A 144,179-nucleotide genomic window follows, 5' to 3' on the forward strand; every position below is an offset into this window, starting at 1 on the left:
GCTTCCACTGGTGGTCTTCTTGATGTGTCATTCATGAGCTTCTAACGATTATTTCATGAACTCCATTGGTTGGAGTTAGAGACAATCAGGGGAGGTAGCCATGATAAAGAGTTGAGCTTCCACTGGTGGTCTTCTTGATGTGTCATTCATGAGCTTCTAACGATTATTTCATGAACTCCATTGGTTGGAGTTGGAGACAATCAGGGAAGGTAGCCATGATAAAGAGTTGAGCTTCCACTGGTGGTCTTCTTGATGTGTCATTCATGAGCTTCTAACGATTATTTCATGAACTCCATTGGTTGGAGTTGGAGACAATCAGGGAAGGTAGCCATGATAAAGAGTTGAGCTTCCACTGATGGTCTTCTTGATGTGTCATTCATGAGCTTCTAACGATTATTTCATGAACTCCATTGGTTGACTCCAGATCCAGAAATTCCTTGAAATCTGATAAAATAGGAAATTCTCAGTGTGAATGAGCAGTCAACAACTAGAAATTTTGTGAGGTCATCACATCAGAATTTCTGAAGAGTATTTACTTGGCCTTCATTAGGCTCATAAATCCATTAGTCACCAGATGATTGTCACTGGCGCTGATCAACCCTTCTTATTATTACTTGCATTTTAGAAGAGTTTCTCCCAATGTTTTCAAAGTCCAATTACTGTAAATGATTGTTCTCCCTGGGTTGCTTTCTTCGTGCATTTTAGGAAACATAGTGAAGGGACCATATCCGTTTTGGGATTGTCTGCTATAAGGTCAATTTCTGATATGTCGGGATTTCATATTACCTATGTTCCAAAACCATGTGTGAACCTTCTGATAGAAGCCTTCAAAGGGAATATCTGAAAATGAAAAGTAAGAAAATGAACACCAGGGCATTTATGGCAAAATACAAATTATACAGGGATTGGACAACCATAATAACCATGGTTCATCTTCGTATATCTTTTATGTAGTGTACTGTACATAGTAATGAAGACATAAACTGGGGTTCTCACTACGACCAAGTGGGGTAATTAACTCCGGAGCCTACTGATGTCAAAGATGCCCCAGAAAACGTCATGGCCTCCAAAACAGGTTCAGAGAGATCGTCTAATGTTGTGACTGTAAATTACTTTTCTCCTCCTCCCTCCTATCGGCCTTTGGAGTCATAAAACATATTATCGTGCTATCGTCCATGTTCAATATCCTATAAAGATAAGACGTCAATGTAAATGTGGCCTGTAAACAATGCGAGTATTTACAGCAAATATTACTAAATCACTGTTACAGGATCACTAATACTCAGAAACTATTACTAGATCACTATGACTAGATCATTATTACTCAGTATTAATAGATCATTATGGCTAGATCACCAAAACTCAGTTTCACTAGATCAGTATTGCTAGATCACCTTTACTGAGCAACTATTACTAGATTACAATGGCTAGATCACATTACTGTGACTTTCAATGGATCACTATTAATCAGTAACTAATATTAGATCGCCAATATTTTGTAACTATTGCTAGATCACTATTACTCATTAACATTACTAGATTACTATTACTTCTTCACTATTACTCAGTAACCATTACTAGATTACTATCACTAGATCACCATTACTCAGTAACTTGTGTTATCACGGTGACTATATCACTATTATTTAGTAAATACGCACGTGGTCAAAATTGTTGGTACCCCTCGTGTAATGACAGAAAACCCCACAGTGGTGACAGAAATAACTTGAATCTGACAAAAGTAATAATAAATCAAAAATCTATGACAATGAACAAATGAAACTCAGACATTGCTTTTCAGCCATGCGTCCACAGAATTTAAAAAATAAATCTCATGAAATAGGCCAGGACAGAAATGATGGCAGAAAATAATGTGACAAAAGGGGCATGTTAAATCGGGGTGTGTCCACTAATTAGCATCACAGGTGTCTACAATCTTGGAATCAGTGAGTGGCCTGCATAGAGGCTACAGATACTCACTGTGCTGTGTGGTGACATGGTGTGTATCACACTCAACATGGACCAGAGGAAGCGAAGGAAAGAGTTGTCTCAGGAGATTAGAAAGGAAATTATACACAAACGTGTTAAAGGTAAAAGTTATAAGACCATCTCCAAGCAGCTTGATGTTCCTGTGACTACAGTTGCACATATTATTCAGAAATGTAAGCTCCATGGGACTGTAGCCAACCTCCCTGGATGTGGCAGCAGGAGGAAAATTGATGACAAATCAAAGAGACGAATAATACGAATGGTAACAAAAGAGCCCAGAAAAACTTCTAAAAAGATTAAAGGTGAACTTCAAGCTCAAGGAACATCAGTGTCAGATCGCACTATTTGTTGTTGTATGAGCCAAAGTGGACTTCATGGGAAACGACCAAGGAGGACACCAATTTTGGAAAAAAGAATCATAAAAAAGCCAGACTGGAGTTTGCCAAACTGCATGTTGACAAGTCACAAAGCTTCTGGGAGAATGTGCTATGGACAGATGAGACAAAAATGGAACTTTTTGGCAAGACACATCAGCTCTATGTTCACAGACTGAAAAATGAAGCTTATCAAGAAAGAACACTGTCCCTACTGTTAAACATGGAGGAGGCTCTGTTAAGTTCTGGGGCTGCTTTGCTGCATCTGGCACAGGGTGTCTAGAATCTGTGCAGGGTACAATGAAATCTCAAGACTATCAAGGGATTCTAGAGAGAAATGTGCTGTCCAGTGTCAGAAAGCTTGGTCTCAGTCACAGGTCGTGGGTCTTGCAACAGGTTAATGACCCAAAACACACAGCTAAAAACACCCAAGAATGGCTAAGAGGAAAACACTGGACTATTCTGAAGTGGCCTTCTATGAGCCCTGACTTAAATCCTATTGAGCATCTTTGGAAAGAGCTGAAACATGCCGCCTGGAAAAGGCAACCTTCAGACACGAGACAACTGGAGCAGTTTGCTCTGGAGGAGTGGGCCAAAATACCTGTCGAGAGGTGCAGATGTCTCATTGACAGTTACAGGAATCGTTTGATTGCAGTGATTGTCTGTAAAGTTTGTGCAACAAAATATTAAGTTAATGGTACCATGATTTCTGTCCAGACCTATTTCATGAGTTTATTTTTTTTTAAATTCTGTGGACGCATACCTGAAAAGCAACGTCTGACTTTCATTTGTTCATTTTCATAGACTTTTGATTTATTATTACTTTTGTCAGATTCAAGTTATTTCTGTGACCATTGTGTTTTTTTCTGTCATTAAACGAGGGGCACCAACAATTGTTACCACCTTTGTACTACTTTATTCCTATCAGTAGATCGCTATTACTCAGTAACTGTTACTAAACATTTAGTGGATCCTTATTATTAGATCAACATTACTGAAGCACTGTTAGTGGATCACATTTTCAGGATCACTATTACTGAGTTGGTATAATTTGATCACTATTACTAGATCAGTATGGCTGGATCACTAGTTGCTTTCTTATTACTAATCACTTTTTCAGAAACACTAGTATGGGATTTCTATTTCTAAAGCTACTATTACTGGTTTATTGTTACTGGATCACTGCCACTGGATACTAATTACTAGATTACAAGGGTAATTAATACTTAAAATTGTATCTCAAGGATGAAGAACTTGTGAATTTGTTTGCAACTTTCCACCATGGTATATAGAGGTGAGCTGGTGAATGTTCACTTATTGCTGATGTCACTTCCAGTAGGTGGTAAATAGCTGTGCCCATGCGGTACAGCACTTTGATTGGTCACCAGACAGTGCTCTGCTAGCTACCTACAGTACATTGTTCACAACTTTTCGAATACATGCTTTAAGTGATTGGTGTGGTGCACAGAGCAGCTGCAGTCATCACCTATGGCACAAGTCCGCCTGCTTTCAGTAATGAGGGTAGTGCAAAGAGTGGCTACAGTCACCGTCCACATCACTGGGCCGCCAACTTTCAGTCATGGACGTGGGGCACAAAGCGGCTACAGTCACCGTCCAGAGCACTTGACTGCCAGCTTTTAGTTATGGGGGTGGTGCACAGAGCGACTGCAGTCACCGTCCATAGCACTTGACTGCCAGCTTTCAGTTATGGGGGTGGTGCACAGAGCGGCTACAGTCACCGCCCAGAGCATTTGACTGCCAGCTTTCAGTTATGGGGGTGGTGCACACAGCGACTGCAGTCATCGCCCATGGCACTAAGTCGCCAGTTTTCAGTCAAAAGGTGGTGCACAGAGCCACTGCAGTCATCACCCATGGCACTAAGTCACCAGCTTTCAGTCATGGAGGTGGTGCAGAGCAGCTACATTCACTGCCCTCAGTACTGCTCACTGAATTCTAAGCACGTTCTTCTACTTTGATTGACAGCTCGATCTGCACAGTATAGTGAGTGGTGCTGTGAGTGGTGACTGTAACCAATCTGTACACCCCCATGACTGAAAGCCAGTGGCCCCTGGATAAAATGAGTCCATATTCCACCTGTAACCACACTGACAGTGCGTTGGCCAGGAACCATTATAATGGTAAATTGCATTTTCCAAGATGTCAGGTTCCCTTTAGAACTTTGAAATATGATGGGCAGGGCCCAAAGACTGTGACACGCCATTTATCATACTGGTCTTATGCATCACATGAGATAGAAGAACCTTTTTTGGCTCACCTTCACTTGTGTGACACTACTATCACTGCCATCATCCCTGCTCTCGCTCTTTATCACAATACCTTACCCAAGGCAAAGTGGTTTGCTGGACCCCAATAATATCTAGGTTTTTCTTTCACCCCCCCCCCAAAAAAAAAAAATTGCCATTTGGCACTCCTGATATATCGCTATATGGTAATACCCACTGTTGGGATTTCAACCCAGGACAAGAGAAGGAATCTCACCGTGGATCTTGACCTCAATGTAAACATGAAGGTTGGAAGGAGCAGCAATAAATGGAGACATCTATGGCTCGGCTTTACGCATTTCTTCACTGATAAGAAGCTTAATCATTTCCCCAAAGCTGTTAAGTCGATCAAAAGATCACAACTTCTTACTGGAAGCAGTCACATTCTCTGCGGAACCGTGCTAGGAAGCCACCGAAGACATGAGTCCTACGCTCTCCTCCACCACCATCAGATTCCTGGTCCTACTATTAGGTGAGGGTGATGTATAAAAATGTATACCATCCTATCTGGATCCCAGACTAGCTGCAATGGAAAAAAATGCTCAGCTGTGAGACGTACAAAGGGTATATATATATATACCACGCCTTTACATAAGGCTTGTTAAGATATCAATGACCTTCTTTTTTGCAATCTTTGTTATAGTTACTATACTAGTGTACAAAAAAAAATTACTTTACTTGGAAACTATCATCAAGCTGCTGTTGACAGATCCGTTTTTTTTTATCTGTATTGATATTTTTATTTACTGCTTTCATTGAAAATCAGGGTTTATCTGCATCCTTACCCCGATAACCACTGGCCGACGAATGATTAACACGCTTGCCATGAGCGGAAGGTCATATCGGAATTATGGGGGTTATACAGGAACTGCACATGTTCCTACATGATCAGGAATGAACCGGCAGCTGTCGAAGTCTTGCTCAATTTCTGATCTATTTTCCCCTGCATATTGAATAGAAAAATATTTGCTACATGGAAACTGTCATCGAGCTGCTGTTGACAGATCTGATGACTTATTTTTTGGTTTATTTACTGCTTTAATTGAAAAATTATATTTTATAGGCTTGATTTTGCTCAATTGCTGATTTATTTGTCTCCAGATAGTATCTAAAAAAAATAGCTACATGGAAGCTATCATCAAGCTGCTGTTGACAGATCCGGTTACTTAATTTTTTGTCTATTTATTAACTTCATTGAAAAATTGTAATATATAAGCTCAGTGTGGCTCGATTACTTATGTATTTTACTCTGTATATGTGGCCAAAAAAATAGCCATATAGAACTCATCATCATGCTGCTGTTGACTAATCTGATTACTTACTTTTTAGTTTATATAGTGCTTTCTTTGAAACATTGTAATATAGAGGCTCAAATTTGCTGGATTGATTATCTATTTTACTCTGGATAGTGTCCAAAAATTAGCTATATGGGAAATATCATAAAGCTGCTGTTGACAGATCTAGCTACATATTTTTTGTTTGCCTAGTTCTTTTATTGTCTAATTGCTGAAAAAAACGTGAGGGTTATCAGGAACCTTATTCCATTAATCATTTACTGACTAATGATGTATGCTTGTGTGGTTTTCACAAGCAGAATGTATTATCCGGGTTATGACATATCTTGAGGGTCACTCAGGCCCTAGATATGTGACTGTGTGATCAGGAGTGGAGGCTGTAAATAAAATTCATAGTCTTGCTCAATTTCTGATTTTTTTTAATCTGTGTATTGCTAATAAAAAAAAATTGTTAAATAAAAACTATCAAGCTGCTGTTGACAGATCCTGTTTATTATATGGTTTATTTACTATTATTGTTAAATAACTGTAATATATATATAAGAGCAGTCTTGCTAAATTGTACTCTGTAATTTTACTCTTATTTTACTCTGTATAGTGTTCGAAAAACTTAGTTACATGGAAACTATCATCAAGCTGCTGTTGACAGATCTTGTTATTTATTATATGGTTTATTAACTGCTTTTGTTGAATAACTGAAAAATATAGGTGCAGTCTCACTCAATTTCTGATCTATTTTACTCTGTATAATGTCCCAACAATTTTAAGTTATGTGAAAACTATCATTAATCTGCTGTTGACAGATCTGGTTACTTGTTAATTGTTTATTTAGTGCTTTCATTAAATAATTGCAATACATAAATGCAGTCTTGCTCAATTTCTATAATTTATTCTTTATGCTGTCCTAATCTATATATATAAGAGGCATCGTGATTACTCACTAATCCCGCCTCCTGCACAGTAGCTCCGCCCCCACCACATCACCACACATAATCCTGCCCCCACCCCATTACCACACACAATCCTGCCCTCACCACCACATCACCACACATAATCCCACTCCCACCACATCACCACACATAATCCTGCCCCCCACCACATCACCACACATAATCCCACCCCCCACCACATCAACACACATAGTCGCGCCCCCCACCACATCACCACACATAATCCCAGCCCCCACCACACACAATCCCACCCCCCACCACATCACCACACATAATCCCACCCCCCACCACATCAACACACATAGTCCTGCCCCCACCACATCACCACACACAATCCCGCCCCCACCACATTACCACACACAATCCCACCCCCCACTACATCACCACACATAATTCCGCCCCCCCACCACATCACCACACATAATCCCACCCCCCCACAACATTACCACACATAATCCCGCCCCCCCACCACATCACCACACATAATCCCGCCCCCATCACATCACCACACACAATCCCGCCCCCCACCACATCACCACACATAATCCCGCCCCCCACCACATCACCACACATATTCCCGCCCCCCCACCACATTACCACACATAATCCGCCCCCCACCACATCACCACACATAGTCCCGCCCCCCACCACATTACCACACATAGTCCCACCCCATCACATCACTACACACAATCCGGTCCCCACACCACATCACCACAAATAATCCCGCCCCCACCACATCACCACACAATCGCGCCCCTCCACCACATCACCACACATAATCCCACCCCCTCATCACATTACCACACATAATCCCGCCCCCCACCACATCACCACACATAGTCCCGCCCCCCACCACATTACCACACATAGTCCCACCCCATCACATCACTACACACAATCCGGTCCCCACACCACATCACCACAAATAATCCCGCCCCCCACCACATCACCACACAATCCCGCCCCTCCACCACATCACCACACATAATCCCACCCCCCCACCACATTACCACACATAATCCCGCCCCCCACCACATCACCACACATAGTCCCGCCCCCCACCACATTACCACACATAGTCTCACCCCATCACATCACTACACACAATCCGGTCCCCACACCACATCACCACAAATAATCCCGCCCCCCACCACATCACCACACAATCCCTCCCCTCCACCACATCACCACACATAATCCCACCCCCTCATCACATTACCACACATAATCCCGCCCCAACCACATCACCACACATAATCCCGCCCCCCACCACATCACCACACATAATCCCGCCCCCCACCACATCACCACACATAATGCCGCCCCCCCACCACATCACCACACATAATCCCGCCCCCCACCACATCACCACACATAATCCCGCCCCCCACCACATCACCACACATAATCCCACCCCCCACCACATCACCACACATAATCCCGCCCCCCACCACATCACCACACATAATCCCGCCCCCGCACCACATCACCACACATAATCCCGCCCCCCACCACATCACCACACATAATCCCGCCCCCGCACCACATCACCACACATAATCCCGCCCCCCCACCACATCACCACACATAATCCCGCCCCCCCACCACATCACCACACATAATCCCGTCCCCCACCACATCACCACACATAATCCCGCCCCACCACCACATCACCACACATAATCCCACCCCCACCACATCACCACACATAATCCCGCCCCCCACCACATCACCACATTCTATAAGATTGGCGTTCTCCTACCTGATCCTGTATTCACACATGGTCAATTATACACTGCATTCTCTAGAGTAACAAGTTGTAAAGGTCTTTCAGTTCAAATTGTACCTGGTAGAAGTCAAGGAAATATCTTTGAAAATGATGAAAATGACAATACATTTAATTGTGCTTACAGAGAAATTTTAGCTTAATTTATGTTTCGTTATGAAATTTGTTTAGATGCTGGAATGAATAAAAAACGCACATCTTACGGAATCCAGCTAGTTTTTGCTTTTACACTGTGAATAAAATGTATCATTAGTATTATTCAGATTTTTAATGATTATTATTGTTATTAACTTCATTTTAATTTAATTTACCACCTGCGTAAGCGCTATTGAATGTTGTCATTATTTACTTTAGTTTAATCACCAGCAGCGTTAATTAGATAGCAATGAGCATGCCGAGCGTTAGCTGGCTGGAAACAGCTAGTTTCTTATATAGGCAGACCATTAATGGTCCATTGAAATCCATAACCAGTATTTATGATAATTGATGCATGCCATAATAAAAAAAATGTAAAATAAAATGTTTTCTCCATAGTCGCAATATATGTGTATACACATATATATATATATATATATATATATATATATATATAGTATATATATATCAAAACAATTTAAAAAAAGGGCAGCACTACCAAAATTAAAAAATTGGTGCAAAACCTATTCAGCAGTGTCCAATCAACAGTATTAATAAATTAAGAAAGATAGGCAGCACTCCAAATTAAATGTGTAAAAAGTGGATACTTTACTGATCCTCAGGTAGCGACGTTTCGACGGTGACCCATCTTTATCAAGCTCGGAGTGCTGCCTATTTTTCTTGATATATATATATATTTATTATTATTATTGGAAAATATTCTAATTATAATATATTATAATATATATTTATTTTTTATAATATATACACATATACAATATATTATAATATATACTGTGTTATATATAATAGTAATATTATTAATAATAATTAATAAATAATTAATAACATATGTAAAAAAGGCAGTTCAACCAGTTTTGTAAAACAAAAGCATCAAATAGTTGCATTTAGCAAAAACTAAATAAAAAGTTATATCCTTAGGAATACAAAGTGGAAAAATAAAAAATGTCTTATTTTTATCAAGGGATTCACTCCCTACTGTGCGGCACACTATAGGCTTTCATGCGTTTTTCAAGGGGGGGTGGGGTTGTCCGTTTTAGGCAACCAATGTTCATTTGATTGAAATTTGAGTGTAATTTTACTTATTATTATTTTGCATCTCTTTTATTGTGTCTGTACATTTATAATACAGTTTGAGCGTATTATCAAGTCTTCTCGACTTCTCTCCTCTTTTGTTTTGCAGTGATTAAAGTGACAGAAGTGACGGCTAAAACTAAAACAACGACCCCGTGTAAGTGCACCCCCATTCCTCTAATGTCTATGGCTTTTCTGTCTATTGTGTTAAACTTTAGCAATCTCCGTCCCAGGGTCACGCTGTTATCTACATTACTGTCATAAACATGGACGTCCACAACGTGACCAGGTCCTTGTTTGACGTCAAAGACATTTTTTGACTTTGGAATGTTGGGCAGAGTAAAGATATGAGATGGAGGGATGAGCTGTTTCCACACGCACTGATATTCCATTTGATTCCACTATCTCTTTTGTATATTTAAGACAAGTTTTGTTGTTTTTAGTATTACTTTGTAAGTGGAAGATCTAAAATTAGAGAACTAGATGTAGCAGGGCTGAATTTTACATTTGCCCCATATGGACAACCATGACCAATAACGTCATTGTGACGTCCGTCTGCGAATCTGGGCTGCAGTAGGAACAGCACCCCGAGTAACCCCGAGACCCTTAACCCCTATACAGGGATCTGGAATTGCAGCAGGGCCCAGGGGGTAGCTGTTTAGAGGAGCAGTGGACCAGAGCAGGACGGCCGCCAAGGGGTCAAAACTAAAACCCGTAATCAAAGTCAGGAGGCAGGAGTCGGAGGCCAGAGGGTAGCAGAGGTACGAAATCAGCAGACAGAAGGAGAGTCAAAAGTCCAGGCCAGGGTCAGTAAAACCAGGAGGGGAGCAAGGTACAAAATCAGCAGGAAGAAGGAGAGTCGGAAATCCAAGCAAAGGTCAGCGTCAAAATACCAGAATAGAGGCAGAGGTACAAAAATGGCAGGCAACAGAATGGTCAGAAATCCAGGCTGAGGTCAGAGTTTAACTATAGCAAATTACACAGTAGCACGCAGGGGAACCAAGAATATATCCGGCAGCTTGCAAGACCAGTCCCCAGGTATTTGAGGGATCAGGTCATCCCTCACAGGTTCCTGGACTGATGATATAACCAGGACTGCCCCCAGGACCAGGCCAGACGGACATGCAGTAAGCCCTACATGATTGACAGAGGGGCGGAGCCTGCAGCCACCAGCTGCCTGCGCTGGGGCCTCTTCTCTGTCACCACCCTCACCCTGAGGTGAACCACGGCGCCTCCCAGTGGTCGAGGCAGGAATAGCCGTCCCCGAGTCTGGCGGCAAAGTGTCAGTCCGGCGCCTCCTAGTGGCCAGAGCCAGAACAGCAGGCCCTGAGTCTGACAGCGACGTGACAGTCATACGGGCCTCAAAATTGAACCAAGCAGATAGCAACCATGAAGAAACTTCAACTCCGGTGGACACAATTTTGATTACGAAATATACAGTTTTCCTTTCATTTTATCGGTGCCAATGTAAAAGTAATCAAAGGCAGGTCCATGAATCCTATTATGGGGAGCACAATTTCTAAGTAGTGGTTGTCCAGATGGGATAACCTTTTAAAGAGTATTTTCCATCATGGACATTAGTCTATCTGATGACCTAATTTATTTTTGGGGGTTCAACCTTTCAGAACCTAAATTGATCCCTACAATGAAGATGTCCTCTTTATCAAAGAAACCACACGATGGAACCTAATATTCAATAACCTTGGGTTGCACTTCCAACGAAGAGTAAAAATAGTAGAAACTGCTATGGCACTTTCATTCTTGGTATGGATTCAGGTTCTTGTGGTTGAACTCCTAGGATCAGTGATGTCCTAAAAACATGGGGGGAACTGCGGTCTAGGCTTTGTGGTTTAAGAATCCCAGCTGGACATATATTCAGTCAAGAAACCATGATTGTCCATGATCCGTGTGACCTGAAGTCTAAAATGTGTACACCAGAAGAACATTACTCTAAATGTTAATAAAGTATTGATCATATATTTTATGTAAAAACTTTGCCAACAGTGGGTGGCATATTGGGCGAAAAGAAGTAGGTTTCAAAATGTTCACTTATAGTTTTATGATAGCTATTGGTTAATATGAACAATGCCATGTGAGTTACCAAAATATTCATACAGTAGGTTCCTTGGTCCATCAGAGGGTTGTCTTCTGCTGGACATTTTGGGTCAGTTATTCTTCATGAGCATGGACTTTTCCAGATTATCCCCTGGTGGGCTTGTCTAATTCTCCTTTTCTCAGTGGTCAGTTAAAAATCTTATACAGTATTCACCATGAGACCTTTCCAGGGTGTCCTTATTAGATACCGCTTTTAGAGCAGTCGAACACTGTTAGACAAATCACTTATGTCACCATCTTGCTCCATTTCTGGTTCTATGGGGTTTTTTTTTTCCTCAGGTTCTGTTGTTAAAATGAATCTTGCCTTATTCTGTCTTCCAGTGAAATGTGAGAACGGAGGGATCTCAAATGGGAATAGATGTACTTGTCCTACCTTTACCGAAGGAACTATGTGTCAAAACATTAAAGACAGGATTATAATAGGTAAGCAACTCCGCGCCAACCAATATCAATGACATTAAGTGAAGGAAAAGAAAGCAAAAAAAATGTATCATAATGACAGTAATGGTTGACTGTAAAATCTAATGGGGTAATCCAGTGCCTTCTGCATCAGGAGATTAGCGGCACTACTGCCATGGCTCCCCTCGGTCACCTGCCAGGTCTTGTGTACGGTCAGCAGGTATTATGTTCCTGTTCTACTGACTAGAATAGGAAGCGTGAACACTACCTGTATGGCCAATGGTTCTTCTATCCCAAAGGCTGTGCTAACTGATGTGTAATTCCATGGCAATTATTGTGATTTTCCATGCTAGTGGTTGTCCCATTCCATGCCAATTGTTTCGCCACCTATGTCAATGGTCATGTTAATCCTTGCTAATAACTATATAATTCCATGCTAATAGTCTTATCTTTCTATTGCACTAGTTATGTCATTTGATCCCAGTAGTCGTGCCATTCCATGCCAACGGTTATGTCTCTTGTGCCACACGAACCACTGGTTGTCATTCTATGCCAATAGCTAGGTCATTCCATGCTCAGAATTAGGTTATTTCATGACAATGGTTGTGCCATTCAAGCCCAGTTGTTGCCATATTTTGTACAACTCCATGCCAGTTATTATTTAACAGCCTTCAGCTCAATTTCAAGCCATGGCGAATAGATGGATGAAGGATGAGTGATCTTGTGCAAGCCTAGATAGGTCCAGCAGGGTCTTCTCCGACATTATCTTGATAGTATCAAGCCATAGGGTTGCTGATCTTCCTTTTCACCTTGTTCCTTCTATTTTTCTGACCATGATGTCCTTCTCCATGCCAAAAATTGTGCCAATTGTCCCTTTCCATGGCAGTTCTTGTGTATTTCATCTCATGACAATATGACAATAGGTTGTGTTGTCCCTTGCCAATATTTTTACTGTTCCATGTCAATGATTGCACAACTCCATGCACCAATACGTCTTATAAGCTGACCTGCGATATAAGAGAATACCATCCCCACACAGGTAACAATCCAGCAGCTGTCGGCTGTCCACTATAGCTGACAACTTGCTGCATCAGCCACGATCAGTGTCGGCACCGTCCATATCTGTTTAACCCCTTAGATGCTGCTGTCAAAAGTGATGACATCATATACAGTCATATGTAAAAGTTTGGGCACCCCTATTAATGTTAACCTTTTTTCTTAATAGCAATTTTGGTTTTTGCAACAGGTATTTCAGTTTCATATATCTAATAACTGATGGACTCAGTTATATTTCTGGATTCAAATGAGGTTTATTGTACTAACAGAAAATGTGCAATCTGCATTTAAACAAAATTTGACGGGTGCAAAAGTATGGGCACCCTTATCATTTTCTTGATTTGAACACTCCTAACTACTTTTTACTGACTTCCTGAAGCACTAAATTGGTTTTGTAACCTCATTGAGCTTTGAACTTCATAGCCAGGTGTATCAAATCATGAGAAAAGGTATTTAAGGTGGCCACTTGCAAGTAGTTCTCCTATTTGATTCTCCTATGAAGAGTGGCATCATGGGCTCCTCAAAACAACTCTCAAATGATCTGAAAACAAAGATTATTCAACATAGCTTTTCAGGGGAAGGATACAAAAAGTTGTCTCAGAGATTTAACCTGTCAGTTTCCACTGTGAGGAAGGGGGTTGGACCAGATGGCCCAGGAGGTCCCTTCCAACTCTACGATTCTATGATTCTATGATTCTATGATTCTATGATAGTGAGCAGGGGGTTGGACCAGATGGCCCAGGAGGTCCCTTCCAACTCTACGATTCTATGATTCTATGATTCTATGATAGTAAGGAAATGGAAGAACACAGGTACAGTTCTTGTTAAGCCCAGAAGTGGCAGGCCAAGAAAAATATCAGAAAGGCAGAGAAGAAGAATGGTGAGAACAGTCAAGGACAATCCACAGACCACCTCCAAAGACCTGCAGCATCATCTTGCTGCAGATGGTGTCACTGTGCATCGGTCAACAATTCAGCGCACTTTGCACAAGGAGAAGCTGTATGGGAGAGTGATGCGAAAGAAGCCGTTTCTCCAAGCACGCCACAAACAGAGTCGCCTGAGGTATGCAAAAGCACATTTGGACAAGCCAGTTACATTTTGGAAGAAGGTCCTGTGGACTGATGAAACAAAGATTGAGTTGTTTGGTCATACAAAAAGGCGTTATGCATGCGCTGTATTGTTGACCGATGCACAGTGACACCATCTGCAGCAAGATGATGCTGCAGGTCTTTGGAGGTGGTCTGTGGATTGTCCTTGACTGTTCTCACCATTCTTCTTCTCTGCCTTTCTGATATTTTTCTTGGCCTGCCACTTCTGGGCTTAACAAGAACTGTACCTGTGTTCTTCCATTTCCTTACTATGTTCCTCACAGTGGAAACTGACAGGTTAAATCTCTGAGACAACTTTTTGTATCCTTCCCCTGAAAAGCTATGTTGAATAATCTTTGTTTTCAGATCATTTGAGAGTTGTTTTGAGGAGCCCATGATGCCACTCTTCATAGGAGAATCAAATAGGAGAACTACTTGCAAGTGGCCACTTTAAATACCTTTTCTCATGATTTGATACACCTGGCTATGAAGTTCAAAGCTCAATGAGGTTACAAAACCAATTTAGTGCTTCAGGAAGTCAGTAAAAAGTAGTTAGGAGTGTTCAAATCAAGAAAATGATAAGGGTGCCCATACTTTTACACCGGTCAAATTTTGTTTAAATGCAGATTGCACATTTTCTGTTAGTACAATAAACTTCATTTGAATCCAGAAATATAACTGAGTCCATCAGTTATTAGATATATGAAACTGAAATAGCTGTTGCAAAAACCAAAATTGTTATAAAGAAAAAAGGTTAACATTAATAGGGGTGCCCAAACTTTTACATATGACTGTAAATGGTTAACAGAGAGTGATGGCTTCCTATTTATCCTCATCAGCACCCAGAGATAATGATTGTGTGGTCCAGATGTTTGCCATGGCAGTACATGAAACACAAGAAAACACAAAATGACAAATTTGCAAAAATACTCTGCAGTAAAAAACATGAGAGTAATCAGCAAGTGCTGTATAATGAATACAGGGTATTTAGTAGATACGTTTTTTGCAAAAAATGTATACCAAGCCGCTTCACCACGTCACGGTAACCCTTCACAAAGCAGTCCCTATCTAATGTATTTAAAACCTGAACATGTGAACAGTGTCTAAATGAACAGGATACAGACAGGCGCCTCCTAGTATATGGGCTTGTGGTGTAAGACAGCTCATTTATGTGCATGTCACACAGGAGAGGGGTGGGGTCTCCCAAACCATGCTGAGCAAGGAAAAAACGGATTAAAAACATATGTGACAGGCACCAGTGTGAGCAAGTCGGTCAGACAATGCTCACACCACCCAATAGTTGAAACACAAGAAAACACAAAAGGGTTACCGTGACGTGGTGAAGCGGCTTGGTATACATTTTTTGCAAAAAACATCAACTAAATACCCTGTATTTGTTATCCAACACTTGCTGATTTCTGTCATGTTTTTTACTGCAGAGTATTTTTGCAAATTTGTCATTTTGTGTTTTCTTGTTGTGTTTCAGCCATTGGGTGGTGTGAGCACTGTCTGACCGACTTGTTCACACTTGTGCATGTCACATATGTTTTTAATCCATTTTTCATGGCAGTACATGGCCAAATAGCGGCCTTAAAGTTTCCCGGCTACAGCAGATTGTTCAGAAGTTAGCGACATTTAGGTGGTAAAATACAATTTTTCATTTCTGTCATGCCACTTTACATTAAGGCTGTGTGCACACACAGCATTTTTTTAGCGGATTTGCCAATAAAAACGCTAAAAATAAGCTTCCCATTCATTTCTATGCATTTTGCACTTTTTGTGCATACTGATGCGTTTTTTACCGCGAAAAAATGCTTTGCGGTAAAAAATGCAGCATACTCATTAATTTCGCGGATTTTTCCGCTTTTCTGGCTATTTCTATGCGTCTTGAAAACGCGCGGAAAAAAACGCATAAAAACCGCGCATTTTTGCGCGGAAAATGTGCAGAAAAAACGCGCGGTTTCTGGGAAGGGAATCAGGTTTTTCAGCAGAAATTTTCTGCTACGTGTGCACATAGCCTAAGGCTGTGTGCACACACAGTGTTTTTTTAGCATTTTTTTAAGTGGATTTGCCAATAAATCCGCTATAAAAAAAGCTAAAAATAAGCTTCCCATTCATTTCTAGGCAATTTGCACTTTTTGTGCACATTGATGCGTTTTTTACCACGAAAAAAACGCTTTGTGATAAAAAAATGCAGCATGCTCATTAATTTCGCGGATTTTTCTGCATTTCTGGCCATTTCTATAGGTCTGGAACCGCGCGGAAAAAAACACATAAAAAACGCGCTTTTTTTGCGCAAAACGTGCAGAAAAAAACGCGCGGTTTCTGGGGAAGGGAGTCCGGTTTTTAAGCAGAAATTTTCTGCTATGTGTGCACAAAGCCTAATTCCTGAAAATCACCTGAAGGGTTAACAAACTATCTGACAGCAGTTTTCAATATGTTATGGGGTGTTGTTTTTAAAATGGTATCACTTTTGGGGTTTTTCAAATATATAGGACCCTTAGATCAATTCAAACCTAAATAAGTCCCTAAAAACTAAAGGTTGTACATTTCCTTGAAAAAATGTAAAATTACAGATACATTTTTAAACCTCCTAAAATGCCAATAAAATAAAACAACCTTTTACAAATGGCGTTGATGTAAAGGAGACATGAGGGATATTTATGAGGGTTATTTATTAATGTTTTTCTATGGTACGACTATCTGGATTAAAGGGATAATCATTCAAAGTTTGAAAATTGCTAATTTTTTTTACATTTTTGTCAATTTTTTAATATTTTTTTATAAATAAACACAAAACATATCAACCTAAAGTTACCGTTATCATAAATTATAATGTGCCACGAAAAAACAATTTCAAAATCACTGGGATTTGTTGACGAATTCCAGAGTTATTACCACATATAGTGACACTGGTCAGACTCAGATTTCAAAAATTTGGCACAGTCACTAGGGGGGTAATTCTGTGCCCATGATTGTGTCGATACATGCTATTGGCTGTGACAGCCCTTCAATTTAGGCTCCTTCTCCACCCATGATAACCTCTCTATATTTCCCATTAGGAACGACTTATGAAGCCAAGCTGGGTGCGATATTAACAGTCAATTATACATACTCTGAAAACCTACAAAATGAAACATCTCCAGAATCTCTAGAATTTCAGAAGCTATATAAAAAACTGGTAAGTGGTAAGTCATCCTCTAGATGACTCACATAATGATGAGATTTGGTAAAAATGCACCCACTAAACTCTCCATCTCTTGTTCTACAGATGTGCGATTTACTCGAGGGATATGGCGAAAATTATGAATCTGGTGTACCGTAAGTCTAGAAAAATAATACTTTGTGTATGAACCACTAATGGGGGCTTTACCCACCTATGCTTTCTACCATGCTTTAAGATCTCCCACCGAGTGATAAGCCAACAGATTGGCCAGCTGGCTGATAACTCAAACCAATGGGAAATAACTTTAATGCCAAGATCTCTTATTCATCCAATGCCCAATGACATGTTCAAACCATGGACCAGGAATGATGAGACCTTCCATTCTGTTCGGTTCTGAAGTGCCATTATTCAAAAACACTGAATTCATAACTAAAACCCATAACAAACCAATACCAAGACTTAAGACTTGGTGGTATCCGTCACATCAGCCATGGATCTATTATGTAGAAAATCACAATGGAGCAACCACCAGATCACCGGGCTGAGAAATCCCTAGAATAGGGGTGCGGGGCACGGAGACTTCAGGGTGGTTTCCTGAGTAAATGAACCGTGAAAAAAATGGGAAAATCCAGCAACCACAAAAGTCATAAAACATCACATTTATTAGTAGATTTAAAACATGAAAAGGAAAAATTTTAAAAAAAACTTCTTCTAATCATTCTTCTTATGATGTTTCTTTGTTTTCCAAATATCTAAATGAGAACAACATAGATTTGAAATTCACAGTAAGCTGCCATACCTATAGTACCTTTTTCGGATGTAATTCTGGTAGGTAATGTGTAAACTGGCAGAACTGACACAGAACTTTACAGAAAACGAGTGAGTGGTAACTCCATCCTGCATGCAAGTAGTATCCTCCGCATGTAATAAAAAACCTACCAGTTGGGGAATTTATAAGAGCGCGGTGTGCGTGCTCTGCGGACACTAGTTGTCATCCTCCGCCTGTAAAAAAAGAACTTAGCGGTTTGAGAATTTATAAGAGCGTGGCGTCCTGTTCTTTTCCTCCTTGGCCCATGTAAGACGCTTCTGGCATTTTCTATTGGTCATGAGTGGGTGACACAAGGAATGTGACACTTGTAGCCCTGGAGACGTCTGTGTGTGGCGGCTCCTGAAGCAATGACTCCAGCAGCAGTCCACTCCTTGTGAATCTCCCGCAAATTTTTGAATGGGCTTTTCTTAACAATCCTCTCAAGGCTGCGGTTATCCCAGTTGCTTGTGCACCTTTTTCTACCATACTTTTTCCTTCCACTCCACTTCCCATTAATATTCTTGGATCCAGCACTCTGTGAACAGCCGGCTTCTTTAGCAATGACCTTTTGTGGCTTCCCCTCCTTGTGGAGTGTGTCAGTGACTGCCTTCTAGACATCTGTCAGGTCAGCAGTCTTCCCCATGATTGTGGAGCTACTGACACAGACTAAGGGACCTTTATAAACGCTTAGGAAGACTTTGCAGGTGATTTTTGTTAATTATTCTATTTTCCTGAGATAATGACTTTTGGGTTGTCATTGCCTGTAAGCCACAATCATCAACATTAACAGAAATAAACACGTGAAATAGATCACTCGGTGTGTAATGACTCTATAGAATAGAGGAGAGTCACTTTTTGTATTGAAGAACTGAAATAAATTATTTTTTTGAATATATTCTAATTTTGTGACAAGCACTTGTAGATAGATATATAGAAGATAGATAGATAGATAGATAGATAGATAGATAGATAGGTAAATGCTTGGTGGGTCCCCAGGACTGGAGCTTCCATGTCGACATTCTAAGTTTTACGTGTCAGTAATTACATTATGTCTGTAAGATAATAATCTTTGGCTCCTCCCCCTTGTCTTTTATAAAGGTCCAGTGCCAATGGAGGAGTGAGAGTCAGCAGTACAATAACTGTGGAATTATGGTATAACCAAACAATTGAAGTGAAAGATCAGTATGAAGAAATTTACAGGAACGTGCAGGCCAACATCACAAACAACCAATGTAAAGCCCGTGGTAAGTGTCAGCCAGGACGCGGCCTCGGCTCCGGCCCGCGCTCTCACACAGGCCTCAGGCGGCCGTCTGCGTCATCTCTCCATTGCCTCACAGGGAGCAGTGTTTGTTCCTTCCTACATTCAGACCTTAGCTGTGGTCACTGTGTGATGACATCACAGGTCCTGAGAGGTGCATGCTGGGAGGACATGCTCTGTGTAACCCCAGCCATGCTCTGTGGGCAGATCACTGATAATATTACAGCACCACTGCGGCAATGCTTTTTATTTCCCCATCTGTTAGTTATCACTCCGGCCCTGTCTATCATCTTAGGACTGCAGCTCTTTCTTGCTGGCTCACTCCACCGACCATTTCTATGTCTATGACAGACTCGCTCTGAATCTAATAGATTTACAATAAGAGGCGACTCCGGGGATGCCTGCCAGCTGTGAATGATAAGAGAGATGGACATCTGTGGTGAACACCACGGGAATGTATATTATATGCTCACCCAGCACTTTATAGGCACCCACACAGAATATCCTCCTACAGAGGCCCTCCATTTAGCATAATCCCCCTACACACAGTGTGATGCCTTCTTCCACGCACACTCACAGCTCTGCTACATCAACACACACAGCCCTACTACATCAACACACACAGCCCTGATACATCAACACACAGCCCTACTACATCAACACACACAGCCCTACTACATCAACACACAGCCCTACTACATCAACACACACAGCCCTACTACATCAACACACAGCCCTACTACATCAACACACAGCCCTACTACATCAACACACACAGCCCTGATACATCAACACACACAGCCCTACTACATCAACACACAGCCCTACTACATCAACACACAGCCCTACTACATCAACACACAGCCCTACTACATCAACACACACAGCCCTGATACATCAACACACAGCCCTACTACATCAACACACAGCCCTACTACATCAACACACAGCCCTACTACATCAACACACACAGCCCTACTACATCAACACACACAGCCCTGCTACATCAACACACACAGCCCTACTACATCAACACACACAGCCCTACTACATCAACACACACAGCCCTACTACATCAACACACACAGCCCTGATACATCAACACACAGCCCTACTACATCAACACACAGCCCTACTACATCAACACACAGCCCTACTACATCAACACACAGCCCTACTACATCAACACACAGCCCTACTACATCAACACACAGCCCTACTACATCAACACACACAGCCCTGATACATCAACACACACAGCCCTACTACATCAACACACAGCCCTACTACATCAACACACAGCCCTACTACATCAACACACAGCCCTACTACATCAACACACACAGCCCTGATACATCAACACACAGCCCTACTACATCAACACACAGCCCTACTACATCAACACACAGCCCTACTACATCAACACACACAGCCCTACTACATCAACACACACAGCCCTGCTACATCAACACACACAGCCCTACTACATCAACACACACAGCCCTACTACATCAACACACAGCCCTACTACATCAACACACACAGCCCTACTACATCAACACACACAGCCCTGATACATCAACACACAGCCCTACTACATCAACACACACAGCCCTGCTACATCAACACACACAGCCCTACTACATCAACACACACAGCCCTACTACATCAACACACAGCCCTACTACATCAACACACACAGCCCTACTACATCAACACACACAGCCCTGATACATCAACACACAGCCCTACTACATCAACACACACAGCCCTACTACATCAACACACAGCCCTACTACATCAACACACACAGCCCTACTACATCAACACACACAGCCCTGATACATCAACACACAGCCCTACTACATCAACACACAGCCCTACTACATCAACACACAGCCCTACTACATCAACACACAGCCCTACTACATCAACACACACAGCCCTGATACATCAACACACAGCCCTACTACATCAACACACAGCCCTACTACATCAACACACACAGCCCTGCTACATCAACACACAGCCCTACTACATCAACACACAGCCCTACTACATCAACACACAGCCCTACTACATCAACACACACAGCCCTGATACATCAACACACAGCCCTACTACATCAACACACAGCCCTACTACATCAACACACACAGCCCTGATACATCAACACACAGCCCTACTACATCAACACACAGCCCTACTACATCAACACACACAGCCCTGCTACATCAACACACACAGCCCTACTACATCAACACACACAGCCCTACTACATCAACACACAGCCCTACTACATCAACACACACAGCCCTGCTACATCAACACACAGCCCTACTACATCAACACACACAGCCCTGATACATCAACACACAGCCCTACTACATCAACACACACAGCCCTACTACATCAACACACACAGCCCTACTACATCAACACACACAGCCCTGATACATCAACACACACAGCCCTGCTACATCAACACACAGCCCTACTACATCAACACACACAGCCCTACTACATCAACACACACAGCCCTACCACATCAACACACACAGCTCTGCTACATCAACACACACAGCCCTACTACATCAACACACAGCCCTACTACATCAACACACAGCCCTACTACATCAACACACACAGCCCTACTACATCAACACACACAGCCCTACTACATCAACACACACAGCTCTGCTACATCAACACACACAGCCCTACTACATCAACACACAGCCCTACTACATCAACACACAGCCCTACTACATCAACACACACAGCCCTACTACATCAACACACACAGCCCTACCACATCAACACACACAGCTCTGCTACATCAACACACACAGCCCTACTACATCAACACACAGCCCTACTACATCAACACACAGCCCTACTACATCAACACACACAGCCCTACTACATCAACACACAGCCCTGCTACATCAACACACAAAGCCCTACTACATCAACACACACAGCCCTACTACATCAACACACACAGCCCTACTACATCAACACACAGCCCTACTACATCAACACACAGCCCTACTACATCAACACACACAGCCCTACTACATCAACACACAGCCCTGCTACATCAACACACAAAGCCCTACTACATCAACACACAGCCCTACTACATCAACACACACAGCCCTACTACATCAACACACACAGCCCTGATACATCAACACACACAGCCCTGATACATCAACACACAGCCCTACTACATCAACACACACAGCCCTGATACATCAACACACAGCCCTACTACATCAACACACACAGCCCTGATACATCAACACACACAGCCCTACTACATCAACGCACACAGCCCTACTACATCAACACACACAGCCCTGATACATCAACACACAGCCCTACTACATCAACACACACAGCCCTACTACATCAACACACACAGCCCTACTACATCAACACACACCGCTCTGCTACATCAACACACACAGCCCTGATACATCAACACACAGCCCTACTACATCAACACACACCCCTACTACATCAACACACACAGCCCTGATACATCAACACACAGCCCTACTACATCAACGCACACAGCCCTACTACATCAACACACAGCCCTACTACATCAACACACACAGCCCTGATACATCAACACACAGCCCTACTACATCAACACACACAGCCCTGATACATCAACACACAGCCCTACTACATCAACACACAGCCCTACTACATCAACACACAGCCCTACTACATCAACACACAGCCCTACTACATCAACACACACAGCCCTGATACATCAACACACAGCCCTACTACATCAACACACAGCCCTACTACATCAACACACAGCCCTACTACATCAACACACAGCCCTACTACATCAACACACACAGCCCTGCTACATCAACACACACAGCCCTACTACATCAACACACAGCCCTACTACATCAACACACACAGCCCTGATACATCAACACACAGCCCTACTACATCAACACACAGCCCTACTACATCAACACACAGCCCTACTACATCAACACACAGCCCTACTACATCAACACACAGCCCTACTACATCAACACACACAGCCCTGATACATCAACACACACAGCCCTACTACATCAACACACAGCCCTACTACATCAACACACAGCCCTACTACATCAACACACAGCCCTACTACATCAACACACACAGCCCTACTACATCAACACACAGCCCTACTACATCAACACACAGCCCTACTACATCAACACACAGCCCTACTACATCAACACACACAGCCCTACTACATCAACACACACAGCCCTGCTACATCAACACACAGCCCTACTACATCAACACACACAGCCCTACTACATCAACACACAGCCCTACTACATCAACACACACAGCCCTACTACATCAACACACACAGCCCTGATACATCAACACACAGCCCTACTACATCAACACACAGCCCTACTACATCAACACACAGCCCTACTACATCAACACACAGCCCTACTACATCAACACACAGCCCTACTACATCAACACACAGCCCTACTACATCAACACACACAGCCCTACTACATCAACACACAGCCCTGCTACATCAACACACAGCCCTACTACATCAACACACACAGCCCTACTACATCAACACACAGCCCTACTACATCAACACACACAGCCCTACTACATTAACACACACAGCCCTGCTACATCAACACACACAGCCCTACTACATCAACACACACAGCCCTACTACATCAACACACAGCCCTACTACATCAACACACACAGCCCTACTACATCAACACACACAGCCCTGATACATCAACACACAGCCCTACTACATCAACACACACAGCCCTGCTACATCAACACACACAGCCCTGATACATCAACACACAGCCCTACTACATCAACACACACAGCCCTGATACATCAACACACAGCCCTACTACATCAACACACACAGCTCTACTACATCAACACACACAGCCCTACTACATCAACACACACAGCCCTGATACATCAACACACACAGCCCTGATACATCAACACACAGCCCTACTACATCAACACACAGCCCTACTACATCAACACACAGCCCTACTACATCAACACACACAGCCCTACTACATCAACACACACAGCGCTGCTACATCAACACACACAGCCCTACTACATCAACACACACAGCCCTACTACATCAACACACAGCCCTACTACATCAACACACACAGCCCTACTACATCAACACACACAGCCCTGATACATCAACACACAGCCCTACTACATCAACACACACAGCCCTGCTACATCAACACACACAGCCCTGATACATCAACACACAGCCCTACTACATCAACACACACAGCCCTACTACATCAACACACACAGCCCTACTACATCAACACACACAGCCCTGATACATCAACACACACAGCCCTGCTACATCAACACACAGCCCTACTACATCAACACACACAGCCCTACTACATCAACACACACAGCCCTACTACATCAACACACAGCTCTGCTACATCAACACACACAGCCCTACTACATCAACACACAGCCCTACTACATCAACACACAGCCCTACTACATCAACACACACAGCCCTACTACATCAACACACAGCCCTGCTACATCAACACACAAAGCCCTACTACATCAACACACACAGCCCTACTACATCAACACACACAGCCCTACTACATCAACACACAGCCCTACTACATCAACACACAGCCCTACTACATCAACACACACAGCCCTACTACATCAACACACAGCCCTGCTACATCAACACACAAAGCCCTACTACATCAACACACAGCCCTACTACATCAACACACACAGCCCTACTACATCAACACACAGCCCTACTACATCAACACACACAGCCCTACTACATCAACACACACAGCCCTGATACATCAACACACACAGCCCTGATACATCAACACACAGCCCTACTACATCAACACACACAGCCCTGATACATCAACACACAGCCCTACTACATCAACACACACAGCCCTGATACATCAACACACACAGCCCTACTACATCAACGCACACAGCCCTACTACATCAACACACACAGCCCTGATACATCAACACACAGCCCTACTACATCAACACACACAGCCCTACTACATCAACACACACAGCCCTACTACATCAACACACACAGCTCTGCTACATCAACACACACAGCCCTACTACATCAACACACACAGCCCTGATACATCAACACACAGCCCTACTACATCAACACACACAGCCCTGATACATCAACACACAGCCCTACTACATCAACACACACAGCCCTGATACATCAACACACAGCCCTACTACATCAACACACAGCCCTACTACATCAACACACAGCCCTACTACATCAACACACAGCCCTACTACATCAACACACACAGCCCTGATACATCAACACACAGCCCTACTACATCAACACACAGCCCTACTACATCAACACACAGCCCTACTACATCAACACACACAGCCCTACTACATCAACACACACAGCCCTGCTACATCAACACACACAGCCCTACTACATCAACACACAGCCCTACTACATCAACACACACAGCCCTGATACATCAACACACACAGCCCTACTACATCAACACACACAGCCCTACTACATCAACACACACAGCCCTGATACATCAACACACAGCCCTACTACATCAACACACACAGCCCTGATACATCAACACACAGCCCTACTACATCAACACACAGCCCTACTACATCAACACACAGCCCTACTACATCAACACACAGCCCTACTACATCAACACACAGCCCTACTACATCAACACACAGCCCTACTACATCAACACACACAGCCCTGATACATCAACACACACAGCCCTACTACATCAACACACAGCCCTACTACATCAACACACAGCCCTACTACATCAACCCACAGCCCTACTACATCAACACACACAGCCCTACTACATCAACACACAGCCCTACTACATCAACACACAGCCCTACTACATCAACACACAGCCCTACTACATCAACACACACAGCCCTACTACATCAACACACACAGCCCTGCTACATCAACACACACAGCCCTACTACATCAACACACACAGCCCTACTACATCAACACACAGCCCTACTACATCAACACACACAGCCCTACTACATCAACACACACAGCCCTGATACATCAACACACAGCCCTACTACATCAACACACAGCCCTACTACATCAACACACAGCCCTACTACATCAACACACAGCCCTACTACATCAACACACAGCCCTACTACATCAACACACAGCCCTACTACATCAACACACACAGCCCTACTACATCAACACACAGCCCTGCTACATCAACACACAGCCCTACTACATCAACACACACAGCCCTACTACATCAACACACAGCCCTACTACATCAACACACAGCCCTACTACATCAACACACACAGCCCTACTACATCAACACACAGCCCTACTACATCAACACACACAGCCCTACTACATCAACACACACAGCCCTGATACATCAACACACACAGCCCTACTACATCAACACACACAGCCCTACTACATCAACACACAGCCCTACTACATCAACACACAGCCCTACTACATCAACACACACAGCCCTACTACATCAACACACAGCCCTACTACATCAACACACACAGCCCTACTACATCAACACACACAGCCCTGATACATCAACACACACAGCCCTGATACATCAACACACAGCCCTACTACATCAACACACACAGCCCTGATACATCAACACACAGCCCTACTACATCAACACACACAGCCCTGATACATCAACACACACAGCCCTACTACATCAACGCACACAGCCCTACTACATCAACACACACAGCCCTGATACATCAACACACAGCCCTACTACATCAACACACACAGCACTACTACATCAACACACACAGCCCTACTACATCAACACACACAGCTCTGCTACATCAACACACACAGCCCTACTACATCAACACACACAGCCCTGATACATCAACACACAGCCCTACTACATCAACACACACAGCCCTGATACATCAACACACAGCCCTACTACATCAACACACACAGCCCTGATACATCAACACACAGCCCTACTACATCAACACACAGCCCTACTACATCAACACACAGCCCTACTACATCAACACACAGCCCTACTACATCAACACACACAGCCCTGATACATCAACACACAGCCCTACTACATCAACACACAGCCCTACTACATCAACACACAGCCCTACTACATCAACACACACAGCCCTACTACATCAACACACACAGCCCTGCTACATCAACACACACAGCCCTACTACATCAACACACAGCCCTACTACATCAACACACACAGCCCTGATACATCAACACACAGCCCTACTACATCAACACACAGCCCTACTACATCAACACACAGACCTACTACATCAACACACAGCCCTACTACATCAACACACAGCCCTACTACATCAACACACAGCCCTACTACATCAACACACACAGCCCTGATACATCAACACACACAGCCCTACTACATCAACACACAGCCCTACTACATCAACACACAGCCCTACTACATCAACACACAGCCCTACTACATCAACACACACAGCCCTACTACATCAACACACAGCCCTACTACATCAACAAACAGCCCTACTACATCAACACACAGCCCTACTACATCAACACACACAGCCCTACTACATCAACACACACAGCCCTGCTACATCAACACACACAGCCCTACTACATCAACACACACAGCCCTACTACATCAACACACAGCCCTACTACATCAACACACACAGCCCTACTACATCAACACACACAGCCCTGATACATCAACACACAGCCCTACTACATCAACACACAGCCCTACTACATCAACACACAGCCCTACTACATCAACACACAGCCCTACTACATCAACACACAGCCCTACTACATCAACACACACAGCCCTACTACATCAACACACACAGCCCTACTACATCAACACACAGCCCTACTACATCAACACACAGCCCTACTACATCAACACACACAGCCCTACTACATCAACACACAGCCCTACTACATCAACACACACAGCCCTACTACATCAACACACACAGCCCTGATACATCAACACACACAGCCCTGATACATCAACACACAGCCCTACTACATCAACACACACAGCCCTACTACATCAACACACACAGCCCTGATACATCAACACACAGCCCTACTACATCAACACACACAGCCCTGATACATCAACACACAGCCCTACTACATCAACACACAGCCCTACTACATCAACACACAGCCCTACTACATCAACACACACAGCCCTACTACATCAACACACACAGCCCTGCTACATCAACACACACAGCCCTACTACATCAACACACAGCCCTACTACATCAACACACACAGCCCTGATACATCAACACACACAGCCCTACTACATCAACACACAGCCCTACTACATCAACACACAGCCCTACTACATCAACACACACAGCCCTGATACATCAACACACAGCCCTACTACATCAACACACACAGCCCTGATACATCAACACACAGCCCTACTACATCAACACACACAGCCCTGATACATCAACACACAGCCCTACTACATCAACACACAGCCCTACTACATCAACACACAGCCCTACTACATCAACACACAGCCCTACTACATCAACACACAGCCCTACTACATCAACACACAGCCCTACTACATCAACACACACAGCCCTGATACATCAACACACACAGCCCTACTATATCAACACACAGCCCTACTACATCAACACACAGCCCTACTACATCAACACACAGCCCTACTACATCAACACACACAGCCCTACTACATCAACACACAGCCCTACTACATCAACACACAGCCCTACTACATCAACACACAGCCCTACTACATCAACACACACAGCCCTACTACATCAACACACACAGCCCTGCTACATCAACACACACAGCCCTACTACATCAACACACACAGCCCTACTACATCAACACACAGCCCTACTACATCAACACACACAGCCCTACTACATCAACACACACAGCCCTGATACATCAACACACAGCCCTACTACATCAACACACAGCCCTACTACATCAACACACAGCCCTACTACATCAACACACAGCCCTACTACATCAACACACAGCCCTACTACATCAACACACAGCCCTACTACATCAACACACACAGCCCTACTACATCAACACACAGCCCTGCTACATCAACACACAGCCCTACTACATCAACACACACAGCCCTACTACATCAACACACAGCCCTACTACATCAACACACAGCCCTACTACATCAACACACACAGCCCTACTACATCAACACACACAGCCCTACTACATCAACACACAGCCCTACTACATCAACACACACAGCCCTACTACATCAACACACACAGCCCTGATACATCAACACACACAGCCCTACTACATCAACACACACAGCCCTACTACATCAACACACAGCCCTACTACATCAACACACAGCCCTACTACATCAACACACACAGCCCTACTACATCAACACACAGCCCTACTACATCAACACACACAGCCCTACTACATCAACACACACAGCCCTGATACATCAACACACACAGCCCTGATACATCAACACACAGCCCTACTACATCAACACACACAGCCCTGATACATCAACACACAGCCCTACTACATCAACACACACAGCCCTGATACATCAACACACACAGCCCTACTACATCAACGCACACAGCCCTACTACATCAACACACACAGCCCTGATACATCAACACACAGCCCTACTACATCAACACACACAGCACTACTACATCAACACACACAGCCCTACTACATCAACACACACAGCTCTGCTACATCAACACACACAGCCCTACTACATCAACACACACCCCTACTACATCAACACACACAGCCCTGATACATCAACACACAGCCCTACTACATCAACACACACAGCCCTGATACATCAACACACAGCCCTACTACATCAACACACACAGCCCTGATACATCAACACACAGCCCTACTACATCAACACACAGCCCTACTACATCAACACACAGCCCTACTACATCAACACACAGCCCTACTACATCAACACACACAGCCCTGATACATCAACACACAGCCCTACTACATCAACACACAGCCCTACTACATCAACACACAGCCCTACTACATCAACACACACAGCCCTACTACATCAACACACACAGCCCTGCTACATCAACACACACAGCCCTACTACATCAACACACAGCCCTACTACATCAACACACACAGCCCTGATACATCAACACACAGCCCTACTACATCAACACACAGCCCTACTACATCAACACACAGCCCTACTACATCAACACACAGCCCTACTACATCAACACACAGCCCTACTACATCAACACACACAGCCCTGATACATCAACACACACAGCCCTACTACATCAACACACAGCCCTACTACATCAACACACAGCCCTACTACATCAACACACAGCCCTACTACATCAACACACACAGCCCTACTACATCAACACACAGCCCTACTACATCAACAAACAGCCCTACTACATCAACACACAGCCCTACTACATCAACACACACAGCCCTACTACATCAACACACACAGCCCTGCTACATCAACACACACAGCCCTACTACATCAACACACACAGCCCTACTACATCAACACACAGCCCTACTACATCAACACACACAGCCCTACTACATCAACACACACAGCCCTGATACATCAACACACAGCCCTACTACATCAACACACAGCCCTACTACATCAACACACAGCCCTACTACATCAACACACAGCCCTACTACATCAACACACAGCCCTACTACATCAACACACACAGCCCTACTACATCAACACACACAGCCCTACTACATCAACACACAGCCCTACTACATCAACACACAGCCCTACTACATCAACACACACAGCCCTACTACATCAACACACAGCCCTACTACATCAACACACACAGCCCTACTACATTAACACACACAGCCCTGATACATCAACACACACAGCCCTGATACATCAACACACAGCCCTACTACATCAACACACACAGCCCTACTACATCAACACACACAGCCCTGATACATCAACACACAGCCCTACTACATCAACACACAGCCCTACTACATCAACACACAGCCCTACTACATCAACACACAGCCCTACTACATCAACACACAGCCCTACTACATCAACACACACAGCCCTACTACATCAACACACAGCCCTACTACATCAACACACAGCCCTACTACATCAACACACACAGCCCTACTACATCAACACACAGCCCTACTACATCAACACACACTGCCCTACTACATCAACACACACAGCCCTGATACATCAACACACACAGCCCTGATACATCAACACACAGCCCTACTACATCAACACACACAGCCCTACTACATCAACACACAGCCCTACTACATCAACACACACAGCCCTGATACATCAACACACAGCCCTACTACATCAACACACACAGCCCTGATACATCAACACACACAGCCCTACTACATCAACGCACACAGCCCTACTACATCAACACACACAGCCCTGATACATCAACACACAGCCCTACTACATCAACGCACACAGCCCTACTACATCAACACACACAGCCCTACTACATCAACACACAGCCCTACTACATCAAAACACACAGCCCTACTACATCAACACACACAGCCCTGATACATCAACACACACAGCCCTGATACATCAACACACAGCCCTACTACATCAACACACACAGCCCTGATACATCAACACACAGCCCTACTACATCAACACACACAGCCCTGATACATCAACACACAGCCCTACTACATCAACACACACAGCCCTGATACATCAACACACACAGCCCTACTACATCAACGCACACAGCCCTACTACATCAACACACACAGCCCTGATACATCAACACACAGCCCTACTACATCAACACACACAGCCCTACTACATCAACACACACAGCCCTACTACATCAACACACACAGCCCTGATACATCAACACACAGCCCTACTACATCAACACACACAGCCCTGATACATCAACACACAGCCCTACTACATCAACACACACAGCCCTGATACATCAACACACACAGCCCTACTACATCAACGCACACAGCCCTACTACATCAACACACACAGCCCTGATACATCAACACACAGCCCTACTACATCAACACACACAGCCCTACTACATCAACGCACACAGCCCTACTACATCAACACACACAGCCCTACTACATCAACACACAGCCCTACTACATCAACACACACAGCCCTACTACATCAACACACACAGCCCTGATACATCAACACACACAGCCCTGATACATCAACACACAGCCCTACTACATCAACACACACAGCCCTGATACATCAACACACAGCCCTACTACATCAACACACACAGCCCTGATACATCAACACACAGCCCTACTACATCAACACACACAGCCCTGATACATCAACACACACAGCCCTACTACATCAACGCACACAGCCCTACTACATCAACACACACAGCCCTGATACATCAACACACAGCCCTACTACATCAACACACACAGCCCTACTACATCAACACACAGCCCTACTACATCAACACACACAGCTCTGCTACATCAACACACACAGCCCTACTACATCAACACACACCCCTACTACATCAACACACACAGCCCTGATACATCAACACACAGCCCTACTACATCAACACACACAGCCCTGATACATCAACACACAGCCCTACTACATCAACACACACAGCCCTGATACATCAACACACAGCCCTACTACATCAACACACAGCCCTACTACATCAACACACAGCCCTACTACATCAACACACACAGCCCTGATACATCAACACACAGCCCTACTACATCAACACACAGCCCTACTACATCAACACACAGCCCTACTACATCAACACACACAGCCCTACTACATCAACACACACAGCCCTGCTACATCAACACACACAGCCCTACTACATCAACACACAGCCCTACTACATCAACACACACAGCCCTGATACATCAACACACAGCCCTACTACATCAACACACAGCCCTACTACATCAACACACAGCCCTACTACATCAACACACAGCCCTACTACATCAACACACAGCCCTACTACATCAACACACACAGCCCTGATACATCAACACACACAGCCCTACTACATCAACACACAGCCCTACTACATCAACACACAGCCCTACTACATCAACACACAGCCCTACTACATCAACACACACAGCCCTACTACATCAACACACAGCCCTACTACATCAACACACAGCCCTACTACATCAACACACAGCCCTACTACATCAACACACACAGCCCTACTACATCAACACACACAGCCCTGCTACATCAACACACACAGCCCTACTACATCAACACACACAGCCCTACTACATCAACACACAGCCCTACTACATCAACACACACAGCCCTACTACATCAACACACACAGCCCTGATACATCAACACACAGCCCTACTACATCAACACACAGCCCTACTACATCAACAAACAGCCCTACTACATCAACACACAGCCCTACTACATCAACACACAGCCCTACTACATCAACACACAGCCCTACTACATCAACACACACAGCCCTACTACATCAACACACAGCCCTGCTACATCAACACACAGCCCTACTACATCAACACACATCCCTACTACATCAACACACACAGCCCTACTACATCAACACACACAGCCCTGCTACATCAACACACACAGCCCTACTACATCAACACACACAGCCCTACTACATCAACACACAGCCCTACTACATCAACACACACAGCCCTACTACATCAACACACACAGCCCTGATACATCAACACACAGCCCTACTACATCAACACACACAGCCCTGCTACATCAACACACACAGCCCTGATACATCAACACACAGCCCTACTACATCAACACACACAGCCCTGATACATCAACACACAGCCCTACTACATCAACACACACAGCCCTACTACATCAACACACACAGCCCTACTACATCAACACACACAGCCCTGATACATCAACACACACAGCCCTGCTACATCAACACACAGCCCTACTACATCAACACACACAGCCCTACTACATCAACACACACAGCCCTACTACATCAACACACACAGCTCTGCTACATCAACGCACACAGCCCTACTACATCAACACACACCCCTACTACATCAACACACCGCCCTGCTACATCAACACACACAGCCCTACTACATCAACACACAGCCCTACTACATCAACACACACAGCCCTGATACATCAACACACACAGCCCTGCTACATCAACACACAGCCCTACTACATCAACACACACAGCCCTACTACATCAACACACCGCCCTGCTACATCAACACACACAGCCCTACTACATCAACACACACAGCCCTGATACATCAACACACACCGCCCTGCTACATCATCACACACAGCCCTGCTACATCAACACACACCGCCCTGCTACATCAACACAGAGCCCTACTACATCAACGCACACAGCCCTGATACATCAACACACATCACCCTGCTACATCAACACACACAGCCCTACTACATCAACACACCGCCCTGCTACATCAACACACACCGCCCTGCTACATCAACACACAGCCCTACTACATCAACACACACAGCCCTGATACATCAACACACACCGCCCTGCTACATCAACACACACAGCCCTGCTACATCAACACACAGCCCTACTACATCAACGCACACAGCCCTGATACATCAACACACACCACCCTGCTACATCAACACACACAGCCCTGCTACATCAACACACACAGCACTGCTACATCAACACACACCGCCCTGCTACATCAACACACAGCCCTACTACATCAACACACACAGCCCTGATACATCAACACACACCGCCCTGCTATATCAACACACACTGCCCTGCTACATCAACACACACCGCCCTGCTACATCAACACACAGCCCTACTACATCAACGCACACCGCCCTGCTACATCAACACACACCACCCTGCTACATCAACACACACAGCCCTGCTACATCAACACACACAGCCCTACTACATCAACACACACCGCCCTGCTACATCAACACACAGCCCTACTACGTCAACACACACAGCCCTGATTCATCAACACACACCGCCCTGCTACATCAACACACACAGCCCTGCTACATCAACACACACCGCCCTGCTACATCAACACACAGCCCTACTACATCAACGCACACCGCCCTGCTACATCAACACACACCACCCTGCTACATCAACACACACAGCCCTACTACATCAACACACACAGCCCTGATACATCAACACACACCGCCCTGCTACATCAACACACACCGCCCTGCTACATCAACACACACCGCCCTGCTACATCAACACACATCCCTACTACATCAACGCACACCGCCCTGCTACATCAACACACACAGCCCTACTACATCAACACACACAGCCCTGATACATCAACACACACCGCCCTGCTACATCAACACACAGCCCTACTACATCAACACACACCGCCCTGCTACATCAACACACACCGCCCTGCTACATCAACACACAGCCCTACTACATCAACGCACACCGCCCTGCTACATCAACACACACCACCCTGCTACATCAACACACACAGCCCTACTACATCAACACACACAGCCCTGATACATCAACACACACCACCCTGCTACATCAACACACACAGCCCTGCTACATCAACACACACCGCCCTGCTACATCAACACACACCGCCCTGCTACATCAACACACACAGCCCTGCTACATCAACACACACCGCCCTGCTACATCAACACACACCGCCCTGCTACATCAACACACACCGCCCTGCTACATCAACACACACCGCCCTGCTACATCAACACACACAGCCCTGCTACATCAACACACACTACCCTGCTACATCAACACACACTGCCCTGCTACATCAACACACACTGCCCTGCTACATCAACACACACCGCCCTGCTACATCAACACACACCGCCCTGCTACATCAACACATACCGCCCTGCTACATCAACACACAGCCCTGCTACATCAACACACAAAGCCCTGCTACATCAACACACACTACCCTGCTACATCAACACACACACCGCCCTGCTACATCAACACACACCGCCCTGCTACATCAACACACACCGCCCTGCTACATCAACACACACCACCCTGCTACATCAACACACACCACCCTGCTACATCAACACATAACTTTGCCACATCAACACACAACGCTGCTAATAAACTCACACACCGCCCTGCTACATCAACACACAGCCCTACTACGTCAACACACACAGCCCTGATTCATCAACACACACCGCCCTGCTACATCAACACACACAGCCCTGCTACATCAACACACACCGCCCTGCTACATCAACACACAGCCCTACTACATCAACGCACACCGCCCTGCTACATCAACACACACCGCCCTGCTACATCAACACACAGCCCTACTACATCAACACACAGCCCTACTACATCAACACACACAGCCCTACTACATCAACACACAGCCCTGCTACATCAACACACAAAGCCCTACTACATCAACACACACAGCTCTACTACATCAACACACACAGCCCTACTACATCAACACACAGCCCTACTACATCAACACACAGCCCTACTACATCAACACACACAGCCCTACTACATCAACACACAGCCCTGCTACATCAACACACAAAGCCCTACTACATCAACACACAGCCCTACTACATCAACACACACAGCCCTACTACATCAACACACAGCCCTACTACATCAACACACACAGCCCTACTACATCAACACACACAGCCCTGATACATCAACACACACAGCCCTGATACATCAACACACAGCCCTACTACATCAACACACACAGCCCTGATACATCAACACACAGCCCTACTACATCAACACACACAGCCCTGATACATCAACACACACAGCCCTACTACATCAACGCACACAGCCCTACTACATCAACACACACAGCCCTGATACATCAACACACAGCCCTACTACATCAACACACACAGCCCTACTACATCAACACACACAGCCCTACTACATCAACACACACAGCTCTGCTACATCAACACACACAGCCCTACTACATCAACACACACAGCCCTGATACATCAACACACAGCCCTACTACATCAACACACACAGCCCTGATACATCAACACACAGCCCTACTACATCAACACACACATCCCTGATACATCAACACACAGCCCTACTACATCAACACACAGCCCTACTACATCAACACACAGCCCTACTACATCAACACACAGCCCTACTACATCAACACACACAGCCCTACTACATCAACACACAGCCCTACTACATCAACACACACAGCCCTACTACATCAACACACACAGCCCTGATACATCAACACACAGCCCTACTACATCAACACACAGCCCTACTACATCAACACACAGCCCTACTACATCAACACACACAGCCCTACTACATCAACACACACAGCCCTGCTACATCAACACACACAGCCCTACTACATCAACACACAGCCCTACTACATCAACACACACAGCCCTGATACATCAACACACACCGCCCTGCTACATCAACACACACAGCCCTGCTACATCAACACACAGCCCTACTACATCAACGCACACAGCCCTGATACATCAACACACACCACCCTGCTACATCAACACACACAGCCCTGCTACATCAACACACACAGCACTGCTACATCAACACACACCGCCCTGCTACATCAACACACAGCCCTACTACATCAACACACACAGCCCTGATACATCAACACACACCGCCCTGCTATATCAACACACACTGCCCTGCTACATCAACACACACCGCCCTGCTACATCAACACACAGCCCTACTACATCAACGCACACCGCCCTGCTACATCAACACACACCACCCTGCTACATCAACACACACAGCCCTGCTACATCAACACACACAGCCCTACTACATCAACACACACCGCCCTGCTACATCAACACACAGCCCTACTACGTCAACACACACAGCCCTGATTCATCAACACACACCGCCCTGCTACATCAACACACACAGCCCTGCTACATCAACACACACCGCCCTGCTACATCAACACACAGCCCTACTACATCAACGCACACCGCCCTGCTACATCAACACACACCACCCTGCTACATCAACACACACAGCCCTACTACATCAACACACACAGCCCTGATACATCAACACACACCGCCCTGCTACATCAACACACACCGCCCTGCTACATCAACACACACCGCCCTGCTACATCAACACACATCCCTACTACATCAACGCACACCGCCCTGCTACATCAACACACACAGCCCTACTACATCAACACACACAGCCCTGATACATCAACACACACCGCCCTGCTACATCAACACACAGCCCTACTACATCAACACACACCGCCCTGCTACATCAACACACACCGCCCTGCTACATCAACACACAGCCCTACTACATCAACGCACACCGCCCTGCTACATCAACACACACCACCCTGCTACATCAACACACACAGCCCTACTACATCAACACACACAGCCCTGATACATCAACACACACCACCCTGCTACATCAACACACACAGCCCTGCTACATCAACACACACCGCCCTGCTACATCAACACACACCGCCCTGCTACATCAACACACACAGCCCTGCTACATCAACACACACCGCCCTGCTACATCAACACACACCGCCCTGCTACATCAACACACACCGCCCTGCTACATCAACACACACCGCCCTGCTACATCAACACACACAGCCCTGCTACATCAACACACACTACCCTGCTACATCAACACACACTGCCCTGCTACATCAACACACACTGCCCTGCTACATCAACACACACCGCCCTGCTACATCAACACACACCGCCCTGCTACATCAACACATACCGCCCTGCTACATCAACACACAGCCCTGCTACATCAACACACAAAGCCCTGCTACATCAACACACACTACCCTGCTACATCAACACACACACCGCCCTGCTACATCAACACACACCGCCCTGCTACATCAACACACACCGCCCTGCTACATCAACACACACCACCCTGCTACATCAACACACACCACCCTGCTACATCAACACATAACTTTGCCACATCAACACACAACGCTGCTAATAAACTCACACACCGCCCTGCTACATCAACACACAGCCCTACTACGTCAACACACACAGCCCTGATTCATCAACACACACCGCCCTGCTACATCAACACACACAGCCCTGCTACATCAACACACACCGCCCTGCTACATCAACACACAGCCCTACTACATCAACGCACACCGCCCTGCTACATCAACACACACCGCCCTGCTACATCAACACACAGCCCTACTACATCAACACACAGCCCTACTACATCAACACACACAGCCCTACTACATCAACACACAGCCCTGCTACATCAACACACAAAGCCCTACTACATCAACACACACAGCTCTACTACATCAACACACACAGCCCTACTACATCAACACACAGCCCTACTACATCAACACACAGCCCTACTACATCAACACACACAGCCCTACTACATCAACACACAGCCCTGCTACATCAACACACAAAGCCCTACTACATCAACACACAGCCCTACTACATCAACACACACAGCCCTACTACATCAACACACAGCCCTACTACATCAACACACACAGCCCTACTACATCAACACACACAGCCCTGATACATCAACACACACAGCCCTGATACATCAACACACAGCCCTACTACATCAACACACACAGCCCTGATACATCAACACACAGCCCTACTACATCAACACACACAGCCCTGATACATCAACACACACAGCCCTACTACATCAACGCACACAGCCCTACTACATCAACACACACAGCCCTGATACATCAACACACAGCCCTACTACATCAACACACACAGCCCTACTACATCAACACACACAGCCCTACTACATCAACACACACAGCTCTGCTACATCAACACACACAGCCCTACTACATCAACACACACAGCCCTGATACATCAACACACAGCCCTACTACATCAACACACACAGCCCTGATACATCAACACACAGCCCTACTACATCAACACACACATCCCTGATACATCAACACACAGCCCTACTACATCAACACACAGCCCTACTACATCAACACACAGCCCTACTACATCAACACACAGCCCTACTACATCAACACACACAGCCCTACTACATCAACACACAGCCCTACTACATCAACACACACAGCCCTACTACATCAACACACACAGCCCTGATACATCAACACACAGCCCTACTACATCAACACACAGCCCTACTACATCAACACACAGCCCTACTACATCAACACACACAGCCCTACTACATCAACACACACAGCCCTGCTACATCAACACACACAGCCCTACTACATCAACACACAGCCCTACTACATCAACACACACAGCCCTGATACATCAACACACACAGCCCTACTACATCAACACACACAGCCCTACTACATCAACACACACAGCCCTGATACATCAACACACAGCCCTACTACATCAACACACACAGCCCTGATACATCAACACACAGCCCTACTACATCAACACACAGCCCTACTACATCAACACACAGCCCTACTACATCAACACACAGCCCTACTACATCAACACACAGCCCTACTACATCAACACACACAGCCCTGATACATCAACACACACAGCCCTACTACATCAACACACAGCCCTACTACATCAACCCACAGCCCTACTACATCAACACACACAGCCCTACTACATCAACACACAGCCCTACTACATCAACACACAGCCCTACTACATCAACACACAGCCCTACTACATCAACACACACAGCCCTACTACATCAACACACACAGCCCTGCTACATCAACACACACAGCCCTACTACATCAACACACACAGCCCTACTACATCAACACACAGCCCTACTACATCAACACACACAGCCCTACTACATCAACACACACAGCCCTGATACATCAACACACAGCCCTACTACATCAACACACAGCCCTACTACATCAACACACAGCCCTACTACATCAACACACAGCCCTACTACATCAACACACAGCCCTACTACATCAACACACAGCCCTACTACATCAACACACACAGCCCTACTACATCAACACACAGCCCTGCTACATCAACACACAGCCCTACTACATCAACACACACAGCCCTACTACATCAACACACAGCCCTACTACATCAACACACAGCCCTACTACATCAACACACACAGCCCTACTACATCAACACACAGCCCTACTACATCAACACACACAGCCCTACTACATCAACACACACAGCCCTGATACATCAACACACACAGCCCTACTACATCAACACACACAGCCCTACTACATCAACACACAGCCCTACTACATCAACACACAGCCCTACTACATCAACACACACAGCCCTACTACATCAACACACAGCCCTACTACATCAACACACACAGCCCTACTACATCAACACACACAGCCCTGATACATCAACACACACAGCCCTGATACATCAACACACAGCCCTACTACATCAACACACACAGCCCTGATACATCAACACACAGCCCTACTACATCAACACACACAGCCCTGATACATCAACACACACAGCCCTACTACATCAACGCACACAGCCCTACTACATCAACACACACAGCCCTGATACATCAACACACAGCCCTACTACATCAACACACACAGCACTACTACATCAACACACACAGCCCTACTACATCAACACACACAGCTCTGCTACATCAACACACACAGCCCTACTACATCAACACACACAGCCCTGATACATCAACACACAGCCCTACTACATCAACACACACAGCCCTGATACATCAACACACAGCCCTACTACATCAACACACACAGCCCTGATACATCAACACACAGCCCTACTACATCAACACACAGCCCTACTACATCAACACACAGCCCTACTACATCAACACACAGCCCTACTACATCAACACACACAGCCCTGATACATCAACACACAGCCCTACTACATCAACACACAGCCCTACTACATCAACACACAGCCCTACTACATCAACACACACAGCCCTACTACATCAACACACACAGCCCTGCTACATCAACACACACAGCCCTACTACATCAACACACAGCCCTACTACATCAACACACACAGCCCTGATACATCAACACACAGCCCTACTACATCAACACACAGCCCTACTACATCAACACACAGACCTACTACATCAACACACAGCCCTACTACATCAACACACAGCCCTACTACATCAACACACAGCCCTACTACATCAACACACACAGCCCTGATACATCAACACACACAGCCCTACTACATCAACACACAGCCCTACTACATCAACACACAGCCCTACTACATCAACACACAGCCCTACTACATCAACACACAGCCCTACTACATCAACACACACAGCCCTACTACATCAACACACAGCCCTACTACATCAACAAACAGCCCTACTACATCAACACACAGCCCTACTACATCAACACACACAGCCCTACTACATCAACACACACAGCCCTGCTACATCAACACACACAGCCCTACTACATCAACACACACAGCCCTACTACATCAACACACAGCCCTACTACATCAACACACACAGCCCTACTACATCAACACACACAGCCCTGATACATCAACACACAGCCCTACTACATCAACACACAGCCCTACTACATCAACACACAGCCCTACTACATCAACACACAGCCCTACTACATCAACACACAGCCCTACTACATCAACACACACAGCCCTACTACATCAACACACACAGCCCTACTACATCAACACACAGCCCTACTACATCAACACACAGCCCTACTACATCAACACACACAGCCCTACTACATCAACACACAGCCCTACTACATCAACACACACAGCCCTACTACATCAACACACACAGCCCTGATACATCAACACACACAGCCCTGATACATCAACACACAGCCCTACTACATCAACACACACAGCCCTACTACATCAACACACACAGCCCTGATACATCAACACACAGCCCTACTACATCAACACACACAGCCCTGATACATCAACACACAGCCCTACTACATCAACACACAGCCCTACTACATCAACACACAGCCCTACTACATCAACACACACAGCCCTACTACATCAACACACACAGCCCTGCTACATCAACACACACAGCCCTACTACATCAACACACAGCCCTACTACATCAACACACACAGCCCTGATACATCAACACACACAGCCCTACTACATCAACACACAGCCCTACTACATCAACACACAGCCCTACTACATCAACACACACAGCCCTGATACATCAACACACAGCCCTACTACATCAACACACACAGCCCTGATACATCAACACACAGCCCTACTACATCAACACACACAGCCCTGATACATCAACACACAGCCCTACTACATCAACACAGCCCTACTACATCAACACACAGCCCTACTACATCAACACACAGCCCTACTACATCAACACACAGCCCTACTACATCAACACACAGCCCTACTACATCAACACACACAGCCCTGATACATCAACACACACAGCCCTACTACATCAACACACAGCCCTACTACATCAACACACAGCCCTACTACATCAACACACAGCCCTACTACATCAACACACACAGCCCTACTACATCAACACACAGCCCTACTACATCAACACACAGCCCTACTACATCAACACTCAGCCCTACTACATCAACACACACAGCCCTACTACATCAACACACACAGCCCTGCTACATCAACACACACAGCCCTACTACATCAACACACACAGCCCTACTACATCAACACACAGCCCTACTACATCAACACACACAGCCCTACTACATCAACACACACAGCCCTGATACATCAACACACAGCCCTACTACATCAACACACAGCCCTACTACATCAACACACAGCCCTACTACATCAACACACAGCCCTACTACATCAACACACAGCCCTACTACATCAACACACACAGCCCTACTACATCAACACACAGCCCTGCTACATCAACACACAGCCCTACTACATCAACACACACAGCCCTACTACATCAACACACAGCCCTACTACATCAACACACACAGCCCTACAACATCAACACACACAGCCCTGATACATCAACACACACAGCCCTACTACATCAACACACACAGCCCTACTACATCAACACACAGCCCTACTACATCAACACACAGCCCTACTACATCAACACACACAGCCCTACTACATCAACACACAGCCCTACTACATCAACACACACAGCCCTACTACATCAACACACACAGCCCTGATACATCAACACACACAGCCCTGATACATCAACACACAGCCCTACTACATCAACACACACAGCCCTGATACATCAACACACAGCCCTACTACATCAACACACACAGCCCTGATACATCAACACACACAGCCCTACTACATCAACGCACACAGCCCTACTACATCAACACACACAGCCCTGATACATCAACACACAGCCCTACTACATCAACACACACAGCACTACTACATCAACACACACAGCCCTACTACATCAACACACACAGCTCTGCTACATCAACACACACAGCCCTACTACATCAACACACACCCCTACTACATCAACACACACAGCCCTGATACATCAACACACAGCCCTACTACATCAACACACACAGCCCTGATACATCAACACACAGCCCTACTACATCAACACACACAGCCCTGATACATCAACACACAGCCCTACTACATCAACACACAGCCCTACTACATCAACACACAGCCCTACTACATCAACACACAGCACTACTACATCAACACACACAGCCCTGATACATCAACACACAGCCCTACTACATCAACACACAGCCCTACTACATCAACACACAGCCCTACTACATCAACACACACAGCCCTACTACATCAACACACACAGCCCTGCTACATCAACACACACAGCCCTACTACATCAACACACAGCCCTACTACATCAACACACACAGCCCTGATACATCAACACACAGCCCTACTACATCAACACACAGCCCTACTACATCAACACACAGCCCTACTACATCAACACACAGCCCTACTACATCAACACACAGCCCTACTACATCAACACACAGCCCTACTACATCAACACACACAGCCCTGATACATCAACACACACAGCCCTACTACATCAACACACAGCCCTACTACATCAACACACAGCCCTACTACATCAACACACAGCCCTACTACATCAACACACACAGCCCTACTACATCAACACACAGCCCTACTACATCAACAAACAGCCCTACTACATCAACACACAGCCCTACTACATCAACACACACAGCCCTACTACATCAACACACACAGCCCTGCTACATCAACACACACAGCCCTACTACATCAACACACACAGCCCTACTACATCAACACACAGCCCTACTACATCAACACACACAGCCCTACTACATCAACACACACAGCCCTGATACATCAACACACAGCCCTACTACATCAACACACAGCCCTACTACATCAACACACAGCCCTACTACATCAACACACAGCCCTACTACATCAACACACAGCCCTACTACATCAACACACACAGCCCTACTACATCAACACACACAGCCCTACTACATCAACACACAGCCCTACTACATCAACACACAGCCCTACTACATCAACACACACAGCCCTACTACATCAACACACAGCCCTACTACATCAACACACACAGCCCTACTACATTAACACACACAGCCCTGATACATCAACACACACAGCCCTGATACATCAACACACAGCCCTACTACATCAACACACACAGCCCTACTACATCAACACACACAGCCCTGATACATCAACACACAGCCCTACTACATCAACACACAGCCCTACTACATCAACACACAGCCCTACTACATCAACACACAGCCCTACTACATCAACACACAGCCCTACTACATCAACACACACAGCCCTACTACATCAACACACACAGCCCTACTACATCAACACACAGCCCTACTACATCAACACACAGCCCTACTACATCAACACACACAGCCCTACTACATCAACACACACAGCCCTGATACATCAACACACACAGCCCTGATACATCAACACACAGCCCTACTACATCAACACACACAGCCCTACTACATCAACACACAGCCCTACTACATCAACACACACAGCCCTGATACATCAACACACAGCCCTACTACATCAACACACACAGCCCTGATACATCAACACACACAGCCCTACTACATCAACGCACACAGCCCTACTACATCAACACACACAGCCCTGATACATCAACACACAGTCCTACTACATCAACGCACACAGCCCTACTACATCAACACACACAGCCCTACTACATCAACACACAGCCCTACTACATCAACACACACAGCCCTACTACATCAACGCACACAGCCCTACTACATCAACACACACAGCCCTACTACATCAACACACAGCCCTACTACATCAACACACACAGCCCTACTACATCAACACACACAGCCCTGATACATCAACACACACAGCCCTGATACATCAACACACAGCCCTACTACATCAACACACACAGCCCTGATACATCAACACACAGCCCTACTACATCAACACACAGCCCTACTACATCAACACACACAGCCCTACTACATCAACACACACAGCCCTGATACATCAACACACAGCCCTACTACATCAACACACACAGCCCTGATACATCAACACACAGCCCTACTACATCAACACACACAGCCCTGATACATCAACACACAGCCCTACTACATCAACACACACAGCCCTGATACATCAACACACAGCCCTGATACATCAACACACAGCCCTACTACATCAACACACACAGCCCTGATACATCAACACACAGCCCTACTACATCAACACACACAGCCCTGATACATCAACACACAGCCCTACTACATCAACACACACAGCCCTGATACATCAACACACAGCCCTACTACATCAACACACACAGCCCTGATACATCAACACACACAGCCCTACTACATCAACGCACACAGCCCTACTACATCAACACACACAGCCCTGATACATCAACACACACAGCCCTGCTACATCAACACACAGCCCTACTACATCAACACACACAGCCCTACTACATCAACACACCGCCCTGCTACATCAACACACACAGCCCTACTACATCAACACACACAGCCCTGATACATCAACACACACCGCCCTGCTACATCATCACACACATCCCTGCTACATCAACACACACCGCCCTGCTACATCAACACAGAGCCCTACTACATCAACGCACACAGCCCTGATACATCAACACACATCACCCTGCTACATCAACACACACAGCCCTACTACATCAACACACCGCCCTGCTACATCAACACACACCGCCCTGCTACATCAACACACAGCCCTACTACATCAACACACACTGCCCTGATACATCAACACACACCGCCCTGCTACATCAACACACACAGCCCTGCTACATCAACACACAGCCCTACTACATCAACGCACACAGCCCTGATACATCAACACACACCACCCTGCTACATCAACACACACAGCCCTGCTACATCAACACACACAGCACTGCTACATCAACACACACCGCCCTGCTACATCAACACACAGCCCTACTACATCAACACACACAGCCCTGATACATCAACACACACCGCCCTGCTATATCAACACACACTGCCCTGCTACATCAACACACACCGCCCTGCTACATCAACACACAGCCCTACTACATCAACGCACACCGCCCTGCTACATCAACACACACCACCCTGCTACATCAACACACACAGCCCTGCTACATCAACACACACAGCCCTACTACATCAACACACACCGCCCTGCTACATCAACACACAGCCCTACTACGTCAACACACACAGCCCTGATTCATCAACACACACCGCCCTGCTACATCAACACACACAGCCCTGCTACATCAACACACACCGCCCTGCTACATCAACACACAGCCCTACTACATCAACGCACACCGCCCTGCTACATCAACACACACCACCCTGCTACATCAACACACACAGCCCTACTACATCAACACACACAGCCCTGATACATCAACACACACCGCCCTGCTACATCAACACACACCGCCCTGCTACATCAACACACACCGCCCTGCTACATCAACACACACCGCCCTGCTACATCAACACACAGCCCTACTACATCAACGCACACCGCCCTGCTACATCAACACACACAGCCCTACTACATCAACACACACAGCCCTGATACATCAACACACACCGCCCTGCTACATCAACACACAGCCCTACTACATCAACACACACCGCCCTGCTACATCAACACACACCGCCCTGCTACATCAACACACAGCCCTACTACATCAACGCACACCGCCCTGCTACATCAACACACACCACCCTGCTACATCAACACACACAGCCCTACTACATCAACACACACAGCCCTGATACATCAACACACACCACCCTGCTACATCAACACACACAGCCCTGCTACATCAACACACACCGCCCTGCTACATCAACACACACCGCCCTGCTACATTAACACACACAGCCCTGCTACATCAACACACACCGCCCTGCTACATCAACACACACCGCCCTGCTACATCAACACACACCGCCCTGCTACATCAACACACACCGCCCTGCTACATCAACACACACAGCCCTGCTACATCAACACACACTACCCTGCTACATCAACACACACTGCCCTGCTACATCAACACACACTGCCCTGCTACATCAACACACACCGCCCTGCTACATCAACACACACCGCCCTGCTACATCAACACATACCGCCCTGCTACATCAACACACAGCCCTGCTACATCAACACACAAAGCCCTGCTACATCAACACACACTACCCTGCTACATCAACACACACACCGCCCTGCTACATCAACACACACCGCCCTGCTACATCAACACACACCGCCCTGCTACATCAACACACACCACCCTGCTACATCAACACACACCACCCTGCTACATCAACACATAACTTTGCCACATCAACACACAACGCTGCTAATAAACTCACACACCGCCCTGCTACATCAACACACAGCCCTACTACGTCAACACACACAGCCCTGATTCATCAACACACACCGCCCTGCTACATCAACACACACAGCCCTGCTACATCAACACACACCGCCCTGCTACATCAACACACAGCCCTACTACATCAACGCACACCACCCTGCTACATCAACACACACCACCCTGCTACATCAACACACACAGCCCTACTACATCAACACACACAGCCCTGATACATCAACACACACCGCCCTGCTACATCAACACACACCGCCCTGCTACATCAACACACACCGCCCTGCTACATCAACACACAGCCCTACTACATCAACGCACACCGCCCTGCTACATCAACACACACAGCCCTACTACATCAACACACACAGCCCTGATACATCAACACACACCGCCCTGCTACATCAACACACAGCCCTACTACATCAACACACACCGCCCTGCTACATCAACACACACCGCCCTGCTACATCAACACACAGCCCTACTACATCAACGCACACCGCCCTGCTACATCAACACACACCACCCTGCTACATCAACACACACAGCCCTACTACATCAACACACACAGCCCTGATACAACACACACCACCCTGCTACATCAACACACACAGCCCTGCTACATCAACACACACCGCCCTGCTACATCAACACACACCGCCCTGCTACATCAACACACACAGCCCTGCTACATCAACACACACCGCCCTGCTACATCAACACACACCGCCCTGCTACATCAACACACACCGCCCTGCTACATCAACACACACCGCCCTGCTACATCAACACACACAGCCCTGCTACATCAACACACACTACCCTGCTACATCAACACACACTGCCCTGCTACATCAACACACACTGCCCTGCTACATCAACACACACCGCCCTGCTACATCAACACACACCGCCCTGCTACATCAACACATACCGCCCTGCTACATCAACACACAGCCCTGCTACATCAACACACAAAGCCCTGCTACATCAACACACACTACCCTGCTACATCAACACACACACCGCCCTGCTACATCAACACACACCGCCCTGCTACATCAACACACACCGCCCTGCTACATCAACACACACCACCCTGCTACATCAACACACACCACCCTGCTACATCAACACATAACTTTGCCACATCAACACACAACGCTGCTAATAAACTCACACACAGCTCTGCTACGTCAACACACATGTCCCTACTACACCAACACGCAACTCGGCGAAACATCACATACAAAACTTTGCTACATCACAAATACAAAATTCTGCTATTTCAACACGCAACTCTGTTGCGTCACACAATTATAAAACTGCTACATCAACACATCTTTCTTCTACATCAACACACACAGAACTCTGCTACATCAACACACACAATTCTGCTTCATCAACTTACAAGTTTGCTATATCAAACATACAACTTCAGCTTCATGGCACATTCACAACTCTACATGACCTCAACTATTTTACATCGCACACATAACTGCTACATCAACACACAACTCTGCTAAATCAGATGCAAACAGCTCTGCCACATGAATACTAAGCTCTGTTACATCACTCACAGACAATTCAGCTACCTCGCACATGCACAACTCTGCTGCATCGTACAAACAACTTTGCAACAACATTGCACGCACAGCTCTGCTACAACGCACGCACACACAACTTGCTAATATCTTGCTCCTGGTCACATGACCTAGGAATATCATGTGACCCCTATGTCCAGACTTTCCTTCAGACTTTGCACATACTGATCGGTGGAGGAAGGACCTGTCGGCTCCCTGCTCCACCATTGTATTTGGCTGTATCTGTATCCTAGCATGTAGATGATAGGCTATACCCCGACCTCCCAGGATAGTTCCCCATAGTCATGTGCTTCTGGTCCATACAGTAATCACTGTGGCACCAGGCGAGTCATAGTCACAGTCACACGATGCGGCAGCGGACGGGAGCCACGCTGGAAACGGCAGGAGACGGCGACCGGTAAATATAGTACACAAGCTGCACAGACATGACTAATGGCGATGGAGGGGTGGAATACCTAGCCTTCACTACCTCACCGTGACCTCGTGTCTGCTCACTGAGGATTGCTGGGATTGCACCCATCGTCTTATTCTGGCTTCTTCCAGACACAGAAAAAAAAGAGAAAAAAATAAAAATAAAACATTATTAGCACCAACAGAAGGTGTACTCAGTGACAAATTCTTGTGACTAGGAATCTCTTGTCTGAAAAATGCTTAAAAAAATCTGTCCAGGGGTCCCGAGTGTGACATCTACTGCCCCTCTACGCCCCAGACAGCCCCAAGAATCCGGAATTCACCCCTGAGATCTACAGAGAGTCAGTAGTAGGGTGTCTGCTAGGAATGATCAGCCCTGAAGGCCAGAGACCCCAGAGGAGGGGAGGCTGAGGGTCCGTAATCTTACAGATGTGTGAAGTATGGGTCACTTATAGCAGCTCCTCTGATTGTTGATTCTCTTTCTTTTCAAAGTTCTGTGCATTACCAGCTCCTCCCTAGAAGTTTTCAATACGCCCAGTAAATACGGTAATAAAATTCTATCTATCTATATGTCTGTCTACTTGTAATCCTGCAATCATTATTAACCCTTTAACAAGCCTTGCAATATGAATCAGGATAAAAGCCAGATCAGATTCTCAATTTGCAGACATAGTGTTTCGGGATATTGCACCTCATCAGTGCAAAGTACGAGGTCTGATTTGGCTGGGTGAGAGGCTTAAAACTGGGGTCTAAGGGGAGATTGGCATACCTGGTCTGGCATGCCAGTATGAGGAGACTTAAACACCTTGCATGCTCCTCTGGGAAATTAAATATGCAAATTATCTCTTCAGAGAGAAACTCTAGCGCCACCTATTGGAAATAGCAATCCTAAAGTCATTGTCGACCTTTTAATGAGCCTTGCAATATATCTGTCTGGTGATCACATATCTATCTTTCTACCTTACCCATTTCCCGTGTTTCCTCCTCAGAGAGATGTTCTGAAGAGATCTCCGCAGAATATCTGCAGTTCTATAAGCCGCATGTGACCACGGACGGCCTGGCCTGTGTGACTCGCTGCGCTCCAGGCACGCCTGGTTTTATGGACTGTAATTCTGGTAACTGTCAGGTCAAGGGAGATGAAGGCCCCCAGTGCTTGTGAGTACACCGTGATAATTACATGTCATAGCGCCAACTGTGCCGCACTGCGGTGCACCCCGCCGGTGGTTATTGTCGCCGCCATATAGACATATGGCGCTGTACTGTTCACAAAAAATTGAAATGCGCAGAGGGGCCTTTAAAACCAAAAACATAAACCTAGTTCTTGCTCTTCGCATTACAGCTTCCTTGGCTAAACGTGTGCCTGGCAATGTGTTAACATCTAAGTCAGGCACCCTGGGGGGCACCGGGGACAACACTGTTCGGGTGGCTGAGACAGCAATTCTGGCAGTACACGAGGCTATCACACACTAGTAAAGGATCTTCTGGAGACACTCTAAATGTAATCCAGGACAAGAACTTTTGGAACCACAAAAGACTCGAGGGGGCAACTAAGGAAGTTATTGTGTTGGTCACCTTTGGGGGTGGCTGATGAAGTCATAGTGGTGCAGTTTAAAGGAAAATGTCCTAAGGAATAAGCCAACGAATCTGAGAACACCATGATGTAGATGTAAGCAGGTTGTGGGATGCAGTGACGGGCAGGAGGCAGAGCAAGGGTTAACAATTTTAATTAACAATGGGATACTCCACGCAGGGAGGCAAACAGTTAAATTGAGGAATAAACGGTTAAATTTGCAACGGATATGCAGAGTTCAGGAACAATGAATCAGGTAACGGCAGTGGGTCGCCCTCCCAGGGCTGTGGGGTACTCGGTACCGGGCCGGTCCTTCAGAGGGGAATGTCACAGCAGCGGTGACCCGGTCTGTGGCCCTGGGCGCCCATGTAAAAAGGGGTTGAGTTGGGAATAAAGTTTATAAGTGATTTGTGACGCCACCTGTGGTGTTCGGCAATGAAGGTGTTAAACCGACGCTGCAGACAGATCCTCTGGGACTGATGGTGTAGTGCAGCTATGATGGTGTAGCCCTCCACAGGCAGGGCTGTAGTCCCAGGGCAGTGTAGATAAAGGGTTAGGAAGAAGGTGCAGTGTTTGGCACAGAGATGTAGCAGTGCTGAGGATGTTGCAGGAAGGAGGCAAGGACACAGTAGGGTGCAGTTTCTTTACCTTTACTTGGCAAATGCAGTCCAGGGTCCTGATTACAGATGGCACAGGAGCAGGCTAGCCTGGAAGCAACTCTGGAATCTCTCTATGCAGATAGGTTGTGTAGTCTCCTTCCTAGCGTTTAGTTGAGGTACATGCAGTACTGTGTAACACTGAAGTTCCTCCTTCTTATCTTCTCTTAGAACTACCTCGTATGGCAGACAGCTGTAGCCCTCTATCTCTCTTGGCTCACCGGTCGCTGTTGTGCCTCCGAGTCTTAGGTGGGAATAGAGCATTTACAGCTTCCTATTCCTCTGGTTTCTGTTGCAGGACCTTCAGTATCCATACAACCGTGGAGACCAGGCTCCAGATCATGCGCTCTCACAAGGAGGGAGCTCTCCGTCCTCAGTTCAACCTCCAGCTTCTCACTCCACATCTACACACATTGCCTTCCTCACAATAACTATTTCCCCTCCTGGCCCTCAGAGCGCGCTCCTCCCCCAATCCTGGTTCAAAGCTCCCTCTGCTGGCCTGGAGTGCGAACATGTTGCATGTCATGGTTAACTGTTAGAGAGACCCTTCCTTGCTTCCAAGCATGACATCACCCTCCCAGGAGGAAGGCAATGCCATTGTGGCGACCATACTCCTGGGGGTGCCACATTCCCCCCTAGTGCAAGTCAGCACTCCTGGACTGATGAAAAAGATGATAAACATATAAACAAATAATATGAAAGTTACAAGATTTGAAAAAGGAAAAATTACAAAAACCAAAAGCTCCAAAAATAGTCCTGTGATGACAAGTCCAAGCATCAACGTCCATGGTCCATTCCTGGGCAAATGGTGAACTATTTACAAGGTAGTGTCCACACACAGTCCTGTGGTCAAAATGTCCATGAAACAAATGGGAAAATTCAAAAAGGAAACTCTTACAGATTATCTGTAGGCACAAAACTTGAACAGTTACATATATACAGTTTGACAGTTACATTACTTTAACTTATTATATGCGGAATCTAATGGGTGGTGTTGTGAGTTCATTTTCCCCTTCGTCACTGAGGTCTGGTGAACTCCCTATTCTGGTAAAGGAAGGTAATGAGCCTGATTACCAGGCACCTGAGCCTAATGAGGATGACTGGCTGAGTGGAGTCACGGACTGGATATAAGGCTGCCGACGCCCTTCTGCCCTGCGGGTGATTTCTCTGTGGACTTCTAGGACACCAGTCTGATTCCTGCTCCTCTAAAGCTAAGTTTTCTGCTTTGCCTGTTAGCATTTGTGTTTTGCTTTTGTTTGCCTTGCTTTTCTGGATTCTGCCATTCCCTGCTGGAGTGAGTTGAATCTCCTTTTGCCGGTTGCTCTGTCTTCAGAATATTCCTGAGTACTGACATAGCTTTTTTGAAGCCTAGCGTCTTCAGGGCCTTTTTCACTGTCAGTCTGTTGGCTCTTATTTTCATAGGGTTTTTCACGGATTGCAGACAGCAGCCTTCCTGTCCTTTCCTACCTAGTTAGCTTGGGCCCCATCTTTGCTCAGTCTATCTTTCTGTCTGTGTTAGTGTTTTCATCTTGCTTCACCGTCATTATATGTTGGGGGCTCCCTATTGCTTTGGGGTCTGCTCTGGGGCAGTTTAGATTTCCCCTTTTTTTCTTTAGGCCTATTTAATTCTCCGGCTGTGATCGAGGGGTCTAGGGCATTGTAGGAACCCCCCACGGCTACTGTTAGTTGTTGTGGATAGGATCAGGGGTCTGCAATCCGATAGCTGCCAACCTCTCTGGTTTTCTGGACTTAGCTAGCATTTCTGTTTTTGCCTCCTACGGTACTCAATCATAACAGGGTGGTATACCTTGTGTAGTACGGGTAGACCTGCGTAATACTGGTGTGGTTGTGGAACTCACTGGTTGTCTGGTACTAACCGCTGGTGTTGAACTGACTACAATACTGATGTTTCTACGTAACACAGGGATACTAGATTGTCTGCGAACTCTTAGTCTCACCATGGGTATGACAAGAATCACCACTGGTAGGGCGAGGGTTCTCTGGCTCCACTGCTGGTATGGCATCTGCTACCTGAACTTCCTGATTCTCAGAGTTCTCTTGAGTCACGTCTTCTTGTACTACCAGTTGGGGAAATGTCAACACTGGCACCACTATAGCATCATTTACTTTAGTCCAATTGGCAGGGAATTCTCCAAGTATAGTGCTGACCTTTGCTTCTTCTTCTATGGGTTGAATGTTATTTTCTTCTTCCATTATTTCTTGTAACTGGTCAGGGCACAGTTTCAGATGATCCCTTGATATTGCTGCTGAGGTTTCTCCTCCATCTTTACTAATAAGGCACACCTTGGTATTGTCAAAGTTTGAGGGTAGAATGGTGTAAGGTTCAGCTTCCCATTGGTAATCCAATTTATGCAGTCTTGTTTTCCTCTAGAGAACTTGTTCACCTGGTGACAAGGGAACTGCAGGTGCATGTTGGTTGCAGTGCCTTTCTTGTTTTTGTCTTGCTTATGCTAGACTCTTCTCCACACACTCTTGTACTCAACGGTACTGCTGTTGTCTTTCTGTATCCCAGTCAGCATCTGAGGCTGTCACCTCAGGTGTAAGGACTCCCATGTCCAAATCAATAGGCAGCTTACCAGGCCTCGCTCTCATTAGGTATGCTGGAGTAAAGTTGGTGGAATTCACAGGAATGTGATTGTAAAGGACTACCAGATCTGGCAACTTTTCTGGCCACAGATTCCTCTCCTCCAAAGGCAAGGTCTTCAGTAGGTCAATCACTACCTGGTTCATCTTTTCACTCATGACATTGGTCTGTGGATGGTATGGTGTTGTCCGAATCTTCTTACAACCATACAAGTTACAGAATTCCTGGAACACTTCTGCCTCAAAGGCGGGACCTTGATCTGTAAGCACTCGCGCAGGATACCCATGTGGTCTACAGAAGTGCTGTTGGAATGCTCTGGCTGCTGTCCTGGCTGTTTGATCTTTGACAGGCACAACTACCAGGAATCTTGAGTAGTGGTCCACGATGGTAAGAGCATTGATGTAGCCTGACCGGCTTGGGACCAGCTTCACATGGTCCAGGGCGACCAACTCGAGTGGCTGTTTGGTTACTATTGGCTGCAGAGTAGCTCTCTCGTTGTTTCGATCCTTTCTGCGCAGGTTACATTGTCCACACTCCCGCACCACCTTTCAATGGCTTTCCTCATACCAGCCCAGTAGAACCTCTCCAGGAGCAATGCTTTCAACTTCTTCCATCCGAAGTGTCCAGCTCCATTGTGGTATGCTTCCAAGACCATTGATGCCTCTCTCTTTGGGACTACCACCTGCCAGACCAGCTCATGAGTGCGGGCATTGATACTCCTCCGACACAGCTTTACTTCATAGATGAACAGCCGACCTCTTTCTGTGACGGCTGTCTGCGAATCTGGGCTGCAGTAGGAACAGCACCCCGAGTAACCCCGAGACCCTTAACCCCTATACAGGGATCTGGAATTGTAGCAAGGCCAAGGGGGTAGCTGTCTGGTGGAGCAGTGGACTAGAGCAGGACAGCCACCAGGGGGTTAAAACTAAAACTCGTAATTGTGGTCGGGAGGCAGGAGTCGGAGGCCGGAGGGCAGCAGGGGTGCAAAATCAGCAGGCAGAAGACGAGTCAAAAAGTCCAGGCCAAGGTCAGTAAAACCAGGAGGGCAGCAAGGTACAGAATCATCAGGCAGTAGAAGGGTCAGGAATCCAAGCGAAGGTCAGCGTAAAAAATTCGGAAGAGAGGCAGAGGTACAAAAACGGCAGGCAATAGAATGGTCAGAAATCCAGGCTGAGGTCAGAGTTAACTATAGCAATTCACACAGTAGTATTCAGGGGAACCAAGAATATATCCGGCGGCTTGCAAAACCAGTCCCAAGGTATTTAAGGGATCAGGTCATCCCTCACAGATTCCCGGACTGATGATGTAATTAGGACCACGCCCAGGACCAGGCCAGATGGTGATGCAGTAAGCCCTACATGACTGACAGAGGGGCGGAGCCTGCGCCCACCAGATGCCTGTGCAGGAGCCTCTTCTCTGTTACCACCCTCACCCAGGGGTGAACCACGGCGCCTCTCAGTGACCGAGGCAGGAACAGCCGTCCCCGAGTCCGACGGCGACGCGTCGGTCCGGCACTTCCTAGTGGCCGAGACCGGAACAGCAGGCCCTGAGTCTGGCGGCGACGTGTCAGTCCGGCACCTCCTAGTGGCCAAAGCCGGAACAGCAGGCCCCGAGTCTGGCGGCGATGTGCCAGTCTGGCCCCTCCTAGTGGCCGAAGACGGAACAGCAGGCCCTGAATCTGACAGCGACGTGACACTTTCCTTCCACAACTGCTGGGTTTATTCAGGAGCATCCGACTCTGGGCGTCAGTCAGCTTGTGACAGTAGCTCCTTCACCAGTCGGACTGCGGGGTCACTATCCTGCATTTCTGCCCAGTCATGATGGGGCAATGGATTTAGGGTGACCTCCTTCAAGCCAGACCGTCAGTTTCTCACTCCTTGAGCACGTTGGGCCGCAATTGGCCGGTGGAAGGGAGGTAACTCTATTTCTTCAAGAGCCTCAGGGTCTTCTCCTGCATCTGGCAGATTAGGCATTCTGGACAGCGCATCAGCATTGGCATTCTTGTGCCCTGCTCTTTACTTGATGGTAAATTCATAGTTAGACAGCCGAGCCATCCATTGCTGCTCCAGTGCACCTAGTTTTGCAGTTTCCAAGTGAGTCAACGGATTGTTGTCCGTGAAGATGGTAAACTTGGCTGAAGCTAGGTAATGCTTGAATCTTTCAGTCACAGCCCAGACTATGTCCAGAAACTCCAGCTTGAAGGAACTGTAGTTATCAGAGTTCCTTTCAGTGGGACGAAGCTTCCTGCTGGCGTAGGAGATCACTCTTTCCTTGCCATTCTGTACCTGTGACAGTACTGCTCCAAGTCCCACGTTGCTGGCATCAGTGTACAACACAAATGGTTTGTCATAATCTGGGTAGGCCAGAACTTCATCCCCTGTGAGAGCCATCTTCAGTCGGGTGAAGGACCTTTCCAACTCCTCAGTCCATTCAAATGTGGCACTCTTCTGTTTGGCCTTCTTGAACTGCCCCACCAGAAGATTTTGCATGGGGGTGGCTATTTCCGTGAAGCCTTTGATGAACCTTCGGTAGTAGCCTACCAATCAAAGAAATTGGCGTACTTCATGGAGGTTACTGAGCTTCGGCAAGTCCCGGATGACTGTGACTTTGTCCGGATCTGGTGCCACACCTTCTGCACTCACCACGTGACCGAGGTACTGTACCTTGGGCTTCAGTAGGTGGCATTTGGAAGGCTTCACCTTCGGCCAAAGTTGGACAAGGCTTCAAACACCTCAGCCAGGTGTTTCAGATGGTCTTCATAAGTCTTGGAGAAAACAATGACATCATCAAGGTACAACAGGACTGTCTCAAAGTTCATGTGTCCCAGGCAGCACTCCATCAACCGTTGAAATGTTCATGGGGCGGTGCAGAGCCCGAATGGCATATAGTTGAACTCACAGAGACCCATTGGGGTGGTAAATGCTGTTTTCTCCTTGTCTGCCTCTGCCACGGGAACCTGCCAATACCCACTTGTTATGAATGGGTCACCGAGGAGGAAAAAAACTAAACATGCTAAGCCCAGAAAAACCAGAGAGGTTGGTAACTATGCAGATTGCAGATCTCTGATCCTACCACACAACTAGCAGCAGCCGTGGAGCGTGCCTACAATGAACCTAGACGCCTCGTCACGGCTGGAGGACTAAATAAGCCTAAAGCAAGAAAAGGGAAAACTAACTGCCCCAGAGCAGACCCCCAAAGGAATAGGCAGCCCCCACACATGTATTGATGGTGAAACAAGATGAAAACACAAACACAGGTAGGAAAATAGGCTGAGCAAACGATGGGGCCCAAACTAACTAGAAAGGAGAGGAAAGGACAGACACTGTCTGCAATCTGCCCAAAACCCCACAAAATATTGTCCAACACTTCTGATAACAAAATTAACCCTGAAGTCACTAGACTTCTCCCACTATATCAGCACTCTGAAATATTCTGAGACAGAGCAAAAAGAGGCCAATCTAATAAGGGACAAAAAGCAAATTGGCAAACACAGATAAATAAGAGTTGAAATTCAGCACACCCCAAGCCGCGGCTGGCTGACCACACAAAAAACTGAATAGAACAACAAAATCAAGTGTGAACATTAACAGAGAAACTTAGCTTGAGCTGACTGGAACAGACCTGAGAACCAAGACATGACAAGCAGAAGGAATCACCATCAACTGAATAGGGCGTTGGCTGTCTTAAATCCAATCTGAGACTCCTGAGATCCAATCGTCATCCTCATTCTCAGGTGGCAGATCTCCACCGATCAAATCAGCCTCACTACCTCCCATTACCACCAGAGGGAGTCTGAAAGGAGAACTCACAACTGGTGAACCAGAGAATGAACTCACAACACCCACTAGTGAGATCCAAGGTGGAAAAGTAGTTAGCAGTTTTAAGTGCTGCTAATGATTCCTCAATTCTAGGTAATGGGTAGGCATCTTTATGTGTAATGCTGTTAATTTTCCTGTAATCAACACACATTCTCATGGTACCATCCTGTTTCTTTACAAAAACTATTGGAGCTGCCCAGGGGCTACAACTGTCTCTGATAACCCCTGCTTCCTTCATCTTTCTCAACATACCTTTGGCACATTGGTATTGTGTTGGGGGTATAGGCCGGTACCTTTCTTTTATGGGTGGATGATCTCCAGTGGGGATATGATGTTGAACCCCTTTTGCCTTCCCAAAATCTAGGGGGTGTTTACTGAATACCCGCTCATACTCTTGGGTCACCCTGTAAACCCCATTCTTTTGGTGTGAAGGTGTAGAGTCAGTCCCCACCTGCAGTTGCTGGCACCACTCCTCCAGCTGCTTTACAGAGCCATTGTCCTCCACCTGGTAGGATGAGACCAAGGGCTCTGCTGCCTGCATTGCATTATTACTGACAGTGAGCAGCTTAGCAACTGTGACATACCGAGGTATTGTGGCCTCCTCCTCCCCACAATTCAAAAGGTGTACAGGTACTCTCCCTTTACGTAGATCAACTACCCCTCTGGCTGTCAGGACAGTGGGCCTCCTATCAGAGTATACTGGCTCTACCAATGCCTGGTAATCTTTTCCTCTGAGGCCCATGGCTGCCTGACACCAAATCAACATTTCACATCTGGGGGGTATTGCAATGGGGAAAGCATCACTCACTCTGACGCTGCCAATCTCTCCGCCAGAGAGTTCTACCTGCTGTCTTTGCATCAGGGCCTTGATCTCCTTCTGCAGGACTCGATGTTCACTGGAACCAGCAGTCTCAGCCACCTTTTGCAACAAGACAATAACCTCGGAAAGACAATTTTCAATTACATTGGTACCAAGAGTCATCATGGGATTACATTCTCATCGATCAATATCCACAACTATCAGACCTTGAGATTTTAGCTCTACCCGACCCACTTTAACAGTAATTTCTTTACATCCAATCTGCGGCAAAGACTGACCATTACTGGCAACTACTGTAAGTTCATCAGTTGGGCCACGGGTAAGTTCAGAGTCAGCCCAATACCGCTTGTAAAGGATATACGGCATAGTGGTCACCTGCGAGCCAGTGTCCAGCAAAGCTTTCATGGGAATGCCGTCAATCACCACTGGAAGAACTGGTCTCCCTCCTACATACTTGGCTCGCCAGTTACATGCCTTGTGGTCCTACTCCTGGGGGTTGGCCCTCTGCCCCTGGGGTTACTCGTTTAAAGAACAGAATCTTGCAATATGACCTGCCTTGTGGAAGCGACGACAGATGGGACGTCCGTCTTGGTCATAGCGGTCGCTGTTCCTCCCTCGGAGTGGCGGAGTCCTCCACTTCCGGAGCCACGGGACATCCTCTGGACTGGAAGCAAGCTGGATCTTCTCCTTGGAGGACACCTGCAGGGACTGCACTGTTTTAGTAAGTGCAGCCATACCTCTGGTCAACTCCTGAACCTGAAGAGGTAGGTCTGCAGATGGGTCTTTATCCAGGGTCTGGGCATCAGCCTCCACAGGGACAGAAGGGAAAGATGTTTCTTCCTGGTGGTAGGTGGTCGCTGGGCGCCTAGGGGGCACTAGATGGTTGTCAGTTGGTTTCTGCTGTACCCAAATAGCCCTGTCCTTGAAATCAGCAAAGTCCAGGTCAGGGTTTTGTAGGATTATGATGCGCAGCTGCTTTCTGTGGGTACTGGATAGGAGTCCTTCAATAAACTGCTCCTTTAACAGTTTGTCTTCCTCTTTCACACTGTCAGGATCAACTTGCTTGACGGCTCGCAGCGCCTCCTCCAAGTTAACAGCATAGTCCCTTATACTGTCCTGCGCTTTCTGTTTACATCCAAAGAACCTCATCTTGATTTCAGCTGCAGTGTGAGTATCAAAGGTGCTCTTTAGCTTAGCCAGGATCTTTTTAACAGTCTCTTTATTAGTGTCCTGCCAGGCTTTTACTTCTCTCTGTGCTGCACCTGTTAACTGCCCAATAAGGATGTTCACCTTCTGGCTTTCAGATAGTGGATACACCTCAAACAAACTGCACAGTCTCTCTTTAAATTCACTCAGGGTATGTGACTCACCCGAGTACTGCGGTAGCCAGGCCACTCCCGGTATACAGGGCATGGACAGCGGCATTATGGGGACCGCTGCGGTGGGCGCTACTTCTTGCGGCGCTGAGGGGTTTGCGGGAGCGCCCGCCGCTGCATTGGTGTTGTCCTCAGACATTTTCTCTGCCCACTAGTTAATGTGAGCCAGGCCGCGGGGTTGCGCTGGCTTACCAGAGGCCGCTCCTCGGCTGGATAAAGGGACGCCGGAGCCGCAGGCCTCAGCCTCACACTTCTCGCTCGCTGTCCTCTTCCCGCGCGGTACTTCATTGCTTCACGCTCTGCGGCAGGCTCCTCCCACGAAGGCCTGCCCCCTTTTCTTCCTGCGTGCGCCAATCAGCGGGATAATGGCGGCAATGGCGCCAACAGTCTTTTGCACAAAACAGTCACTGGCACACAGGAACCGGGGATACCGGGCTCCGTAATCCTGTTCGTGACGCCAAAAATGGGTCACCCTCCCAGGGCTATGGGGTACTCGGTACCGGGCCGGTCCTTCAGAGGGGAATGTCACAGCAGTGGTGACCCGGTCCGTGACCCTGGGCGCCCATGTAAAAGGGGTTGAGTTGGGAATAAAGTTTATAAGTGATTCATGACGCCACCTGTGGTGTTCGGCAAGGGAGATGTTAAGCCGACGCTGCATGCAGATCCTCTGGGACTGATGGTGTAGTGCAGCTATGATGGTGTAGCCCTCCACAGTCAGGGCTGTAGTCCCAGGGCAGTGTAGATAAAGGGTTAGGAAGAAGGTGCAGTGTTTGGCACAGAGATGTAGCAGTGCTAACTATTTCCCCTCCTGGCCCTCAGAGCGCGCTCCTCCCCCAATCCTGGTTCAGAGCTCCCTCTGCTGGCCTGGGGTGGGAACCTGTTGCATGGTTAACTGTTAGAGAGACCCTTCCTTGCTTCCAAGCATGACATCACCCTCCCAGGAGGAAGGCAATGCCATTGTGGCGACCATACTCCTGGGGGCGCCACAGCAGTTTTTGTGAATCACTTAACGTGTCAGAAGTTCCTCAGAGTGTGAATTCTGCTGGGAAGTCAATAGCGCCAACAACGGCCGACACGGTGTCTATCCAAGAAGGTCCTGTAGGCAAAGAGGATCAAACTTCTGGCGGCAGCAGTCAGTCTCCGGTACCTTCCGCTGAGCCCCTAGTCCATAAGTTAATACGGCCGAGACAATTAAGGCTGCAGCATTGTCTGGGTCCAACGTAGACCGGCAAGTATCAACTGGCAAATCATCCTGTACCCGGTTTTTCTTATGAGACACGAGTGCTGTACTCACAGATACGGAGTGTACGGCGCCTTGATCTCTGGTAGTCACCGGGCACCCTGCACCTCTCCCTTTCAAGTCCCCGTGGTTGGCGGCGGGGGTTAACGGACGCTGGTCTGCACAATGCCAGTGCTCTCAGGACGGAGCACTCTTCTCTTTGGCTACTGCAGATTGCATGGCAGCTCTCAGCGCAGCGGTCCCTCTGCAGATGGTGGGGCCCAACCAATGCAGCCTGTCGCGGCACCGGTACTTGAGGGGAAGGAGCATTCCACTCACCTGACTGCGCACTGCTGCGGGTTTGCGCCAAACTGCCTGCTGCTGAACGCGTTTTGCTTTTTATGTAACCCTGCCTACCCAGGTTATGAGGTTGGTCCAGCTTCTCATTTCTTCCTCCAGGCAACAGGGGATGCAGCCTTAACAGTCCCCGCAGCCCGGTCATCCCCCTTACATAGAGGCAGAGACCCTGATTCCAGCGATGTCTCACTTACTAGGCTGCTTTTTGTAGTTTTGATAAAATCACAGTTTTACCAGCAGATTTACAGGACTAGTAAACCTACTGCCAGGTAGTCTTCCATATTTATGAGCTCAGTAAAACCTCGCCCCCACCATTCATTGGCCACTTAATGCCTATGCATAATGTATACAGAAAGCAGCCAATCACGGATTGGGGGCGGGGTTATTCAGGGCTCAGCATTTGGAGCTCTGCTAAATCGACAGCAGGGAAAAGTGTGATTTTATTAAAACTGCATCAGGCAGCCCAGTAAGTGACACATTGCTGAAATCAGGGTCTCAGCCCCTACATTATGCTGCTCTCAAATGGGGTAGCACGGGTGACAGATTCCCTTTAAGGACTATTGATGTAAGAATGAGACGCCTAGGGTAGGTGGGTCGCCCTCACACCCAGGGCAGCGGGGTACTCGGTACCAGGCCGGTGTCAGGGGGATGTGTCACAGCAGCGGTGACCCGGTCTGTGGCCCTGGGCACCCAATATCAATGGCGGTGATGTTAATGGTGTTAAGGTTCAATTGAATAGTTTGTGACATCACCCGGGGTATTTGGCAAGTAAGATGTTGAGCCAACGCTGCGTGCAGATCCACTGGGACTGATGGTGTGGTGCAGCAAAGATGGTGTAGCTCCCCACAGGTGGAGCTGTAGTCCCAGGGCAGTGTGGGTGCAATGGATGAGGAGTGGCGCAGAATGGTATAGATGCTGGTACCCAAATGTTGCGGTGCTTAAGGTGTTAGCGACGAATGAATGGAGGACACCAGGGCTTGTAGTTTCAAAGCTTTACTCACAGTTCATGGTACCCACTGGTGCCTGCCTCCGTGCCGTGTCCTCCGAGGTAGAGACTCAATCAACCTCCCGGACAAGACAGGGCTCTCCTCTCCAACACTCCGCCAACATGTGCCTTTCCTGAATGACTCCTCTATTGCGCCTTGTAGTGTGAAGAACTCCAGTACCGTAGTTCTCTGGAATTCCTCCTGTCAGATGTTCCTAGAACCTCACTTGTAAGACAGACAGCTGTAGCCTCTATCGGGGACTCCTCTCAGAGTCCTGGCTCGCAAATTGGTTGCTGTTGTGTCCCAAGTCTTAGATGGGAGTAGTGCATTTACAGCCAACTACTCTGCTGCAGAACCATAAGTGTCCATACAACCTCGGGGACCAGGCCCCGGCCTTGCGCTGAAAACCTATAGGCAGGGTTCCTCTTCCAACCCACAACTCCTCTCTGTTCTCCTACTCCTTCGTTCCGCGCTGTTCCTTCTCTCTCTTATGGAAGCTTAGGTTGCAGGGCTACTTCCTTCTCTTTCTCTTCTCTTTCCCGTGCCAGCTGGCGCAGATCACTGAGGCAGCTGCAGCACTCTTTCTAAACTGAACTCAAACTAACTTCAGAACTGAACTCTCTGGGACTCACCCCAGACTGACCTCCAATTCTCTACTTTCCCCCTCTTTTATACTAACTCCACCCACCTCCCAGCACATCTCGTGTTTCGAAGCAGGGTTCCATGAAGGGTGCTCTGCTACCCCCAGCCAGAGGCTGCTAGGTGGACCTACTGAACTATCCTATGTGCGGGATGCAGGTGTTGGAGTGTGGAAAGGAGTTCCCAACTTACCTAGGCGGTGGGGCACTACACCTTAGGAGAAGGTGCAGTACCTCTGTGGCAACTGAGCCTCAGGGGCGCCACATAGGCACTCCCTGGGGTCTTGTCCCAGTCACAGAAATACTAAGAGGGCAGCCATTTAAATCAGGAATTCAAGGGGGTCACTTCTGAATATGTGCAAGGAGATGAACCAGTAAGCAAACTCCGTTCTCCTCTCAATTTTTTGCCTAGTCAAACCAACCATTTAAAATGTAATTTTTGGACTTTTTGTGTTTTCCTGGCTTTTTTTTAATGGATATTTTCTCATCTTGTCTTGCAGCTGCCCAAGAACAGATCTGTACCTGTACACCTACGCCGGATGTCAAGGAGCCATATCAATAGTCGCAATGTACGGGGGAGTGGGGGCCAGTATCGGTGTGCTGGTGATCGTCGGCGTTATCCTAGGAGCGTTCCTCTACAAGAAGAAATATTATAGCTAACTTGTTATGTTCTCCTCCTTGGATAAGAGCGATCACAAAAATGGTAGAAACCATTTTCCGAGCTTCAGAATCTTACAGAATTGGACCGTGACAATAGAGAAGATAAAAGAGAAAATTAAGAATCTGAAAAAAAAAGTTAATAAAATGGCAAAAACCTGTGAAAAACAGCAAATTAAGGAGTCATGAACATAAACAAGGATGTTTCTGTAATACGGTAATTGGAAATTTCCAAAAATGGAAGATTTTTATGTAAAAGATACTGAACAAGCAGCAAAATTGGAAAAATCTGAGCAGCAGAATTGTGATTTCAGCTCTGAAGTAGAGATTTAAGATCAATATAAAATAAGTAATGTATTTACCAGTGCCCGTCTTTTCTGTGTCTTTCCCTTAAATATTATGTATAGAATAAATTATAGTAAAATTGTAATATATATATAAAATATCACTATGTAAGATATAAAATATACAATATTGCTAAGGCTACTAATAAATAGTATAAAGTAAAGCATCCTAATGGGGAGGCCTCGTAGTAGCCAGGTATTCGGAATTGGAGGATGGCCCATAGATTGCACTGAAATGTTTTTTATTGTATTCTCTCATTATATAAATTATGTATATTTGTAAATATTTTCTTATAAATGTATATTTTACATAAAAGCTGCAACGTCATTTCTAATTTTTTATATTTATGGTCGATGGACAAAGTTCCAAAAATGTTTACATTGAACAGTGATTAAACTTTAAGTTTTTTATTTTTTATCATTTTGTCCAGGATGGAAAGTTATGAAAATTTGAAATCCATTTTATTAGGGAATTTGTCTTCTTTCCTGTAAGAGAAAATTGCATATAAGTGGCTTCTAAACCTTTTCTTTCAACAGTCTATTTGTCTGCCTTCAGCTGTGCTGATATCAGAATGTACTCATTAGGAGTACAGATGATAACAGTGATTGGTCATCACCTGTCTCTATTTCTTTGATTGTGGTTCTTATCAGAAAAATCTCCTGCAAATCTCCTGCAAGAGCCTAGCCCCAGAGTTAGTGAGAAATGTACTAAGGGACAGTGCTATGCATAAGAGAGGACACTGTCAAAAGGGATGACGTTATACATAAAAGAGGACACTATGTAATAAAGGATGGCCCTATATACAAGTGAGGACACTATGTAATAAGAGACAACACTATATACAGTACAAGAGAGGACACTATGTAATAAAGGATGGTGCTATACACAAGTGAGGACACTATGTAATAAGGGTCAACACTATATACAAGAGAGGACACTATGCCATAAAGGAGAGTATTATACACAAATGAGGACACTATGTAATAAGGGACAACACTATACACAAGAGAGGACACTATGTAACAAAGGACAGTGCTATACATGAGGACACTTCGTAATAAAGGACAGTGCTGTAATGGAGAAAGGGCACTGTAATAAGAAGACGCTATACACAAGAGAGTATACTATCTAATAAAGGACGTTGTTCTAAACTTACGGACACTATGTAATAAGGGATGGCACTATACACAACTTCTACCTCTGTTTTCTGCTCGTACTGTTCTGTCCTTCCTCATTCTCTGACCCCTCGGCTTGTCTCTGTTTACTCTTTTGTCTTGCTCCTGGGTACCTCGCTCTCGGCTGGCTTCTGGCCTTCGGCTTGCTACTGACTACGTTATCTTTTTCGCCCAGTACTCTGTGCTCTCGGCCAGTTCCCCATCCTCACGCGCGGTGGCTCCAACCCCATCATCTCTCCTGTGATTATGTGACTTCTTATTCTCAGGTCCTGTGCGCACGGTGTGCCTTAGTCCTTATACTCCCTGCGCGTGGATCTGTGCCCCCTGCTACCGACCCCTAGGCTTTCCTCAGTGAAACTACCCAGTGTCATTACAGGGTCTTTGCATAATCTTTATTAAAGAATGTATGGATCTGGGAAATATTTTTGAGCTGTAACCGGCAGGAAGTGGAAAGGGCATGGATATGTCTTTTGAAGGAGAGATCAGGGTCCAGGGTTACCCCGGGGTAGCGAGCTTGCGGGATGCCCTCATCTGCACCATGTAGATGAGGACCAGAAAGAGCATGTGCTCCAGTGGATAGCAAGCACTGCATCAAGTGGTCTCTCTTCCTCTTCCTCCAACTTAACATCACACACAGTAAAGACTTCAGAGGTGGCACCCCAATTACCCTTTTTCCCCCTGCGTCATAACTTTTCAACCTCCTAACTGACTGTGGAGAACCACAAATGGGTGAATCTGCAGAGTTATTTGCACATTCTATTCTTGGGCATCAGAGGTCTGCTCCACAGATTCACAGAATCTAGAGGAGGAAAGCACCTGCACCGATGCCTCAAATTTTTTTCAGTTGGTTGTGGGGCCAGACGAAGTAGGGTCCTAGCAGGGGGGGTGGAGGTGATCCTGATGAGACTCAGATACCTGAGGCACACACAGACTGTACTGTGCTGTCAGGGCAGGTAAAGGAGAAGGGTGACTCTCAGGGCGAGTAGTGGGAGAACAGATAAAATGAAGATGAGGTTGTAGATGCCACTTGGTGTGAACCCAGAGACACGCAGCTGAGTAGCTCAGCAGAGAAGGTGGAGGAGGAGGAAGACGAGGAGGTTACATTGTGACTTCCCGCACAGACACAGAAACACTGTATCCTCAGCCACAACTCTGGCTGTGGCCATCTGTTATCGCAGATCTTCAGTTCGCATGGTCGGCAAGGGTTGCCTAGCCTGGGACTTTTTGAAACTGAAAAGGATGAGCCAACTCACATTATCTGACAACTTTGTAAAAAAAAGACTCAATAGAGGCAAAAATTACAATAATTTGACTACTACATGCATGAACCGGCACATGTGCTAGCAACATGCATTAGTCTGATGCCTAGCAGGCCTCGCCAACCACTGGCCACCACATCAACCATATCTGCTGCTTCTTCGTCCTCCATCATTGAGGCAAGTGTTCTCACACAGGTCTCCGGCCTCAGAACCTCCACTTGTTTACCCCCTAAACTCGGGGTGAGTGAGAGCTGATCAGCTGTTACAGAAGTGTACATGCCTGCTGTTTTTGACCTATCTCAGATACTGAGCTCATCACAACTTTCTGAATCCACCATATCATGTCCTTCTGCACCTTATTCACAGTCCAACAGTTTGTCATGTTCACCCTACTCCACTCTCAGCACAGCAGCCAGCTCTCAGTCCCACAGTTATGGTCACGTAAAAGATTGTTTCCTCCTACACATGCCAAAGCTAAGACCTTTGAACATCACCATCTCCAATCTGTAGGCCACAGAAATGCTGAATTTCCGTCTGGTGTTTACAGACGCTTTCCGAAAGCTGATGGTGTAGTAGTTCCCCAGTACCAGTTGCCCAGTTGCTATTATTTCTCGATGAAAGATGTGTCTGTGCTACACCAGCATGTCACAGGCAACATTGCCCTTTACTTGAAAAAATCTATATCTGTCAGGGTGCAATTCACTCACCATTGACACCTGGATGAGCAAGCATGGCCATGGGCGTTATATCTTGGTGACTGGGCACTGGGTGACTCTGGTGGCTGTGGGTGCAGGCGAGGAAGGGTCTGCGTCACAAATCTTGGAATCCCCAAGGCTTGCAGGGCACTTGGTGATGGAGAAATAAACTACTAGACTACGAGGGGTTGAAAACTAAACTGCTTAACACCGAGGCCTAGCCTGCTGCAGAAAGTACGGTTGCTGTGTGCTCACTTCCGCCTTTCGCACGCCGCTGGTCAACAACATGTATCACTACAGACGTCTTTCGGGCTACCGGTTAACCTGTTGATAAGCGATGTGGCGACACGGTGGAATTCCACTCTGCATATATTGCAGTGACTGTGTCAGCAGTGATGATGAGCCCTAGTACAGTATGAAATTTTGCATAGCCCAGGCCAACACAGTACACATGTGGTGCAAATCAAGCTTGTGGAGTTGTAGAGGTCGGTGGGCCGAGCTGGAGGGGTGGTCCCTCTTCTTACCGCGCAGAGATGAAAACAGAGACACGATGGAGGCAGATTCTGGGTGCAACAGGTCCAAGTTTATTTGACTTGCCGTCCATCTGACGGCCTCAGAGCACACCGCACTTTCTTTATCTCACGGCCCTCCGTTTTCAGGGCCGCTTCTCAAACACCGTACTCTATGAAGGGGACGTGTATGTGTACGCCGTCCCCTCTTCTTACTGTCGACGCTCCTGACAGGTCCGTCACTGTGGCCGCCTTAGGCCCGTAAACCAACAGCGCTTCCACTGATCAGTCGTCGTGTCCACTACGATGTCTCACACCCAGTGCCTCGTCCCTTCTGTGGTTCTTCCTGTCAGGACCACCCCCCTGACGTTCTCTCTCCTCAGTCCCCCTGGTTTAGATTCTCCTCACAGCGCACAGACTGTCGCAGTCCTCCTGTCACTGGAGCTCCCCCTGGGGACTGGAACCTTCTGGAACCCTTCCTCAGTATTTATAGCTCTCCCGGTTCCTTGAAACTGTCACTGTCACCACGCCCCCCATGACCAACGGTTTCTAAAGCCCTAAGCTGTTGTCAAGTCCTTTGCTCACACTCCTCCCTGCCATCTAATGGTCAACCCAAGGTACTGAACGTCCACTACACTTTCCTAGCTGTTTTCCCACTGTCATAACTGACACCTACCTACACTGTGCAAACCTTTCCTTCTTCACTCTGACTAGTCCGTCCGTCCGTCAGGTCACCTTCCCTACACTCCTCCTTCCTTTATCCATTGTCATCCTCGACAATCGTCATCCCTGCCTTTGTCGTTCTGAAGCTACGCCTACATTCTGTTGTCGGACCAGCTGTTGAGCCAAACCCACTATCTGCGGGGGCCGAACCATACTGGGAGCACTATGCTCTGAGCAGCTTACTGCTACTCACCAGCGCGCACGCCACATGACGTCTTTCAAATTGGGCTAGGTACACCCATATTTTCTCTATGGCGTGTACCTTCCCCTACTCTCCCCTACTGTTACCTTCCACTATTCGGTACGCCATGATCGAGGTCTCTTACCTTCCAGATCATTACCAGCGCCCGCCTTCCTCTTTCAGGGGTGTCCGTGGTGTGGGGGACCTGACCTAGGACGGCTGTCTTCCTCACGTCTTCCAACTCATTTTCCTTTCTTTCAATAACATGTCATGGTCGGCATCCCGGTCTCCCAGACCTCCTCAACTCTTAGACCCGTACCGGATCTCACACTTTCCTTTGGTCCCGCAGACCTTCCCTTATCTGGACCTGTTGCATTTTACTTTGGCATATTATACATTAAACAACTTTATAATAGCACAAGTACCCATTGTTATATATTTTTTTTTCATTTTCTTTTGCTTCTAAAACCAACATATAACAAAAAACATTGCATGTCTTCTTTCTCCCCCCTTCCTTGGACCTGAACACTCCTCCACTTCTCCGTATCCCCGTTCTGTCAAGTTTCAAATCAGCAAATAACATCCTGTAAGAGGAACATACTAAAAACAAACTCAGCACATCAAACATTTTTTTTTTTTTAAACTAGAACTGTTCTCCAGAACCTGCACTACAGTGCACCGAACTCTCGACAGTCTACTTCACTACGCAGTGGCTAGTAGTGAGGGACCCCACAGCCGTGGAGCCCCCGGGATACTGAGGGTGTCCATTCAAGTCCTCTTCTTTTCCATGGCGGCCTCTCCTTGAGTGTTGAGCAGGTTCCACACTTCCTGCTCCCGGGCCTTCTTCTTCCTGATCACCTCCGCTACCCACACGGAGGGAACAGCACGGGCCCTGGAGTCCGGTGGGCGGGACTCCGCTGAAAAAGACCGCAAGACAGAAACTGCCGAAGATTTCTGTGGCCCAGCAGCCGCTGGGGTCAGGTGGCAAATGGGGACAACCGGGTCCTCGGGGGCTGGAATCACAGGGCCCGCCAAGTCGGCCGCAGCCGACTCCAGCACCGGCATAACCGCGGCCTCAGGACAGGCCGCATCCACTACTTCCAACGGAGCCGGAGTAACGGCCGATTTCAACAATGCAGCTGCTATTAGCAGGGGAAGCGCAGCAGCGTCATCTTTGGGTGAGCTCTGCACTGGTGACTCCGGGCGGGGTAGTTCGGGGACATGAGCGGGGGCCTCGCTCAGTTCTGCATACACCACAGGGCCCGATGTAACTAGGCCTTCTGGTGCGCAGGGGGCCGCGTGCTGTATCAGAATGGTGGGGGCCGCTTGCGGAGGCACTGGTGGTGCCGGGGGTACTCTCACCTTAACCCGGCGCTGCGGCCTCCATCACATCAACACGCGGCTTCCCCCGCAGCCTCCGTCCCTCGCTCCACTGTCCTGCGGGCCTTTCCCCCAGACTCGGGGGCTCCGCTGAGAAGTCCTCTGCTGGTATTGGTGGCGGCCGCTCTCGCTGACTCCGCTCAGGCTCCGCTCCCCAGCTCAGCATCTCGCTACCTGCCCGTGGTCCTGAGGGCGACTTCTGGCACAGCTCCATCTCCCGCCGCCATTGCCACTCTAGGCGGCCGATAACCCGACACCCGCAGCGTCTCATACCGTCCGTTGGGCAGCACTCGAATGGCATCAGACAGCCTCAGCCAAGTTTTTCTTATGTGCCACTCCCTCTGTGAGGTGGGGTGTCGGCAGGCCTCTCCACCCACCTGTCAGGGTCCAATATATGGAAGCGTTGATCTCCAAGCACATACTGCTGTCCACGGGGGTACGTTGGAGGGGGTCCCAGTCCATTCTGAACAACTGCAAACACCCGAAACTCTCCTCTGCGCTGAAGCAACACCGCCATACTGCACAGTACCTGGTACCGCCCCGGATCCTCTGATGGCCACACAGATCCGCCACAGCGCTCCCCATTTGTATTTCACAGGTAGGTCATTTGTAATCCACAGGTAATTGTAATCCAAACAGAGTAGTCCAAGTCCTTTTCCATTCTTTGAGGCAGGTCTGCCGCAGAAGATGATGTATTAGCGGCGGTGATCCTGCCGACTACGCCAAATGTAGAGGTCGGTGGGCTGAGCTGGAGGGGTGGTCCCTCTTCTTACCGCGCAGAGACGAAAACAGAGACACGATGGAGGCAGATTCTGGGTGCAACAGGTCCAAGTTTATTTGACTTGCCGTCCATCTGACGGCCTCAGAGCACACCGCAGTTTCTTTATCTCACGGCCCTCCGTTTTCAGGGCCGCTTCTCAAACACCGTACTCTATGCTGGGGATGTGTATGCGTACGCCATCCCCTCTTCTTACTGTCGACGCTCCTGACAGGTCCGTCACTGTGGCCGCCTTAGGCCCGTAAACCAACAGCGCTTCCACTGATCAGTCATCGTGTCCACTACGATGTCTCACACCCAGTGCCTCGTCCCTTCTGCGGTTCTTCCTGTCAGGACCACCCCCCTGACGTTCTCTCTCCTTAGTCCCCCTGGTTTAGATTCTCCTCACAGCGCACAGACTGTCGCAGTCCTCCTGTCACTGGAGCTCCCCCTGGGGACTGGAACCTTCTGGAACCCTCCCTCAGTATTTATAGCTAACCCGGTTCCTTGAAACTGTCACTGTCACCACGCCCCCCATGACCAACGGTTTCTAAAGCCCTAAGCTGTTGTCAAGTCCTTTGCTCACACTCCTCCCTGCCATCTAATGGTCAACCCAAGGTACTGCACGTCCACTACACTTTCCTAGCTGTTTTCCCACTGTCATAACTGACACCTACCTACACTGTGCAAACCTTTCCTTCTTCACTCTGACTAGTCCGTCCGGCCGTCAGGTCACCTTCCCTACAGAGTGGTCACAGATGAAGGACTTCTGCACCCTTCTGCACAGTTTTGAAATGGCTACTAAGATAGTTAGCACTGACGATGCCATCATCAGCATCACTAGTCCAGTCACCTACATGCTGGATCACACTTTGAATAGTCTGCGGGAGGAGGTGGTGGTCTGGTCCCAGAGTGAGAGAAAGAAGCAGAGGAGGATGCGGAAGGGATAACAATATCTCTAACTTCCGGACTGTCATTGCACAGGCGGGTGCCATGGGAGAGTGGATTACAGTGATCAAGAGGTGCTCATGGTTCCAGACAAACTGTTAGTAAAAGTGAAAGAGTCGAGGAACAAATGGAGGAGGACGAGAAGGAAGAGGAGATGGACACACCACTTTCAGGAGCTGAAGAGGACAATGATCCCCTCTCTGTTGTCCGTAGTTGCTTGGAGGGGATGGAGGAAGCAAGCTTGATTGTTTCCCCACCAACAGCACATCATGGACTTGAACCTCAAGTAAGCACCTGACACATGAGCACCCCTTCTTGCTGCACTATCTGCAACGTGATTCCCACATTGTTAGGGTTAGAAATAGTGCTGACTGCTGACTGCTGAGTTTCCATTCTGTTAAATCCACAGTACAAGAGTAAATTTTGCCAGATGCTTCCTCCCCTAGAAAGGGATGCGCTCATGCTGGGGTATCGCTCTGGGTAACACAATGATCACAATGATACCTTGGTTTAAGAAATCCGTCTTTTGGTTGTTGTTTAATCCTTATTTTCTGTTTTTAATTAATGATATGCTCGTGCCCTTGGGCGGGCCTGGAGGGGGGTCCTTTATGTGGTGCACTGATTAGCTATTCATAATGAAGACTGATGACAATCACTGATCCCTCACTGACCTGCCCCCTAGTTTGCACAATGAATATTACACATACATACTAACAAAAAAACTTCTGCAGGCAGGTATCGGCCAATGCACCTTTCTTCTCTAGCAAGATGGTGCCGCCGGTGTATGTGCAGTAGCAGGTATCCTCTATATACACCAATAGCTGCTACTGCGAAGGCGCAGCGGGCAACATTTTCAAATGGATTGTTTTTTAAATCACATTGCTGCAGCTCTGCCAGGGCGATATCAGCTGTAGCTGAGTTGCGGATATGGCCACACACACGTAGCATACTTTCACAAGTAGCTTAGGTAGATCTGGGTATGTTTTGAGAAACCGTTTAACCTCTAAGTTGAGCATGTAGGTTGCAGACTCAGGGGCAATAGCCAGTCACAGTGTTGGTCAGGGAACCACTGATATTATGGGACACATACTTGTATAAGGACAAATAAGTGGCGGTTGGGAACAGAGTACCGAGAGACAGCCACCACCATGAGGTTGCAGAAAGCTTCCGTCTCCACAAGCCTAAAAGGTTAGATTTCCAGACCAAGAAGTCTGGAAATGTGGCCGTTTAGTATTGAAGCCTGTGGGGGGTGGCTGCACATTTACGCTTGCATTTCAAGGACTGGGGTAGGTGTAGGGTTGAGCAGGTTCGCAGGATGCAGTGACGAGACACTAGACGGATGGTGGTTTGTGAAATAACTTTTATAAAACTGTAGCCGCTAGGCTTAGCTGAACCAACATATATGAAAGAAAAAAACTAACAGTCCATGCAGGGACTCAACAATATTAACAAGACTATATTGCACTTAGCCTTCCAGGAGGTTGCCGGTTTCGAGAGCGTGGCCGCATAGAGGTCGCTGAGGAGGTGGTCCTGACGCCTCGCTACTCCAGGAAGGAATGGGGCTCAACAGGCCCTGAAGAAAGCGATGTCGGTGGGGCGCAACAGGCCCTGAAGAAAGCGATGCTGGTGGGGCGCAACAGGCCCTGAAGAAAACGATGCCGGTGGGGCGCAACAGGCCCTGAAGAAAACGATGCCGGTGGGGTGCAACAGGCCCTGAAGAAAACGATGCCGGTGGGGCGCAACAGGCCCTGAAGAAAGCGATGCCGGTGGGGCGCAACAGGCCCTGAAGAAAGCGATGCTGGTGGCGTGCGGTGATGACTCAGTACCACAGATGATCTGAAGCCGTCTTTTTCAAGGAGTCTCTCCCAAAGCCCGGGGTAGCGGGCCTTTAATCTCGCCTTTGACGAGGTGGCGTATCTTCAGGCCTGTGACGGCAGGGTCGCCGTGGTGGGGGAAGGCTGGGAGGAAGTGTTCAAGCCTCCGCGGCCTGGTTATGTGTACTCACGGCCACAACCTGAGGTAAAGATTCTCTCCCACAAAGGCAGGGGGCAGCGGGGATGATTCTCTGAGAACGGGGGCGGGGAGCAGTCTCTGGTAACAGTCTCTCCCGGCTCTCTTGTCGGTAAATGCCCAGTTTCCTACTCACAGGCTCCTGTCGGTGCCCCTGCAAGTCACCCTGCTTCCTGCCTTCTCTCTGGCTCTCTCCCAACTGCCACCTCAGCGCGCCCCCTGCTCCTTGTGTCCTAGCCCCGCCCCCTGTTGCCCTGACAACTTCAGTCGCATGTCTCCCTTTGTAATCCCCCTGGTGTGGTTCCTTCAATAACCCAGATGGCGGTCTCCCTGGTTCCGGCCCAAACACTATATGGGGGTCCTCCTCCCCACATTCCCCCACCCCGTAAGCTCGCCAGTCCTCGGGCAAGGGCGTTATTCTATTGAGATTGGCCTGTAAGGGTGTTGATATTCGTTGCCATACGAACTGGTCTTGTTCATACCGTTCAGGGGGTTTGCCGGCTGTTGACCGCTCGGAGCGTCTAAGTTCAACTGGGGTGAAATCTTCTGGGGTGGTGGACATTGGGGGGCTGCAGGATGCAGGCGGGTTAATTGGGTCAACTGGCTCATTATTGAGTGGAGGGCCTTTGGGGTTTGGAGGGACATCCTCGTCGTCCGAGTCCCAGCATCTGGACTCTGGTTCGGATGTCAACGGGATGGGTTCCAGTTGTTTTGGGTCAGTGGAAATACACGGGCGTAACATATTGCGATGCACAATACGGGTGGGCAGTGTTTCATCCTGCTCGGGCCGTATTTCGTACACAGGTCCTTCTGGGTGGATACGGTATAGTACCCGATAAGGACTCTCTTCCCAACGTGACTCCAGTTTGTTCTGGGGGCGTTGATCCAGTACCAGCACATGGTCCCCGCTTTGGAGATGAGGAGGGGAAGTTGTACTCTTCCCTGGGTGTTCCCAGTCTTGGAGTTTGGTATGTACAATTCGGTGAAGAGTTTGCAGCCTGTGGTGATGATTTCGGACCCAGGACGACACTGCGGTCCAGGGCTGAGGCTCTTCGGGGTCCAACTCTACCTCCGTGATTCCTTTACCCTCTCGTCCAAACAGCAGGGAATAAGGCGTATAGCCCGTAACTCGATGTACCCAGTTATTATACACCCATACTAGTTCAGAAACATATTCAGGCCAACGAGCTTTCTTGTCACTCTCCAGAGTACGCAGCATTTGAATCAATGTCCGATTAAATCGTTCACAAGCCCCATTTCCTTGCGGGTGATACGGTGTGGTCCAGGATTTGTCAATCCCATAGAAATGATTTAGTTCCTCCATAACTTTCCCCAAAAAACATGTTCCCTGGTCGGAATGTATACCTTGAGGACAGCCGTACACTTGTATAAAGTTTCTGCAAATTGCGGAGGCGGCCGACTCCGCGGTCTGGTCTCGAGTAGGGGTGACCACAGCGAACTTGGTGAAATGATCCACCATAACGAGACAGTGTTCGTATCCCTGGAATGCGGGACCAATGGTCAGATAATCCACCGTCAGAAGCTCAAGGGGTGCTGAAGTCACAATAGTCTGTGTTGTGGCTCTCTGAGCGGACGGTTTGGCCAATTCACATAAGCGGCAGCTACGGCAAATTTCATCCACAACAGCCGACAAGCGTGGGTGATAAACTTTCTGTTGTAACCATTGCAAAGTCTTTTTAACTCCAAAGTGGGCCCCTTTTTCGTGAGCCTCTCGAGCCAGTCCGTGTAGTTGAGCTCCGGGCGTAACCACCTGCCAAACCGTCGTTGTGGTTGTTTGCGATGTTATTTTATGGTACAGTAGTCCCTTTCGGATAGTTAGCCTCTCCCATTGTCGCAGCATCAGTGACAGGTCTTGGGTCAAAGTTTGCCGTTGAGTATCAGTGGGTAATTGACCAGCGGCGACCCATGTCCGGAGAAGTCCAACTTCTTCATCTTCCTGTTGTTGTTGTATCCACTTATCCCGAGATTTTTCCAGGATGCCCCTGTGGGCCTCTGGGGAGGATACTTTTGAATCAACATTGTTGAGCACAGCAGCGGTAAGAGCGAACGGTATTTCCTCTCCTTCTAATTCTTCGTCTCGATTCTGTCCGGGAGTTGTATGTCGAATCCTGGAGAGGGCATCTGCATGGACATTCTCGTCCCCTCTTTTGTAGATAATCTTATAATTGTACTTCGCCATCCGGGCCACCCATCACTGCTCCAAAGCCACCAACTTGGCGTTTTCCAAATGTGCCAGTGGGTTGTTGTCAGTTCGCACTACCACCTCGGAGCCCGCTAGGTACTCTGCGAATCTCTCCGTCATAGCCCACACCACTGCGAGGAGCTCGAGCTTAAAAGAGCTGTAATTGTCAGGGTTACGCTCGGAGTCATGGAGTGAGCGACTTCCATTTGCGATCACTCTCTCCCGGCCATCCTGAACCTGTGACAACACAGCCCCCAGCCCGTGAAGACTCCCGTCAGTATGCAGGATGAACGGCTGAGAGAAATCCGCATAAGCCAACACTGGGGCATCCGAAAGTGCAGCCTTGAGGTCTCGGAAGGCCTCTTCCTGAGGGTGTTGCCACTGGATTTTTCGCCCATTGGCCCCAGCGGGAGCCCCCTTCAGCAGGTCATGCAAAATTCTTTACGAAGCGACGGTAATATCCAGCTAACCCCAGAAAAGCCTGCACATCTTTCACCGTCTCGGGGGTAAGCCATTCCTGGATAGCAGCAACCTCCTCCCGGGATGGCCTCACACCCTCTGCCGAAATGACATGACCCAGATACTCAATCTGAGAGCGAAATAGATGGCATTTCTGAGGCTTCACCTTCAACCCGTACTTTTGCAACTGGCTGAGTACCTGTCCCAACCGCTTCAGGTGGTCATCGAAGGAGGTGGCATAGACAATGATGTCGTCCAGGTAGATTAACGTGGCCTCAAAATTGAGATCCCCCAGACATCGCTCCATCAATCGCTGAAAGGTCCCGGGGGCGTTGGCCAGTCCAAATGGCATCCGATTAAACTCAAACTGTCCCATGGGCAAAATGAACGCCGTCTTAGCTCTATCTTCTGACATGGGCACCTGCCAGTACCCACTGGCCAAGTCCAGGGTCGAAAAATAAGTTGCCTTCCCCAACGCGGACAGGGATTCTTCTATGCGGGGCAGTGGGTGTGAGTCTTTAATAGTGCAAGCATTCAGTTTACGATAATCCACACAGAATAGTAGTGTACCATCTTTCTTCCGGACCAACACGATTGGGGCCGCCCAGGGGCTTTGACTTTCCCGTATCACCCCTTTTTGCAGCATTTGGGCCAGCAAAGTTTTCACCTCTTGATAGAGTTGTGGCGGAATCTGTCGATATCGTTCTCGGATAGGGGCCGCTCCTGCTGTGGGGATCTCATGAGTGATGGCGGTGGTACACCCAAAGTCGTCCTCATGGCTAGCAAATACGTCATGGTACTGTCCAAGCAATATTTTTATCTGTGAGAGTTGGGCTACAGTTAATCCAGACAGCTCAGCCTGCATCTGCTCCAAAATATCTCGGCCCTTCTCTTGTGCCGCGACTTCGTGGGCCTGTAAGGTTCGTATTGTTACTTCCCAAGGATCCTCGGGGTGTACTCGTAATTGAACCGCTGGGGCTGGCAGCACTTCTTCTAAAGGCCTCACTAGTTTGGCCAGTACAGTCCGTGCTTTCAGAACGGTGTCTCGGTCTTCAAGATTAACGCAGCGTACCAGGACGGTTCCTTTTTGCACCGTAGCGAGGGAACGGGCCACCAGTATGCCAGGAGGTAAGTGCTCTGAGTGACACGGCTCCACCTGCACCTCCACGCCCTCCAAAGGTATCGGGGCTCGTATTGGCAGGGCCACCACTGTCTGTTCAGGAGGCAGCACAAGCAGGGGAGCCGCTGACACGATGACCTTACCCAGAGCCTCACCCTCCTAGCAGTCCTGATGCACCCACGCACCTCGCACCAGCTGCTGGAATACCTGTCCCTGAGCTGTGTGAGAACCCCACTGCCTCGTATCTTTTGTGTGGGATCATTAAGCAACAGGTTACCAAACTCTTTTAAAATATTCATGCATAGGGTGACGGGGTGTCCTTGAGTCAGCACCACCCCTCTGCGGCCAAGGGGTTTACCGCACAACGTCACCTGCACCCACACTACCCCGGCAACCGGGATCGGCAGTTGGTTGGCGGCTACTAGTCTGATCATGGGCCCCCACTGAGGCCTTGCTGCCTCCGGAAAGTTTACGGGCATAGTGGTTACTTGCGACCCCGTGTCTACCAGGCACCGGACGGCCGGGCCCTCTACTTCTGCCCAAACTACCAGACACTTTGCTACCAAATCTTCGTGACTTCCACCACCCCTAGTTGTGGTTTTCGGCTCCGAGCGGCGTCCCCCCAGCCCGGAGCCCTTTAGTTTAATGGCCACCGGGGTGGATATCTCCCACGCCGCGGACACTCTCGGGCGAGGTGGCCTGGTTCTCCACACTCATAACACCGAGCCGGTATAGACTGACCACCCCGCGGAGAGCGTGACCCCCAGGGACCGGGATTAACGCTAGGTCATCCAGTCTCAGGTTCGGTTCTTCTTTTTACTTCAGCCAACTCGCTCGTAATATTTTTCAATTCTCGCTTCATCTCTTCCACCCACTGAGGTTCCTCAACTGTGTTCGAGGAGGCCTCCACACCTCGGACCTTCCCCACGGGGACCGCCATCGCCTGCTCTTGCTCCCGAACCCGTGCCTGACTTCCCACTTCTGAAAAGTCTATTTGGGGATTCATTCTGATCTGTTCCCTTAATGCCTGCTTTATCAGTGGATTTCGCAGTCCAGTCACCAGTAGGTCACGTAGGGTAATGTCAACAGGTCCTACCCCTACCCCGTCTTTTCTTTCAATAGCCATATGCAATTCTTGGAGTACATTCATATACTGAGTAATCGTCTCCCCCTCTGCCTGCATCCGACTAAACAGACGGGTCTTTAACTCTCCCACATTAGTGGGATCCCCGTGGGTCTGTTCCACTATCTGTAACACCTTTTCAAAAGTGTTGCGGTGCCCCGGAGGTTTCAACATCACTGACCTCCGCACCTCCCCGTCTAGAGCCATGAGTGCCACTTCAGCTTCCAGGTCAGGGGTCATTGGGTGCAACCGAAAGAGCCCCCGCATTCGCTCTGTCCAGCTCCATAGCATAGTATTGGAGCCGGAGAATCTAGGCAAGTTGTGCAGCATGGCCCCCAATGAAATGCTGGTACGGGGGCCCTCATTATTTACAGAGTTTACAGCTTCCCCCTGACCTGGGCCACCACTGTTCGTGCTCGGAGACTGCATCATGCCGACTACGCCAAGTGTAGGGTTGAGCAGGTTCGCAGGATGCAGTGACGAGACACTAGACGGATGGTGGTTTGTGAAATAACTTTTATAAAACTGTAGCCGCTAGGCTTAGCTGAACCAACATATATGAAAGAAAAAAACTAACAGTCCACGCAGGGACTCAACAATATTAACAAGACCATATTGCACTTAGCCTTCCAGGGGGTTGCCAGTTTCGAGAGCGTGGCCGCGTAGAGGTAGCTGAGGCGGCTGTCCTCGCTACTCCAGGAAGGAATGGGGCTCAACAGGCCCTGAAGAAAGCAATGTCGGTGGGGCGCAACAGGCCCTGAAGAAAGCGATGCCGATGGGGCTCAACAGGCCCTGAAGAAAGCGATGCCGGTGGGGCGCAACAGGCCCTGAAGAAAACGATGCCGGTGGGACACAACAGGCCCTGAAGAAAGCGATGTCAGTGGGGCGCAACAGGCCCTGAAGAAAATGATGCCGGTGGGGTGCAACAGGCCCTGAAGAAAATGATGCCGGTGGGGCACAACAGGCCCTGAAGAAAGCAATGCCGGTGGGGCGCAACAGGCCCTGAAGAAAACGATGCCGGTGGGACACAATAGGCCCTGAAGAAAGCGATGTCGGTGGGGAGCAACAGGCCCTGAAGAAAACGATGCCGGTGGGGTGCAACAGGCCCTGAAGAAAATGATGCCGGTGGGGCACAACAGGCCCTGAAGAAAGCGATGCCGGTGGGGCGCAACAGGCCCTGAAGAAAGCGATGCTGGTGGCGCGCGGTGATGACGCAGTACCACAGATGATCTGAAGCTGTCTTTTTCAAGGAGTCTCTCCCAAAGCCCGGGGTAGTGGGCCTTTAATCTCGCCTATGACGAGGTGGCGTATCTTCAGGCCGGTGACGGCAGGGTCGCTGTGGTGGGGGAAGGCTGGGAGGAAGTGTCCAAGCCTCGGCGGCCTGGTTATGTGTACTCACGGCCACAACCTGAGGTAAAGATTCTCTCCCACAAAGGCGGGGGGCAGCGGGGATGATTCTCTGAGAACGGGGGCGGGGAGCAGTCTCTGGTAACAGTCTCTCCCGGCTCTCTTATCGGTAAATGCGCAGTTTCCTACTCACAGGCTCCTGTCGGTGCCCCTGCAAGTCACCCTGCTTCCTGCCTTCTCTCTGGCTCTCTCCCAACTGCCACCTCAGCGCATCCCCTGCTCCTTGTGTCCTAGCCCCGCCCCCTGTTGCCCTGACAACTTCAGTCGCATGTCTCCCTTTGTAATCCCCCTGGTGTGGTTCCTTCAATAACCCTGATGGCGGTCTCCCTGGTTCCGGCCCAAACACTATATGGGGGTCCTCCTCCCCACATTGGGACAACTCAACACTGCACTGGAACAAGAACGTAGATGTGGTTGCAAGTGTGCAACGACAGATGCAGGGTGGGAGGCATCTTCACCTACATCATGGACAGGGTATTGGCGTGCCCATAGAACAGGGAAAGATGCAGTGGTGTCACCCGCAGACACTGTTTCTGGATCATTGCAATCGACCCAAGTAGTCGGGTGCTTTGCTTGCATGTGCCTGAGCATGCTGGTGGTAGTCTGACTGGTAACTGTGCTTCCCCTGTTGATGCTGGCATGGCATATGTTGCAAATGACCTTTTTTGGGTTAACTGAACTGTTTTTAAAAAAACAGCCAGGAATTGTTAACCCCTAAACTTGGCTTGGCAACGTCACCCATGTTGTTGCTCTGTGGATCAGTTGCATACATTGTGTCTCTGGCCACACCATTATCTGTTCCTGCCTGCTGTGGTGCTGCATATCACTCACCCTGTGCGCTGCTATCCTTGCTCTGCATGTTACCTTCCCACTTTGGGTTAGTAACTTTATCGTCCACCACCTCGTCTTCCATTTCCGCACCCTGATCCTCCTCCTGACTTGCTGATGTAACAAAACCACTTGCTGGCAATTGTGTCTCATCATCATCATCCAGCTCTTGCAACAGTAATTGCATTTTCCCACCGGCGCCTTTTTGTGATCGAGCATGGCTGCTCAAATATTTGAGCATCGTTACATGCAATCGCCTCATGTCCCAATTGGAACGGGCAGGGTGAGAGGCCAGAATCTACAAATGGAAATGTGAACAACTCTTCGGAGTGTCCAATTGTGGGATCACTTGTCTCCGGGCACTCAGCACGGTGGGTGGAAGGAGGATCAGGGTGAGGATTATGTGGTCCAGAATCACGGCAACTGAGAATGGAACGTGTGACAGACAGGGTGGTGATGGCAAAGTGACTGGAAGCATTATCTGCTATCCATCCAAAAACCTTTTCACACTGGTCTGGCTTCAAGAGTTGTGTTCCGTGCCCCCCTACAAAGTGGGACAGGAAGCTAGGAACAGGAACAGTTTCATCTTGCCTACGACCTCGGCCTCAGCGTTCACCATCAGCATTACGTCCACTTCTTCATCCATTACCACACGCCTTGCTCATTTTTAATTACGAGCAGACAGTATTACAATGCGAGCAAAATTTTCCCACTACAGATGGATGTATAGGACTGTAGTGTCAATATAACAATGCTATTTGAAACCAAATTTTTTTGTGTGTGTGTTTTGAGGCTGAGCTCTTTTTCTGTAAATGCCAAATAAAATGTCACAGCTCCAAAAAAAGGCTGTATTACTAGGCCATGCAAATTTGAAACATCAGACAGACATATGAGACTGCAGTATAAATATAGCAATGCAATTTTTTTTATAAATTTCTTTTTTATGGAGGATTTGCGGCACAACTGTAGCAGAATAAATGACATATAAAATTTCAAATGTTAAATATGGATTCACTGTGCTTTTACTCAAAGAGACCTGGAAACAATACAAAATTTGTTGTCTCGTGATGGTACACTATGTACTAATGCATCCCCGCTGTGCTGGGTAGCAATAGATTAAGCACTTACTTGTAAGTAGAAGCTTGATGAGAATACTGCGTTCTGCTAGCAGACAATGAGCCGCGGTATGAAAACCGGGGAGTACTTTCCCACCGTGCCGATGATTGCTGGTGGTGGTCTAGCATGTGGGGGATGCGATACACGGACGTGTACAGGCAGAAGTTTGCGGCGGGCTCCGGTTAAAGCACCGCCGCTAGCAAACTGCAGGAAGCAGGAAGCTGGGAGAGTGACGTCACGTAGCTAGCTGCTAGGCTGGATGGGTAGTAGTATGGGTGCTGAACGACGCGTTTCGAGGGACGTGGTCCCTCTTCTTCAAGGTTACAGGCATTGTCTCTACCCCGCCCTTATAACCCCCTGCCTCCCGGTTTGACTCTGCCTAAGCTATTAGAATAACACCACGCCTCCTCCATAGAAGCAATTACATGGCCTCATAGCTGCAGAGTGGGTGTCATATAGAAGAATTGAATATAATGTGCATGACACATATTAAAGTGGCTGGACATGTATAACAAAAATAAAAAAGTGAAAAAATGTACTTTATTGATACATTTATATTAAAATTATCTTAAAAAGGGAATATTTTAAGAAAAAATGCAAAAAATGTATAAAAAATGAAAAACTAAACACCTGAGAACCAATAAAAAAGGTGTTTATTAGAAAATACATTAATTAAAAGAGGGGAAAAAATGATTTTGATAGAAAGAACCCTCATATATTGAAAGTGAGTAGCAATAGGGTGGATAGAGGGCCCCTGTGTATCCCCTACATCAATTCAACAAATTTAATCAGATTTAAAATTAACCTTGATTATAAATGGTGATAGAAAAAAGAAAGTTTGGAAAGCATAAAGTTCAATTTCATAGTTTAGGCCTTTAGGGGCCATACTACTGTTCAGAAGGGCGAACTAGTTCAATACCGCAAAAAGAGATGCCGTGACAGGATTGATTGTGGTAATGCACAAAAAGGCGTGATAGGGGATGACCTTTGAACCCCTTATTAATATTGTCCAGATGCTCCTTTATACGATCAGTCAGTCTTCTCTTTGTTCTACCCACGTAAAATTTATTACAGGGGCATTTCAGTAAATAAATGACTCCCTTTGATTGGCACGAGATAGCGGATTTAATACTGAGCTCATTAATATACCCATCAATTAGTAGCCAAGGGCTATGCATCTAACATATTAGAGAAATAATTTGTTTCATAAATATATTTCAAATAGAGACCCGCCAAGCCTCCAGGAGCAAATATACAAGTTACCCAGTATCATTCGGAACATATCAAATTCAATAAAATTATTAGAAAACATTGGCCGCTATTGCTGAGAGACAAAGTCATTGGCAACCTTCTACCGCCCCACCCAAAATTAATTTATAAAAAAGCCCAAAATTTAGGTCTTTTATTAGTTCCTACTACCGAATATCTGTATTTCCCTCAAAAACACCATCTGTGAGCCATTTCCCGACCGCAAAAAAAGGTTTTATCCCATGTGGTAAATGTTCATGCTGTCTACGCACATGCATTAAAAAGGAATTACAAACCATTTTCTATGACTTGGATCATTTTAACCCCTTAACCCCCAAGGGTGGTTTGCACGTTCATGACCGGGCCAATTTTTACAATTCTGACCACTGTCCCTTTATGAGGTAATAACTCTGAAACGCTTCCATGGATCCCGGTGATTCTGACAATGTTTTCTCGTGACATATTGTACTTCATGTTAGTGGTAAAATTTAATTCAAATAACTTGCGTTTATTTGTGAAAAAAACTGAAATTTGGCAAAAAATTTTAACATTTTGCAATTTTCCAACTTTGAATTTTTATGCCCTTAAATCACAGAGATACGGCACACAAAAAACTTGATAAGTAACGTTTCCCACATGTTTACTTTACATTAGCACAATTTAGGAACCAAAATTTTTTTTTGTTAGGAAGTTATAAGGGTTAAAAGTTGACCAGCGATTTCTCATTTTTGCAACACCATTTTATTTTTACGGACCACATCACATTTGAAGTCACTTCGAGGGGTCTATATGATAGAAAATACCCAAAAGTGACACCATTCTAAAACTGCACCCCTTAAGGTGCTCAAAACCACATTCAAGAAGTTTATTAACCCTTCAGGTGCTTCACAGGAATTTTTTGAATATTTAAAAAAAAATGAACATTTAACTTTTTTTCACAAAAAAAATAATTCAGGTTCAATTTTTTTTTATTTTACCAAGGGTAACAGGACAAATTGGACTGCCAAAGTTATTGTGCAGTTTGTCCTGAGTACGCTGATACCTGATTTGTGGGGGGGGAACGACTGTTTCGGCGCATGGCAGAGCTCAGAAGGGAAGGAGCACCGTTTGACTTTTTCAATGCAAAATTGGCTGGAATTCAGATTGGACGCCATGTCGCGTTTGGAGAGCCCCTGATGTACCTAAACATTGGAAACCCCCCACAAGTGACCCCATTTTGGAAACTAGACCCCCCAAGGAACGTATCTAGATATGTGGTGAGAACTTTGAACCCACAAGGGCTTCACAGAAGTTTATAACGTACAGCGGTACAATTAAAAAATCATATTTTTGCCACAAAAATGATCTTTTCACCTCCAATTTTTATTTTTCCAAGGGTAGCAGGACCCTAAAAGTTATTGTGCAATTTGCCCTGAGTACGCTGATACCCCATATGTGGGGGTAAACGACTATTTGGGCGCATGGCAGAGCTCGGAAGGGAAGCAGCGCCATTTGACTTTTTTGGCTGGAATTGAGATCGGACACCATGTCGCGATTGGAAATCCCCTGATGTACCAAAACAGTGGAAACCTCCCACAAATGACACCATTTTGGAAACTAGACCCCCCAAGGAACTTATCTAGATGTGTGGTGAGCACTTTGAACCCCCCGTGCTTCACAGAAGTTTATAACGCCCGGGCGTGAAAATAAGAAAATTGTATTTTTTCCACAAACATGATCAATTAGTTCCCAATTTTTTTTGTTTTCCCAAGGGTACCAGGAGAAATTGGACCCCAAAAGTTGTTTTGCAATTTGTCCTGAGTAGGCTGATACCCTATTTGTGGGGATAAAACATTGTTTGTGCGCATGACAGAGCTTGGAAGGGAAGGAGCACCATTTGACTTTTTCAGCGCAGAATTGGCTGGAATGCAGACCAGACGCCATGTTGCATTTGGAGAGCCCCTGATGTGCCCAAACAGTGGAAACCCCCAATTATAACTCCAACCCTAACCCCAACACACCCCTAACCCTAATCTATCCACCCTATTGCTACTCACTTTCAATATATGAGGGTTCTTTCTATCTATCTATTAAAATCATTTATTCCCCTCTTTTAATTAATGTATTTTCTAATAAACACCTTTTTTATTGGTTCTCAGGTGTTTAGTTTTTCATTTTTATACATTTTTTACATTTTTTCTTAAAATATTCCCTTTTTAAGATAATTTTAATATAAATTTATCAATAAAGTACATTTTTTAACTTTTTTATTTTTGTTATACATATCCAGCCACTTTAATATGTGTCATGCACATTATATTCAATTCTTCTATATGACACCCACTCTGCAGCTATGAGGCCATGTAATTGTGTGGCGCCCCTGTGGGTCCAGTCGCCACAGAGGTATTGCATCTCAGCCAGAGGTGTGGTATCTCATGACCGGGTAAGTTGGGGGCACCTCACCACACTCTTAACACTGCACTCAACACACACACTAGCTAGTCAGGGCACCTCGGTGTACCCTTAGGGAGGATGGCCTCATCCCAGACTGGCTAGGAAAAGGTGTTGGGAGCCAGTTGAGAAAGTAGGAAAAGGGGAGGAGCTTAGAAAGTGGAGTGATGTAGAGCAGCCAATGGGAACAGCGAGTGGGCGGAGCTTAGAGCAAGAGTGGGAAATTTGAAGGCAGTTAGGGGAGTCCCCTCAGGGGAGAGCAGGTGGAAGGATGCACTTGGAACAGCTCCTGTCAGGGGGAGCTGCCGGATAGATTGGCTTGGAGGAAAGCTCCCGGGAGGAAAGAGTGGAATTTCTAGAGTCCCACGCTGATTGCTATCAGGTGGGGGAAGAAATTAGGTCACAGAAGGGTCTCAGCCCCTAGCCTAGCAAAGTAAACAACGAACTTAACTAGCAAGCTGACAGCTGTGGTTGCTGTATGAGCCACATCAAATCCCACAGTTACCTTCCCAGAAAGGCAGCCATATACAGTAGGATCAAGGAACCACCTGAGTGACGAATTCTGACAGGATCCGCGGCATCCGGCCTGGGACACTGACTGTGAAGGTTCTAGAAAGGGAGGAAGGAGAGTGAAAACTAGCACAGTGAGACAGCCTAGGAAGAAACATACTGAAAGAGAGTGTTGGAGGGGTGTACTCATCTACCCGGAAGTTTATTGGACCCCTGACCTGGAGGACTCAGCACTGAAGCGGGCATCTGTGTGCACCAGACTGTGAGTAAAGCCCTTTGGAACTGCATTCAACTGAGTCCTTGTCTCCTTTCTACATCCAACACTCAGCACTGCTACATCCTCCACACTGTTTGTCACCATATCCCCTGAAACCACACTCAACAGCCCTGGGACTATTGCTCTACCTGTGGAGAGCCATTGTCACCTCAGCTGCGTCACACCAACGGTCCCAGAGGAACAACACCGCAGCGCTGGTCATCTCTGACCAGAATACCACAGGTGGCGTCACATATTCATTCATCTATAAACTTTATCCCCAATTTATTACACTTACACAACAACAAACAAACTTCCTTTTCATTTGTCCGCCTGGGGCCATGGAGCGGGTCACAGCCGCTGTGACACCATCCCCCATTGAAGTCGACGGGCCCCGGTACTGAGTACCCCACGGCCCAGGGCGCGACAATTGCTTCTATGGAGGAGGCGTGTTGTTATTCTAATAGCTTAGGCGGAGTCAAACCGGGATGGTTATAAGGACGGGGTAGAGACAATGCCTGTAACCTTGAAGAAGAGGGACTGCGTCCCTCTAAATGCGTCGTTCAGCATTGACCCATACTGCTACCCATCCAGCCTAGCAGCCAGCTACGTGACGTCACACTCCCAGCTTCCTTCTTCCTGCAGTTTGCTAGCGGCGGTGCTTCGGCCATAGCCCACCACGAACTTCTGCCTACACACGTCCCTGTATCTCAATCATTGGCACGGTGGGAAAGTACTCCCCGGTTTTCATACCGCGGCTCTTTGTCTGCTAGCAGAATGCAGTATTCTCATCAAGCTTCTACTTACAAGTAAGTGCTTAATCTATTGCTACCCAGCACAGCGGGGATGCATTAGTACATAGTGTACCATCACGAGACAACAACTTTTGTATTGTTTCCAGGTCTCTTTTTGAGTAAAAGCACAGTGAATCCATATTTGGCATTTGTTGTTTGCACTTTATCTTGCAAAGTACCTGTTTTCACTTGCAGCTACTCTAACAGGTTCTCTAACGGTGGAGCACCAGTGTGTATCCCATATTGTTTTTTTCTTTGTTTCACTGCTCAAAAAAATTGCAGTATTGCAATGCCAGGCAAATTTTCCCAATTCAGATGGACGTGTTAGACTGCAGTATCAATATAGCAATGCTATTGATAACCAACCAAGTCTGGCTGTATGCTTTTGATGCACAACTGCTGCAGTAAAAGTTGTGTATAATATTTCCCTGCTCAGAACAATTTTCAGTATTAAGAGCAAAAAGAATATGATAAGCCCTGAGAAGGACTTCTGGCATGAGTTGCAGGCTATAGCATATAGAACGTGCAATTCACCCCATCAAGTCCTACAGCACAATGTCTCTCTAAGTGCTGCTACCAGCTGTATTAATATTGATGATAATTAGCCCTACGAAGACATATAAATTAGATTGAATCTCTGACTAGTATGCAGTTGCAATTCTGTCCCTCTCTCACCACTATATCTCCCTATGCTGCCTCTGTCCGGGGTACAGCGTGCCGTGCATGACATCACAGGGTATTATATAGATCTGGTGACGCTATGTGGCCATCCAATCACAGTAATGCCACAACCAACAGACTCGAGATCCCGCTCGGGCATTTGAAAATATTCGCTGAGTAACAAGCATCCTGAGCACACTGATGGTCAAGCGAGTGATGAATAGGGGACGAGACCGCTCGCTCATCACTAAAGGTGTTCTGTCTCCAACATCTGATTTATAATCCTCAATTATTTGCTTGTTAATGTTTTCAGTGTTTTTGGCTCCCTCTAGTGACTAGAGTCACTGCAGTATTATTGTGTTATTTTACTTTCACTTTGATGCATGTATTTTTTCCCTCCGTTGCAGTGCATTCTGGTATGCGTTTCAGTGCATTCTGGTAGGTTTTGCAAAGCATTATGGTTAGTTCAGCCTCCATTTCCCTCTAGTTCTCCATTTTCTTTCTGCCTGCATTCAGGAAGCATCTCATTTCTCTTCTCCCCTTGTGATAGCATCGCTGGTATGTACTTATGTTTCCTGTATCTAATTCCTGTCTCATATTAGCCTGGTTAATTAGTTCTTCCCCTAGTTAGCTATTAGTGCAGATGTTGATTTATAATGTATTATGTATATATGAATTCCTGTATTGACTAAGTGTATATATATGTTTGCTTGTAATTTCACCACGCATCAACATACCATCACGTTCAATAAAGCACAGATTCAACTACTGTCTCCTTATTGGACCCCGGTATAGCGGTTTAGCTGCCTGTATAGCTACATGAATTCTGCTTCATTTAGTGAGGACAGAACAAAAGGACTGACAATAAAACATTTCAAACCGACGAGAAATTGCATTTTACAGGAAAAAAAAATGTTAAGAAACATTCCTTACTGTAAAATGACTTGTATAGAAGTCAAAATTTAAAAATTTAAATTTTAATAAATCCAAATTGTTTTTTTATGGAAAAATAGGAAATTTCAGTTGAATTTCTGAAGGAAGCAAGAAGTGCTTTAGAACTTTTCCCACAGCGCTCGCGCTGACATCAGTGAGTTGAACTGACTTCATAGACTCTGAACTCCCAGGAACTTTCTGACGGCACCAGGAGCGCGCCTTTCACTAAACGCAAAACATAAACGTTAATTGAAGGAATTAGGGACTTTTCACAGTCTTTCCTTCTTAGCCTTTGATCCTTCATTTGCATAAGCTCATTATAAACGAATAATATCCTCCTCTCTTCTTTCTATGTAATTGTAGGGTAAAGTTTCTCTTCATTCTGGAGATTATCCTGGAAACATTGACATCTCACAGGTTTTGCTTATAACTACGAAGATGGCAACCAAATTGGTTCTCCTCTCTCTTTTGGCTTTGATATCCGGTAAGTCTCCAGCTATATTTCTATTCTATCTTTTTGTGACCATTTTGTTTTATATTTTTTAATCTTCACGCATAAGTTTGCATAGAAACTGTGTACACAAAACAGATATTTCAACAATAGCAAAGGTATATGACAAAAAAAATCACTAATTCATGAATTGTTCAATAGCAAATGAGGGACATAAAAAAAATAACTTTTAATCTGTTTCTTTAAAATATATTCGAGACCAGCATGAAATGGAACCCTTCTGGGCTTAAAGTGCAAAAAACAGTGCAGAAACAAACTATGCAGCCACTTAGGGTTTTTAGCGTAGTTCACGTTGCTTCCCTTAACGGGTATCATTACTGGCAACCCCCTATTTTTTTTTGCAAACTGTGCACTCTGCTAGTGGTGGGTTGGTGGATTGGCGGGCAGCTGTCACTGCTCCATAAATCTATGCAATCTGTGCCTTGCCTGACCACCAACACTTATGACAGTTATATATCCCCCTATTAGATGGTGAGAGTTATAATACCATTCTAAAAGAATCTGAACATTCTCACCATGTCTGTAGTTTCTAGGGGTTATACAGCTGTGCTCAAAAGTTTACATACCCCGGCAGAATTTTTGCTTTCTTGGTCTTTTTTCAGAGAATATGAATGATAACACCCAAACTTTTTCTCCACCCATGGTTAGTGGTTGGGTGAAGCCATTTATTGTCAAACTACTGTGTTTTCTCTTTTTAAATCCTAATGACAACCCAAAACATGCAAATGACCCTGATCAAAAGTTCACATACCCTGGTGATTTTGGCCTGATAGCAAGTTGACACAAATGGGTTTGAATGGCTACTAAAGGTAATATCCTCACCTGTGACCTGTGACAAATGCCAGGAAAATTGTTCAGGATGCAAAGAAAAACCCACAAATAACATCAGCTGAAATAATGGACTCTCTGAAAACTAGTGGTGTGGCTGTTTCAAGATGCACAATGAGGTTGCGGTTTCTTCTTGGCGCGCATTACAGTCTATGGGGTCGCTGGCGTGGGCTTGGATGCGCGCACGTCAGCGCTTTGTGCACGCAGGTGATTTGAGTAAACAATGTCTAGACAGTTATTTAAACCTCCCTCTAAACAAGCAACATTGTTTGGGAGGAGTGTTGATAAAAGAAGGTGTCTTCAAGGCCACACCACTACAGCCTTGAAGATAAGAACAGCTACAGAGAGCAAGAGAAGAGCAGCTACAGACAGCCTTGAATAGAAGACCAGACAAGAGCCTTGGATTCAAGCTTCAGCAGCCAAAATGTGAGTATTCTTCAACATAATGTCTGTGTGTCCTGTACAATTTATTATGTACTAATGTATTTTTTGTTTAAATTTCAGCATGTCTTCTTCTGGATCGGTCTATTCGCCATCTCGGCAAGAACTGTCCCAAGCTGATCGTGAGGTGAGGATATTGCTGCCTTTGGGTAAGTATAGCTGCTACCTCTAGAAATGTGTAATAATTTTTTTCTTTACAGACATCGGACACGGCCAGTGAAGGTGAAGTGCAGGAGCAGTCTGAGCGGGAGCAGCGTAGCCAAGTCGTGGCGAGGAGACGCAATGTTAGTATATAGTCTTTCCTTTTTTTTCTGTCTTTATTTTCATCTTTTATCTTGCTTCTTCTCTGTTTCTTTTTCTATCTTTTTCATTCTCCAAAATTACAAAGATTCTAATTTTTTTTTTTTCTAGGTACCACAACGGGATGACGAAGAATTTTACATCGACAACAAGCACCTGATCCGCCTCGTTGAGGAGCGTATCCCGTTGTGGGACAGCCGTGACCAGCAGTACAAAGACACAGTGGTGACCCGGCAGCTCTGGAATGAGGTGGCCGCAGCGATGATGGATGGCTGGGACAGCACCTCTCCAACTTCAAAAAGGGCATTCAGTAAGTATAAAGCTGCTCTGTGATGCTGCATTTATTTTTGGTCCTGATGGTACAGGTGTGTCTGTGGCAAGATATATTCTTGTATCAAACACACCAATGCCTTCTGGAAAAACAGTGATTGCCTTGTGTATTGAAATGCAGGATTGATCCTGCTTTCACTCTTGCTCTTGATGATACCGTTGTGTTTGCTGCTACATATATTCTAGCAAGAAACATAACAGTGTCCTCAGGATCAACAGTGACTGCTTTGTATATAGAATTATTTTATGATGCCGCATTGACTGTTTGCAAAGTTCTATCAGGTGTGTGTGCTGATAATGATCTTGCCATCAGTGCATTGTATAACGTTTTTTCTTTGTTTTTCCAACAGTGAACAAAGTCCGCACACGTTGGCGCTCGATGAAGGACCGCTTCAACACTGATGTCCGTGCTGAGGGACAGGTTCGCAGTGGTTCAGCGGCAAGGCGCAGAAGAAAGTACCGCTATTATCGCGAGTTGGCTTCCTGAGACTGGTTCTTGCCAGCAGAGCGTAAGTATTATTATTTTTTTTGTATTACAATGTGCTTTTCTATTTAACAGCTGATGCTTCTTGTTAATGCATGATAGTAATGTTTTCCCTTTCTTTCCACAGCACCTGGAGCAGCACCCTGCAACCTGTCCCAGGAGTGGTCCTTCATCGGTCGAACTCGGACCCGTCACAGCCATCTGACAGCCAGGAAACAGCGTGCAGGTCAGCAACACGGACAGCTGTTGACCAGGAAGCTGGTGTTCCCCTTTCACAGGTCTCTGTCACTGGTTATGCGGGCACTACCCGCCAGCGGCAGAGGGCCTTGGAAAGGAATGTCTTGCCCGAGTTTATGGACTTGAGCGAGGCCTTTCATGCCAGCCTCAAGTCGCTGTCCGACAGAGTGGAAGGCGTTTTTTCACTCATGCAACGTGGTTTTAACCACATGGAAAACCACTTCAACTCTGTCGACCAGTGCCTTGACCGTCTGGAGGCCGACCTCAACAGACCAGTGCACCATTTTTTAGTAAAATTGAAAAGGGCATGGCGGAACACCTTAGTCCTGAGCAACAGCTGAGTGTGTTGCAGGCCTGCAACACTGCTTACTTGCAGGCTATGCAGCAGAATCGGTATGTGCAGCAGTCAGTGGTGTCATTTCCAACAGTGCCACCGCTGACTCTCTACACCTCCATACCGACTTCTGCTGCATACCGCTGCATGGCCACCTGCATTCCAAGCCAAGCCGGACACCACTACACCACCCCAAGTCCGAGTGCTGCTGGACACTCCTCCGTCACCACCACTATGGCAAGCGCTGCTCCTGTATGGAGCACCACCACCGCCACTGCACCACCTGCTTGGAGCAGCACCACCACAGAACCTGCTTGGGCCACCGACACCACCAGTCAACATCATCAAAGGAGCACCGCCAGCACTCCTCATCAAAGGAGCACAGCCAGCACTCCTCATCAAAGGAGCACCGCCAGCACTCCTCATCAAAGTAGCACCGCCAGCACTCCTCATCAAAGGAGAACCACCAGCACTCCTCATCAAAGGAGCACCGCCACTACTCCCCATCAAAGGAGCACCACCACCACTTCTGCTCCTATGAGTCCCGCCAGAACTTCTCCTGCTCGGATCTTGTTCTAGGAGCACCGACACGACTTTGTCTCCTCGTATCACCTCCACCGCCGCCACTTCTATGAGCACCGACACAACTTTGTCTCCTTCTAGGAGCACCGCCACTGCCACTTCTAGGAGCACCGCAACCACCACAGAGCAGCAGAGTGGTGACCCACATTCCATCTTTTACAGGTCAATGCCACGGTCCACCATCTCCAAGCGGTCGAGCAAAGTAAGACGGTCACACGGTGGAAGTCGGGCCAGGCAGGATACTCCTGCATCAAAGAAAAAAAAAAACAACTTTGTTTGTCCATCCACCCTCTCCTCCTAATGTGTCTCAACCAGCCTCCATGTCCATTCCAGAGCTCCCTTTCCCCAGTACTTTCGTCGCCCCTTCTCCTAGAACCGCTTCCTCAACCTCCAGCCGTTCCTCGTCTTTCCACACCCCCAAAGTATCCCAATCTTCCCCAAAACATCATTCCTAATAAAATCTTTTTTTCTTTTTTTTTTGTGGAAAAATAAATGTGCAATTCTGCTTTCAAAAAATTTGGATTGATTTCTGTGTCAATCGCCGACTACACACACCGCGCCGTACACTTAGCGTTTTTGACACCAGATATCTCCATTACTGAGACATGTTTCTTGTGTCAGTCTATATGACTTGAATTTTCCCCAACTCCAGCCCTCAAGGTCCACCAACAGATCATGTTGTAAGGAATTCCGTTTTTTTTGCTCATGTGAAGCAGATATCAACGGAGCAATGGAAATACTTACAACATGCTCTGTTGGTGGTCCTTGAGGACTGGAGTTGGGGAACCCTGCTGAATTCAGTCTGTACAATATTAGAAGAATGTAGAGACTGGTGTGGAAAATACAAGTCATATAGATTGGTTTTTTGGACAACACATATGTCCAAGACTGACACAAGAAACATCAGTAATGGAGATATCGGGAGTCAAAAAAAACAAATCTATGTGACTTGTATTTTCAGCACCAGTCTCTTCAGTCATATAATATTGCACAGACTGAATCGAGCAGGGTTCCCCAACTCCAGTCTTCAAGGCCAACAAACAAATCATGTTTTAAGTAATTCCATTACTCCGGTGATAACTGTTCACCTGACCCAAGAAAAAAAGGAAATCTTTAAAACATGATCTGTTGGTGGACATTTAGGACTAGATTTTGGAAACCCTGGCATAGAGGATGGTGTTGAGTGCAAGGCATATCTATTGTTACCTTGCCTTTTTTTGCACCATCATCATTTAACTATTTTTGAGACAAGGCAAGGAACTGTAGATATACCTAGTAATTAACAACATACTCTATTTAAGTGTGTGGAATAAACTGATGACCTGATGCTGAAAATAAATGTTATATTTACTTCACCAATACCCTGGCCTTGTATCATCATCACTATCACACCTGGGCAGGTGAATACACATATATTTGAAGCAGACTTTATAGATGCTGCAGTTTAAGTAATATGTGTATTGTCATGCCCATGTGTGGTAACTTTGTGAACTCAATACGCGTTATACACCAGGCCTAGGTATGGTAGAAGTTGTATAAACTCTATTATGTCTCCAGTGTGTTTTCAAACTCAAGCCACAGTGGTGATCGCACAAATAATACTTATAGTCACATGTTTTGGTGTAATAAAAAGTAAAGGATGCCAGTGCATCAACAATTTTTTCTTTTTTAAATTGGTCCATGTGACAAAAATATTAGTTGTATTATCTCCACCGTCGCTGCTTATCGAACACACTGTCGAGATGATAACGGTCATACAACTTGTGTGTGTGTATGTATAGTCACCTGGTCAGGAGTACTAGTAAATTCATGATGCACAAAACACAGCATCATGATTTCACTGGTACACCTGGCGAGTTGATAATACTATTGGGAGTGTAAAAACACAGAATGCACTCAGTACAGGTATCAAAACAGTGTTTTATTAACCCAACAACAAGAAAAATTTTTACACCATTTGATCTTGCCATTCCACCCGGCCTACATCCGAGATGAAGTAGGCCACAAATTGGTCCCTCATTTGGCCAACTTCAATCGATGACCTGAGAGGGTGCTGAGTAAATTCAGGCAATGGATTAGAATCATAGAATCATAGAATCGTAGAGTTGGGAGGGACCTCCTGGGCCATCTGGTCCAACCCCCTGCTCAAAGCAGGATTCGCTAAATCATCCCAGTCAGATGTCTGTCCAGCCTCTGTTTGAAGACTTCCATTGAAGGAGAACTCACCACTTCTCGTGGCAGCCTGTTCCACTCATTGATCACTCTAACTGTCAAAAAGTTTTTTCTAATATCTAATCTGTGTCTCCTCCCATTCAGTTTCATCCCATTGCTTCTAGTCTTTCCTTGTGAAAATGAGAATAAAGTTGATCCTTCTACAATGTGACAGCCCTTTAGATATTTGTAGACAGCTATTAAGTCTCCTCTCAGTCTTCTCTTTTGCAAACTAAACATTCCCAAATCCTGCAACCTTTCCTCATAAGACAGGGTTTGCAGACCGGTCACCATTCTGGTCGCTCTTTTCTGAACTTGCTCCAGTTTGTTGATGTCTTTTTTAAAATGTGGTGCCCAAAACTGGACACAATATTCCAGATGAGGTCTGACCAAAGAGGAGTAGAGGGAAATAATGACTTCACGTGATCTAGACTGTATGCTTCTGTTAATACATCCTAGAATTGCATTTGCCTTTTTTGCTGCTGCATCACACTGTTGACTCATATTCAGTCTGTGATCTATTAGTATACCCAAGTCTTTTTCACATGTGCTGTTGCTTAGGCCTATTCCTCCCATTCTGTATATGCTTTTTTCATTTTTATTGCCCAGATGTAGTACTTTGCATTTCTCCCTGTTAAAAACCATTCTGTTAGTTGCTGCCCACTTCTCCAGTTTATTTAAATCTTTTTGAATCCTCTCTCTCTCTTCTCTAGTATTAGCTATCCCTCCTAGCTTTGTGTCATCAGCAAATTTAATCAGTTTACCCTCAATTCCTTCATCTAAATCGTTGATAAAGATGTTGAACAATACAGGGCCCAGGACAGAGCCCTGTGGTACCCCACTTGAGACATTCTTCCAACTGGATGTGCAGCCATTTACGACCACTCTTTGGGTCCGATCACTAAGCCAGTTATGAATCCACCTAACAGTTGCCTTGTCCATTCCATACTTAGTCATTTTTTCAATAAGGATTGTATGAGAGACTTTGTCAAATGCTTTGCTGAAGTCAAGATATACTATATCTACAGCATTTCCTTGATCCACCCAATCAGTGATACCGTCATAGAAGGAAATTAAGTTAGTCTGGCATGACTTATTAGTTAAAAACCCATGCTGACTCTGTTTAATCACTTCATTCTTATCCAGGTATTGACATACATGTTGTTTAATAATTTGTTCAAAGATCTTTCCTGGTATAGAAGTCAGACTCACCGGCCTATAGTTGCCTGGGTCTACCTTCTTCCCCTTTTTGAAGATAGGAACAACATTTGCTCTTCTCCAGTCTTCTGGCACTTCTCCTGTTCTCCAAGAATTTTCAAAGATTATGGAGAGGGGTTCAAAAATTTCTTCTGCTATCTCCTTCAGTACTCTGGGGTGTAATTCATCTGGACCTGGAGACTTGAATTCATTTAGGTTAGCTAAGTGTTTCCTCACTATCTTTCTGTTTATAGATATCCTGGATTCTTCTATTCCCTTAATAGGACAGTGAATAACAGTTGATGCTACATTTCCTTTCTTAGAGAAAACAGATGCAAAATAGGAATTTAAAAGTTCAGCCTTCTCAACATCCTGTCTTACCATTTCATCATTTTCATCCTGTAAAAATCCTATAGCATCTTTGACTTTTCTTTTACTTTTGACATATCCCCAAAATCCTTTATTATTGCTTTTGACATCTCTTGCAAGCCTCAATTCATTTTCAGCTTTAGATAATCTGATTTTTGCCCTGCAGGTTCTGCAGACAGCATTATATTCTTCTTTAGATATGCCTCCCTCTTTCCATTTTATAAACATTTTTTTCTTCCTTTTTAGCATGTGCTTAAGTTCTGTGTTCATCCATCCTGGTTTCCTTAAATGCTTCCTATTCTTCCCTCTTTTCAGAATTGTTAACAACTGTGCTTTGAGAATTTCATTTTTCAAGATTTCCCATCCTTCCTGGACATTTTTGTCTTTAAGGATATCCAGCCATTGGATCCCTCCAATTCTCTTTCTGAATCCCTTAAAATCTGCCTTTCTGAAATCTAACCTTGACGTCTGAGTCTTCACAGGTCTTCCTCCTCTAGTTATCCAAAATTCTAAAATAGCATGGTCGCTACCTCCTAGGGTCCCAGCCACTTTTACCTCCTCAACCATTTCCTCCCTGTTTATAAGGATTAGATCCAAGGTAGCAGTTCCCCTTGTTTTCTCCCCTACCTTTTGGAAGATAAAGTTGTCAGCAAGAGAGGATAAGAATTTCCTTGTCCTGTTAGTTTTGCCTGAGAGAGATTCCCAACAAATGTCTGGATAGTTGAAATCTCCAATGACAACTATGTCATATTTTTTTTTCAGAACTTGGCCATTTGATGCATAAAGAGTTCATCCATATCTTCAGCTTGCACAGGCGGCCTGTAGTAAATGCCTACAATGGTGTCCTTTCCATTGTTCTGTCCTTGTATTCTTACCCAAACAGTTTCCACAGAACTCCCAGTCTCTGAAGCTTCAATCTCTGTGCAGATATACGCGTTTCTAACATACAATGCGACACCTCCTCCTCGTTTATCAAGTCTGTTTCTTGCAAATAAGTTGTATCCTTCTAGTCTTGTATTCCAATCATGTGTATTGTCCCACCAAGATTAGGAGCAACATCATCAAGATCTAAGTTTGGATGCTCTCTAACCATGACAAAATTATATAGAACCACACACGCCTTCACCACCTCATCGACTGTTTCCAGTTTTAGATTAATGGCTGTGGCGAGAATGCGCCATCTGGATACAAGAATACCAAAGGCACACTCTACAGTTCTTCTGGCCCTGGTCAGCCTGTAATTAAAAATTCTTTTTGTGTGGTCCAAGTCCTGGCTGGAGTAGGGCTTGAGCATGTTTTGGCACATCTGCAATGCCACATCACCAACCATTACAAAGGGCTGTGGGGGACCTTCAGTGTTGGAAAGAGGCCGTGGCATGGGGAAATTGAATTGGTTGTCATACAACCTCTGGCCCATGTCCGAGTTCTTAAAGGCCTGGGAGTCATTTCCACGTCCAAATGCCCCAATGACCACTGCTACAAACATACAGTCTGAATCCGAAATGGCCATGAGTACTGTAGAAAAGTACTTTTTATAGTTGTAGTACTCCGATCCAGTTCTTTTTGGCTTGATAATCCGGATGTGTTTCCCATCCACCGCTCCCAAACAGTTGGGGAAATTGCATACTGTCCAGAATTTTTCAACAATTTCCAACCACTTTTCAGCAGTGGGCAGGGGCATGAATTCTGGACAGAGAACATTCCACAAAGCCCGGCAGGTGTCCGCTACAATTCCAGACAACGTGGAGATTCCAATACGGTACTGGAAGTGGAGTAAAGAGAGTGTTTCTCCAGTTGCCAGGAATCTGGGAAACAAAGAAAAAACAACAAATATTACTTCTGTATAGAGTTGAGCAAAACGGGTCGAACAATTTCAAAAGTCGCCGACTTTTGGCAAAGTCGGGTTTCATGAAACGAAACCCGACCCTAGGATGAGGTCGGCCACGAGGTCGGCGACTTACGCGCCAAAGTCGCGTTTCAAAAGTTTGTTTAGCGCTCTTTTTCAGCCAATCAGGATCCACGGACACTGTGGGCAACGTGATGACATAGGCAGGGGTCGCCACCATCTTTCAGAAGGGCATGCAAGTGATTGGCTTGCTTTGGTGGGCGTCACAGGGGTTATAAAAGGGCGTGCACGCCGACCGCCATCTTACTTCTGCCGATCTTAGCATAGGGAGAGGTTGCTGATTCTGTAGGGAGAGCGTTAGGAAGGGAAGAAGACAAAAAAACTGCTTCTGCTGCTAGCGATTTTGCCTGTACAACACACCAGTCACTGTGTGTGCAGTGCAAGGGGAGGCTTTATTGTGGTGGATCAGCGGTGTTGGTTGTTAGGCTGCCTTCTAAGGCTTCCTGACAGCTGCATTGCTGTTTCCCCACTGCTCTGCAAACTGCTTTTTTAAAAGCAATCCCAATTTTTTTTTTGTCCTGCTAAGGTACTGAGCGTGCATTTATTCACACCATACAGCGGTGTACGTTCCTCACACAGTATCGTGTAACGGCTGTTATCACAGCCTCAGTGAAGCTATCTGTGTGTCACTGTGGAAGGATAAGTGGAGGACTTGTTCCGTTCTTACAGACCTACACTCTAGGGAGATTCCTATTCTGCCCAATTCTACAATTCACTTTTTTCACACCTGTGCCATCGAGCCTGTGACATAGCGCTCTGATATTCAGTGGGCCTCACACAATCCAAAAGTGTCCAGTGTCCACAAGTGTCTGCAGAAATTCAAAATCTCCCTTATCCTGTAGTCACTTTTTTCACACCTGCTGCATCGAGCCTGTGACATAGCGCTCTGATATTCATTGGGCCTCACACAATCCAAAAGTGTCCAGTGTCTGCAGAAATTCAAAATCTCCCTTATCCTGTAGTCACTTTTTTCACACCTGCTGCATCGAGCCTGTGACATAGCGCTCTGATATTCATTGGGCCTCACACAATCCAAAAGTGACCAGTGTCCACAAGTGTCTGCAGAAATTCAAAATCTCCCTTATCCTGTAGTCACTTTTTTCACACCTGTGCCATCGAGCCTGTGACATAGCGCTGTGATATTCAGTGGGCCTCACACAATCCAAGTGTCCAGTATCCACAAGTGTCTGCAGAAATTTAAAATCTCCCTTTTCCTGTAGTCACTTTTTTCACACCTGTGCCATCGAGCCTGTGACATAGCGCTGTGATATTCAGTGGGCCTCACACAATCCAAGTGTCCAGTGTCCACAAGTGTCTGCAGAAATTCAAAATCTCCCAGAAATTCAAAATCTCCCTTATCCTGTAGTCACTTTTTTCACACCTGTGCCATCGAGCCTGTGACATAGCACTGTGATATTCAGTGGGCCTCACACAATCCAAGTGTCCAGTGTCCACAAGTGTCTGCAGAAATTCAAAATCTCCCTTATCCTGTAGTCACTTTTTTCACACCTGTGCCATCGAGCCTATGATATAGCACTGTGATATTCAGTGGGCCTCACACAATCCAAGTGTCCAGTGTCCACAAGTGTCTGCAGAAATTCAAAATCTCCCTTATCCTGTAGTCACTTTTTTCACACCTGTGCCATCGAGCCTGTGACATAGCGCTGTGATATTCAGTGGGCCTCACACAATCCAAGTGTCCACAAGTGTCTGCAGAAATTCAAAATCTCCCTTATCCTGTAGTCACTTTTTTCACACCTGTGCCATCGAGCCTGTGACATAGCGCTGTGATATTCAGTGGGCCTCACACAATCCAAGTGTCCAGTGTCCACAAGTGTCTGCAGAAATTCAAAATCTCCCAGAAATTCAAAATCTCCCTTATCCTGTAGTCACTTTTTTCACACCTGTGCCATCGAGCCTGTGACATAGCGCTGTGATATTCAGTGGGCCTCACACAATCCAAGTGCCCAGTGTCCACAAGTGTCTGCAGAAATTCAAAATCTCCCAGAAATTCAAAATCTCCCTTATCCTTTAGTCACTTTTTTCACACCTGTGCCATCGAGCCTGTGACATAGCGCTGTGATATTCAGTGGGCCTCACACAATCCAAGTGTCCAGTATCCACAAGTGTCTGCAGAAAATCTAAATCTCCCCTGTCCTATAGACACCTTGTACCTTGTTTTACATTACTATATAGTTTGTAGGATTTTATCTACATTTCTACCAAAAATGAGGAAGGCTGGTGGAAGAGGCCGTGGAATTGGTCGGGGGTTGGCAGCTGGTAATGATGGTGTTGGTGGTGGATCTGATGGTAGTGGCAAAAGCAAAATAGGACCGAATGCAGGAGGTGTTGAGCCTGCGTCATCGTCTGGCTCCATAAGGCTTCGAAGGCTTAGTTTTCTAGGAGTTGGCAAATCGCTTTTAACGCCAGAGCATCAGGAAAAAGTTTTGTCTTACATTGCTGACTCAGCCTCCAGCTCTATCGCCTCCTCTTCTGAAGTTGTAAAAAGTAAAAGCACTGAGTCGTCATTGGAGGCTCATGTTCATGAACCACACCTTTCCTTGTGTCCTTCACCACAACCAAGATTGAAGGATGACGCAGGCCATACTACTGATTACTCCATGGAGCTGTTTTCACATACCATGCCTGGATTATCAAGTGAAATGGTGAATTACCCAGGCCAAGATGAATCTGACATGGAGTGCACTGATGCACAGCCGCTGATAGATAATTCTGCTGGTACATTCACTCAGAGCACTACATTGTCCTCGCAGTGTACAGAGCCAGATTCTGACCCTGATGAGACTCAGGTGCCCCTTCCCACACACTATACCACCATACACGGTGACACAGAGGAAGCTGCACATGACATTGAAGAGGAGGTGATGGATAACCCAGTTGTTGACCCAGATTGGCATCCATTGGGGGAAGAGGGTGTTGCTTCCAATAGCTCAGATGAGGAGCATCCACAGCAGACATCAACATCGCAACAGCTGTTATCTGGCAGGCCCGGAGCACTCCAAAGACAGGTTCCAAAAATCAAAAGAGTTGCTGGACAGCTTGTCCAGAGGGTCAAAACATCACAGCGTGCTAGGCCGCAAAATGTCTGCCAAAGTAGGAAGAGTGCAGTGTGGCACTTTTTTGAACAAAATCCTCATGATCAGGCCAAGGTTATCTGTAAGAAGTGCGCAAAGACCTTTAGCCGAGGGAAAAATCTGAAAAATTTGAATACCAGTTGCATGCTTAGACATTTAACCAGCATGCACTTGCAAGCGTGGACACAACACCAAACCTCAAGTGCCACATGTGCAACTGATCACAAAGAAGGTAGTCAGCAACGCTACATTGTTTCCCCCACTGTAAGCCCACCGGTTAGCACAGCAGCAAATGTTGAGGTGTCGTTGCAAGGCCACAGCAGTCAGGGAATCCCACTGTTATATCAACGAAATACTGAATCTAGGCCATCAGAAAGAACACCAACTCCATCAGCATCATCAACCCTCTCTCAGTCCGCCCTGTCCACCGCTACTTCCACCATATGCAGCTCTCAAGTCCAGCTCACCCTCCCAGACACTATGAGTAGGTCAAGAAAGTACTCAGTCTCTCATCCGCGTACACTGGGTTTGAACGCCCACATTGCCAAACTAATCTCATTTGAGATGATGCCCTATCGGTTGGTGGAAAGCGCAGCTTTCCACGAGCTCATGGCCTAGGCAGTACCATGCTATGACCTACCCAGTCGCCACTTCTTCTCTCGCAAAGCCATCCCAGCCCTCCACCATCATGTGAAAGACCGCATTGTCCATGCACTCAAGCAGTCAGTGAGTGGAAAGGTGCACCTCACAACTGATGCATGGTCCAGTCGGCATGGCCATGGCCGTTACGTGTCCATCACTACGTACTGGGTTAATGTGGTAGATGCAGGGTCCACAGGGGACAGCGGTGGTGGGACAGTGCTGCCTAGCCCACGGTATAGGAAACAGTTGGCTGTAGGCGTTCCACCCTCCTCCTTCTCCTCCTCCTCCAGAAGCGAAGCGAAAGCTCGTCCACAGAGCGCAGTCGTACGAGCACTCCATCTGCAGCTGCCACTGTTGCACACGAGGTGTCCCCCTATCGAGCAGCTAGTGGAAAGCATCAGCAGGCTGTGTTGCAGATGATGTGTTTGGGCGACAGACACACCGCCGAGGTGCTGGCCGAGTACTTGAAGCGACAAACTGAGTCATGGCTGGGCAGTGAACATCTTGAGGCAGGCAAGGTAGTTAGTGATAACGGCCATAATTTTGTGGCAGCCATAGCCCTTTCAAAACTCAGCCACATACCTTGCTTGGCTCACACCTTGAACCTGGTGGTACAGTGCTTCCTCAAAAATTATCCGGAGTTAACAGCCCTGCTCCAGAAGGTGCGAAGACTGTGCGCGCACATCCGCCGGTCGCCTGTACACTCCGTTCATATGCAGAAGCTGCAGCGATTGCTCCACCTTCCCAACCACCGCCTAATTATCGACATTGCAACAAGGTGGAACTCCACCCTGCACATGGTGGAGCGGCTGTGCGAGCAGAGGCAGGCCATAATGCATTTGTGGGAGGATACACGGCCAGGCACTTTGAGAGCAGACATGGAGTTGACAGGTGTGCAGTGGTCGAAGCTGAAAGACCTATGTAAAGTCCTTCAGTGTTTTGAGGAATGCACACGGCTGGTAAGCGCAGACGACGCCATCCTAAGCATGAGCATCCCACTTATGCGTCTGCTCATGCAAACTTTGACGCACCTTAAGGAGCAGGCGTCTGCAGCCAATGTTGACGAGGAGGAAGAGGTGGAGGGAATCCTTGATGACATTCAGCCATTGTCTGCTCAGGGACCTCTCCTGGACGAGTTGGAGGAAGAAGAGGAGGAGGAGGATGATGATGTGGATGATTACTTAGGGGAGGAGGATGCATCTCGTGGGGCAAGTGAAAATGTTGGCGTGGCAAGGTCTGGTACAGGGTTTGTGCGTGACTGGAGGGATGTGGATTTGCCAGAAAGTGCTCCTCCAACCAGCACTCGCAGTGCATCATTGACACCGGGAACATTGGCCCACATGTCAGATTATGCCTTGCGGATCCTAAAAAGGGACCCCCGCATTGCCAAAATGATGAACGATGACGACTACTGGTTGGCCAGCATCCTGGATCCACGCTATAAAGGCAAATTACAAAACATCATGCCACAGGAGAACCTTGACCTAATATTGGCTAATAAACAAGCAACTCTGGTAAATCGGTTGCTTGAGGCATTCCCAGCACACAGCAGCGGTGATGGTTCTCACACGAGCCGTACGGGCCGGGGGCAGCTTGGCAGAGGTGTTCATGGTGCACACAGCAGAAGTGGCGTTGGAGACAGGGGTTTCATGACAATGTTGTGGACTGATTTTTCAAATACCGCTCACACAACTGGTAATACAGCATCGATGGAAAGTGACAGGAGACAGCAGTTGTCAACTATGGTTACAAACTACTTTTCCTCCCATATCGATGTTCTCCCACACAGGTCATTCCCCTTTGACTATTGGGCTCCTAAACTGGACACCTGGCCTGAATTGGCACAATATGCCTTACAGGAGCTCGCTTGCCCAGCTGCAAGTGTGCTATCGGAAAGAGTCTTCAGTGCAGCTGGATCAATCCTGACAGAAAAAAGGACCCGTCTGTCAACCCAAAATGTGGATGATCTAACCTTCATTAAAATAAACCATGCATGGGTTTCCAAGGATTTTGTCCCACCTTCCCCTGATGACACATAGGGTGACAGAAAAATGGCTTGCTTTGGTCCACCTCTTCCTGGGACTTGACCTATTTCGCCTTTTGCATCAGCTGAATGTCCAACATCAACATATGCCACTTTCTAAAACTCCCTAACTGTGCTGCCTCCCCCCCCATGGCCGGGGTCACCACCTAGCGCACGACACCGTGCGAGTGCCGTTGCCCTGGACAGGTGGGTAGGCCGACTCTTGGGCGCGGGCACTGGCACAGGGTCCCTCATAGTGCAATCAAGTGTCTCTGACGGTGGTGGTGCACACCCGCCGTCAGACACCGCCGTACTATGATGGGCCCAGTGCCAGTACCGACGCCCACGAGTGGGCCCCCCTTGCTTGGGCAGGGCCCCAGCATTTGCAATCTTTACCTCTCCCTGCTCCTCCGCTGTGTAGTCTGGGCCGTCAAATCCATACTGTGCCTGACAACGTCTGAGCCTGCCTCCTGATGTATAGACATATATTTTGAATGTGTACGCTATCCATACATGTTATCCGGGGATACGGTACCCTTTCTCACCTTTGTGCAATCACGTGCAAGCCATACTGGGCCTAACACCGTCTGAGCCTGCCTCCTGATGTATAGACATATCTTTTGGATGTGTACGCTATCCATACATGTTATCCGGGGATACGGTACCCTTTCTCACCTTTGTGCAATTACTTGCAAGCCATACTGGGCCTGACACCGTCTGAGCCTGCCTCCTGATGTATAGACATATCTTTTGAATGTGTACGCTATCCATACACGTTATCCGGGGATACGGTACCCTTTCTCACCTTTGTGCAATCACGTGCAAGCCATACTGGGCCTAACACCGTCTGAGCCTGCCTCCTGATGTATAGACATATCTTTTGAATGTGTACGCTATCCATACATGTTATCCGGGGATACGGTACCCTTTCTCACCTTTGTGCAATCACGTGTAACCCATACTGGGCGTGAGAACGGCTGGCGAGCTGTTAAGCAAGCTACAGCACTTGTGGTTTGCACACGTAAGTTTTTCATTTTTTTCAGGAATGACGGTTAGGCCTAATTCCGGAACTGCGGTTGACCTGCACTTACTGGGAAATCATCGTTCGCGAGTAATAATTGTAATCAGTGATCCCCATCACTAACGTTGTTCAGCGGGTTATCTGCACCTGTAAGCGACAAACGCTGGCCTTTTCAGTGTAGCGCACATGCAGCCACGGACATGTAAGGGCATGACACACCAGTTATTGGCCAATCTCATGGGACAGAGCCTCACGTGTCCCTCTAGTAAGCCGGACTCGGACCGCGGGGCATGACGGAGTCTCGTTCGTTAACGGAATTAAGCTTGCAATGTTTGCATCTGTTCTGTAGCTGGCATTGTTGAGGTTGCCCGTGTTGAGTCAAATTACGCCGTAGGCTCCACTCCTGGTGGTGCCCTTCTGGACATTCCTTTAAGGTTCAGCTTTGCAACCATACGGCCCACGTAAAACAAACACTTTGCCTTCATGAACGCTGTTTGGAGGGTCATGACTCGTGGGAATAACGCCGCCCAATCAGTTAACCTGCTAGAGAGATCCTTCGTTGCTCCCAAGCATGACATCACACTCCCTAGGAAGAAGGTAATGCCACTGTGGCGACCGTACTCCTGGGGGCGACACAAGTGCACTGATGCCCAGCCACTGCTCGATGAATCTGCTGGTACATTGACCCAGACCACTACATTCCCCTCGCACGCTACACGACCTGAATCTGACCCTGATGAAACTCAGGTTACCCTTCCCATATACAGTTCCATCTTACACGGTGACAAAGAGGAAGCTGCAGATGAAAGTGCAGGTTCGGCCCACCCGCCATCAGACACACCACCGTACTATCAGGGGCCCTGTGCCAGTGCCGTCACCAATGAGTGGCCCCCCCGCTTGCTCAGGATCACAGCACTTGCAAGGTTGAAATACTGTGCAGTGAGATGGAAGATGGGGACGATGAGGAGTCCAGACTAGTACAGGGATTCCCTAGCGAGGAGACTTATTTCATTGTTTTCAATGTTGGGACAGCAATTTTTGGGGAGCACTATACTCTGGAGAATGATAGATGGGGCCCACCATACACTGGAACATTCCAAAGGTGGACATCAGACACTGGAGCAGCATTTACAGGGCCCATTATACACTAGAGCATTAGAAATGGGGCCCATTATGTTTGGAGCATTATTTGGGCCCATAAGACAGTGGAGCTTCATCCATGGGGACCAACATATACTGTAGCATTATGTGGAGCTCATCATATACTGTTTCAAACATTATATGGGACCAATGATTCTGTATGGAGAAATAGATGGGCCTCGTCATGAGATGCAAAAAGTGAAGTATTTTTCATTGTACTATACCGCTATTTCTCTGCCGTATCGGAGCATGATGAGTTGTGGTATGTGTTAAAGGGGCGCTCTTTCGCCCAGGGCACATGAAAACCTGCAGCCAGCCCTACCCCCCCACAACTGTAGCCAAATAACCCCCATTTTTCAGTGCGTAACTTGTATTATGAAGTTAATTAAGGTTGACAAGCTTAAGTAAGAAGAATTGATGCTTTTGGCATTCAAATGGGCACTGTAGGTGTGTTTCCTGTCCTCCTCTCACTGCCGACTTTTATTCCCCATTGACATACATTGGGTTTCGTGTTTCGGGACAACCCCGACTTTTCCCTATAATCGGACGATCTTGCTCGACCCGACTTTTGGAAAAGTCGGGTTTCACGAAACGAAACTCGACCATAAAAAAACAAAAGTCGCTCAACTCTACTTCTGTATATGGATTTTAAAAACACCAACAATAAATTAAAAAAAAAAAAAGTTTATAAAAATACATCTGCAGCCTTTTGTTCATTACATGTCATAAAAAAATCACAGCTTTTTGTTAAATACATGGCAGAACTATAATTCTGCCAATTTGGAAGAGTACATGTCACAACAAAGAAAATTCTGCAGGCATTGGTTTTGCAATATTACGTACCTTAATGTGACCAGTTGCCGTTCCTCAGGAGTAATCGCACGCCGGAGCTGCGTGTCCTGTCTCCGAATGGCTTCTTGGACCCGACCAAGCAAATCGTTAAAGCTTTGTTGGGACATCCGGGTACAATCTGTAAATTTCTCCAGGTTTGCCTGGAGCTCGCTGTAGAGGGTGTGGTATGCTCCATGGCTCTCCCGGAGTTCAATAATGGGATGTATCCACAAACGCCGCCGCTGCCGTCTTCGCTACCTCTTTCTCTCTCCCTCTGTTCATGGCAAGCAACTGTATAAGCCTGAGCCATCCTCATGTCCAGATCCAAGTCAAAGTACAGTTTTGGCCAAAAGTATTGACACCCCTGCAATTCTGTCAGATAATACTCGGTTTCTTTCTGAAAATGATTGCAAACACAAATTCTTTGGTATTATTATCTTCATTTAATTTGTCTTAAATGAAAAAACACAAAAGAGAATGAAGTAAAAAACAAAACATTGATCATTTCACACAAAACTCCAAAAATGGGCCAGACAAAAGTATTGGCACCCTCAGCCTAATACTTGGTTGCACAACCTTTAGCCAAAAACACTGCGACCAACCGCTTCCGGGAACCATCAATGAGTTTCTTACAATGCTCTGCTGGAATTTTAGACCATTCTTCTTTGGCAAACTGCTCCAGGTCCCTGATATTTTAAGGGTGCCTTCTCCAAACTGCCATTTTTAGATCTCTTCACAGGTGTTCTATGGGATTCAGGTCTGGACTCATTGCTGGCCACCTTAGAAGTCTCCAGTGCTTTGTCTCAAACCATTTTCTAGTGCTTTTTGAAGTGTGTTTTGGGTCATTGTCCTGCTGGAAGACCCATGACCTCTGAGGGAGACCCAGCTTTCTCACACTGGGCCCTACATTATGCTGCAAAATTTGTTGGTAGTCTTCAGACTTCATAATGCCATGCACACGGTCAAGCAGTCCAGTGCCAGAGGCAGCAAAGCAACCCCAAAACATCAGGGAACCTCCGCCATGTTTGACTGTAGGGACCATGTTCTTTTCTTTGAATGCCTCTTTTTTTCTCCTGTAAACTCTATGTTGATACCTTTGCCCAAAAAGCTCTACTTTTGTCTCATCTGACCAGAGAACATTCTTCCAAAACGTTTTAGGCTTTTTCAGGTAAGTTATGGCAAACTCCAGCCTGGCTTTTTTATGTCTCGGGGTAAGAAGTGGTGTCTTCCTGGGTCTCCTACCATACAGTCCCTTTTCATTCAGACGCCGACGGATAGTACGGGTTGACACTGTTGTACCCTCGGACTGCAGGGCAGCTTGAACTTGTTTGGATGTTAGTCGAGGTTCTTTATCCAACATCCGCACAATCTTGCGTTGAAATCTCTTGTCAATTTTTCTTTTCCGTCCACATCTAGGGAGGTTAGCCACAGTGCCATGGGCTTTACACTTCTTGATGACACTGCGCACGGTAGACACAGGAACATTCAGGTCTTTGGAGATGGACTTGTAGCCTTGAGACTGCTCATGCTTCCTCACAATTTGGTTTCTCAAGTCCTCAGACAGTTCTTTGGTCTTCTTTCTTTTCTCCATGCTCAATGTGGTACACACAAGGACACAGGACAGAGGTTGAGTCAACTTTAATCCATGTCAACTGGCTGCAAGTGTGATTTAGTTATTGCCAACACCTGTTAGGTGCCACAGGTAAGTTACAGGTGCTGTTAATTACACAAATTAGAGAAGCATCACATGATTTTTCGAACAGTGCCAATACTTTTGTCCACCCTCTTTTTTATGTTTGGTGTGGAATTATATCCAATTTCGCTTTAGGACAATTCTTTTTGTGTTTTTTTCATTTAAGACAAATTAAATGAAGATAATAATACCAAAGAATTTGTGTTTGCAATCATTTTCAGGAAGAAACTGAGTATTAACTGACAGAATTGCAGGGGTGTCAATACTTTTGGCCACAACCGTAAAAACTCTTCCAGCGCACATCCATGTTTCACAAGGCAAATGCAAGCAAATGTGAAGAATTCAGCTGTAAACAGAGTCTATATAAGGAATTTCCAAAAGACACGCCCACTGTTGTCCCATTGGTGGAGTGTGTTGCAAGAATTTTTCAAGGATTTTTTCTCCTGTGAAGTGACACCATTGTGCATAAAAAATGCAAACGCATGAAAAAGCGCTGCGATTTTTTGTCGTAATGCGCACAATAATGCTACAAAAAAAACGCAGCGTTTACAAGCATTTTCATGCACTTTTGACATGTGTTTCATGTGCACTCGATACGCTGTGCAAAAAGGCGCAAGTGTGAAAGTAGCCTAAAATAGGAAGATGGATGCTGAATAAAGTTTATGTGGAGATAGGTTTGTGACGCCACCTGTGGTATCCGGTCAGAAAGGGACCAACGCTGCAGTGCAGATCCTCTGGGACAGATGGTTTGGTGCAGCAGAGGTGTAATAGCTCACCACAGGCAGAGCTGTAGTCCCAGGGAAGATGAGAATAGATGTTGAGGTAGATGGTGCAGTGTTCAAGCACAGAGATGTAGCAGTGCTGAGAAGCGGACGCAGGAAGAAGGCAGAGACACAGCTGACTGCAGTTCCAAAGCATTACTCACTGTCACGATCCATGTTTGGATCTGTGGCAGATCCGGGCTCATATATAACCTTTTTTTTCTTTCAAGCCTCTGGCTTAATGTTAATTTTTGCACCCTGTGGCCACCGATGTTATTGCAACCTTAGTTGCTCTGCAAATGGGTTTTGGCTGCTGGGGTTACAACATGTTTAAATTAGCCAGCAGGTGTTACCATCCCCTCTCCTTCCTATAAAAGAGTGTCAGGTGCTCTGGATCACTGTTGGTGATACTGGTCATTTCCTAACTAACCTTGGAGGAGAGAGGAGCTATTTGGAGCAGTGCTTTGCAGCTCATCTGAGAGCCTTGGGTTTCAGCTGAAGCTGCGTCCGGGTGCCGTACTCTGCTGCCTCAGGAGCATTGGCAACAGAGAAAGTTAAGTTGTTTGTTTTCCCCTGTTCATTATTTTCCCTGGTGTTGTACTAGTACAGTGGTGGGACCAGTTTCCGCACTAGCCAGTTCCATAGTAAGGGATAGGTGCAGGGCTATTGAGGAACTGAGGTATCCTGGTCGTTGATAGGTTGAAAGAACGTGTATTGGGAACGTAAGGTGTGTTCAGGGACACAGCCTCAGGGAGTGCAGGAGGTGTCCACATCCCCGTTCCCTATTATAGGGCCCATCGTTGTAATTGTGTTCCCGGTGTCCCCTTGTCTTGTTGTTTTAGTTACCGACCGATCGACTGGTCACGTCACACAGGGCTAGTCACTACGTGACATTATCACCAACCTACCCGTTTTTTCTGGTGAGCCATGACCCAAATACAGGTCTCTGCCCTGCTGCTTCAACCCCTCATCGATGAACTTAGGGTGCTGTGTGGTGAGGTGGTGCAGCAGCTGCAGCAGTTGGTGTGGTTTGGGGCTTTGGTTCAGCTGCAGGCTCAACCAGAACCCAAGATATCTCTCCCTGACAGGTTTTCTGGATGGAGAGATAAATTCTTGGTTTTTCAGGAGGCCTGCAAGTTATACTTCAGGCTCTGTCCTCGTTCATCGGGGAGTGAGGAACAACGGATGGGAATCATTATGTCCCTTCCTAAGGGTGATCCCCTATCCTGGGCCTTCTCCCTGCCAGTCGATTCACCATTCCTACGATCAGTGGATGAGTTTTTTGCGGCATTGGCGCTGGTGTATGGTGATCCTGATGGCGTCTCCCTGGCGGAAACCCGACTCCGTAAGATCAAGCAGGGGGGTTGGCCTGCTGAGGAATACTGCTCAGAGTTTAGGAGGTGGGTCACTGACACACAGTGGAATGACGCTGCACTTAGGAGTCATTTTGTGCAGGGTCTGTCTCCAAAGTTGCAGGATACCCTGGTGCAATACGCCACCCCCAGGTCACTGGAGGCCGCCATGTCTCTTGCCATCAGGGTGGATAGACGCCTCAGGGAGAGACATACACCATATGTGTCTCCAATAGTCCTGGCTAGGGAGGAGGACACACCAGTGCGGACGGAGGAACCCACGCAGCTCGGAGTAGTTGATGCTAAAAAGGGGTTGCCTGCGGTTTGCCATGGTGTGAGGGCATGTTTTTCCTGTGGGCAGACTGGCCATTTTATAGGAGCCTGCCCAGGGCGTGCCAAACCTTCGGACGAACCCATGCAAGTAGGAGGAGCTAGTTTCCAAACATGTCACCTACGGTTCGTGGAGTGGTGGGGGCATGTTTTTACTGCGGGCAGACTGATCATGTCCTCAAAGCCTGCCCAGCACGCGCCAAATCATCTGTACCAGCTAAGAAGCCGCGTTCCTCTGGTTGTGTGGAGGGAGACGACCAGGGAGTGTATATTTCCTCCATTTTGTCCTCTCAGAATACTTTATCAGCTGAAGTGGTGTTTGGCGGGGTACTTGAGGGCATATTGGTGATTATAGACAGTGGAGCAGGAGTCAATTCGGTGGACGCCCACTTTGTCCAGACTCATGGCCTGAGGTGTAGGACGCTAGCCAATCCCCTAAGCGTCCAGGCCATTGACTCTGCCCCACTGAGCCAAGGGAGGTTGACCCAAGTCGTGGATAACATGCATCTGCGTATAGGGACTCATCATGAAGAGTCCCTGTCATGCTACTTCTTGGGGGGAATGCCAGCACCTATCGTTTTAGGCCTCCCTTGGTTGAAAAAACACAACCCGGTAATTGATTGGTGGTATAGGGAAGTAGTCGGCTGGGGTCAGTCGTGTGAGGGCTGCTGCCTGGGGGCTACTGTCTCTGCCGACTTTCTTCAACCGTCCCCTTCTTCTCCAGTGGGGGCAGCAGAGGTGCTGCCACGGAGTTGGGGCAAGTCTCAACCCTCGCCATTGGCCAACCCTGAGAGGCGGAGTCCTCGTGGGAGGAGGGGTCGGAGGAGGGTGGTGGTTCTCTCTGTGAATTGCGGGGGTGTAAGTGTGGTGACACAGGGGGATGCCTCTGCTGTCAGTCCTGTAAAGAGTTCACCGTCTTTTGGCAAACGTGTGTGTGGCAATAAACGTTCAGATCCGGACCTGTGTGTGAACGAGTATGTATGGGTGGCCACCAAAAACATCCAGTGGAAGTGTGTTGCTGGGGTCTGGAGTTCTCGGGTGATCGGGCCGTATCGGGTGTCGGCCATCCTCGGCCCGGGGACTTACCAGCTGGAGTTACCCCAAAATATGCCCATACACAACTTGTTCCCCAGGTAGGCGGTCTGGAGATTTGTGGTGCCTCTGGAGCATACATTGCCATTTCCATCTGCCCATGTTTTGCATAAACCTGAGAGTCAGGTGGTTGCTGAAGTGAACTCTGGTGGATCTGGGCATCCTCACTGTAGGTGGTTTTCCGGTGAGGTGCGGTGTTGAGGGTCGAGAGGCCCCTCATTGAAGGGGGGGTACTGTCACGATCCATGTTTGGATATGTGGCAATTCCGGGCTCATATATAACCTTTTTTTTCTTTCAAGCCTCTGGCTTAATGTTAGTTTTCTCTCCCGGTGGCCACCGATGTTATTGCAACCTCAGTTGCTCTGCTAATGGGTTTTGCCCCCGGTGGCCGCTGGGGTTACTACACGTTTAAATTAGCCAGCAGGTGTTACCATCCCCTCTCCTTCCTATAAAAGGGTGTCAGGTGCTCTGGATCACTGTTGGTGATACTGGTCATTTCCTAACTAACCTTGGAGGAGAGAGGCGCTATTTGGAGCAGTGCTTTGCAGCTCATCTGAGAGCCTTGGGTTTCAGCTGAAGCTGCGTCCGGGTGCCGTACTCTGCTGCCTCAGGAGCATTGGCAACAGAGAAAGCTAAGTTGTTTGTTTTCCCGTTGATTATTTTCCCTGGTGTTATATTAGTACAGTGGTGGGATGTGTCCACATTAGCCAGTTCCCTAGTAAGGGATAGGTGCAGGGCTAGTGAGGGACTGAGGTATCCTGGTTGGCGACAGGTTGAAAGAACCTGTATAGGGAATGTGAGGAGTGTTCAGGGACACAGCCTCAGGGAGTGCAGGAGGTGTCCCCGTTCCCTATTATAGGGCCCACCATTGTAATTGTGTTCCCGGTGTCCCCTTATTTGTCGTGTTGTTTTAGTTACCGACCAATCGGCTGGTCGCGTCACACAGGGCAAGTCACTACGTGACACTCACGTTTCTGACATACACAGGTGCCCGCTTCAGTGCCATGTTCTCCAGGTGAGGGGCTCAGCCAACTCCCAGGCAGATGGAGTACACCCTTCCAGCACTCCCTTCCATGTGCATTTTCTGAACATCTCCTTACTAGCGCTAATCTGAAGTACTTGTAGTTTTGAATTACACTCAAGCTCTTCTTTCTTGCTGTTACTTAGAACTCCACTTGCATGACAGGCAGCTGTATCCTACTTCGGGGACTCCTTACAATCATGTCCCGGCTCACGCACGTTGCTGCCATGTCGAGTCTTAGGTGGGAATAAAGTGGTCACAACTTCTATTCCTCCGGTTTCTGCTGTAGAACCATTAGAATTCACACAGCCTTGGATACTGGTGCCTGACCTTTGGCGCTTAAACTTAGGGAAGGGCTCTGCTCTAGCCCCAGTCCCCAGTTCTCTCCTCCTCACGTTCCGTCCTTTCCTATCTTTCTTCTAGAGAACTGATCCTTCTGTTTCACTCTCCTTTCCTTCCGAGCAGCTCCATCTTACAGGAGGCTGCTACATAAACGTCCTCTCACTACTTCCCCCTGTGGGGAACTGTTCCTAACTTCCTATCAGTTTTCCCTCCTTCTCTAATGCAAACTGAACTCCACCCACTTCCCCGCACCCTTCATGAACCAAGCTGGGGTCATAGAGGGTGCCCTGCTGTTCTAAGGTTTCCGTGCTGGGTGCAGGTGCTGGAGTCTGGTCAGGTGTCCCCAGCTTACCTGGAGAGTGGGATACTACACCTCAGGAGGAGGTGTAGTACCTCTGTGGCGCCACACCATCTGCTCTCGACGCATTTCCTCTAATATAGATTCATCATGAGAGTCACATGTAATGAGAGGGCTCACCATCCCCTCTGTGGCACCTTGTCACTGCTGTGTCATGTAGTTTCCTATATCGGAGGAAACGTGTCAAGAGCAGATAGCGCACCGACAACTTATCCTGGACCTGACAGGCTGAGCATTGGACCCACACCAGGGGTACCTGTAGGACAGGATTATATAACCCCTAGAAACTACAGTCATGGTCAGAATGTTCCGATTCTTTTAAAATGGTATTATAACGCTCACCTTCTAATGGGGGGATATATAACTGTCATAAGTGTTGGTGGTCAGGCAAGGCACAGATTGCATCGATTTACGGAGCAGTGACAGCTGCCCCCCACACCATCAACGCACCACTAGCAGAGTGCACAGTTTGCAAAAACTGGCTGTCTTTTCTGCTGCAACATATCCTAATGGTAAAAATCCCCACCTTTACTGGCTGTCTTTTCTGCTACATATGACCTGCAATATATTTTAATGAACTGTGCTTACTGAATAATTGATATAATTCATCTGTTGCATTGTTCTCAGTACTCACTGTCATATATCCATGGGGGGTGGTCAGTCTAGATGTTATCTGATGGAAGGTGCTATAGCATATAGATGTAGCCAGGCCCAATGTCTCTGTTTATCTACCCCCCTGGTGTGCTGGCTCCAGCTGCCAAATTATCCCAAAACAGCTGCCACAATCCATCTCTCATGACCCTGTATTGGGGCCTATAAATTTAGAATCATTCTAAGGGGGCACGCATGTATGGGGGCAGCACGCATTCAGCAAGGCATCACATTAGTTAAGCATCAAGCAAAAGGCAGTTATTCCATGGCAGTTAATCAGGGCAGGAGTCAGGTAGCCCACAATTTGTACTCCCTTTTAGCCATGTGCTTTATTTCTATCCTCCTGTGCTCCTTTGCCATCCACATTCACCGCCCCATCCCCCTCCATCACAACTCATACACATCAGCCCCTCTATACTTTCCTCTCCCATGTACAGCTCTCTTGCACTTCTCACCTTCCTGAAAAACCTCAGCCCATCTTGCCCAAACGCATCACACAAAAATCTTCTTACAATTGCAATAACTACTTGCTCTTTATCTTCCTACTCCTACTGATTTCAGGGGACATCTCCTCCAACCCTGGTCCACCATCCCCCAACCTCAACCCCTACCCTACCTCATATCAAAACCATAATAATCTTATTAATATTTCTCGCACTCCCTCATCTCCTTCCTTCCATTGTGCCCTCTGGAATCCACAGTCTGTATGTAACACGCTTTCTTTCCTGCACAATTACTTTCTGAACAACTCTCTGAATCTGTTGGCCCTCACTGAAACCTGGATCCAGGATTCTGACACTGTCTCCCCTGCTACCATTTCCCATGGTGGCCTACAATTCTCCCATTCCCCGAGACCCACAAACAGACCTGGTGGTGGAGTCGGCATACTCCTGTGCCCACAATGCACTTTCCAGGTCATCCCCCAGTTCCATCACTCTCATTCCCTTCTTTTGAGGTCCACACCATCAAGCTCTTCCATCCCCTCTCCCTCAGAGTAGTGGTCATATATCGGCCCCCAGACATACCCACCCAGTTCCTTGACCACTTCTCTGCCTGGCTGCCGCACTTCATGTCCTCAGAACTACCAAACCTTATCCTGGAAGACTTCAACATCCCCATTGACAACCCCACTTCCACATCTGCATCCCAGCTTCTATCACTAGCCACTTCTCTAGGCCTCTCACAGCGCAACCTCTGAGACACACAAGGACGGTAACACCCTTGACCTGGTCTTTGTCCAGCTCTGATCAATCTCCTACCTAAATAACTCACCGCTTCCCCCCTCTGACCATAACATTCTCTCCACGCTCACAAATCCTCGCCCACAACAGCACACTCCTACCTACCACACATTTAGAAATCTACGAGCCATTAACCCTCAGACACTCTCAGACTCCCTACAGTCATCCCTGTCCAGAATCTCCTCTTTTTCCTGTCCTGATCCGGCTGCTCATCACTACAACAACACTCTTAGAAGCACCCTTGACCAAGTAGCGCCCCTCACCCTCAGAACCTCCAAACACAGAGTAAAACAGCCCTGGCTCACATCACAAACTCGACTTCTCCAGCGATGCTCTAGGAGTGCTGAACGCTTATGGAGGAAAACCCGCACACCAGAAGACTTCATCCACTTCAAATTTATGTTAAGAACCTATAACTCTGCCCTTCACCTCACCAAACAGACCTACTATACCACCCTAATCTCCTCACTAGCCAACAACCCCAAGAAACTTTTTGACACCTTTCACTCCCTCCTCAGGCCAAAAGCACAAGCCCCTATCACAGACATTTGTGCTGATGACCTAATCTCCCACTTTATAGAGAAAATAGGTAATATCCGTCAGGAAATCTGCTCCCAACCACCAAGTGCTCGCTTTCCACATTTGATCCCATCACAGAAGAGGAAGTCTCCAGACTCCTCTCTTCTTCTCGTCCGACTACATGCACTACCGACCCCATTCCCTCACATCTCCTCCAGTCTCTCTCTCCAGTCGTCACAACTCACCTAACTACAATCTTTAATCTCTCCCTCTCCTCGGGCATTTTCCCATCCTCCTTCAAACACTCTATCGTTACTCCATTATTAAAGAAACCAGCTCTCGACCCATCCTGCACAAACAACTACAGACCAGTCTCCAATCTCCTCTTCATCTCTAAACTTTTGGAGCTCCTAGTCTACTCCCGCCTTACCCATTACTTCTCCACTCACTCCTTCCTAGACCCTTCACAGTCTGGCTTCTGCCCCTACATTCAACTGAAACTGCACTCCTCAAAGCTACCAATGACCTTCTGACAGCAAAATGTAACGGTGACCACTCTCTGCTCATTCTTCTCGACCTTTCTGCAGCTTTCTACACTGTTGACCACCGTCTCATTAAGGACATCGCTCTCTCCTCGTTCTCTTCCTATCTTTCTGACCGCTCCTTCAGTGTTTTGTTTGCTGGCTCTGCGTCATCTCCTCTTCCTCTCGCTGTCGGGGTACCTCAGGGCTTAGTCCTTGGCCCCTTTCTCTTCTCTCTCTACACGACCCCAATTGGACAGATCATCAGCAGATTTGGCTTTCAGTACCATCTTTATGCTGATGACACACAACTATACACGTCATCCCCTGACCTTACCCCCGCTGTACTACAGAATGCCAGTGACTGTCCGCAGTCTCCAACATCATGTCCGCTCTCTATCTGAAACTCAACCTTTCCAAAACTGAACTTCTTCTGCTACTGCCATCTACTAACCTCCCTAAATCTGACATTTCCCTCTTCGTGGGTGGCACCATAATAACACCTCGGCAGCAGGCGCGCTGTCTGGGTGTTATGTTTGACACCAATCTCTCCTTCACATCCCATATACAATTTCTTGCCCACTCTTGCTGCTTACACCTATAGAACATTTCTAGAATCTGCCTTTTCTCACCATGGAAACAACAAAAACCCTCACTGTCGCATTGATCCACCCCCGCAACACTCTATTAATTGGCCTCCCCGCAACTCGACTTTCCCCTCTCCAGTCCATACTTAATGCAGCAGACAGGGTCATCCATCTGGCTAATCAGTAGTCGGATGCGTCCTCTCTTTGACAGTCCTTACATTAGCTGCCCATTCATTATATGATCCAATTCAAAGTACTTGTTCTCACCCACAAAGCTCTCCACAGTGCAGCACCCCACTATATCTCCTCCCTCATTTCTGTCTATCAGCCTAACCGACTGCTGCGCTCTGCAAACCACTTTCGACTAACCTCTGCAATAATCTGTACCTCCCACTCCCGACTCCAAGACTTCTCCTACGCTGCGCCAATCCTCTGGAATGCTCTACTCCAAGAAATTAGGACTATCCACAATTTGCATAGTTTTAGGCGCTCCCTCAAAATACATTTGCTCAGAGCAGCCTATGACGTTCCCTAATCAAAGTCATTTTATGCGTAAGTGTGTGTGTAGCTAATTCACTATCTCCATCCATCCCTAACTCTCTCAAGATGGCTGGACTACCATTGTAAATACACACCTGTACTTTGTATCTCCCCCACCTCATTGTAGTTTGTAAGCTCTCACGAGCAGGGTCGTCTTATTTTGCTTTGATTATTGTATTGTTAATGTTGCTACTTATGACTTGTGTTTTGAAACTGTTAAACTGTAAAGCGCTGTGGAATATGTTGGTGCTATATAAATAAAGATTATTATTATTATTATTATTATTATTATTATAAAAAAAGGGTCAGTAATGATACCCGTTAAGGGAAGAAACATGAATTACCCTAAAAACTATGTCTAAGTGGCTGCATAGTTTGCTTCTGCACTGCTTTTTGGGGGCATTTTAAGCCTAGAAGTGTTCCATTCCATGGTGGTCTTGAATATATTTTAAAGAGACAGATTAAAAGTTAATTTTTATATATCACTCATTTGCTATTGCACAAAACAAATAATTCCAATTAAGACTATATGCAAAGCTTCTGCAATTCAAGGGGAAAAAATCAACTCTAGCACCACTTTCCCTTGACTGCAGTTTGGTTAAAAAATGCAAATGATTTTGGTAGGATAGATTGGAGGTACTTTGTGAATGACAAAATGACATACGTGGGGAGTTTATCCTCAAAGGAAGTAACATATATTGTGCTGAGCATCCACATCAATTAGGAACAAGAGAGGAAAAAAAAGTGATCCAGCTTGAGACAGAGGCGGCTGCAACTTTACAAAGCTTTATTGGACAACTTAAAAATATGTTAGTTCTTTAAAAATGTCTCCATAGCAAACACCGAGCACACCAGTGAGGAGGATCAACGCATTTCAACTAAAGAGTCTTAGATCATGACTAAGACTCTTTAGTTGAAATGCGTTGATCCTCCTCACTGGTGTGCTCGGTGTTTGCTATGGAGACATTTTTAAAGAACTAACATATTTTTAAGTTGTCCAATAAAGCTTTGTAAAGTTGCAGCCTCCTCTGTCTCAAGCTGGATCACTTTTTTTTTCTCTTCTTCACAAGGTTGGCACACACTGTTGGTGGTATGTTGGCCAATTCCTCCATGCAGATCTCCTTTAGAGAGCAGTGATATTTAGGGCCTGTCGCTGAGAAACATGGACTTTCCAATCCCTCCAAAGGTTTCCTATGACGTTAAGATCTGGAGACTGGCTAGGCCACTCCAGGACCTTCATATGCTTCTTACGAAGCCACTCCTTCATTACCCTGGCGGTGTGCTTGGGATCATTATCATGCTGAAAGACCCAGCCACGTTTCATCTTCAATGCCCTGGCTGATGGAAGAAGGTTTGCACTTAAAATCTCACGATACATGGCCCCATTCATTCTTTCATGTACACGGATTAGTCGTCCTGGTCCCTTTGCAGAGAAACAGCCCCAAAGCATGATGTTTCCACCCCCATGCTTCACAGTAGGTATGGTGTTCTTTGGATGCAACTCAGCATTCTGTCTCCTCCAAACACGATGAGTTTTGTTTCTACCAAACAGTTCTACTTTGTTTCATGAGACCATATGACATTCTCCCAATACTCTTCTGGATAATCCAAATGCTCTCTAGCAAACTTCAGACGGGCCCGGACATGTAATGGCTAAGCAGGGGGACACGTCTGGAACTGGAGGAACTGAGTCCCTGGCGGCGTAGTGTGTAACTGATGGTAGCCTTTGTTACAATGGTCCAAGCTCTATGCAGGTCATTCACTAGGTCCCTCGTGTGGTTCTGGGATTTTTGCTCACCGTTCTTGTGATTATTTTGAACCCATGGTGTGAGATCTTGCTTGGAGCCCCAGATCGAGGGAGATTATCAGTGGTTTTGTATGTCTTCCATTTTCTTATTATTGCTCCCACAGTTGATTTCATCACACCCAGCTGCTTGCTTATTCAGATTCAGTCTTCCCAGCCTGGTGCAGGGCTACAATTTTGCTTCTGGTGTCACTCGACAGCTCTTTGGCCTTCACCATAGTGGAGTTTGGAGTGTGACTGTTTGAGGTTGTGGACAGGTGTGTTTTATACTGATAACAAGTTCAAACAGGTGCAATTACTACAGGTGATGAGTGGAGGACAGAGGAGCCTCGTAGAGAAGAAGTTACAGGTCTGTGACAGGCAGAAATCTTGCATGTTTTTAGGTGACCAAATGCTTATTTTCACCATAATTTGAAAAATAAATCCTGCCAAATCCGACAAGGTGATTTTCTGGGTTTGTTTTCTCACTTTGACTCTCATAGTCGTGGTCTACCTATGATGTCAATTACAGGCCTCTCTCATGTGTTGAAGTGGTAGAACTTGTACATTTGGTGGCTGACTAAATACCTTCTTCCCCACTGTATAAGGAAGTTGGAGCTCTGACTTACTCCTGCATCTACTAGGACCGGTAGCCATGCTGTTTGTCTTGGATTTCCTGATTCCTGGATGTGATTTGCTAACTTTTATCTTTATTTCAGTATCCTTCCAAGAAACAACCACCGTGATGACTTTACCTATTGTCGGGACAGCTTATGATGACATCACTACGTTTCTTAGCACCATACAAAAAATAACAGAAACCACAACCAGCAGCGATACTACCCCTACACCAACACCTACAAGGCATTCCTCCATCACTGACGCCTCCACCACAAGCACAACCACATCAAGTGTCCCCAGTACAACCACCATGAGTAAGACAAGTAAGTATCACTGGATTTTTCTCCATGTAACCGAACGCTATTAAATTATTGCTGCCCCTTGTGGACGTATTAGAAACTGCAGCGGAATATAATCTGTGACCATGTGAAGGAGAAGATGAAGACCCCAGCAATCTGCTGTAATCTAGGGCAAAAAATCAGAATCTGTTAATTCTCCATCATATTGTTTTTTGCTTTACTGTGTTAACTACTTGGTATAATTGACACGTTATCTTCAATTCTTCATTAACAAGTTCATATGGGTTTTTCTTTTATTCTACCTCTTTTTCCACAATTACATCAATTTTTATGAAATTACTTGTTTTTTTTGGTGTTTCCGGATTTTAAGAGCCATTACTTTTTTATTTAGCCATTGACGTACCTTTATGTTTTTATTTTGTGGGACAAGCTGTATTTGTTATTGTTATCATTTTGGTATATGTACCGCTTTTGGGAGGGGGTTGGGACAAGGATGATTAAAAGAAAACAATTCTGGTATTGTTTTACTTTTTATTATGCAATTCATTATATGGGATAAAGAATATGCTAGTTTTTAATTTTGGGTTGCATTAGTTCCATAGGGTAAGTAGACCAGCATCTAATGCTATAAAGGGGGTTGGGGCATTTTTATGTTTCTGGCTGCCATACGAGCTGAAAAGTTGCGAATCCTGGATGGAATGTGTCACCGAGATGCCTAGCCTCAGTGATGTGGAGCCCGGAGAGCAGGTTCCAACACAAATAGTTCTAAGAGGTTTTTAATGGGCCTGGATTTTGGGTCCCGGTTGTAGGAGTGGCCGCTAGAGCTGGATGGGACTGGCTGTTCCTATACTTCCAGTTCCAGGCATTGGAAAAACCTATTTAAGGCAGGTAGCTCCCATACCTCCAGTTGCAGGCCTTGTAATGGCCTGTTCAAGGCAATTTAACTTCCTCTTCAGGGTCTGTGTGTGGCAGGAGGGGAAGACTCTAATGGTATTAGTCTCTGCCACAAATTGAGAGTATGGACTTTAACTGGAGTCAGTGAGCCTGTATTTGCTCGTGCATGAACTGTTTATTTTTATGCTATACCTTCGTGCCCAGAAAACAGCTGGGAGCTGTTTTGTTATGATTCCGCTGAAATTTTTGGCTGCAATAAACTTCACCTATTTGGACACGACCGCATTGACTTTGTAAACCTGGGGAGAATTGGTGAAGAATGCAAGCACAAAGGTATAACCTAAAATAAATAAGAGTTCATGCAGCAGCAAATACGGGCTCCACCATTCAGGTTACAGTCCACACCTTCAGTCTCTAGCTAAGATTAGCAACCATTGGAGTCCTTAACTGCTCTCACACACAGACCCTGAATGATGCAGCTGAGCTGTGATAAATAAGCCATTCCACTGGAACTGGAGGTATGGTAACGGCCAGTCCCACCCAGCTGTACTGTTCATTCCTAAAACCTGGACCCAGTTCTGGGCCTATTAAAAGCCTCTAAACACAATCCGTGCTTGAGCCAGCTCTCGGGTTTCACACCACTGAGGCTAGGCACCTCGGTGACACATACACGCCATCTAGGACTTGTCCAGCTGCATCCTTACAGAACCAATCAGCTCCCAGGGAGATTGAGGGAACAGCTTCCTTCTGTATAACCGCTTAGATGCCGTGATGCAGTGCTGACATCAACATCTAGGTGGTTAAGCAGCTGGGATCTGAGCTATCTCTAATCTCAGCCATTGCAGCAGGAGCTCCTGAGCCCCAGCTGGGCAAGTGCACTAAATGTAAGGTTGCTGAGGAGATAATGACTTTCTCTCTATTCAGGGCTTTAAGGGGCTGAAAAAAATTTACTGTAAAAAAAAGTCCACGTTAGAAAGAGGCCATTTTCTAGCCATTTTGTTGGGATCCCAGCTGAACAAATGTCAACTGCACACAGTGGTAATGTAATAAATTTTATTTTTGCAATATTCATGCAGGCGTACAGTATATTAACTAATATCTGAAAATATTCCTGTAATTTAATGCAATACCACTCCTGACCACATGGTGTGCTGTTAAGGGTAAATTTCTCCATTAGTCACATAGAATACAGAGGCTTGTCTACAGTAATGCCGTGGAGCTGCCTAATGTGCCCTTTTGTGTCGCCTAATGATGAAAACCATGACACAGGTTTTATCTATAGATCTATGAAATGTAATCAAATTTTGGAATCCATCTAGTTTTTATTTTTTATAAATTATCTCAGCTGAATGTTTTCTCTTTTTCTCCCATTTAGCTGTATGTATGAATGGAGGAACCTATGACGGTATTAAATGTATTTGTCCTGAGTATTATTATGGACTATTATGTGACTTCATCACTGGTGAACTGCCTTTGGGTAAGTGTTATGGGTACAGCATTCATGTCCATTGTATTGCTGGTAACACACAGATCTACCTCTCCGGACCCGATATCACCTACTTCCTATCCAGAATCCCACAATGTCTGTCCGCTATCTCATTCTTCTTCTATGTTAGATTTCTAAAACTTAACATGGACAAATCAGAATTGGCAACCTTTCCCCCATCTCACTCAACCCCCCCAACAGACCGATCCATCAAAGTCAATGGTTGCTTACTGTCCCTAGTCCCGCAAGCTCAATGCCTTCGGGTATCCCTAGACTCTGCTCTTTCCTTCACACCACTTATCGACGCCCTTTCCACTTCCTGCCGACTTCAACTCAAAAATATTTCCAAGATCCACACATTCCTTAATCAAAAGTCTGCAAAAATACTAGTGCATGCCCTCCGCATCTCCCTTCTAACACTCTCGCACCCCTCCATCTATCCTAAACTCTGCTGCCTGACTAATACACCTGTCCCCCCACTATTCCCCAGCACCTCTTCTCTGTCAATCCCTTCACTGGTTCCCCATTGCCCAGAAACTCTACTTCAGAAGCCTAACCATACAAAGCCATCCACTTGCAAAGAGGAATAAGACCGGCACAGCCGTGCGTTAATAGTCCGTAATGCACAGGGGTTATTTTTGGCGTTGAGATATACCTGCTCCGGGATTACTTTGGCGCTCACGTGTCAAGAAGATCACAATGACCAAGAGTTGGATGCGTAATCAGAAAGATGGTTATCACTTACCGTCCCTTTAAAAAAAAATCCTTTATTCTGGAGTCACATGAAACAGCAGAGGCAGGAGAGGATGATGTGGACAGAACGTCAGGTCGACGGCCGTTTCACGCAGGTATGCGCTTCTACGGGTTCCTGGGTGAAAAAGAAGTGACGGGGCTCATATACCGGTAAAAGTTGCAGAGCCACCCCACTCCAGAAGTCATCCAGAATCAAAGGAGACTACAATCCACCCACTACACCTTAGACTTACAACCACACAAAAATACAAATAGTTAAAAAAACACTTTGTGTGCAGATATAAAAATAGGTGAACAGACATTATCGGATCATAGAAAAGCAGACATATCGATTTTATCATTAAAACCCACTGAACCCTGCTCTCGTGTGCGCAGGATCCATTCAGCTTCTCTCCTAATAGCCTGTGGTGATCCTCTCCATGGACCGGTAATTTGACCCGTTCAATCCCCGCAAAGCTTTAGATCACAGGATTCCCATCATGATAATCATTGACATGTTTAATTAATCTGAGAGCACCTTTCCCTCACTGTATGGAATTAAAGTGCTCTCTGATGTGAACAAATAGAGGTCGGATAGTTTTACCAATATAGAGAAATCTGCAAGGGCAGAAAATGACATAAACCGTGTGACAGGTGTGGAACACAAAGTAAAATCACGAACCTTATGTTTTACCCCTCCTATATTGAGCTCCTTAGATGTCAAATGATATGGGCAAAATGAACAGTGTCCAGATTTAAAATTCCCCTCCGGGATGCTATCCTCTAACCAATTGCTTGATTTCGTTTTTATATTGTTCTGTACTTATATATCTTTAAGATTAGTCATTCGCCTGTTAGAAATCAAAGGTCCCATGACACAATTTCCGCAATCCCTTCTTCTTTTTCTAGCATGTGTCAATGTTTATTGATCATTGCTCTAATTTGTCTATCCATAGGGCCGTAGGTAAAACTGAAAATATATCTCCTGCCCTTATTTCTAACATGTAGAACTTGGTTTAATCGCGTTGGTCCAACTAGTGTGAGGTGAAACGGAAGGAGAGGGGGAGGGATTTGCTTTATCAAGAGCTGCATCTAGCAGAGATCTCAGGTATCCTCTATCCATAAATCTTTTATAGAGATCTGAAGATTGCTATTAATTCTCTTTAACCTCAGAAATTGGCTAAATTGGTAAAGATTTTTTAACGTGCCGGATGGGCACTATTATAATGTAAGAGGGAATTTGCGAATAAAGGCTTCCGGAACACTTCTGTTGTTAGATTTCCCTGGTCTACTGATACTAATACATCTAAAGATTCTAATTGTGATCCCCCAAAATTCGACGTGGACCTACCGTGGACAACCTGTCTCCTTCATACATCTGTGACCTCGTCTCCCGGTACTTACCTGCACGCAACCTCTGATCCTCACAAAATCTCCTTCTCTACTCCCCTCTCATTTCCTGTTCCCAGAATAATAGATTTCTCCTGTAGGTCCCATCTACTCTGGAATTCTCTATCCCAACATGTCAGTCTCTCGCCTACATGGAAATCTTCAAAAGGAACCTGAAGAACCACCTGTTACGCCCAGCTGTGGTGCACGTAGATTTGTTGGCCGACGGTGCCAGAAGATCTGGCCTACCCAGGAAGGGGCATAACTAAGCAGCTATCTTGTTGTTCATTGGAGCCTCTAGTGGTGAGGTCAGGCTTGTGTGGCAGGTAGCCCCCAGGTACTACTCCTTGGTAGAACCAGGTACTGCAGCTGCTGACCCCAAGGGTCAGGTACGCTGACACTACTTTAGGGTTTAATTCAGGCATGCCGGTCTAGAATTCAGGATCAGGGTTCATGCACTAGCTGCACTGGGACCAGGGGACTTTGGAAACTCTCCGCCGAACTGGAGCCTCCACTTGCCATGGATACAGTCACAGTCATCTGCTGAGAGGTAATACTTCTGCCAAGGGCAACCATCCCTACTGACCCATGGTTTTGGAGTTTAAGCTTCACTGGACAAAGACCATCAGAATGTTCCACACAACCGCAGAGATACCTCAATCCTATCTCTTCACTGAGTTCCAGCTTCTGCTTATCCTGTCAAACACGGCCAACCTTCACGGATAGCGGCCTCAACAGGCTGGTGAGCGGGTGGTCTTTGAAAAGACAGGGCCAGACATGCTGATGGTTTCCTCACACTCGCCACCCATCTGGGCTGCTCCTGTAAGCTGAATAGGGAAATTTTTCAGGAGATTCTGCGTTCGGCTCATTGAAGACCATTCGGAATGCCTCCAAGAAGGCATGCAGGTCCGTGGTGATAGGAGTCCCTTTCTCCCATAGGGGAGTGAGCCATGCCAGGGCATCTTCTGCTAGATAGAACATCAGGAATCCCACCTTGACCCAATCTGAGCAAATTTCTGGCTGAAAACATTGCCGCATGCGCTGCTACAGGAACCCATGGCACTGCTTTGCATCCCCATAGTACCAAGGCGGATCAGACAGGACGGGTTCCATTATAGGAGCGCTAGTTTCAGATTCTCCAGACATCAGGGCTTAGACCACTGATGGACCGGGAATAGTGTTCATGCACTGGCCACACGAGGACTTTCGAAACAGGACTGGCAGCTCTGGGACCAGGGGACAAGGTTCAGGTACTGGCCACTCCGGGACCAGGGGACAAGGTTCAGGCCTGGCCACTCCGGGACCAGGGGGCAAGGTTCAGGCACTGGACACTCTGGTACCAGGAGATGAGGAAACGGGACTGACCACAGAGGGACCAGGGGACTACGGACATATGACTGGCCACTACAAGACCAGGGGATAGCGTTTAGGCTCTGGTCACACCAGGACCAGGTGACCTCACAACTCACTAATAGTACATCTTACTAACTAATGATTCACTATGTTGCTTGGCAACTCCCTAAGGGAGAGGGAGTCTTTTATATAAGATGCCTCCCAGCTTTTGGCTGCTGTGCACACAGACATAAGGCAGGGAGCAGCAGGAGGGACACACTGGGAAACAATGTCGAGGTTGGGGCAGTTAGTAAGCCAACGTCCCTGCTTGATAGGAAAAGGGGGCACCATGCATAGGCTATTATTATAGCACCATTTATTCCATGGCACTTTACATGTGAGGAGGGGTATACATAATAAAAACAAGTATAATAATCTTAAACAATACAAGTCACAACTGGTACCAGAGGAGAGAGGACCCTGCCCGCGAGGGCTCACAATCTACAAGTTACACAGTGTCACTATAGGTGCCAAGAACAAAGCTGTAAGCACTCTCTAAACCACCATTGTCCCTAGACCCATTGCTTGTAGAGGAAGATACATATGGAGCGACCACCAGGGCCGTGGGGTACTCGGTACCGGGCCGATTCTTAAAAGGGCAGTGTCACAGCGGCGGTGACCCGGTCCGTGGCCCTGGGTGTCCAATTAAAGGAATATTTACAAGGGAATAAAGAGTTTGTAAAAATAAGTTTATAATAAAGTGTTTGTGACGCCACCTGTGGTGTTTGATCAGAGGTGGCCAGCGCTGTAGGGCAGATCCTCTGGGACTGATGGTGATGCAGCAGAGTTGGTATAGCTCTCCACAGGCAGAGCTTTGTCCCAGGGCAGTGGTGGTAGTGAAGATGATATGTTTGCAGATGATAGATGTAGCAGAGTTGGTTAGGTGAAGCAGGAATAACTAGAGGACACAACAGAGTGAAGTTTCCTTTATCTTTTACTGAGCTGTGTAGGTACAGTCCAGGGCTCAGATTACAGATGGTTCTGGAGACGGTCAGTCTGAAAGCAATTTGGGAATCTCCTTATTCAGGTGGGTTGTGAAGCCTCCTCTCTAGCGCTATTCTCTGAGGTACTTGCTGCTGTGGACTCTCTCGCTGCTACTTAGGTAGAACTCCACTCGCATGACAGGCAGCTGTAGCCTACTTCAGGAATCGCTCCTCTATGGCGCCTCCGGCTCACACGTGCTGCTATGTCGTCGAGTCTCAGTTGGGGACAGAGGATCTGCAGCCTCCTGTGTCCGGATTCTTCTGCGGGACCTTTAGTACCCACACAGCCTCGGAGCTCCTCTATGGCTCCTGTTCCCAGCTTCGCTCCGCATGTCCTCTCTCTTCCCTGTTCAGGCTCTAACTACTTACTAACTTCCTGCTTCTGACCAGACAGCAGCTCCTCTGAAGTCGGGTTTAGAGCTCTCCCCTGCTAGCCTGGAGCAGAAACTGTGTTGTATGCTGGAACTACCTCATAAAGGGATTCCTTCTTTGCTTCCAGGCATGACATCACTCCCCCCTGGAGGGAGGTAAGGCCACTGTGGCAACCGTACTCCTGGGGTGCCACACATACCTAAAATGACATACAATAGGCACACACCCATTTTTTCTCACTTCTTCATATGACATCTTCAACAGATCCTTGAACAGATCAGGCCTCTGATGATGAGTTGATTGATGGGACCAGCAACATCAGTCATCGAGTCCTTAAAACACTCACTAGGCTTTCTTTGTGATGCATTGAAATGCTTCTTCATGCAGAGAGGCAGATATCTCCTCCCTAGAGGATGAATGAGTGGATTCCAGCTAATGCAGGGCAATAAATCATCAAGTCTCATTTTCTCAATTTTTCTTGAATAAAATGTTAAAAGGGTTTTCCAGACTTTTAAAAGAGAAGCCTAACACTAGTCTCAGCCATAAATATTCAATTGGTTGGTATGCTAAGAATAGGATATCAATTCTAAAATGGTTATTTCAGGAATTGGAAAGATAAAATAAAAAAAGCTCTTATTGCTTTAACTGTATTAATGGAGAATCATTACTCTCTAGTGTAATTTTTCACTACTTTCAGCCTCTTTACTCACTGCAATGAAATGTTGGTCTCTTCTCTGTGTGAGTTGTCCTGAAAATACAAACTGGACCTGAATAGTGCATGCTGCTGTCACGATTCTGTTGTTGGGTGACCCTGGACCAGGGGCTCCTTCCCTGACCCTAATGCTAGGGGGCTCCCTAGCTCGCCCTGTTCCCCGTGTTGCTTCTGAAGGTAAACATGCAGTGTTCACTTACCTTGCCTTAGCTACTGAATTCGCCCTCAATCTGTACCCTTCCATCACCCTTCCATCGTCCTCTCTAGGGCAGCACGGTGGCTCAGTGGTTAGCGGGTCCTGGGTTCGAATCCCACCAAGGACAACATCTGCAAGGAGTTTGTATGTTCTCCCCGTGTTTGCGTGGGTTTCCTCTGGGTTCTCCGGTTTCCTCCCACACTCCAAAGACATACTGATAGGGAATTTAGATTGTGAGCTCCATCAGGAACAGTGATGAAAATTTGTGCAAACTGTAAAGCGCTGCGGAATATGTTAGCGCTATATAAAAATAAAGATTATTAAATAAAGATTATTATTATCACCCACAGGAGTACACCAATCAGACTAATAAGGTAACACGAACAGGAGTAATGGAAAATACCAAACATACAAATATACAATCACATATAACAGAGGTAAACACCGGGGAGTAGAGGATGGGGTTAAAGAAAAGTAGGAGAAGAAAGGGAAGTATTACACACTCAAAACCAAACAACTGCCACAGATAAATCCACCAATCGACTACTCAAATAACCACCAACACCTATCCTTCTAGCCATGCAGCATAAGCCAGCTCTGATGATGAGTGCTAGCCAGGACCCAGTTTATCTAGCGCATATGAGTGGCTAACAGTGCTCAGCTGAGAGCCTTAGCTCCAAAGCTCTCAACAGAGCACATTAACCCCTGCACTGCCTGAAGAAATTTACTTAATTTAATAAGAAAATGAAGTGCTTCTACTCAGGGCAGGAGTAGGAGAAATCAGACGCTGCAGTCTTCCGGTTCCTCTCTGTCACGGTAAACCCATGACAGCTACATTTTTTTCACGCTAACCATAGCTACAATGGTCATTGTGTTTTCTGCGTGTATTCTATCATGCTCATGGACAGTACAAGTAGCAAAAACACGCTCACCTGAATGAGCCTTAAAGAAGAATACTATTTAGATCTTTAGGCAGAAAACTCTTCTACACAACAGTGCAGCCTATGGCTTATTGCCAAGTTTGAGACTCCACAAAGACTTCTAATGGAAGAGATTCTAGTTGGTACATGCCCCAAAGTATGTAAGTCGCATATGAGCCATAACTTGATTACTGCTCAAAGAGTTGACTAGTAAGAAACCTCAGCCAAACCTGCCTGGATCCCGATTCTAGAGAGATAAGGAACCAGCATGTCCAATTTCTGGCTTCTGATTCTTTTGTTCTCTAGAGATTTTTGAGATTAGCTGTCTCATAGAGAAGACACGAGCTTCTCTCTGCATATGAGAGAGTTGGGTGAGACGGATGCCAGCTCAATGATCAACCCAACCATTGTTCGGCCGAGAGCTATGTAAAGTGTATGGGGGGTTGTAGAGTGCAGAACGTGTAATGGGATGGGTCCCCAGTGAAACCATTAACAAAAGAAGATGGCCAAACACCAAGCTTGCTAAAATAATATTTTTTTGCTAATGAACTTGGATAAACACTTTTCCCACAACAAGAGAAAGACCCCAAATAGATTCACATACACCCAGTCAATACTGACTAGGATGACTGTTCTGCACCACTCAGTTGACTCAGGTGTAGTCACTACATTGCTATAATTTGCCTAACAGTACCCCCGCCTAATATGGTGGCTGAAAAGTTTATCTAGGATACAGGAGTAAACAAATGGATTTCAAGGATGATCAAGGATGACCAATAGGTGGTGCAGCACAACAGTTCACAAATTCAACAGAAAAAAACTCTAAATCTCCCTTTACTCCCACCTTGTAGGTAATCCACCTAAGAAATGTTCAAGATGGCGTCATGTACACTTTTCCACAGCTGTAATCTCTTTCAGATACAGTTTGCTCCAAGAGCAGAGACTGATGGGCACTAACACAATCTGGTGCCTATATTTGCCAAACTAACTATGTTTCCAGGCATGCTAGCCAACACTCCCACCATGATCACTGTGGTGGTGTTAGGAACCCTGAAGGTGAACCCACTGGACCACGGCAACGAACCTCCCCTGGACGAGCGGACCAGGTGGACCACCCCCAGGCCCGGATTGGCAATATAACCAACCGGGCATTTTCCCGCTGGGCCGCTGTCACGTGGGCCGCGGGCGGCAGCGACCGATCATCTGGCCGCTTGCCAGCTGCTGCGGCCACTGTTGCTCCTGCCGCCGGCCCTCTGCAGCACGGCGGTGATAGTTTCCAAGTTCCTCCCGCACTGCAGGGAGATAAGCCGCCACGCCCCTCCCATGCACCCCCATCCTCGCCTTAGCATGAGACTCCCCGCCCCCGCAGCCACTCACAGTGTCGCACTCGCTTGCCTGCTCGCTCTGTTCGCAGGACCTGTGATGAGGTCACAGGAGGGGAGGAGTCAGGGGGTCACATGATCAGGAGCCTTTGTCCAGACCCCCGATCATGTCACCCCTGACTCCGCCCCTCCTGTGACCTCATCACAGGTCCTGTGCGCTCAGCCTTGCCTCTACCGTCTGTAAGACTCTGCTTTGCTGTTGTTATGGTGCTGGTTGAGGTAAATATGTGTGGGGTCAGGATTTACAGTGTGGATGTAGCAGAGCTGTGTGTGTATGAGGTGTACGGAGCGGAGCCGTGTGTACGAGGTGTACGGAGAGGAGCCGCGCGTGTACGAGGTGTATGGAGCGGAGCAGTGTGTACGAGGTGTACGGAGCGGAGCCGCGTGTGTACAAGGTGTACAGAGCGGAGCCACGTGTGTACGAGGTGTACGGAGAGGAGCCGTGTGTGTATGGAGTGGAGCCATATGTGTACGGGATGTATGGAGCGGAGCCAAGTGTGTACAAAGCATACAAAGCGGGCTTTTCCCACGGACACAGGAGTACACGGCGGAGCCCCGAGGAGCATTTTAAAACACACACATGATGTTCCACCTGAAGTGATGTGCTGGAAGCTGACCGGAAATGAGATAATTTCTTGAGGCGATTGTGACGGAACCAGGAATGCTTCAGATCCATCACCGTGTCCTCCTCCGACAGCGCAGACAGCAGGATCGCCTTGGAATCGGGGATGCTGGCCATGTGAGCGGATCATGATAGGTCCTGCACCGGGAGGCTCAGGTGGGCACTACAATGGGAGCTGGGCTGCTATAGTATCTTTGTAGAATCTTTCTTTATTTCTTTCTCTCTTTTTCTTTCTTTCTCTGTTCTTTCATTCTCTGTTCTGTCTTTCCCTCATTTTCTTTCTAGAATCATAGAATCATAGAATCATAGAATCGTAGAGTTGGAAGGGACCTCCTGGGCCATCTGGTCCAACCCCCTGCTCAAAGCAGGATTCGCTAAATCATCCCAGTCAGATGTCTGTCCAGCCTCTGTTTGAAGACTTCCATTGAAGGAGAACTCACCACTTCTCGTGGCAGCCTGTTCCACTCATTGATCACTCTAACTGTCAAAAAGTTTTTTCTAATATCTAATCTGTGTCTCCTCCCATTCAGTTTCATCCCATTGCTTCTAGTCTTTCCTTGTGCAAATGAGAATAAAGTTGATCCTTCTACAATGTGACAGCCCTTTAGATATTTGTAGACAGCTATTAAGTCTCCTCTCAGTCTTCTCTTTTGCAAACTAAACATTCCCAAATCCTGCAACCTTTCCTCATAAGACAGGGTTTGCAGACCGGTCACCATTCTGGTCGCTCTTTTCTGAACTTGCTCCAGTTTGTTGATGTCTTTTTTAAAATGTGGTGCCCAAAACTGGACACAATATTCCAGATGAGGTCTGACCAAAGAGGAGTAGAGGGAAATAATGACTTCACGTGATCTAGACTGTATGCTTCTGTTAATACATCCTAGAATTGCATTTGCCTTTTTTGCTGCTGCATCACACTGTTGACTCATATTCAGTCTGTGATCTATTAGTATACCCAAGTCTTTTTCACATGTGCTGTCACTTAGCCCTATTCCTCCCATTCTATATATGTTTTTTCCATTTTTATTGCCCAGATGTAGTACTTTGCATTTCTCCCTGTTAAAAACCATTCTGTTAGTTGCTGCCCACTTCTCCAGTTTATTTAAATCTTTTTGAATCCTCTCTCTCTCTTCTCTAGTATTAGCTATCCCTCCTAGCTTTGTGTCATCAGCAAATTTAATCAGTTTACCCTCAATTCCTTCATCTAAATCGTTGATAAAGATGTTGAACAATACAGGGCCCAGGACAGAGCCCTGTGGTACCCCACTTGAGACATTCTTCCAACTGGATGTGCAGCCATTTACGACCACTCTTTGGGTCCGATCACTAAGCCAGTTATGAATCCACCTAACAGTTGCCTTGTCCATTCCATACTTAGTCATTTTTTCAATAAGGATTGTATGAGAGACTTTGTCAAATGCTTTGCTGAAGTCAAGATATACTATATCTACAGCATTTCCTTGATCCACCCAATCAGTGATACCGTCATAGAAGGAAATTAAGTTAGTCTGACATGACTTATTAGTTACAAACCCATGCTGACTCTGTTTAATCACTTCATTCTTATCCAGGTATTGACATACATGTTGTTTAATAATTTGTTCAAAGATCTTTCCTGGTATAGAAGTCAGACTCACCGGCCTATAGTTACCTGGGTCCACCTTCTTCCCCTTTTTGAAGATAGGAACAACATTTGCTCTTCTCCAGTCTTCTGGCACTTCTCCTGTTCTCCAAGAATTTTCAAAGATTATAGAGAGGGGTTCAAAAATTTCTTCTGCTATCTCCTTCAGTACTCTGGGGTGTAATTCATCTGGACCTGGAGACTTGAATTCATTTAGGCTAGCTAAGTGTTTCCTCACTATCTTTCTGTTTATAGATATCCTGGATTCTTCTATTCCCTTAATAGGACAGTGAATAACAGTTGATGTTACATTTCCTTTCTGAGAGAAAACAGATGCAAAATAGGAATTTAAAAGTTCAGCCTTCTCAACATCCTGTCTTACCATTTCATCATTTTCATCCTGTAAAAATCCTATAACATCTTTGACTTTTCTTTTACTTTTGACATATCCCCAAAATCCTTTATTATTGCTTTTGACATCTCTTGCAAGCCTCAATTCATTTTCAGCTTTAGCTAATCTGATTTGTGCCCTGCAGGTTCTGCAGACAGCATTATATTCTTCTTTAGATATGCCTCCCTCTTTCCATTTTATAAACATTTTTTTCTTCCTTTTTAGCATGTGCTTAAGTTCTGTGTTCATCCATCCTGGTTTCCTTAACTGCTTCCTATTCTTCCCTCTTTTCGGAATTGTTAACAACTGAGCTTTGAGAATTTCATTTTTCAAGATTTCCCATCCTTCCTGGACATTTTTGTCTTTAAGGATATCCAGCCATTGGATCCCTTCAATTCTCTTTCTGAATCCCTTAAAATCTGCCTTTCTGAAATCTAACCTTGATGTCTGAGTCTTCACAGGTCTTCCGCCTCTAGTTATCCAAAATTCTAAAATAGCATGGTCGCTACCTCCTAGGGTCCCAGCCACTTTTACCTCCTCAACCATTTCCTCCCTGTTTATAAGGATTAGATCCAAGGTAGCAGTTCCCCTTGTTTTCTCCCTTACCTTTTGGAAGATAAAGTTGTCAGCAAGAGAGGATAAGAATTTCCTTGACCTGTTAGTTTTGCCTGAGAGAGATTCCCAACAAATGTCTGGATAGTTGAAATCTCCCATGACAACTATGTCATATTTTTTGGAGAACTTGGCCATTTGATGCATAAAGAGTTCATCCATAGCTTCAGCTTGCACAGGCGGCCTGTAGTAAATGCCTACAATGGTGTCCTTTCCATTGTTCTGTCCTTGTATTCTTACCCAAACAGTTTCCACAGAACTCCCAGTCTCTGAAGCTTCAATCTCTGTGCAGATATACGCGTTTCTAACATACAATGCGACACCCCCTCCTTCTCTTTCTGTTCTTTCTTTCTCTCTCTAATCTTTCTTTTTTCTCTCTCTGTTCTTTCTTTCTTTTTCTTTCCTCTCTTTCTCTCTGTTCTTTCTTTCTTTTCTTTACTTCTTTCTTTCTCTCTCTGTTCTTTCTCTGTCTCTCTCTGTTCTTTCTTTCTTTCCCCTCTTTCTTTCTCTCTCTGTTCTTTCTCTGGTCTCTCACTGTTCTTTCTTTGTCTCTCACTGTTCTTTCTTTCTTTCCCCTTTCTTTCTCTCTGTTCTTTCTTTCTTTTCTTTACTTCTTTCTTTCTCTCTCTGTTCTTTCTCTGTCTCTCTCTGTTCTTTCTTTCTTTCCCCTCTTTCTTTCTCTCTCTGTTCTTTCTCTGGTCTCTCACTGTTCTTTCTTTGTCTCTCACTGTTCTTTCTTTCTTTCCCCTTTCTTTCTCTCTGTTCTTTCTTCTTTCTCTCCGTGTTCTTTCTTTCTCGATCTCTCTGTTTTCTTTTTTCTCTCTCTCTCTGTTTTCTCTCTTCCTTAGTGCCAGTCAGTGTGCCCATAATGCCAGCCACTGTGCCCTCAGTACCAGTCAGTGTGATCAGCAGTGCTAAATGGGTGCGATTAGGTGTGGACATGGGTGTGACTAGTTGTGAAATGGGTGTGGCTGGGCGTGGCCAAAATTTGCAGCTGCGCGCGCCGCAGTCTTTGTCCATCTTTCTCTTCTTCAAAAGATGGGAGGTATGATAGGGGCGGCTATGACCAGGGGGTCTGGTTGCCCAATAGAGAGCAGTTCTGCCAGGAATTCTGTAATCATGCATACAAAAGGCGACAGAGATTTGGGAGGAGTACTGTACCTAAAAGCAATAAATAGGACTGAGCTGAAATACTGGGCACAGCTGTGACTACATGTTATATAGTCGTGTTAATCTCCTCTCACTTCTTGTAAACTACAAGTGTACAAAGATATTATATAGTCACCATGTGACTAGTGGGCCTGTGTAACTTCAAATGCCAGGGCTGAATTTTAGTCCCAGTCCGGCCCTGACCACCCCCTATACAGGGAGTGTTTGGGACAGGCCCAGGGGAAACTATTACCGCGGCAGCTGGTACCTAGGGCAGAAGCACAGAAGACTGGACCGGGGTAGAACGGCAGGAACACAAGAGAATGGACCGGGGTAGAACGGCAGGAACAAAGGAGACTGGACCGGGGTAGAGCGGCAGGAACACAGGAGACTGGACCAGGGTAGAGCGGCAGGAACACAGGAGACTGGACCAGGGTAAAGCGGCAGGAACACAGGAGACTGGACCAGGGTAGAGCGGCAGGAACACAGGAGACTGGACCAGGGTAGAGCGGCGGGAACACAAGAGACTGGAACGGGGTAGAACGGCAGGAACACAGGAGACTGGAACTGTGGGCTGGCAAGGCAGGAACACTGGAACATAGAAGAGAACAGGTAACAAATGTGAGAGAGCAAGCCAGGGGACGAGACGTGGAGGTAGGGGCGGCGAACGCCAGCAAGAGGGGCCAGAATCACAAGGGAAGGCAAGTGACGATCAGGCAGTGTCACTAGGGAGCGACGGCCTGATATGGGAGCATGGGGAGGAGCTCCCGGGTCAGGGTCCTCCGGACCATAGAGAGGACCAGGAAGAATGACCGGCTCAGAGAGGAGGAAGTGCTCGTGCATGGAGAGAGCTGCGGGGAGCGCGCGCCTGGGAGGAAGCAAGTGCTGTCGTCAGAGCAGGGGAACAGATGGGACGCGCCGGGAAGCTGCAATCAGGTGAATCTGACGGGGCACAGGGAGCGGTGGCACGGCAGAAGGAAGCGGTTGACATGACAGGTGGGGCCTGAGCTCAGGACTTACCAACCTGGACTTGGTAGCTGTAATGATCAAAATGACGTCCGTCCAGTCGACAGCTGCGTGGTCCAGATGAAAGTAACAATTCACCAACCGATGCGTGATACCACCTCCAACTTGTGGAGGTGAACCCCAGATGCTTCACTGTTGCCGACTACTGGGGCTTTAGTCTCCGCTGCTTACTATAATGGTCTCCAAAACATCTTTCTCCCTTGCTGGGGCAATTGAATAGGAGCGTTGTCCTCTGTTGCTGGAGTGGGTTCCATCTCACCAGGTCACATGACCCCCAAGGATGGCGCTGGATGAAGATCTACATATCCTCTCTATGGCGGCTCTCACCCTATTCTCCCAAGATGTCAGCACATCCATTTCATGTCAAGCACTTTGTCCTGACTCAACCAAAATACAATCTAAATCAACAGAACATAGTCCGTTTAACATGGCACAAATCTCTGGCAATAGGAGAGCTATTTTTACATAGTCTTCTCACTGAACTGGGTTTATATACAGAATATATGTATATATGTATATATGTCCTGTTCAAGGGTCATAGATGAAATACAGGGGAAACAGTTGCCTCTTGAGGTAGGTGGTTAGTACTGCAGGCAACTATGTTCTCAATGTCCAAGTAGTGCACTGTCATGGACATTAGCATACAGACATAACAGCAACTGTAAAAGCATTATTAATGGTCCCTCCCCATGACCTCTGAGAAGAAAGAAAGATCAATAGGAGAGGTTACAGCAGTGTGTCAGAAACCACACATCAATGTTAGACCAGTATGAAGTGGTTACTGAGCATATGCAGCCACCAATGAGCATGTGCAATCACCACTGAGCATGTGCAGCCACCCATGAGCATGTGCAATTTACATTCCAGCCACTAGAGAAACGTGGAAGAAAATGTTTTGTCCTTGCAAAATCGATTTTTATATGGTGTGGATTACAAATACAGTTCTTTATCACACGCTCAGTTGAGTTTTGAAAATGCTTTTCATGAGATAACGTCTTTAAATTCTGTATAACCCTTTCCAATGTGACCCCAATGTGAATTTTCCATGACAATTGGCAAAGATGTTCTGTAATAATTGATGGATCGATGAATTATAGGTAGATGACTGGAGAGAATTGTCACATTTTCTTGTCCTCTTTTCTCATTAGATATGTGCAAGACGCTGATTCCAGAAGTATTAAATGAATTTTATGACGAAATTCATACATCAGAAGGCCTCACGTGTGTGTCTCATTGCAATCCAAATTCTCCAAAATTCATGGACTGCAATGGTGGCGCTTGTAAGCTGCAGATCAGAAATGGTCCAACCTGCTTGTGAGTGTTATTTTTTCAAGATGAGGGATGATATGTTGCTATTATAAAGTAGAGTCCATATTAGATTTAGAACATTGAGTACAGTGAGAAGGGGTTTTTTCTGCTTCTTCCTGCTGGCTGCAAATCCCAAGCATTCTAAGTTTCAGCTTCTTAGATAATTGTATAACTTGTACTCACACCACCAGGCATCTGCAGAAAGTTTTAACTCCACCAGCAATGCAACTGTAGAAAGACCAGGAGAAGCGGTGCTGTTTTCTTCCAAAATCTTGTATTAGTTTACAATGAACAGGAGGTAAAAAGGAGCAATCTGTACAGTGGAGTACACATGCATCTAGAGTAATGGCTGCTGTAGACTAAACTGAAGGAGAAGGGAGGAGCAACCTAATATAGAGCCCAACTACCGGAGGGACATAGAGACAATCTTCACACAGTCTAATTCTACCTAGCAACAACAGTGAATTTGTTGATTGGAGGAAAAACTCAACACAGAGAATATATATATTACAGGTTGTTCCCATTCGTGGGACATAACAGGGTAAATGGCCGATTTAAGGACTGAAGGCAGCCATTGTCCATGGCACATTTTCAGGTTAAGGTAATTTCTTGAAAAATATCTTTTTAGGGTGCTATGAGGAAAAGGGGATTTGTATACTTATTGTCCCATTGTAACTAGCTGTTCAGATATTTCCTGTCCCAGATATACTGCATCCTGGAAACAAGGGTTTCCCTAAATGAGTAAAGCCCCTCACCACAACAACAACTAGCAATGTGTCATTAGTCTCCGCTTTAAATTGACCCCCAATGGTCAGATTGGCCTATTCCCCTCCCACAATATGGGAGATAAGCGGTACGCACGGTAAAGCATTAGTTTGAGACACACCCCCTGCTCTCTGATAGGCTAGCATCTCTCTCCCCCAACATGTGGTAATCAGTGGCCAATCAAACAGCAGAGGGTGTGTCTCAGATTATAGTTTAGCAGAAAGCATCGGTTAGTCTATGAAACCATGTTGGGAGAATAAAGAGGGGACCCTACAACATTTGATCAATGACACAGCTCAGGAAAAGGAGGGAATCAATAATATTACCCCTTACACACTATCCCTTGTTAAATTTAGTGCATGAACCAGATGGTCACTTTTAGAGTTGGGTGAATTTATTTTGATGGAGCTAAACTCTACTTGAACCAGAAGGCGGATTTTTTTTGTAGTTCACTCTGAGCAAATTTAGAGAAGCTAAAGACAGCCAGCAAGAGGTTAAAAAAAAATAACAATACTCAACTCATCGCTCAAATCCCGGCCAACTCCACTACACACTCTCCTGTATGATCCTTGCCTCCTCTTCCTACTACTGTAAGAAGATGAGCCAGGACAGAGTCGGCGGTTCTCTGTGCACTTTGGGGCCGGAACTATCGGGGCTGTCACCACTGTTGCCGGTGGACGATTTATCTGAGTGGTGAGGACCTTTGCACTAGACAGCAGGGGGCATGGGGCAGATAAAAGGGATTGAGCGTGGGAACAGGGGAGATTTGGCAGGAAGGCGACACGAGAACAAGGAGAAGGTTGACTCCCTCCCCAGTGTTCCGACTGTGAACGCCGCATACTCTAGTTCCTTGCAGACTGACTTACCATCGGAGTGCGTCCTGACTAAGCTGCCCCCAGACATTCCTGTACCGGTCTGGTCCTTATCATTCCCAGTGACAGATAATTGTACGTGCTCTGTTCATAGCGAGTACGTTACAGGTTCGTACGCTGCCGTGGTCTGCGAGCGTGCATGCTGCTCGTGTTCTGTGACATCCCAGAGGAATCAACAAAAGAGACTATTTCCACATACCAACATACTCAAGCCAAGCAAGCCCGGATACATCGGCACGATTGGGAGACAGTACATTTTGTTCCTCCGTAACAGAGCCAGAGACATTGTCCACGATCTATGATGCCGGGGGGGGAGATATTCCAGCCTCTCCCCAACAAAAACTGCAAACGATAAGTTACCTCTTTCGCACACCCCCTTCCCCCAAATATTGTGGTTTTGTGCAAATTCTGTTGTTGTGCTCAGTGTTCCTGTGCCATTTTGTTGTTGATTTAATCTCCCTGTGTGGAGTATCCCTTGTACGTCAATAACCTGTTTAAGGTAAATTCTGTTAGCCCCTTCTCTGCCTCCTGCTCTTCACTGCATCCAATGAACTTCACTTCCAGTACCTTTACATTTTGGCATAGTCGGCAGGATGAAGTCTAACAGCATGGAGGCGGCAGAACAGGCAGCTGGGTCCAGAACCAGTATCTCCCTGGGGGCCATGTTAAATAACTTGCCTAAATTTACGGGGTCCAACACTATGTTGTGGAGCTGGATGGAGCGCATGAGGGGCATGATGAGAATGCACCCTATGACCCCCACGCTAGAGGCCAAGGTGACCATTATGGCTTTGGATGGAGAAGCTAGAGACTCAGAGATGCTGCGTACCCCCGAGACCATGACACTTTTACCAAAGTACTCCAAATCTTAGAGGTGGCCCATGGGGACCCCACTGACATAGGATAACCTAAGACTCACCTGTTTAGCCACATGCAAAGGGAGGGAGAGGCAGTTATGCGGTATATGAATGTGTTGCAAGCGTTACACACCGCCATTGCTAGAAAGGACTGAGTGGGGATA

General features: G+C 46.7%; 2 protein-coding genes across 2 annotated transcripts in view; both read left to right on the forward strand.

Annotated features, from left to right (window-relative positions):
- Nucleotides 1–3,604: 3,604 nt before the first annotated feature.
- Nucleotides 3,605–67,818, forward strand: LOC141074127 (mucin-12-like). Its single transcript, XM_073561657.1, has 9 exons — nt 3,605–5,117; nt 10,019–10,066; nt 12,346–12,447; nt 17,630–17,748; nt 17,839–17,888; nt 19,640–19,785; nt 52,862–52,915; nt 53,359–53,524; nt 66,915–67,818. The coding sequence occupies exons 1-9, from the start codon at nt 5,066–5,068 to the stop codon at nt 67,072–67,074; spliced, it is 897 nt and encodes a 298-aa protein (XP_073417758.1). The 5' UTR covers nt 3,605–5,065; the 3' UTR covers nt 67,075–67,818.
- A 24,698-nt stretch (nt 67,819–92,516) lies between these two features.
- Nucleotides 92,517–144,179, forward strand: part of LOC141074128 (uncharacterized) — a 59,907-nt gene continuing 8,244 nt past the window's right edge. The window contains exons 1-4 of the mRNA XM_073561658.1: nt 92,517–92,624; nt 124,134–124,358; nt 126,604–126,705; nt 141,362–141,527. Of these exons, the coding sequence (XP_073417759.1) occupies nt 92,579–92,624; nt 124,134–124,358; nt 126,604–126,705; nt 141,362–141,527 (539 nt within the window). The 5' untranslated portion in view covers nt 92,517–92,578. The remainder of the gene's footprint in view (nt 92,625–124,133; nt 124,359–126,603; nt 126,706–141,361; nt 141,528–144,179) is intronic.

This window comes from Dendrobates tinctorius, unplaced genomic scaffold (assembly GCF_039654945.1).
Source record: "Dendrobates tinctorius isolate UK_male_01 unplaced genomic scaffold, ASM3965494v1 ptg000324l, whole genome shotgun sequence".
Taxonomy (NCBI): domain Eukaryota; kingdom Metazoa; phylum Chordata; class Amphibia; order Anura; family Dendrobatidae; genus Dendrobates; species Dendrobates tinctorius.

Bases quoted from the DNA above. Each gene is read 5' to 3' on its own strand.
- LOC141074127 (XM_073561657.1), top strand. From the start codon at position 5,066: ATGAGTCCTACGCTCTCCTCCACCACCATCAGATTCCTGGTCCTACTA. The intron at 10,067-12,345 runs GTAAGTGCACCC...TCTGTCTTCCAG, and splicing joins AACTAAAACAACGACCCCGT to TGAAATGTGAGAACGGAGGG. The intron at 53,525-66,914 runs GTGAGTACACCG...CTTGTCTTGCAG, and splicing joins GATGAAGGCCCCCAGTGCTT to CTGCCCAAGAACAGATCTGT.